The sequence below is a fragment of the Aulonocara stuartgranti genome (assembly GCF_965226115.1).
Source record: "Aulonocara stuartgranti genome assembly, chromosome: 15".
Classification (NCBI taxonomy): domain Eukaryota; kingdom Metazoa; phylum Chordata; class Actinopteri; order Cichliformes; family Cichlidae; genus Aulonocara; species Aulonocara stuartgranti.
Window position 1 is genome coordinate 42792213 of NC_138951.1, and position 142345 is coordinate 42934557.

At 44.5% G+C, this 142345-nt stretch overlaps 8 protein-coding genes, 2 long non-coding RNA genes and 1 pseudogene across 19 annotated transcripts in view; 4 read left to right on the forward strand and 7 right to left on the reverse strand.

Moving 5' to 3' along the window:
* Window positions 1–10230, reverse strand: part of LOC309689524 (sorting nexin-9-like) — a 12710-nt gene extending 2480 nt beyond the window's left edge. The window contains exons 1-13 of one of the 2 annotated variants that reach the window (XM_082506041.1): window positions 10113–10230; window positions 6658–6744; window positions 6507–6581; window positions 3894–4005; window positions 3654–3810; window positions 3136–3220; window positions 2931–3056; window positions 2606–2723; window positions 2400–2530; window positions 1528–1631; window positions 1120–1223; window positions 948–1025; window positions 3–79 (exon numbers count right to left, since the gene is read on the reverse strand). In XM_082506041.1, coding sequence (XP_082362167.1) covers window positions 3–79; window positions 948–1025; window positions 1120–1223; window positions 1528–1631; window positions 2400–2530; window positions 2606–2723; window positions 2931–3056; window positions 3136–3220; window positions 3654–3810; window positions 3894–4005; window positions 6507–6581; window positions 6658–6744; window positions 10113–10124 — 1266 coding nt within the window. In that variant the 5' untranslated portion in view covers window positions 10125–10230. The remainder of the gene's footprint in view (window positions 1–2; window positions 80–947; window positions 1026–1119; window positions 1224–1527; window positions 1632–2399; window positions 2531–2605; window positions 2724–2930; window positions 3057–3135; window positions 3221–3653; window positions 3811–3893; window positions 4006–6506; window positions 6582–6657; window positions 6745–10112) is intronic. The other variant, XM_082506042.1, reaches the window with a different exon arrangement.
* An 11808-nt stretch (window positions 10231–22038) lies between these two features.
* Window positions 22039–32214, reverse strand: cd59a (CD59 molecule (CD59 blood group) a). Its single transcript, XM_082506055.1, has 4 exons — window positions 32059–32214; window positions 30842–30943; window positions 30610–30683; window positions 22039–23119 (listed from the first exon to the last, which is right to left on the reverse strand). The coding sequence occupies exons 1-4, from the start codon at window positions 32117–32119 to the stop codon at window positions 22997–22999; spliced, it is 360 nt and encodes a 119-aa protein (XP_082362181.1). The 5' UTR covers window positions 32120–32214; the 3' UTR covers window positions 22039–22996.
* Window positions 32215–34967: 2753 nt separating this feature from the next.
* Window positions 34968–35748, reverse strand: LOC309689647. Of its 2 annotated transcripts, XR_014271484.1 has the most exons (3): window positions 35413–35680; window positions 35186–35335; window positions 34968–35104 (listed from the first exon to the last, which is right to left on the reverse strand). It is a non-coding gene; the product is annotated as an uncharacterized lncRNA (long non-coding RNA). The 2 variants fall into 2 exon arrangements; XR_014271483.1 differs by having other exon boundaries at window positions 34968–35335; window positions 35413–35748.
* Window positions 35749–39898: 4150 nt separating this feature from the next.
* Window positions 39899–40730, reverse strand: LOC309689659. 2 transcript variants are annotated; one of them, XR_014271492.1, is made up of 3 exons: window positions 40344–40712; window positions 40117–40266; window positions 39899–40035 (listed from the first exon to the last, which is right to left on the reverse strand). It is a non-coding gene; the product is annotated as an uncharacterized lncRNA (long non-coding RNA). The 2 variants fall into 2 exon arrangements; XR_014271491.1 differs by having other exon boundaries at window positions 39899–40266; window positions 40344–40730.
* A 10290-nt stretch (window positions 40731–51020) lies between these two features.
* On the forward strand, window positions 51021–58056 carry dytn (dystrotelin; the record flags this gene model as incomplete). 5 transcript variants are annotated; one of them, XM_082506039.1, is made up of 15 exons in its annotated part: window positions 51021–51371; window positions 52401–52426; window positions 53192–53323; window positions 54872–55070; window positions 55198–55283; window positions 55408–55487; window positions 55554–55625; window positions 55696–55859; window positions 55934–56045; window positions 56382–56515; window positions 56592–56751; window positions 56840–56886; window positions 57016–57157; window positions 57240–57669; window positions 57932–58056. In XM_082506039.1, exons 1-15 carry the CDS (start codon window positions 51337–51339, stop codon window positions 58054–58056), a joined length of 1944 nt encoding a protein of 647 aa, XP_082362165.1. In that variant the 5' UTR covers window positions 51021–51336. The 5 variants fall into 5 exon arrangements, with proteins under 5 accessions (XP_082362165.1, XP_082362166.1, XP_082362162.1 ...); XM_082506040.1 differs by having other exon boundaries at window positions 53249–53323; XM_082506036.1 differs by having other exon boundaries at window positions 55408–55625.
* On the reverse strand, window positions 58029–74408 carry zdbf2 (zinc finger, DBF-type containing 2). Its single transcript, XM_082506027.1, has 11 exons — window positions 74274–74408; window positions 69577–69765; window positions 69377–69411; window positions 69243–69273; window positions 69061–69157; window positions 68831–68982; window positions 61720–62260; window positions 61528–61644; window positions 61107–61453; window positions 59535–59697; window positions 58029–59463 (listed from the first exon to the last, which is right to left on the reverse strand). The coding sequence occupies exons 3-11, from the start codon at window positions 69396–69398 to the stop codon at window positions 58675–58677; spliced, it is 2259 nt and encodes a 752-aa protein (XP_082362153.1). The 5' UTR covers window positions 69399–69411; window positions 69577–69765; window positions 74274–74408; the 3' UTR covers window positions 58029–58674.
* A 1136-nt stretch (window positions 74409–75544) lies between these two features.
* eef1b2 (eukaryotic translation elongation factor 1 beta 2) lies at window positions 75545–78659 on the reverse strand. Its single transcript, XM_082506207.1, has 7 exons — window positions 78525–78659; window positions 78041–78163; window positions 77834–77966; window positions 77697–77763; window positions 77398–77523; window positions 75779–75846; window positions 75545–75651 (listed from the first exon to the last, which is right to left on the reverse strand). Exons 1-7 carry the CDS (start codon window positions 78602–78604, stop codon window positions 75565–75567), a joined length of 684 nt encoding a protein of 227 aa, XP_082362333.1. The 5' UTR covers window positions 78605–78659; the 3' UTR covers window positions 75545–75564.
* Window positions 78660–81967: 3308 nt separating this feature from the next.
* Window positions 81968–84019, reverse strand: LOC309688674 (collagenase 3-like; annotated as a pseudogene). Its single transcript, XR_014280755.1, has 8 exons — window positions 83679–84019; window positions 83457–83585; window positions 83220–83367; window positions 82716–82831; window positions 82549–82682; window positions 82310–82467; window positions 82152–82255; window positions 81968–82077 (listed from the first exon to the last, which is right to left on the reverse strand). The product of XR_014280755.1 is annotated as a collagenase 3-like (transcript).
* A 448-nt stretch (window positions 84020–84467) lies between these two features.
* On the forward strand, window positions 84468–88402 carry LOC309688675 (kinesin-like protein KIF27; the record flags this gene model as incomplete). The annotated part of the gene is made up of 9 exons (XM_082504548.1): window positions 84468–84495; window positions 85015–85209; window positions 85352–85424; window positions 85619–86064; window positions 86402–86502; window positions 87214–87357; window positions 87509–87685; window positions 87818–87930; window positions 88150–88402. 9 exons carry the CDS (start codon window positions 84468–84470, stop codon window positions 88196–88198), a joined length of 1326 nt encoding a protein of 441 aa, XP_082360674.1. The 3' UTR covers window positions 88199–88402.
* Window positions 88403–112048: 23646 nt separating this feature from the next.
* On the forward strand, window positions 112049–113397 carry ebpl (EBP like). Of its 2 annotated transcripts, XM_082506780.1 has the most exons (5): window positions 112049–112065; window positions 112222–112398; window positions 112599–112668; window positions 112838–112976; window positions 113054–113397. In XM_082506780.1, the coding sequence occupies exons 2-5, from the start codon at window positions 112222–112224 to the stop codon at window positions 113298–113300; spliced, it is 633 nt and encodes a 210-aa protein (XP_082362906.1). In that variant the 5' UTR covers window positions 112049–112065; the 3' UTR covers window positions 113301–113397. The 2 variants fall into 2 exon arrangements, with proteins under 2 accessions (XP_082362906.1, XP_082362905.1); XM_082506779.1 differs by lacking the exon at window positions 112049–112065 and having other exon boundaries at window positions 112072–112398.
* Window positions 113398–129149: 15752 nt separating this feature from the next.
* Window positions 129150–139971, forward strand: LOC309689529 (uncharacterized protein). Its single transcript, XM_082506047.1, has 3 exons — window positions 129150–129220; window positions 137175–137225; window positions 137316–139971. Exons 1-3 carry the CDS (start codon window positions 129218–129220, stop codon window positions 138663–138665), a joined length of 1404 nt encoding a protein of 467 aa, XP_082362173.1. The 5' UTR covers window positions 129150–129217; the 3' UTR covers window positions 138666–139971.
* Window positions 139972–142345: the final 2374 nt, after the last annotated feature.

Sequence of the window (142345 nt, forward strand, 5' to 3'; positions counted from 1 at the left end):
ACCTGCTGGGCGACGACCTCAGCAATCTCCTCGTAGGTTTTTCCAGCAGCCGTCAGAGCGTCGGTCAACGTCGCCTCGCCTGCATCGCAGACACTTAAAAGTCTGTACTTATACCACATAATAGATGTTTACTGGATATTTACGTATTTCACAATGGAAACCAGCTTTAAGGAAAATGGTTCAGAAAGAACACACTGAGCTCAGAGTCCCTGAATGCACCGCGGGAGAGCTTCAAGTCCTCCGAGAATGTAAACAAAACCGTTGGTTAGTCAATAAAGTTGTTCCTGTTTAAGTGTTGCTGGAGTCCCTGCATTGTGATTATCTTTCCATCCTTCCTCCCTCCTTCCATCCACCCTCCCTCCTTCCATCCACCCTCCCTCCTTCCATCCTCCCTCTCTTCCTCCCTCCTTTCTTCTATACTTCCATCCTCCCTCTTTCTATCTTTCCATCCTTCCTCAGTCCTTCCACCCTCCCTCCTTCTTTCCTACCTACTTCTATCCTTCCATCCTCCTTCCTTTCATCCTTCCTCTCTTCCTCCCTCCTTTCTTCTATACTTCCATCCTCCCTCTTTCTATCTTTCTATCCTTCCTCAGTCCTTCCACCGTCAATCCTTCATTCCTACCTACTTCTATCCTTCCATCCTCCTTCCTTTCATCCTTCCTCACTCGTTCCTTCCTCCTTCCTTCCATGCTTCCTCCATCCTTCCACTCTTCTTCCTATCCCTCTATCCTCCCTCCTTCCATCATTCCCTCCTTCCTTCCTCCCTCCCTCCTTTCATCCTCCTTCCATCCTCCCCTCCTGCCTCCTTCCATCCTCCCTCCTTCTATCCTACCCTCCTCCCTCCTTCCATCCTCCCTCCTTCTATCCTACCCTCCTCCCTCCTTCTATCCTTCTATCTTCCATCCTCCCTCCTCCACCCTCCACCCCCACACTCCTCCCTCGCTCACCTGGATATTTGCTGGTGATGAATACAGTTGACAGGTTTCTGAAGGCTTGGCCGATGCGCTCATACTCTTTAGGAAGCGCTGGTTAAAAACAGATGAACACATTACCACCCAATCACAGCTGTAAGTATTCTGTGTACATGTACACGGAATAACTTTAAATGTATGCACTGACGTCCGGTGCAGCGTTTCCAGTGCGCGTGCCCGACGTTCAGCAGCTCTCTGATGCCGTCATCCATGGACTTTGTAAAGCGGCTGTAGTGTTCACACCTCTGTTCACTGCACACACACTCAGAGGTCACACAAAGGTAAAAAGCCACAGGTAAAAACATGTGAAACTGAGCTGCTGTTTGATGGAAGAACAGTGAAAGTACATTTATAATAAGGAACAGTAATGGGCCCAGTACACCGCCCTGTGGCACTCCCAGTGAGCTACAGCTAAAAAAGGGATTGACGCCTGATGACTGGTCATGTGACATTTGACAGACACAAGTTAGACGACCCTAATGAGCGAACCAATCAGAGGTAGCCTGACAGACCAAACCCAGGGTATAGGCCTTTACGAGCAGACTGAGTGACTTACACCTGGATGACATCGAGCTCTGCAGCTTCAGGTTCAACCAAACTGAACATCATTGGACCCACCGTCTCGTCTTTCTCTGCCTTCCTCTTCCCCGCCTTCCACTCCTGAAACAACAACAAACAGCCTTAGCCAATCAGCAAGCAGCATCAGATATCATCACACCTGACTGGCTCAAACATAATCTCCATAAAAGACCATACAAACATTTATAACCTATGGGTGGGGTCTGTTCTGTACCTGAAGCCTTCTGGTTTGTGTTTGTAGTCTTTCATTTGTTTGTGAGTAAACAAAAAGTACATCCCAGAGGCTTAGACAGCAGGTTCTCAGGTTTTCATTCATTCATTCATTTATTTATTCATTTTCAGGCACAACAAATACCTATATTGAACATAAAATACACAAAACAAAAAACAAAAATTGCCTGAAAAAGGAGTGGGACGAAGAAAACTTATTAAATCCCACCCCTATACTCACTCATCAACAAAAAAAACAATAAACTTCCCGCAGCTACGCCCATCATTGCATACAGACCCATCAACAGCCCCGGGCAGATACAAGCATCTAAGCGGCAGCTCGCAACCAACAATTAGAGCCTTCATAACTGAATACAGAATATATAAATTATAAATTGCATTACCACAGGTAACAGGTAGTAATAACTACAAGTAACAAACACACATACATATACATACATATATATCTACACACACAAGTACATATATGTACATACATACGCACACTTTATTTATTTTTTTTATTTTTTATTTTGGAATCCATACCAGCAATGGTAAGAGGACAGACATTACAGAGCACACTAAAACCCATCATTGAGTACCTGAAAGATGTAAAGCAGGAGGTGGAGCTTCACCTACCTTCTCATCTCTGTGGGTGAGGAAGAGCTGAAAGACTTCACTCTGAGAGACGATGGGGTGCCGACACATCCGAGTCATCCAGGCCTGCAGACCCTCCATCCTCATCCTAATGAAGTCATCATCAAACCTGCCTACAAGCACGGGTGAGACTGGTAAGGTCAAAGGTGTTTGCTGGGTCATACAGGGTAGCTATGGCGATGGCTCACCTGTCACCTGTTTGTCAGGCAGTGAGGGGATGGGCAGTATGGACCCAAACTTCTCCAGCAGACGCTCATACAGCCAATCAAAGTGCTTGTAGCGATGATTGACAGGGCTGTTGGTTGTCTGGAGGAAGAGGGAGAAGTCAGAGATTGATACCCAGTGATACTGCAAGTACTACTAAGTACTACAGAGTAAGTAAAGTAAGTAAGTAAAATTTTATTTATATAGCACCTTTCAAGATAAAAATCACAAAGTGCTTCACAGAAGCTAAAACCTAAAAATAAAAATCAACCAAAAGCAAGTTTTAAAAAAAAGTGCTACTAAGCTCACATTGGGTGTTATCTGGTACTCGATGAAGCTCTTCAGTCCGTACATTTTGGACTCTTTCTTTGGATCAGCAATCACACAGTCCAGAGGAGACGTCGGGTACAGCCAGACGGGACCTACTTCTCCCATCTGATCGGACGAGGACCAAGAGCCAATCAGAGCAATCAACACCACACATCATTAACCAAGAGAAAAATGTTGGACTCACGTAGACAGGAAGCCTCTCTCTGCTGTCAGCCGGAGGTCGGGCTAACATAAAGACTTCTGGACTCGGACCTTTGGAGAACGAGAACCTAAAGACAAGAAGGCATCACTGTCTTCTACTCGTTTCTACTGATTTCTACTGACATCTACCGAATTATACTGACATCTACTCATTTCTACTGATTTCTACTGACATCTACCAAATTCTGCCAACTTCCACTGACATCTGCTTCCATTAATTTTTAATAATATCTAACAACTACCAACATTCACTCCCTTCCACTGAAATCTACTAGGGTTTACCATCACTACTGACATCTACTGACATCTACTGAACTCAACTGATGTTTAGTAAGCTCTACTGTCTTCTACAGGAATCTACCAACTGCTAACCACTGTGACTGACATCTAATGACTCCTACCAGTGTTTACTTTGCTCTATGGACCGACATCTACTGGACTCTACTTTTAGCTCTACTGTGAGTCGTCTGTTATATTTGCATATTTCAGAAACATATGTACTTATTGAGGGAGATCTTAACACTGGGTCCATGGGCGCTTCGTCCTGAGGCTCCGGCCTCCCCTTCCGGTTGGTTGTTGTCATGGTAACTGCTCACCGACTGGTCATCCCATTCGTCGTCCCACTCGCCGTCATCATCCTGAACAGCTGATAGGGACACTGCTCGACATTCCTGATGTAAAACCTTTTTCCTCACAGTAACACACTATACTTGAAAATGAGCTGAAACAAGCGTATGTTACCGTGCTGTGTGGGATTGTATCCTCGACTGTCCCATCCCTGTGTGTGACTGACAAAAGCCCCGCCCCCCGAGCTCAGGTCGCCGCCTCCTCCAACACCACCAGTGTTTCTGATCTGAAACATGACAACATCTTTAACAAACAGATGTTCCTGCAGACGATACAGACTTTACTGTAGCCATCAGAGCAGGGTGCTACCAATATGGTCGCAAATGCAACCACATTTTTCAATTGTGCGACTAAAAAAAATCTTGGGTCACACCAGTTTGACCAACTGTTCGAGTACGAACAAAAAAAAGCCTCGGCAACTCTGAAGATCTCCGTGTGGTCAACAACAGACACGCATTATGCCCCTATCGTGGTCTGAACCAATCAGAGATAGTCAGGGGTTTGAAAGTGCAGACGGACAGAGAGGTGAGTAGCTTGAATAAAGCGGTATCGATTAATTAAATCCTGATTGAAATATAAATGTATTCTGGAGCTGAAAGCCGACAGCTCACTGACTCTGATGTGTCGGCGGGTCCGTGCTTTGTGTTTACATCTTTTTTGAGCTAGATTCTGAGGTGCAGGTTTTGTCTCTCTCTAACCAAAATTCGCTGAACCAGCAGCAAAAGAAGATCCAAACTATGCTTCACATTTGATAAATGTCATCATTAATTCCCTCTTACGTTTGCTGTTTTGCTTCCACCACGATAAAGTCACACTTCATGCACAGCTCTCTCTCTCTGTCTGTACTTTAAGTACAGTTTCCCATCTAAAAGTCTCTCCTTTCTGCATTATTCATTCACTTATTGCCCACCAGTCTACCGTTGTTTACAGCGCTGTCGGCCACTCTTTTTTTTTTTTTTGAACTTAAATGACCTTGGACAAGAAAGCTTAATTTCTGCTGTTCAATACTGATCTTAGAAATATGGTATCTAACCAGATTCTTACTATCTTAATGACCTTGTAGTACCATATCACCCTATTAGAGCACTTCGCTCTCGCTCTGCAGGCCTACTTGTTGTTCCTAGAGTATTTAAAAGTAGAATGGGAGGGAGAGCCTTCAGTTTTCAGGCCCCTCTTCTGTGGAACCAGCTTCCAGTTTGGATTCAGGAGACAGACACTGTCTCTACTTTTAAGATTAGGCTTCAAACTTTCCTCTTTGCTAAAGCATATAGTTAGGGCTGGACCAGGTGACCCTGGATCCTCCCTTAGTTATGCTGCAATAGATGTAGGCTGCCGGGGATTCCCATGATGCACTGAGTTTTTCCTTTCAAGTCACCTTTCTCACTCACTATGTATTAACAGACCTCTCTGCACTGAATCATATCTGTTATTAACCTCTGTCTCTCTTCCACAGCATGTCTTTATCCTGTCTTCCTTCTCTCACCCCAACTCGTCGCAGCAGATGGCCCCACCCCTCCCTGAGCCTTGTTCTGCCGGAGGTTTCTTCCTGTTAAAAGGGAGTTTTTCCTTCCCACTGTCGCCAAAGTGCTTGCTCATATGATTGTTGGGTTTTTCTCTGTATCTATAATTGTACGATCTACTGTACAATATAAAGCGCCTTGAGGCGACTGTTGTTGTGATTTGGTGCTATATAAATAAAACTGAATTGAATTGAATAAGAAAAGATGAAAAGAACTATTGATACATGTTTTGTTAAGGCCTGATCCGTCTGAAATTCATAGCCAGTGCTCTGAAATGGAGCCATCAATCTTTGAACGCTGAAAAAGCACACAGTGTATCCAGAAAACACATTATATGCTGCAATAAATGCACTGCCCAAGTGTCCCCTCTCCCCACTGCCTTTCAGCAGCAGGCAGCAGCAAACAGGTCGTCAGAGGAGCCGATGTGATGATTAGGTTTAACATTGCCTACAATATTACCAAAGAGTGCCGAAGCACTTCAAGCACAAGCACTTTTTCTAACAAGCACTAACTTATCTTTCTGGTAGAACTGTGCTCCAAATAAAGAACTTTGTGTTGACAAGATTGTTAGTTAATCGTTTACAAATCAATATTGTCTGTATGGACAGCAATTTCCGCCCCCAAAAAAGTGCACATGTAAAACTGCGGTGTTAAGTGATGCGGTTGAAAAATTTGGGTGCGCCTAACTTTTGTGCTGGTGCGCCTAAGAAAAAAAGTCAGGCACACCAGTGCAACCGTGGCAAAAAGTTATTCTAGAGCGCTGCAGAGGTTACACTGTGTGGTCCAGTGGTCTCCATGGTGGGTTTATCACTCTGTGCTGTGATTTTCAGTATCTCTGTGAAGTGTTTGTGCCTTTGTGAACTTGAAATCAAATAAAGATGAAATATCCTCGGTTTTAGTCTCTGTCGGTTTGGTAAAATAAATGATTGCAGTTTGCCCAATGAAGCCCTGATGGACGTATTTATTGATGTTTGGACGTCTATCAGCCTGTGAGTCAGCTGCTTGTTTTCACTGAAATACTGATTTTCTGGCCTCTGTTCTGGAATCTCACTGAAACTGAGCTGAATTCAAACAAACAGTCAAATAATAATAAAAACTAAACTCAAAGGTAAGTGTTGGACAGAGTGTGTGACACTGATGAAGGTGAAATTCGCTGATCTGTGCCTCTTTGTGTTGACACGACATGAAATAATGTCACAGCGCTCACCTGTAAATATCCCTCAGGTACAAGGCCGGTTTGTCCGCTGGAGTTCTGGGCCTGGATCCAGCCTCCACCCACAGTCTGAAGAACAGGGACACGTGAGGGGGTGGAGCCGTGTTTCCTTTGCAGTGTGTGCAGTGTAAACACCTGTGTTTACCTGGTCTGTCACAGTGATGGTCTCCCCCTCTCTCACCGACAGCTCGTTGTTTCCTGGCTCCGCTGTGAAGTCGTACAGAACCAGAGCCTGGAGAGCGCACACACACATGCACACACACGCACACACACACAAACACACACGCACAAACACACATGCACACAAGCATGCACACAAGCATGCACACACACACACACACACAAACACACGCACGCGTGCGCGCACACACACACGCACACACACGCACAGAGCTCAGACTGGTACAAACTAAAGTTTAGGGGCAGTCAGAGGAACCAGCTCTGGTTTGGGCTCAGAGGAAACGTCTGGATGTCAGTGAAACTACAAACTCTCGAACCTGACTTCCTGTTGGACCACAGTACTTCCTGACATCCACATATCAGGAACTTCCAGGCTTTCTGGGTTTTTCTTTCCAGAGAAGCTCACACAGAGACATTTCCATGTGCAGCGATGAAACGTCGTCTCCTGCCTCCACACGTTTATTCATGAACACAAATATGATTTCTGCTTGTCGCATTGACAAACACGTCTGCAGAGCCGAACAGTCACAAAATAATTTGAAGTTATATTTGAGTTCAGGACTAACGCTGATGCAGGAGCGCTACGTCGTTGCAAGTCAGTCATATAAAAGTTTACTCTGTGGAGACTGTCACAAACTCTATCACTGATTAGAGTAATTGTGATTGTTATATTACAACTTCTTTCTACTTACAGTAGAAATGATCATGTGAGTTTTCCATTGCCACGCCCCCACCTGAGGACAACGACGGTCCCCATCACCCTCAGGTCTGTTTCACTCCAACACACCATCACTTCCTGCAGCACCACCCACGCCCACAGCTCAGTCTCTGCCCCAAGCGTGATGGTGGAGGCTGCAGACCTGTCACCACGTCTCCCTCATTGTTAAACTGTTACCATGGTTTCATCCCTCGCATCACTGATCCCCGATCAGGACGCCGTCCTTCAGTGAAACCATCAGAGTAAACATGAGATGTCTGATTGATTTATTCATCCAGGCTCTCATTCCCACCACACCAGCAAAGGTGCAACAGACACAACAGGTAACGAGACATCAAGTACAAACAAGTACAGATGTGTCAATTTGATTATTCCTGGAAACACCAGCAGCACATTTGAAATCCTGATTTTGTCCGATTCCCAGGGCGATCATTTGGATGATGCTGTGAATGCGAAGGCCGTGTTGGTTGTTACACATATAAACACGAAGGTAAGAGGAAAGCAGGCCAAGCAGGGCTTCATAGACAAGTACCAGCCAATGGGAACATCCGCAGCAACACGCAGAGAACAGTGAGCCACGTGATTTCCACAGCCAGTAATAAACCTGAAGCGTGGACAACATCCAGGTGTTTGGGTGATGGGCAGGTACATTCATATCATGAAGCGCTTAGAGTCAAGTTTAAAAACAATCTGAGGTCTTTATGAGCTTCAGCTCTCCGTCTGCAGCACAGCTGATATCTCACACCCAGGCATGCCAGCGTTATTTTAAATAAATCAATAAGCGATGAGTTCTCTGACTGTCAGACAGTAGCGGTTTTAGATACGGGCGACACGGGCGGTTGCCCGGGACGGCATCACGGGCATCAGCAAAAAATAAAAAATAAAAAAATTGCTCGTACTCGTGCTGCCCCGACATCAGCCAGCGCATATTGGGAATGGTACAGGGACCGATCGGTTTTCTATCGCCCATTTGCTGGGAGTAAGGGCGCCCTCCGTTAGCGAGGTGCGCCTGCTGCTTGCGGCGCAGAGAGGAGAGGGCGGCGCGACGCAGCGGGGGATTCACTGGCTGGCTGGAGCAGCATCTAATAACCAACTCGCAATAAAACAAAATAAAAACAAAACAACAAACACGAAAACACCAGACATCATGATACAGACTTATAATTTGCACCGATGTTTTTTCAAAATTCTATACGCGAAAAGTGAGCGCGAGCCCTCGGTGCACCTGCTCGCTGCTGAAGTCAAAGTAAACTTTATTGTCATCTCCGCTACATACAGTCCAGTATATAGAGAGACGAGACGACGAGGCTCCAGTTACAGCAGTGCAAGTAAACAAACAATAAATATAAGAAGAGTAAGACAATAAATATACACTTTAGGACTCGGGGTAAAGGGATCAATAACAATTTAAAATTTATAATTTACAGTTTGATGATTTAAAGTCTCACACACAACCCGTCGAAAGGGGAGGAAGACCTGCTACTTCCAAATAGAGCACATTTCATTCATAATGTTGTAAATTATGTATTCATGATTTGAATCCTGGATTGTGCGAAATCTCAGAAATAAACCTTAGACAAAGTGAATCTGTGAACTAAGGTGTAGGTCTGTTAGATCATGTTGTGGTGATCCTCGATATGGGGGATTTGTGTTCATACCGGAGTGCAAAATTAAAACCAATGTAAGGTGGACAAGAAAAGTTCAAAGCCATCAGGAGCTCAGTTTAGAAAAAATAAAAAAGAAGAGGAGGCGAAACGAGCAACAGATGCAGGTAAGCAGATGTGTGATTGGATAATGGCAGGTCATCCTGAAACAATCAGAATCAGAATACTTTATTAATCCCTAAGGAAATTATGTGGATTACAGTTGCTCCAAGAAGAAATGGTAAAAATACTAAACTCCAAACAGTACATTATGTTACAGGTTTTAATATTAATTGTCAATTGTTGATTTGTCCTGTTCTCATTGTATGACGAATTATGATGACTGTTTGGTAGCCGTTTGCATACAATGCATACTCTCTCTCTCTCTTCATATGTGTGTTTCTCTGGCAAAATTCAGTATGTTTCGACAACAGTTTTATCGTAATGTATAATCCTTAATATGTTTTTTGTGTATGTGGGGGGGCGCCAGAGGGAGTGTTCGCCCGGGGCGCCAAACAGGCTAGGACCGCCACTGGTGTCAGAGGACTGTGCTGTGGGAAACAGGAGACCTCCTCACACTGACAATCTCTGAGTTCGTCCTCACAATCTAAAGTTTCTGATATATCGCCTGCAGACCTCACTGATCATCGCAGGGATCAATAACTCTCATCGATCTCTCCTCAGCAGCAGGTCTGTGACTTTTGACCCTCCTCTGAGCTTCTCCGACAACTTTTAAACGTGGGCTGGTGTTCCCGCACATGCGCAGCAACAGCCTGTGCGTTCCTATTTTCCCAACTGGATGTTGGCAGTTCTCCCCACGGCTGTACAAGCCGTGCCTGCCGCTCTTCCCTCCCCCCTTGTCTCCCCCGTGTCTCCCCTGTGTCCCCCTCCTCTCCTCGTGCCGCTCGCTGCACCTGTCTGCTGACACCTGCCGTGTCTCAGGTGTGTCCCCGCCGTTCTGTTGCTCCCCGAATCTGGTTCGGTTCAGCGCGCTGATTGGAGCCAGCCGCGGGGTCAGAGGTCACCGCAGATAGGTACGCGTGCAGGCGATGGTCTTACCTGAGCAGCCATGGTGACGTCACAGGAGTAGGTTCGATCCCGGTTCTTGCCGTCAGCTCGCGGACCGACCTGAGCCCCGCTGCGTCAAGGTAGGGAGCGCGAGGACGGCACTTCCGCTGTGGCGCTTCACAATTAAAGCACCGCAGTAGCTCTAGGGCAAACAAACCTATAAAACGACACCTTTAGTGACGACACTTTAGTGACGTCTAAAGAAGCTGTGAACACAGGCAAGTTGAATTCATATAATAAAATACAGGAATGCGTTAAATAAATCACACAGATTCACTTAGTTTTATTATTTTTTATTTTGAAAGTCCGCTTCCGTTAGTTTATTTTTGTGCTCTGAAACCTTGACCACATATGACGTCATACGCGGAAGGGCTATTCCACTGGGCGTCTCCTGAAAACTCTCCAGTTACACGCTGTAAAAATACTGCAGTTGAAAATACTATTGAAGCACATTAAAATACTACAAAATACACAGACGAACACTACAAAATACAAAATGCTAAAATATTACGAAATACTTGTTAAAATACTGCTATTAAATGCATTAAAACACTACAAAATACACTAAGATCATTAGGATCAGTGTGCAGAGTGTAAAATATGAACTTTAACTGTAAATTTAATAACACAGTAAACAGTAGTTTTTTATAAAAAGTAAAAGTACAGATAGGGGGCGTGGTTATGGCGCTGAACTAGGCACACGTATTTTTGTGAGCTCCTGGCGATATTTTAGTAAGTTCCTGAAAACTGTCCTTTAACTGCGTGAACAGTGATAACTATTGCTTGTAACGAGTTATTATCGTATATCCGCGACATTATGCCGGCTAAGAAAGCACAAAATAAATCTAAGGCACACTCTTCTCTGAGTGAGGAAGACGACGTCTCTGATGCTAGCAGTCAAGCTAACTCTGCAGGTGATGCTAGCCCTGGGAGTCTCCTGGACGTGAGTACTGGAATGGCCCATAACATGGATGTTATTCAAATACTCGACGGAATCAGAAATGACTTTTCCACAAAACTTGATGTGGTCCTGTCAGCGATCCAAGATGTTAAAAGAGACGTGCAGGACTTTTCGGTGCGCATGGATGGGGCAGAGATGCGCGTTAGCAGCGTGGAGGACGCCATTAACTCAGAGAAAGGCAAGATAGATGCGCTAGTTAAACAAGTGGCTCTCCTCACGAACAAACTCGAGGACCTCGAAAATCGCTCTCGTCGTTCCAACCTACGACTAGTTAATGTGCCGGAGAAAATAGAAGGACATGACGCGGTGGCTTTCCTAGAGAAGTGGCTCCCCGAAGCGCTGGGACCAGCAACATTCCCGAGACAACCTCTCATCGAAAGAGCTCACCGGTTGCCCGGCCGGACGCAACCCAACCGACCACCCTCACCGAGAGTCCTCATCGTGAAGTTTTTAAGCTTCCAAGACAAGGTTCGGGTGATGCGGGCGGCTATGGCCAAAGGGAAAGTTATCTGCGGGGGTCAAGAGGTCATGTTCTTCCCGGATCTTTCTACAGATCTCCACCGACGGAGGAGGGGCTTCGACCGGGTGAAACAGCAGCTCAGGGCAATGAACGTACGTTACGGATTAATTTACCCGGCGAAGCTACGAGTGTCATCTGGTGGACATACGCATGTCTTTGAGACCCCAGCAGATGCGGAAAAGTTCATCCGAGGTTTGCAGAATACAGAGGACTAGCAGAATATCTGATGGGGACTGCCGAATCCTTCACTATCTGCCCATAACAACTGTAGTTTGAAATTGTTGGATTTAATGGTCAATATCGCTCATCCTTACTGTTGAATTTTTTGGGGAGAGTATTTTTCTTTTTTGTATTTACTTTGGTTGACCGTTCCTTCGTTCTCCTCAGTTGTATTGGGCATTTTATTTATCCCTTATAGATAACTAGCCACGCCCACTTGTTGATTGGGCTTTCATTTGTGTCTTGGAGTACTGGTTGTTCGACATACAGTCGGCTCTCCGGGATGAGAGTTATGCTACAAGAAAGTTTGTAATGATCATTGTATACATACTTGTTCATGTAGGATATACATTTTCGTCAGGAGACGCAATTGTCCAGGTGGTTTGGTTTTGTTTGACCATATCAGCTCGGTTTGGTCTAGCTGCTCCCTTGTTTACATTGGATCAGCGTGTGCACTTAACTGCAGGGGGAGGGCGGGGTAGGGCGAGGGGCTGTCCGGTTCAGGTTGACAGCTAAGGGGGTTCATTTATGGCAGATTTTGTGTTATTTCTTTGTGTTTTTGTATTTTTCACAACGTGTTGCTTTTTACTGGTTTACTCCCACCACAACAGTTAGAGATACTGAAAGGTTTACCAACAACCAAATGAAGATACTATGTTGCACAATCTGTTGTATTAATAAGAATAGATGACTTCATATAAGACTTTTAAATTTACTTCTTGGAATGTGAGAGGAATGGTAAAAGTGGTTAAACTAAAACAGGTTATTACCAGGCTTAAACAACTTGAGTCATCAATAGCGTTTATCCAAGAGACCCATTTACTCAGAGAGGATCTGGTGAAAGTACGTAGGAGATGGCCAGGCAAAGTGCTAGCATCCTGTTGCCCTTCGCACGCGAGAGGGGTTATGGTGTTAATTCATAATTCAGTGCCTTTCCAAGTAAATAACACTATTTATGATAAAGCTGGCAGATTTTTGGTGGTTCAAGGAACTCTCTTGAAAGAGAATTTCAATTTAGTTAATGTTTATGGCCCTAATGATGATAACCCTTCATTTTTTGAGAATTTATTTCTATTGATAGCTACCCTTCCTGGTAGGATAATATTGGCAGGTGACTTAAATTGTACTCTGGACCCGAAGCTTGACCGCTCATCAGGGATAGACACTTCACACTCTCAAACAAGAAAAAAAATACAACAATATTTGAAAGATCTGAACCTCTGTGATCCATGGAGAATTCAAAACCCCAATAAAAGGGAATTCTCATGCTATTCAGCAGTATTTAAATCCCACTCCCGAATAGATTATTTTTTAATCTCCTCATCTTTGCTACCCAATATAACTAAGTGTATATATGACAGCATTGTGTTGTCAGATCATGCCCCAACCTCACTATTTTATGAGGTAGAACAAGTGAATAGCCACTCAAACAAGTGGCGCTTGCACCCTAAATGGATACATGATTCTGACTTTATGAAATTTGTAGGAGAACACATTGATCTCTACTTCTCAATTAATACAATTCAAACAACTGCAGCCGTAAGGTGGGAAGCTTTTAAGGCATATATTAGAGGACAAATGATAAGTTTCACCAGTTCTAAATTTAACAAATTCAAACAGACAATGAACGAATTAGACAATAAAATTAGTGAATTAGAGAGAGAAGTTAACATAGATGATTCAACACAGAAAAAACAGGAGTTATTGACCCTTAAAGCTAAATACGAGGAGCTGTCTATGCTTAAAGCTGAAGATGGTTTAATAAGATTGAAACAGACGTTTTATGATCAGGGTGAAAAGCCGGGTAGACTACTAGCTTGGCAGATAAAGAAACTTGAATCTGACAGAGCCATTAATATAATTAGGAACGATCAAGGGGAATTATCTACAGATCCCACAGAAATTAATAACACCTTTGTCTCGTATTATAAAACCCTATATAAATCTGACAGCCCACTGGACCTGGTAAGCCAAAGTGCTTTCTTGGATAGATTGATCTTTCCCTGTATTTCTGAGGATGTGAAAAATGAATTGGAGAGAGAAATAAATTTCAATGACGTTTCTGATGCAATTACGAACATGAGAGGTGGTAAGGCTTCGGGTCCTGATGGGCTTCCGATAGATATTTACAAGCTATTTAAAGCAAAATTAATTCCCCCATTATTAGATGTTTATTTGGAATCCTATGAAACAGGTCGCCTCCCTGCTACATTTCGTAGTGCCCTGATCACTCTCATTCTAAAACCGAGCAAAGCGCCAGCCGAAAGTGGTTCTTACAGACCCATATCGCTGTTAAATTCTGACTCCAAAATCATAGCTAAGGCTTTGGCTATGAGGCTGGAGAGGGCTCTTCCAGCCATTATACACGGAGATCAAAATGGTTTCGTTCAAAATCGCCAGGGGTTCCACAATGTGAGGAGAGTTCTCAATATAATCCACGAATGTGAAGAGTTACCTGATACTGCAATACTATCACTCGACGCGGAGAAGGCGTTCGATCGAGTTGAATGGCCCTATCTAATTGAGGTGCTTAAGCGTTTTGGATTTGGTGATCACTTCCGCCGATGGATTGAAATTTTACTTGCTGATTCGGTTGCAATGGTATCTACCAATAGTCTCATCTCTAGTCCTTTTGAGCTATCTCGAGGCACCAGGCAAGGGTCTCCGATTTCACCTCTGCTTTTTGTACTAGCCATGGAACCTTTAGCGATAGCAATTAGATCACATCCCTCGATCCATGGTATTAAAATCGGGGAGATGCTACACAAAATTGCAATGTACGCTGACGATACTGTTGTGTTTCTATCACACCTTGCAGAATCAATACCATCTCTCCTGAAGCTATTCGATCAATTTAGCAGTTTCTCTGGGTTCAAAGTGAACGAAGAAAAATCATCCATTATGTTTTTAAATATGAACGAGAGGTTGAAACCAGTTGTATCCCACCCATTTGTGAATGCCGCAGAGGGATTTAAATATTTAGGCATCAGAGTAACCCCAACAATAAGCAATCTTAGTTCAGCCAATTATGAGCCCCTGGTGGTAGGGTTGTCGGATGAGATCACTAGATTAATATCATTGCCTCTTTCTTTACTGGGAAGAATAAACATAGTAAAGATGACTATATTACCTAAATTCCTATATATCTTTCAGTCAATTCCGCTGGCCCCTCCTCCTTCTTTTTTTTCCAAGACCAGAAAGCTTCTTTCTAATTTCATCTGGAACAATAGGAAGCCAAGACTCAGACTCTCCCTCTTGTATTTACCATATGATAGGGGAGGACTACAGTTTCCAAATTTAAAATGGTACTATTGGGCTGCTCAGCTGAGGACCACTATGTTTTGGTTTTCAAACGATATTTCCCTTCCCTGGTTAGCAACTGAAAGAATGTCCTCAAAGGGTCTGTCGTTAAATAGCTATTTATACTCAGCACCCTTTAAAACTTTAAAGAAAATTACTACTAATCCCTTTGTAAAAAACACTGTTGTTGTTTGGCATGAAGTACAAAAAATGTTGAATGAATCTTCTGGGTTGTCCTGTTTCTCCCCAATTTGGGGTAATGAACTCTTTGCCCCGGCTAAGAATGACATGGGCTTTAAAGCTTGGCTGAACAAGGGCATTGCGAAACTACAGGACGTATATGAGGAATATTCTCTAATGTCATTCAGTGAATTAAGGGCAAAGTTTGATTTACCGCAGAAACACTTTTTTAAGTATCTGTAACTTAGAAGTTTTATTCTGGCACACTTAAACAATTCAGTGCACCAACCCTCACTCTCCATCCTAGAAACTCATGTTACAAAAAACTGTTTTGGTAAAAGACTGGTGTCCCAGTTTTATAGCCTGTTAGTTGAACACCATAAGGATAACTCTGATAGTAAAAGACGGGAGTGGATTAATGACTTACAAGAAGATATTTCATATACTGAATGGGGTAAAATATGTTCAAAAACACACACTCAGACCATTAACACTCGTTTGAGAATGATACAATTTAATTGGATAATGCGAACATACATATCCCCTGTACAATTAAATAAATTTGATCCTAATATAATTGATCTATGCTATAAGTGTAATAGGCATCAGGGTACACTATATCACTGCCTGTGGAAATGTGAAGAGATCCAAAAATTTTGGAGCTCTGTGTTAAAATATATCTCTCAGATCACAACTTCTCCTGTACCGCTTTGCCCTAAGTTATGCATTTTAGGCTTGTATCCAGATGACTACTCTGTCTTGTGAGGAAAGGAAAATGGTCGATCTTTGTTTGCTACAGGCCAAACGCTGTATCGCCTTATGCTGGAAGAATGTTGGTTGCCCCTCTTTTAACCACTGGTTAAATAACTTAACATCGAGTTTAGCTCTTGAGAAACTGACCTATATTGTTAGAAAGAAGGCTTCTGAATTTTACAACATCTGGAAGATATTTTTGGATCTACTGAGGAGTGGGGATGTGGGGGGGGGGGGGGGGGGGGGCGGGCGGTGAGTGAATAAGACAACTAGATAATGAATAATGTCTGACTTGCTGTTGGGAATATACTATGTAACCTATATTATGATTTATTTTTTTATTTTTGTTTATTTATTTATTTTTATTTATTTTTTATTTATTTTTATTTTTTTAATTGTATTTATTCGTATGGTTTAATTTAATTTATTTAACTATGCATTTATTTGGAACCCTTTAGGATTAACACTTCAATTATCGTTATTACTATTACTATTATTATTATTATTATTAGTGTTGTTACTATTATTATTATTATTTTAATGACTGCCATACGTTCATTTTATGTTGGTGTTGATACTGTTGAAAAAACAAATAAACATACGTTTAAAAAAAAAAAAAAAAAAAAGTACAGTTAAAAACTGTAGAAACACAAAAATAAACAGTGCGTCATAAAACTGTATGATTGTTGTTACAGTGAAACACACATGTGGGGACTCGGGCTTCACTCTGTCTGCTGTGTGTGGTCTCTGGGGGGCTGGGTGGGCTTGCCCTTCCCCAGCCAAACTACAGCTACACCCACAGGTTGGAGTAAACGCTCCTGAAATCTTAAAGTTTGTGTGTTTTCTGGAAAACAAAGACGTGTTGTTGATTCGGAAACAATTTCTTTGCTCTGGTCGATAAACGTTCGTCCTCTCTCGCCAAATGTTAAAGCATGTTGTTGCACACAGGTGGGGATGCTCACATAGGAGGAAGTAGAACTACAATCAGGAACTCCAGAAAACCAACCTTCACACTAAAACAGGAAGTAACCAAAAGACTAAACACACAGAGACACCAACACTGACCCAGGGAGGAGAGTGAACAGAGACAGGAGAAGTAACCTGTAAGCAGGAAGCAGCGCTCTAAGAGTGTCCCTGAAACAAATGAGTCACATTAGAAACAGGTAAACAAAGAGCAGCGCAGCAGGAAGATGAAAGTGAGTCAGCGTCATGTTGATGAATCCAGGGTCCTGCACATTTTTAAACCTCACAGCTGGAACTCAGAATGACTGCAATGATGTCAGTCATGTATAGGGTCACACTTCATGTTTCTAGACTCTATCAAACCTTTAAAATGCTGTTGGACATCTTTAATGACAGAATCTCAGTAATGTTTCAGCGTAAAATGTAACCAGATTACAATCAAACTGTCTCTAAGTCCATGTAGTTTAAGTCTTACGGTGTGTTCACACCGAATGCGATAGAGGTGGCCAGAGCGTCAGGTTTACATGTAAAGTCAATGGAAAAAGCGCGATGATGAAATTGGGAAGCAGATTTGTATCGCGAAAACGCGTGAAACGGGCGTCAGTGTACCGCGTCTGCCGCGTTTGGCTCGCAAATAAAACCACACGCGTCAGTTTTTGTGTTGCATTTGTGCATACGCGCGTTTCGCGTCTACCGCTCGAGTTGGAAAGATCTGAACTCAAGCGTCAAATCACGCCACGACAACCAATCAGGAGCCTGCTGACGTGGCTCTGACCAAAGGGGAAATGGTCCAAGGGGCAGATCCAGCCAAAGCCCTTCATTCTTCATTCAGTATGGAGGAAAAGCTCATCACTGCCGTGGACCCTAGCAATCAGTCGTTTTCTGATGAGGCAGCAGCTCTCCAGGGCAGAAACAATGCTGTTATTTTTCTCCTCCTTCTCCCTGAGGCTCTTCCACTCCAAGCTGGGTCCTTTTTATTCCTGTCTCTCTGTAAAAAGTTAAATGTTATATATTTATGTTTAATGTTTTTGTTAGTGAATTTATATATTTTTTCCAATAAACATTTGTAATGACTAATGTCTCTGTTCTACTACACAGCAAATATTGGCACCCGACTTGACACAAGTAGAATTTATTTCATATTACACTAATAACAAAATATACCAATACAGTGGGATGCAAAAGTTTGGGCAACCTTGTGAAAAGTAATTATTTTCCTGTACAAATCGTTGGTTGTCACAATAAAAATTGTCAGTTAAATATATCATACAGGAGACACACACAGTGATATTTGAGAAGTGAAATGCAGTTCACTGGATTTACAGAAAGTGTTCAATAACTCTTTAAACTAAATCAAGAAGGTGCATAAATTGGCAACACAAAAAAAGAGAAATGAAATGAATATTTAGTGTATATCAATGTGTGTGTCTCCTATATGATATATGCAAGTGACATTTTTTACTGTAACAGCGATTCATACAGGAAAATAATGACTATTAATAAGGTTGCCCAAACGGTTGCATCACACTGTATATAGGAACATAGTGAAGACAAGTTATTATAGAGAGTAAAGAGAGGTCAGTTTATTTTGGAGTAGAGCTGCATTTATTAACAAAAATTAAAAAAGACAGGAACACTCTTTAGAGGTTTGTGGGTGGCTCTTAAAAGAGCCGTTGTGGGGAAGTCACTCAGACTTCAAACAGGCTACTCCTTTGGTTGCCAAGACACAGCTCCCTCCGCCAAGAAGTGGGCCATGAACTTCTCCCTCACCAGGACAGCCTCTCTGGAGGAGTTGTTTGCTGCTACATGACCCAGGCCTTGCAACGGCTCCACCACAGCAGGTGCCACACCCCTCACAGCAGGTGCCACACCCCTCACAGCAGGTGCCACACCCCTCACAGCAGGTGCCCCTCTCTCATCCAAACAGCGCAGAAAATTGTGGAGAACACAAGTTGCCTTCACGCATTTCTCCGCAATTTCAGGACGGAGCTCCATGGAGCGCAGATACAACCTCTACTGTGATGGAGAGAGGGAAGTTCCAGCGCTCCTGGAATCCCTCTGCAATGGACCGCCAGTCTGCAGTTGAAGGCACAGCCATGAAATCATCCACTAGACAGTCCCAGATGGCCGTCGCTACCTGGGAGATGATCTGGCTCACCGTGGACACACCAACTCGAAAACTGAATGCGATGGTCCTGAAGGTAGGGCTGTTTGATATAACGATATATATCGGATGACGATATAAAAACGTCTATCGTTTCATTTTACGCTGTCGTTTGTTTCGTGTTGTTGCAAAATAAACTGTTTACGACAATATTTTCTCATGGTTCTGATGGTCCCTGTAGTGGTTATATTCATTTCTTAAAGTTCTCTCTTTCTCTTATATTTAATATAACCGCACTACAGACGGACAAGGGCCTGTTTTTGTGCGTTGTGGTTAGCAACAACAACGGTAACACCATCGCGTGTCCGCTTGTTTATGTTCCACATAAACCTTTCACAATAAAGCTCAAGATCCTGTTGAGACTTTTCAAAATAAACTGAATCACATGAAAGAGCAGATTATTTACGGATGAGAAGTAAAAAGAGCCGCCAGGTGCTAAAAAATAAACCTTAGACTCAAACGTTAGAACAGGCTTTTCCCCGCAGCACGCCGTGTAATAAATACAAAGAAAACGGCGGCCGTTACAACTTATGTCTAAAATGTATTGTTTCATGCATCGGTTAAAACACTCGACTCCAGGTACACGACGCGCAGCTGGAAACACTTCACGCAAGTCGAGCTGCCCGAGATTCACAGAATTGACAGAAAATGTTACATTTTTGTGATTTATATCGTTATCGGACGATAGATGTCTTATATCGGGATATGAGATTTTGGTCATATCGCACAGCCCTACCTGAAGGAGTCCCCGGTAGCAAGGAACCTGGACAAAATTGTTTAAAATTAGTATTATGTGTACTGCAGTTACAAATGCATTATTCCAATTCCAAAACACTTTTGTGATTCAGATTTAAATTACAAAGCATAAATCTTACATAAAACCTTTTGTAATTATAAGGATAATTACATAATGTATATTAGATATAATCTAAAACAGTCTGCAGGGATTATATACAAATATTCAACTATCCCAGAATTAAACCAGGTCTAAATAAAAGAAAGGAGTGAGTGTCACAACAAAGATTAACCCTGTGGTCCTCGTACGACAGTTTGATATCAGCAAACACCGAGAGCATACACTGATAGACACCACAGCCATGCTATCATTGCAAACACTGATAACAGCATAAATCGAATTAAATCGGGACTTGATGAGACCTTTCGAGTATCACTAGAAATATTATACACAGTCGTCTCCGTACCACAGTTTGCTTTCAGTAAACACCAACAGCATGCACTGTTATCATAGCACATCCATGTTACCAGTGTATAAACGGATGGTTTAGCATATATTAGCACAGGTATCAATAAAGGACTACCGTATTAAACACTTTTACTAACCTCAGGCAGACGGACAGGCGCTCTGCAGGTGGGATTGAGCGCCTGTAATTGGTGTCTAGGCGGGCGATGCTGGGACTGACGCGGGACAGCAGGTCCTCAAACTGGGCGAGGGGAAGATATCGCTGAAATAAACGTCATCCAGGCGCAGCTCCTGGAGCAAGTGGTGAAACTCACCAAACTGCTCACGCGTCTGGAGGACCTGATGGACCCAGGTACGGCGAGGACGTCCTTAACGCCGCTGCTCTGCTCTCCACAGTAAATAGAGAAGGGAGACTCTCTCTTCAAACGCTAGCTCGACAGCTGCCATGTAGCAAAGATACCGTCCGGCACAACTTCCTCCCACATCCCTCCCACATTTCCGGTTCACGCGCGTATTTTCACACACGATGAATTCGCGTTGGACACGCGTCGAGGTGCGAATGTGCACACGTCAAATTAGGGGCGTCTGGGCCGTTTTCGCTCGCGTCTATCGTGTTCGGTGTAAACACACCGTTACAGACACAAGATAAACCAGATAACTCTGCACTGAGCTCCATCTGAAGGTTTAAGACAAGTTCAAATACGATAAAGCACAGAGGTAGCAAAAACAAGTCAGATGTCATGAAAATCAAAAACATGTCTCAATAATGAAACGAGCTGTTACACCGGAGACTCATACTGAGTCATGTCAGTGATTACTTCAGCTGTTTCCTGGAATACAGCTCCTTCCTGGAGGACTGAACGGGTGGAGGCTAGGATGGAGGAGCTCTCTGACATCCGGTGCTGACGGTCCCATCAGGGTAAAGGACGCCAGCTGACCTCAGTCAGGTGGGCTGTGTTAACAATGCTGGTTTCAGACAGTGTTCCCGGGCACATTTGGTAAGCAGCACAATCATGCTGATGAGGAATGCAGTGTGGTCCACAGGTGTCCAATAAAGGAGTGCAGCCTCGTCCCACACACACACTCTGGTGTGACGCACTGCAGACCATGGCGAAGTCTTTGTGTTGTTTATGAAGTACTCCACAGTCTTTTAAAACCTCTGCCATCTTTACCTCTAAACATCTTTACATCTTTACCCCTAACCCTACCCTAACTTATTACCAGCTGAACCGTCTTGCTTTTTCAGACATTTTTACCTTGTGCCAACTTTATTGGGACCTGCAGCAAGCATCAAATTTAGTTTAAACATTTGTTATTTCTGTTCTGTAGTGAATTGTAGTGAATCTTGCCTCATGTGACTGAAAGTCTTTAAATATTTCACATTGAAAGAACTTTTGTGGTTGTAACAGTCTTGTTTCCTCTGGGTTAAAAAATGATTCTGACTATGAAAGCTCAGCCACCGGGATCAGTCAGTTGTGTTGCCGATCGTGGACTAATAGTGATATCACACGATTCCTGCAGTAGAAGGAATTGATCGATAGATAGATAGATAGATATAGACGTCAAACCTGAGTCAGCCAGCAGGGGGCAATGCTGTCCAACTCTTCAGCATCATCATCAGCTTTTACAGAAACACAAACATCAGAGACTGCAGACTGCTCTGAAAGCAGCAGAAGGCCTTTAATCATTCAAATGTAGTCACACCATCAGAGATAACATTATTTTGACTTTATTTTGAAAGACAGGAGCAGAAACCTTTATTCATGTACACAGAGATGAATGAGAGCAGCTTTCAGGGCTCGGCGTTAGCTTTGACTTTACTGAAGGTTTCCTCTTATGCTTTGTGCTTCTGCAAACAGCAGCAGAACAAACGCCACACAAATCATCATTTAAGGGTTTTAGTTTTATTTAAGCAGCTGCTTCGAGGAAGGCCTTCAGGCTTCTACAGAGAGCTAAACCTCAGTCACATATCAGCTCAGACGCAACGTTCAGAATCAGAGAGGCTTCCACTTCTTATCCATAACTGAACCTCCAGAAACCTGACAGAGAGAAACCCAGTCAGAACCTGCCTGAGAATCTGTCTGATTTAAGTTCCTGTCTGTGATGCAGAGACAGCCACAGGGAGCTGCTCACAACTTATTTTATTTTGAAAATCTGACTGAGAACCGCAGAAAGAGCTATGTTGAAGCTGTAGTGTGTAAGTGTGAAGTACACAAGTGGGTTAAAATGAATAAAATCTTCATGTTTTCTCACAAACACTGGCCTGAAACATCAATCACTCCCTCAGTGCAGGTCTCGGTCAGTCTTCAGGTGTTTGTGATGCGTCTTTGCTGAGATGTGACTGATCAGCGATCGATCAGGCTGAATATTCATGTTTGATCAGCAGCTGGGATGCTGCAGGATTCACTTTTAAACATTTATGGGAGCTTCGTGATCGATCAAAGGTCGGGATGTTGGATCTTTAAGGCTGAAACTGATCGATTAATTATCAATAATGTAACAAAGTGAGGAGGACTGGCTGATTGATCAGTGAGCATCAGTACTGCGATTGATGAGAAGCTGCCGTGGTTAAAGAGGACTCAGGGGGGCACCGCAGAGCTGCTCAGGTCGCCCTTCAGTGGATGCACCACCACATGACCGCCAGCGAGGCCAGTACACCAATCACAGAGCTTGTTGCAGAGGAGGGGGCGGAGTTACACAGGTCAGAGTTGCAGCACTTGAAGGTAAAACTGGAAACCTGGAAGTAATTGATGATGTCACAAATCAGTGATCAGACAAAACACGCACAGCAGTAGGAGCATATTCATAATCAATACACTAATTCCTCCTTGTTAGGGTATCGATCACACTGGAGTCTGGACTCCAGAAACTTCAAGAACTGCAGGAACCTTCAGGAACCTTTAAGGCGGTTCTAAAGGAGGGTTTTGAACGTGCCAGAGGAGAAGAGTTTACAACAGCACTGCAGTTATGTGCAATGTTCCCTCTAAGCTGCGCGCGTGCGCAATTGTGCACTGCTGGCTCGGTCTCTGCGCACAGAAAAGCTGCGCACAAAAATAAATCTAACCTGAATTGAGATTAAAATTAATACTTTAACAATTCAGTTTTGCAGTGTGAGTCAGTGACTGGCTGCTCCCGTATGGGATCAGAACGATGCCACCTTATCCCAAAGTCCAGCCAATGATGCGATGCACATTCGTATATATGCAGCTAATCAACGTGGTTGACAGGCTATGACAGCGTCCTTATGTGCCGGTGTTTTAGCAAAGCGGCTGATGTGGAGTGAAGCCACGTTAATGACAACGTGTACGACCATTGGAGATGTGAGCAGGACAGACGGAACAACTGACGGACAAAGTGTGGACTTTATACCAGTTTTTAAATTGTGTTGATCGGCCGCGTAAAACCAGAGTTATGATAAAATATCTGCAATGTTTGTTTTTCTTCCTGAATACTGTCGTTGTTTATATTTACTGCAGGAAGAAACGGTAAAAACGGCGTTTTATAAGGAAAACGCTCGAAAGCCTGTGAGCAAAAACACCCCCCCCACACACACACACACACACACACACACACACACACAAAAGGCATTTAGTTGTTAAGGGAGGGGGAAGTTTTAGGAGTGACGGCGTGTTTGAGATGTGAGAGATTTGAGACGTTTAGCACAACACAAATCTTGTGTAGTCAGTGTGTAGTCAGTGTGTAGTCAGTGTGTAGTCAGTGTGTAGTTAGTGTGTAGTCAGTGTGTAGTGTAGTCAGTAGTTTTGTTGTGTGTCAGAACAATGAGGCGCCTGCTGAGTGTTACAGGTGTTACAGCAGTGATACATCTGCTGTTGTCAGGCCTGCAGGTATCAGGCTGTTGTTCTCCTTCATCTCATAGTGGACAGAAATTATTTTTGGAGCGGCACAAATAATTTGTGTGGCATCAGATTTGATGCAGAACAGCTGATTGTTCTGTAAATAGTTTGAAATGTTTGTTTAAAAAACGCCTTGGCTGCATTTTTAGGTAAACAGCTGCAAAAAACTTTGTTGTTTGCAAAACTCAGTTACTTTTTTGAAGAAGTAACTATATAATTAATTGCCCAACATTGGTCATTATTTACTGTATTTTACAGACAGAGTTACAGACTCTCTAACTGTTACGTTCCCCTGAGGGGTCTGGGCGTTGAGGGGGAAGTAACAAAAAGTGTCCAGGTCAGAAAAAGGAGACAAGGCATGAGGGTTAAATTAAGGAGTTTTATTAAAGTAGTGTGGAGATTAATTTGTTATCATATGTTACCTTATATATGAGATCAAAGTAGTTGCATTATAATATGGTATGTAGTTTTAGTTTGCATTAGACCTCTGACTTAGAAGAGTGTGAAAATCATTAGATCTGTTGGATTGACCTGTATTATGTTGAATGTCTTACATTGTTTCAAAGGAGTTGTTAGGATAATGGATGTTATTTTAATCTCACTGATATCATTTACATGCACTGTTGTAAGTTCATTATTACTTCATTAGTCTGCATCAGTTTATCAGTTTCTTAGTTTCTTAGTAAATCGGCTACAAGGTAATTCTCCACCAGCTTACTTTCTCTCTGCTTAAACTGTTGCAACATCACCACTCCACTCGAGCTGGACTGTTACATTCAGTTATGCACGTAGTCAGGCCTCACTAACGTGCACATATATACAGACTTATGTAACACACGCACGTTCCCTCACATACACACTTATTAACAAAGGGAGGTCGTCTCAGGACATCCTCTCTAGTGGACTCACAGTTTCACAAAATGCACAACAGATCACACACTTGTTTTTCTCTAAAAGTACCATCTGATGTCTATATAAGGAAGACTTTTGGGATTGTGGGGACTTGATATCATTTCCAGTAAGGTCTGTGTGACGTCATCATGAATAATATAAAAGATATGGAGAGCCGCCGCCCGGCGGAGATCTGTGGCTGTACGCTTGTCTTCCCATGCTTCTGTCTTAGAAGTGTGTAATAAAGATCACTATTCTGGCATCTACTGAGACCATGCAGTCGTTTGTCTTCTCCTCAAAACTCGAATCATGACAGTAGCTCAACTAAAAGAGACGGACAAGCCGCTATCACCATTTAAGGAAAACAAACAAAACTCAGGCATTGGTCAATAAAGTACAACCTAAGTCAAAAAGAGTGCAGCTCACTAGCTGTAACCACACTAATGGCACTCTGGCCCAGAGCTCACCTTTCCCTGGGCTTAAATACTTTAAATTACTGATGTGAGTCAGCTGTGTAACAGGGAAAGGTGGCACCTCAGGCAGAAGAGGTGGTGGGACACGCCCACACAGGCACCTTCAGGAGGAGGCCCTGCTAACCTCCACCATCCAACAAAGAACCTGTGTTTTGATTCATTGCTGTGTAGAGTTTCTTTGACAAAGTTATTTGCAAGTATAACCTCGTGTGTGTGTGTGTCTGGCGTTAGTACTTCAATTTTGTAAATAGCTGTAAATAGATTTGTCAAGTAGCTATCGTGTATTTTGTTCACCTTGTATATATCCTTCACTGCAGCAGCCTAGTAGGCGTGAGAAGCCATTTTTGTTGATTAAGTTTTCTCCTGTTTTTCATTTAGAAAGTTAGGTAAGTGAATTGTCTTTTGTTTGGTTTTCATTTTGTGTAGGAAAGCGTAGGGACCATTAGGGAGTTTTGTTTGTTATTTTTGGCATTGCTCACTGCTGAAGAAAATAAATGGCTGCTTAGCACTTTAAAAAGATATTGTTGTTGGTGTTCTTGCTTGGGTGGTGTGTGAGTGGGCCAGCTTCTTGTTGCGTTCAATACTCGCCTAGACTAAGAACGTAACATTAATTAATTGCATAACTCAGTTACTTTTTTGAACAAGTAACTATATAATTAATTGCCCAACATTGGTCATTATTAACTGTATTTTACAGACAGAGTTACAGACTCTCTAACAGACCACAGACTCATAATACAAGTCAGAGCTTTATAAATATATAAAAAAAGAAAGTTGTGTTTTCAAAATTGGAGTTGAAGTTATTTTTCCTTCCAATAGTGTTAACATGCTGCACAGGTCATCAACAAGATCTTCTTTAAATTTTCATTGTAAGTGGGCTGAAGCAGTTAATTAAAAGTAGTCTAACATAAACGCTGTAATTTGATTATTTTAATAAACATGTAACTTGGATGCTGGCGTGACCACAGTGCTCACGTCTGCTGTTGCTCACAGTGGTCCAAGTGTCGGCTCAGGGAGTTTGTGTGTTCGCTCAGACACGTGAAACATTAGAGGGAACATTGTTTATGTGATGTTATTTCTTCAGAGAAATCTCGAAGAACTGAGTTCAGATTTGTTTTTACATTTTGGATTTTGGATTGTTTGTTCAGCCACAGCTCTCTGATTTTTACAGGTTTGTGAGGAGGACTCATGAAGCATAGACTGATTATTGAAAATGTCTGTGCGGGTTCTCTGTGGCGGTCTTAATCAATGGAAGTGAAAAAAAAATGAAGATGCCTCTTTGATAAGAGGTGAAATAGCTTCATGAAACATCTGTTGAGCTGTGACTTTTTGATTATTCGAGGGTTTTTTTGCAGTGAAGTAAATCATCTGCATTTGAAGCAAAGCTTTCTTTAAACTATCAGCAGCCTCACTTTAGTGTAAAATACAGATGGTGTGTCTCAGTGACGTCCATGGATGCACAGAGTTAGCTAAACCCTCTCATGTGTTGGTCCAGACATGGGATGTCAACCTCATTTTACACTGTGGGCCGGAAGTCGACCTTAGGTGGGCCAGATCCTCTTTATTTACACATTTAATGCCTGACATATATAAATAGTTAAATTCCAACAGCATGTTTGCATGATGAAGAAAAAAAATGCTGCTCGGATTACATTTACAAAACATTTTTATAGTTAATAAGGAAAACATGGAATTTTTCTATTATTTCATGACTTTCATGAACCGTCATGGGGGAGGTTTCTATGAGTAACAATAAACCTAAAAAACTTGTGAAAATACAGTTCAAAATTTAAAAAAATCATGCCCTTCTGTACATTTTGCAAAGGCTTCATGTGGGCATCTTTGCTGTGCCTGATTTTGGCCCCCAGGCCTTATGTTTGTTACCCCTGGTCTAGACTCTGAACTGAACACTTCCTTAGCAGAAAAAGTCCTTGCAGCTAAAATGTCCCAGAAATAAAGAAATGTTAAAACTTGGACATGTCCTTAAAGGAAATATTTGCATCGGTATCCCGGCGCACCCACTGACCGATCCCACTGACTGGGATCGGTCAGTGGGTGCGCTAATGGAAACATTTTTTTGGGAAAGGTTCACTTCAGGCTTTTAATGAGCCACATGAGGTGATAACATTTGTTCTGGCGGGTTTTGAAAAATCTGCCATTTTACTGTGAAAGATGTGACTGTGCCACTGTAACACATCTGACCACCACACCATCCTGCTGGCCTCTTGATGGCTAGTCATTGATGGCTAACACTCTGTACAAACTGGAACAACTAACTCCGGACTCTCCCAAATTCATCCTGGGTAATTTCAACCACTGTTCCCCTGACAAGTCGCTTAAAGGATACCAACAGTATGTTACATGCAGCGCACGTCAGGGGAAGACTCTGGATAAAAGCTACGGCTCTGTACCAGATGCATTCAAAGCCTCCCCCCTCCCGCCTCTCGGCTCAGCAGACCACCACACCATCCTGCTGGCCCCTGCTTACAGCCCAGTCATCAAGAGGATTAAAAAGGTCACCAAAAACATCAAGCAGTGGACAGAGGAAAGTATCCTCACCCTACAAGGATGTTTCGAAGCCACTGACTGGGACAGCCTTCTTTCTCCCTCTGATGACATCGACAAATAGGTTGACACGATGACATCATACATCTCCTTCCGTGTTGACAAGATTATCCCCTCAAAAACAGTCTCCATCTACCCCAACAACAAACCCTGGATCACCAAGGAACTCAAGGAAATCCTTAATTAAAAAAACAGGACTTTCTTCACCAGCTCTGCACTGGATAAAAAGGAGGTCAACAGGGAGGTCAAGAGGGCCATAAGAACTGCTAAACTGGAGTACAAAAATACTGCTGAAAAAAAATTCACCACCCTGGCAGGGCCTCAAAACCATGGCCTCTGTGAATACTGTGGTCACCACCCCCAGAACCATCCAGGTGGAGGGCAGAAACCCCTCCTGCCTCCCTGACGACCTCAACGCTTTCTACACCAAGTTTGAGACGGACAACATGGCCCAGCTTGAGGAGTCCAGATCCTCACTCAAACCTGGCAGCTCTGCACTCACCTTCAGACTGAGGACGTGGTGAGAGCCCTCAGGAGGATCAGGGAGAGGAGCTCACCTGGCCCTGACAACATCAGCAGTCAAGTTCTGAGGCACTGTGCAGGGCAACTAGGAAGTGTGTCCTGGACTCTATTTGAACACTCAGTTGACAGTCACACCGTCCCCCAGCTGTGGAAACACTCCACAGTCATCCTCATCCCCAAAAGAAACAACACAAAGTCTCTGAATGATCTTCGTCCTGTGGCCCTCACCTTCCTGGTGATGAAGGCCATGGAGAAGATCATAAAACAGCACATCGTAAGAGCAACTGACCCCCTGATGGATCCACTCCAGTTTGCTTACTGTGCACGCAGAGGTGTCGATGATGCAAAACTCTTCATCTCGGACTCCATCCACAAACATCTGGAGCTCCCTGACTCTGCCAGACTTCTGTTTGCTGATTTCTCATCAGCGTTCAACACTCTGCAGCCTCACATCCTGGCCACTAAACTTTCCTCCCGATTTCACCTGGATGTTCAGTGGATATTGGACTTTTTGACCAACAGGACGGGTCAACAACTCTCTCTCCGGTCTCCATTCCACCTCCACTGGCTCCCCCCAGGGCTGTGTGCTCTCCCCCCTGCTCTTCATCCTCTACACTGATGACTGCAGATCCACACAGCCCAACTGTCACCTGGTTAAATATGCTGACAACACAGTTCTCCTGTCACTGCTGTCAGGCCCTCACAACACCACGGGCCCGCTCTGCAGGAGTTTGTAGAGTGGTGTGACAGCTCCAAACTTGAACTGAACGTGAGCAAAACCAAAGAGATGGTGGTGACCTTCTCGAGCAGGCAGAGGGATCTGGCTGCTTCAGTCACCACCACCATCCACGGGAAGCCAGTGGAGGTAGCTGAGGTGTACAAACACCTGAGAACCATCTTTGACAACCTCCTGAGATTCTCTGCCAACACAGAGGAGATTCTCAGAAGGTGCCACCAACGGCTATACCTCTTTAGGAAACTCAACTCCTTTTGAGTCAGCACAGCCGTCATGATGACTTTTTACTATGCCTTCCTGGAAAGCATCATGACCTTCTCCATCACCTGCTGGTTCCACTCCCTCAGCCTTCATACAGGAACAGACTGCAGCACACTGCATCAATGTGCTCTACAATCATTGGCCTGTCAGAACCCTGGCAGGTTTTCAGCCAACAGGCCCTCAGACAGGCAGCCAAAATCATCAACGACCCCTCTCACATTCTTCACCCTGCATTTCAATGGCTCCCCTCTGGGCGACGCCTCCACTGCATTTCCTGCAGGACTGAGAGGAGGAGGAGCGCCACCTTTGTCCCCAAAGCAGCTCTGCTTTTTAACTCCAGCCGATGAGGCCATTTCCCACACCCAGAAACATAAACTACTCTACACTCTTGTTATACTGCCGACACTTTACTCACTTTTAGTCACTTACAGTTATTTATTCACCTATTCAGTCACTTTAATTTTAAAACTGTGTATGTATTGTATATTCTGTGTATTTATTATCTCATTCTTATTACCTGTTTGTGCCCTGTCCTTATCTTCAACGTCATGCTGCTCTGTTGTATCTTAATTGCCCCTTGGGGATAAATAAAGGCTATCTGATTCTGATTCTGTACTGGTGTCAGTGGATGCTCTGATGGCACAAAGAGGAGCTTCATCACATCAACATCAGCAGCAGAACAGAGCGGCTCAGTCTGCGGGGGCCTCAGCACTGATGCTAGCTGTTACCATCAGAATAATGACTGGAGTTGAAAACCAACGGGTTATTCTATTCAATTCAAATACTTTATTGTCCCACAAGTGGAAATCTGTTTAGCAGCAAGGCAACAATAAGAGTGAACAAAACAATAACCACAACAACAACCACTTCCACTCTAACCCTAACATAGTTCCACTGAGGCTCAGGGGTTAAAGGTCAGAGGTACCTGGGGGAACATCTGTGCCAGCCGGCCGTACTCACAGTCCGAGTACTTCATACACTGACGGTACGTCATCCCACCTGCAGGACAGAAACATTAGAAACATGAGTAGAACCTTGGAGGTAAGAGCTGCTGGGCTGATTTGCATCCAGCTGGAGGATCAGACGTGGAGCCTCCAGACTTACAGAGGTCAGGAACAGTTCTATAGGTGAACAGGTAAAAGCAGGTGTGACTGTACCTCTCTCCCTGAGCGTGAGGCAGGCGTCGTCATAGCTACACTCTCGCTCTTTGGTGCAGCTGGCTGTGTAGTCCTTACAGCTGTAACAGCGGATGGCTGATCCTGAAACACACCACACATCTGGATTACAACATGTCCACTCAGGGCTCTGAAGGCCATCTGAGTGGGAACAATGATCAGAAACATAAAAAAGTGTTCCCTGCCTTCTAAAATGAATCAGAACCAAGACTTTCAGTCCACACTAGTTCTTCATCTGATCAACGTGAAACCAGCTCCAGCCAGGATGAGGGTCCAGGTCATTAGGGTCGTCAAATAATTACAGGTTAAATGAGCAAGAATCTTAAACACAGTCGGACTTTCAGCTCTGCAGACACTCCAAACATATTGAGTCAGGTAACAACAGGTCATCACTGACAGAGGCTGATTATTCCCATAGAGCCAGTTCCTGTCACAGTACAGCCTTTCTGTTAATGAAACGTTAACTGTAGACTCTACATGGACCTACAGCCTCCTCACACCTGACCGCAACATCTGTGGTCACATCTGCAGTTTTATCCCATCAATCACCTGAACCCGTTAACCAGACTCAGACCGATTCACCATCTGCCAAATGACTCTGACTGTATCGGAACTCGGGCTCCACGTCAGACCCCAGTTTACTCAGAACAATCAGACCCTGGATATGCATACATCACGACTTCCATTCCTTAACTTTCTGTTATCTGCAGTCAGAGAGCAGTGCCCTAGTTTAAAACCAACAAGAGTGTACGAATAACTGTTTCCACGTGGGACTCGAACTACAGTTTGGAAAAAGAGAAAAACGTCATCTTTTCTAAAGCTTCATGAACAAAAAGCCACATTTAATCTGAAGCTCTTCTTTTCAGCCCACAGTATCCTCATAAATGTGCAAAACCTTATTTCTTTATAACCATTTTCATTAGTTATGATTTAAACCAACAGCTAGCAGCCGCACCCATCACCCGTCCCACTCACTGTGAATGCTTCCTATTCAGCACTTTCAGTATCGTTCAGATACACAGGGACTGTTGAGCTTTTGTATTCAGTTTCATTTACACAGCAGTAAATCACAACAGCAGTCTCTTCAAGGCTCTCTCTGTTTTACAGTAAAGACCCTATGTTTATAAGTATATATGTATATGTTTAAGTATATGTATATAAAGTCTACAGAGTCAGACATGTGAATGAATCAAACATACCCAGTCCGATCAGAGTGCAGCAGATCACCAGACAGATCCCCAGGGTGCTCTTCATTTTCATCTCTGCACAGCTCACAAACTCATCTGTCAGAATAACAGAGCAGGTCCACGGCTCATCCAGCAGCAGCTCTGATGATGATGATCAGGAGGAGGAGCGATGACTGACTCTCATCAAGGCTGAGTGTAGCTCAGAGGCCACACCCACTGGATGGAGCCTGTGCCATCATCTTATAAACAATCACATGCATTATTTCCATGGGTCTGCGGTCTGCAGTCACCATGAACACAGGCGTGTCCTCAGTACCAGCAGTCACAGAACCTCTAGTGTCAAACGTTCGGTCCGTTTCTTTGGTGAGTTTGTTCCACTGCAATGTTCAAACTGACACGTTCAGCAGGAAGTTTACAGTTTGCAGTTTCTGTGGTGTTCGTACAAACCAAAGAATGAAAACAGAGAGGTGAAAGCACCAAAGGATTACTGTCTCTCTGTGGGAGCCGTGGTCAGAGGTGGGCGAGGAGACATGACTTACACCAACTTTCTGCTTGACCTTTCACATTTAACCTTGAATCAACTCAAACTGCTCGACCGTCTCCACGAAGCTTTCGTGGTTCAAACCTTTAACATATATCAGGGGGTGCATAATATCATATCAGGCCTCACGGAATAAAAATAATAAACTAGAACAGTTAAAATTAGAAAAAATGATCCACGATTTGGACGCCAACAATGCAAGGGCTCCCTCTTTAGATAAGTACAACACTATTTGTGCATTAAAATATAAACTAAATCAAATACTAACCAGCAACATTAATAGAGCGTTCACCTTTGTAAGACAGAAGTACTTTGAATTTGGGGACAAGCCACATAAGTTGTTAGCTAGACAGCTAAAGAAGTTAAAAAATGACAGAATGATTCACAAAATTAGATCACGCAATGGAAACCTGGTTACATCACATAAAGACATTAATGATAACTTTAGGCAGTTTTATCAATCTCTCTATACTTCTCATTCCACTGCAGGGCCTAAAGATATGCAGGACTTTTTAGATAAGTGTGATCTCCCTGTGTTAGATCAGGTGGATCGCAAGATTTTGAATGCCAGGATTACAACTGAAGAAATTATTAAATCTATTGGTTTATTAAAAAATGGTATGCATCCAGGCTGGGACAAGATTTTATTTCCTGGATAAAATTACTCTACAAGAATCCCACAGCCAGAATCCTTACAAACCAAACATTATCCACTCAGTTTAAGCTCAGCAGAGGGACACGTCAGGCATGTGTTCTTAGTCCTGTTCGCTCTGGAACCCCTGGCACAGACGATTCGTACTCACCCTGATATACGTGGCTATGACACAGCATATACTTCTAATACTATATCGCTCTATGCTGATGACATTTTACTATACATAACAAAACCCCAAACCTCCGTCCCGGCAGCCCTCTCCGTTATTGACAAATTTGGCACCTTCGCCGGTTACAAGATCAACTGGAAAAAAAGTGAAGTATTGCCCATCAAATTGGAAAGCAATGAGTGGTTTGCATCTCTCCCATTTAAAATAACTTGTGAAAAAATTACATATCTGGGCATCACAATAACAAGAAAATATATTTTCTTAGTGAAAGAAAACTTTCTCCCTCTACTGGAGAAGCTAAAAAACAACATCCAGTTTTGGAGGACACTCCCTATCTCCTTGATAGGAAGAGTGAACTCAGAATGGTATTTCTCCCGCAATATCTGTATTTGGTCCAAAATATCCCAATTTTCCTGCCCAAATCTTTCTTCAACAAGCTGGATGCCATTATTATGCCGTTTAAATGGAACTACAAAACACATAGAATAAAAAAAGAACATCTATGTAAACACGGATCCCTTGGTGGACTTGCACTACCTAACTTTATGCATTATTATTGGGCATCAAATTTAAGAATAATTTACCTCTTACTGGATGATACAGCGTTACTCCCCCATGTTCTGCAGATGGAGCGGGAGGACTGCCTTCCTTACTGTGTTGGTGGAATATTACTTTCTCCTACTCCCTTGACAAGTGCACACTATAACTATAACCCAGTGATCCATACCACAGTGCGAATTTGGAAACAAATAATTAAGCACTTTAAACTGAAATCATTATCAATGAGTATGCCTGTTACAGCTAACCCCTCTTTCCTTCCATCATGTGCAGACGGAGCCTTCAACGTGTGGCAGGAACTGGGAATTCGTAAATTAAAAGACATACTCAAATGACACCTTCATGTCATTTCAACAATTAATAGATAGATTTGGACTACCGTGCAGCCATTTTTTTTAGATATCTTCAACTACGAAATTATATCCGCACACATCTGCCGCAGTTTGAAAGCATGTCGTCTGACACCTTGGATAGATGCCTTAGTGATAGCCGGGGGTTCGAACAGAGTCTCATTATTCTATAACTCAGTACAGGAGATGAGTACACCTTCAACTCACTCAATTAAAGAGGAGTGGGAAAAGGAATTTGGGATTTCCGTATCGGAAGATTTTTGGCAGGAGGTCTTACGCAACATAAATACGCTTTTTATTAATTCCCGTCACTCTTTAATTCAGTATAAAATTGTACACAGGTTACATTGCTCAAGGGAAAGACTTCACAAAATGTACCCAGACTGCTCTCCTCTCTGCGAAAAACGTATGACACATTATGGAAATCTGTTAGATAGTTTTGCACTTTGTCCAAGGCTTCAGGGTTTTTGGTGTGACATTTTTACTTACCTCTCTAATATTTTTAAAAACAAGATTGAGCCAAATCCAACAGTAATTATCTTCGGGATCTCCAAAGAAACACAAAGTTTACAACATTCTCAAAAAAGGTGTCAAGAACCGAAGTTCAACACACAAGCTGGACCCAGGAGCAGAACACACACACAGCGGTACGAGAGAAAAAATAAACTTTATTATAACTGAGAGTGTCCCGGGAGAGTAGAAGGGAGAAAACGCACGGAACCAGAGAAACCGAGGGACCGGGAGAAGAATCGCGCAGGAAACGCCGAGAGCGGGACCGTGGGAGGCTGAAACAGAAAAAGAAAAAAGGATTATTGGGGTGCGGGTAAACCGGCAGCATACGAGGGGAGGTAGTGTACGCGTCTTACGATGATAGCGGGGCCAAGGGAACCGGAGGGAGGGGTGAGGGTCCGTGGGGAGAAGCTCCAGAAAGGGCGAGGCGGCTGGGGTTGATCGTGATCCAAATTCTGGACAGGCAGGTGGACAGGCTGGTGACTCAAAACACGCCGAGCAGTGATCTGGGTATACAAGGCAGAGTTAGTACTAGTTCACACGGATAGGATTGCCTAAGGACTTTCCCGTAGGTGTGCGTTACCGCTGAAGGACGATTACGGACTGGCGTGGAGCAGCAGGCTGGGCAGGATTAAATGGTCCACCTGGTGATCGCCTGGGATGGGATGCAGGTGTGGAGTCAGCGGCCACGCCCACGGGAGTGGGCATCCCATCAGCACCTCAGACGCCGGGCCGCGGACCATGACAGTACCCCCCCCTCAAGAGTCGCCCCCAGGCGACAGGCCGGGACCCCGCCTGCGGAGAGAAGCATGGAAAGCAGAGATGAGGCGAGGGTCCAGAACGAAGGAGCGCGGGACCCAGAGGCGGTCCTCGGGGCCGTACCCCTCCCAATCCACGAGATACTGCCAGCCGCGCCCGCGCCGGCGCGCATCCAGGATACGCCGGACCGCATAGGCCGGATGGCCGCCGACGAGCCGGGCGGGAGGAGGGGGCGCGGAAAGAGGGCACAGGGGGCTGAGGCGGACTGGTTTAAGCTGAGACACATGGAACGTGGGGTGCACACGCCGGGAGGCTGGAAGCCGAAGCCTGACCGCCACCGGGTTGATGACTCGGCCCACCTCGTATGGCCCGATGAAACGGGGAGCCAGTTTGCGGGACGTGCCCCGGAGTGGGATGTTCCCAGCAGCCAACCAAACCTTCTGTCCCGGCTGGTAGTCAGGGGCTGGGGCGCGGCGACGATCGGCGTAGTGCGCATGTCGTTCCTTCGCACGCAGGAGGGCGCTGCGAACGCTGCGCCATACACGTTGGCAGCGCCGAAGGTGGTGTGGAGCCGACGGGACGGAGAGAGTCAAGTCCTCTTCAGGGAAGAGCGGAGGCTGATATCCGAGAGACGCCTCGAAAGGTGATAGACCGGTGGAGGACGAGGTTAGAGTGTTGTGGGCGTACTCCACCCAGGGCAGGTAGGTAACCCAAGAGGAGGGGTTTTGACTGGCCACGCACCGTAGCATAGTCTCCAGTTCTTGATTGAGACGTTCAGTCTGTCCGTTGGATTGCGGGTGGAAGCCGGAGCTTAGGTTAACCTTGGCGCCGAGAGCGGAACAGAAGGTCTTCCACACCTGTGAGGTGAACTGGGGACCTCGATCGGAGACAATTTCCAAGGGGATTCCGTGGAGCCTGAACACATTAGCAACCAACGACTGGGCAGTCTCAGCGGCTGAGGGCAGCTTGGCTAGCGGGATGAAGTGAGCGGCCTTGGAAAACCGATCTACAACGGTGAGAATGACACGCTTTCCGGACGAGGCAGGGAGACCGGTAACAAAGTCGAGGGAGATGTGAGACCAGGGCCGGTGGGGTGTAGTGAGCGGGTGGAGCTGGCCTGCGGGGCGCTGGGTGGATGACTTATTACGGGTGCAGATGGCACAGGCAGACACATAGTCCCTCACGTCCCTTATTAGCGTTTTCCACCAAAAATGTTTCTTGAGGAGGTGCGTCGTTCTGTTCACGCCTGGGTGGCACGTGAATCGTGCTGTGTGGATCCAGTGGATGACAGCTCCACGGGCGGCAGCAGGAACGAAGCGCCGTCCGGGTGGTCCGGTCCCTGGATCGGGGTCTCCCGGGAAAGCTCGGCGAATGGTCTCCTCTATTTCCCAGGTGAGGGCGCCCACCACGCAGGTGGCGGGTAGGATGGTGGCGGGGGGAGTCGCTTCGCTGTCGGAGGAGTACTGACGGGAGAGCGCATCGGGCTTGGTGTTCCGCGATCCTGGACGATAGGAGAGCGTGAAGTTGAAGCGGGCGAAGAATAGGGACCAGCGAGCTTGGCGTGGATTCAACCTCTTGGCGGTTCTCAGGTACAGGAGGTTCTTATGGTCTGTCCAGATGAGGAAGGGCTGAGCGGCCCCCTCCAGCCAGTGGCGCCATTCCTCTAAAGCGAGTTTAACGGCTAGCAGTTCCCTGTCGCCGATGTCATAATTCTTCTCTGCGGGGGTGAGTCGGCGTGAGAAGAAGGCGCATGGCCGGAGCTTATTCAGAGGCCCAGACCGCTGGGAGAGAACCGCTCCCACTCCCGCATCAGACGCGTCAACTTCTACAACAAACTGCTTAGCAGCGTCTGGGTGGGTTAGGATGGGTGTGGAAGTGAATAACCGTTTTAACTTAGCGAAGGCTGCGTGGGCTTCAGGGGACCAGGTGAAGGGCACTTTGGGTGAGGTGAGCTGGGTGAGCGGCGCTGCCACCTGGCTGTAGTTCCGGATGAAGCGGCGGTAAAAGTTCGCAAACCCCAGGAAGCTCTGAAGCTTCTTCCGTGACTCCGGAACCGGCCATTCCAACACTGCCTTGACTTTCACCGGGTCGGTCTTCACCTGCCCACCTGCTAGAATGTAGCCCAAGAAGGAGATGGATGAAACGTGGAACTCACATTTTTCCGCCTTGACGTACAACCTGTTTTCGAGCAGCCGTTGTAGTACGCTTCTCACATGGATGTGATGTTCTTCGGGTGTTTTGGAAAAGATCAGAATGTCATCTAGGTATACGAAAACAAACACATTTAGGAAGTCCCGTAACACGTCGTTGACTAGAGCTTGAAAAACCGCCGGGGCGTTGGTTAGTCCAAACGGCATCACCAGATATTCGAAATGCCCCAGTGGGGTGTTGAAGGCGGTCTTCCACTCATCACCCTCACGTATTCGAACCAGGTGATAGGCGTTCCGCAGATCCAGCTTGGTGAAGACTGTGGCTTCCTGGAGTGAGTCAAAAATAGAATTAATTAGTGGGAGGGGATATTTATTCTTGATGGTGATGTCGTTAAGACCCCGGTAATCGATGCAGGGGCGAAGCGTCCCGTCCTTCTTTCCCACAAAGAAAAAACCCGCAGCGACAGGGGAGGACGACGGCCTGATTCGTCCTGCCGCTAGCGACTCCTGGATGTAATTCTCCATGGTTTCTCTTTCGGGGCGAGACAGGTTATACAGTCTGCTAGAGGGCAGCGAAGCTCCCGGGAGTAAATCAATGGCACAGTCATAAGGACGGTGAGGAGGTAGTGAGAGCGCCTCGTCCTTACTGAACACCTGCCGAAGATCGTGATATTCGGGGGGCACGGAAGAGAGGTCCGGTGCGGGTGGCGGGGTTGAATTTCGTTTCGTTGAGGCGGAGGGAACGGCCGACCCCAAACAGTTCGCCAGACAGAACACACTCCAGCTCGCGATCCTCTTTCCGGCCCAATCGATGCGAGGGTTATGTTTCTGTAGCCAGGGGTAACCTAAGATAAGCGGGGTGTCAGGAGCGGGAAAAGTGAAAAAGGAAAGCTGCTCCTGGTGATTCCCTGATGTGACTAACTGTACGGGTGCAGTTTGGTGGGTGATATAAGCAAACACTTGATTATTCAACGTGGACGCAGGGATGGGCGGCTCGAGTGGCGTGAGGGACACAGCTAATTTCTTAGCCAGTCTCTCATCCATAAGATTCTGTTCCGCCCCGGAGTCTACCAGCGCGGAGCATGTAAAGGTCTGGTTATTAGTTACGAGGGTAACGGACAGTAATAATCGGGGTCTAGTAGTGCTTAACGTGCTGCCCACCCGTATCCCCGGACTTACCGGTGGGCCGGGTCGTTTGGGCGGACCGGGCAGACAGCGATGCGGTGACCGGGCCTCCCACAGTACAGGCATTCTCCAGCCCGAAATCGGCGTTCCCTCTCCTCCGGAGAAAGCCGAGAGCGTCCGATCTGCATGGGTTCGGGCGGGGGAGGCGACGGAGAGCGCGCACACGCAGCCGTGGGCGTGGGCGGAGAAACACTGATCCCGGGGCGCAATACGGAGCCCATAGGTTTAAGCCGCCGCTCGGCATCCCTCTCCCGCAGGCGATCCTACGGGCGAGGGAAGCCAATTCTTCGAAGGATTTAGTCTCTTCGTGAAAAGCTAGTTGGTCCTTCATCTGGTCGGTTAGTGACCGTAAAAAAAACCCCACGGAGAGCTGAATCGGGCCAACCCACGGCGACCGCTCTGGTACGAAACTCGACTAGGTACTCCGCGATACTGCGCCGCCCCTGACGGAGCCCCAGCAACTTCTGTGTGGCGTCATCTTCCGAGACCGGAGGGGAGAACGTAGCCCGGAACTCCTCCAGGAAATCATCGTAATCGCAATCACGAATGGAGTGAGATGTTAAATAGGCCTCAGCCCACGTTAAAGCACGTCCCCGTAATAAACCTACAAAATAGGAGATTTTAGCTGCATCCGTGGGGAAGGCGTGTGGCGTGCGGCTGAAGAACAGGGAGCATTGAAAAAGGAACCCCCCACACAGGTCTAACTCCCCGTGGAAGGGCTCCAAAGGCGGAGGCGAAACGCCGTGGGGCACGGGATCGGGCGGCTTGGTTCGCAGCTGTTCCCGAGTGTCACTGAGCTCTTGGTAGCGGTCCTGGAGCGATTGAAGCTGCTGGTCGTGGCGACCGAGAATAGTGCCCTGCTTATTAATGGCGGAGCGGAGTGGATCTGCTGGGTCCATACTGGCCAGTCCGTACTGTCAAGAACCGAAGTTCAACACACAAGCTGGACCCAGGAGCAGAACACACACACAGCGGTACGAGAGAAAAAATAAACTTTATTATAACTGAGAGTGTCCCGGGAGAGTAGAAGGGAGAAAACGCACGGAACCAGAGAAACCGAGGGACCGGGAGAAGAATCGCGCAGGAAACGCCGAGAGCGGGACCGTGGGAGGCTGAAACAGAAAAAGAAAAAAGGATTATTGGGGTGCGGGTAAACCGGCAGCATACGAGGGGAGGTAGTGTACGCGTCTTACGATGATAGCGGGGCCAAGGGAACCGGAGGGAGGGGTGAGGGTCCGTGGGGAGAAGCTCCAGAAAGGGCGAGGCGGCTGGGGTTGATCGTGATCCAAATTCTGGACAGGCAGGTGGACAGGCTGGTGACTCAAAACACGCCGAGCAGTGATCTGGGTATACAAGGCAGAGTTAGTACTAGTTCACACGGATAGGATTGCCTAAGGACTTTCCCGTAGGTGTGCGTTACCGCTGAAGGACGATTACGGACTGGCGTGGAGCAGCAGGCTGGGCAGGATTAAATGGTCCACCTGGTGATCGCCTGGGATGGGATGCAGGTGTGGAGTCAGCGGCCACGCCCATGGGAGTGGGCATCCCATCAGCACCTCAGACGCCGGGCCGCGGACCATGACAAAAGGTTTATGTCATATGCATTGATCATCGCAAAGAAACTGATCCTGCAGCTTTGGAAAGGCAAAGAGGTTCCTGTGTTAAAGATGTGGCTTGCAGAACTTACAAATACTCTTCACCTTGAAAAAATAAGATATACCATGAATGGCAATGTGAAAGATTTTGAACTAATCTGGCACCCTTTACTTGCATATCTTGGGAAAATTTAAATTTTTGGCAGTTGGGGGATCGGGGCCCATAGAGGGTGTTGGGTTTTTTTTCTTTTGTTTGTTTTGTCTTGTTTTGTTTAGAGAAAAAGGGGGCATAAGTTCTATTAATTTGTAACAACTGTGATACTTGCTTCTAATAAAAGACATTTGAAACAAACCTTTAACATATATAATGATTGCTGTGAAACTTTAAAATCAAAAACTTTTCAAGATGTTTCTGAAAAACGATCCGTTGAAATCTGAGGGAAAGTTTGAAACTGAATATCTGAAAAACTATCAAAGATAAAAGCCTGAAACTTCACTGCTCTTTCTCGTCATCAGAATAATTCAGGATCTGTGATTTGGGACGTCTCTGAGCAAAGGGCTTTGATCAGTGGTTGTTGACAATTGTTGACAATTCAGATTTTGACTGATTCTGATGAAAACTCCAGGCTGTTATTTCTAGGGTGTTTTAGATATTCTTGTGCAGACATTTTCAAACTAATGACCTGAAAGTAGGTCGATGGACTGTTTTTCAAGGACACACATCTAGAAGTTTTTGATGTATGAAGCTAAAATTTCACAACACAAATTAGTTCTGTGAAAATCTTATGGAACAACGTCAAGCCTGAAATGTTTTAAAATGTACTGATTTCAGGAAGAATGACCACCTGGACAAACCTCAGGTCATAAATCAGGGGACTAGATCTCATGAATATTTTACAGCCTGTCTGAGAGCTCAGAGCTGGATGTGGAGTCTCTACAGAGTAACAGCATCTCAAAATGGCCTTAAAGCTCATGTTGTCATGTTTCTTTGACCAATCAAAACCACGGTCTGAGACACATACCAGATAAGAGTAACTTTCATGCCCCCCCTCCCCCCCCACAGGGAGAGCACAGAGAGGCCAACCTGTCATCAGTGTTTGAATGCCGCAGAAACGTTGTTTTTTTAAATAGTGCCTTTTCCTTCATCAGCTCATCAACTCTAGTAAATTGAAAACATTATGAAAGAAAGCAGCTTCACAGATGTTCAGGATCAACTCTGATGATGCCTTTGTCTCCTCCTCAGCCTCAACTACACACTCTAGACCAGGGGTCCCCAATCCCAGTCCACGAGGGCCGGTGTCCCTGCAGGTTTTAGATGTGTCCTTGATCCATCACAGCTGATTTAAATGGATAAATTACCTTCTCAACATGTCTTGAAATTCTCCAGAGGCCTGGTAATGAACTAATCATGTGATTCAGGTGTGTTGACCCAGGGTGAGATCTAAAACCTGCAGGGACACCGGCTTTCGTGGACTGGGATTGGGGACCCCTGGTCTAGACTCTCGGTAGGAGTTAAATAAGAGTGTCGCTGCACGGCCCTCGGGGCTGATGTGATGGTGGCGTTCGATGACAGTCGTTTAACTCAGAGTGGCAGAAGAAGAAAAGCTCAGTGTTGGTACTCGAACACTCCAGAAACAAACAACAAGCTTCATTGAAAGAGAAACAAAGAGGAGAGGAGGTCAGCGGGCAGCAGAGACAGAGAACAACAGCCAGTTCATGGCCTGGCCACAGCAGCTGCTTTGTTCTCCAGCATCAGGCCATCAGCCCCTCATTGAGCATTCATGTCAATCAGCTGCTCCACCCGCAGAGCAAACACGCTGCTGGACAGGTCCAACAAGGTTCAAGAACACAATGGAGAAATGCACCAAGCCCCCAGTATGTCAGTCCTTCATATACGTTCCACAGACACATGTGCTCAACACTGATACCAGATATGTCCCATGATGCTTTGGGTTTTAGACCAGGTGCAGAGCTTTAGTAACACACGATCAAAAACAAGGAAAACACCATAAAAATGCAGAGTAATTGATTTCCACATTTTTAGGGTTGTTGTTTTTGTTCTGTATAGCCAACACTGAAAACATTGTCATCTTTTCACATTTCCTCTTTAGTTAACCCGTCAGTCTAAGTTTGCTCTTAATCATCATCTTCCTCTACCTCTGATGTAACCGTCCGCACTGTATCTCTGATTCTACTCTTTTATATATCGATTTCATCACCTCTTTATTTATTCTCGTTTACTGCTCACTTCATCTCTCACCCTGCTCCAAATCATTGATCCTGATAAATTGTGTTGGCACCCTCTGGTGGTCACAGTCTGCAGCAGCAGCCTTCTGTGGTCAGCTGACTCTGAAGTCTGAACCAATTAAATCAGAGGAAGACTGAAGCAAACTGTTTCTCTGATGATGAGAACAGTGGAGGTAAGTGCTGTGTGACGGACTTTCCACCATGTTATATGGACCAACCTTTGACCTCCCCAAAGGAGGACTTTTGAGGATTTGCATTTTTCCCCTCTCAATATTAAACACCTTCATTTTGTGTTTACTTGTGTTATCTTTTCTAACACTTAAATTTGTCTGACGATCTAAAACCTTTAAGTGTGGCAAACACAAAAAGAGGACGTCAGGAAGGGGGCGAACACTTTTTCACACCACTGTAACTCAAAGGATGAACCAACAGCCAGTCTGTGAGACACAGAGGGATATGTAGAGTTGGATATCTTGAGACCGGTCTTGCTGTCTCAGATTGACATAGTGGTCGGGAGATTTGGAGTCAACAGTATCCATGAACGTAACGTTCGATAATGTGCCATGCGCAGAAGCATCAGCTCTAAGAGCCGTGCTTACAGAGCGCTTTGTAGTGAATCAGAAGAGTCGACTCCCATTGAGCAAGAGCCGCTCCTCACTTAATTTCCTTTGGCTGCTCAGCTCTCACACAGTGGCTCAGCTATGCTCCAATCCCTCCATATTGTGGCCAATCACATGTGAGGATATAGGATAATATCATTATGTGAAAAACAGAGAGGGTGAGAGACGCGACAGTCAAGTGGAGCATACGTCTGTCCTCTCAGTGAGTGATTGAGACAGTAGACAGCGGTGAGGAGGGCTGTGCCAGTGCAAAAACACATAAATATGCCCGACACCCGTAAACGAAGCAGCATCTGGCTGCAGTTTAAAGACTTTTTTGTCTCCGCCTCAGTCTTGGTCTTGTCTCAACTTTGTTTTAGTCTTGACTCGGTCTGTCTTGGTCTCGATACCCTCTGGTCTTGGTATTGTCTTGGTCTTGGTTTAGGCGATCTTGACTACAAGTCTAGGAATATGTTTGGTGTCTCTGGAGACTTCATACGTTCTCCAGGTTAATCTGATTTGATTATTGAGAGATAAGCAAGATGGCGCCAGTGTGTACGGCAAGCCGTCTCCGCTCCTCCGAGTTCCTGTTGTTGTTAGCTGTTTTATTTTCCTTGTTTTCTGGATGGAACCACATTAATTGTTTATGACCGTCAAACGCTGCTGGATCTCCGACCTCTGAAACATTTCCGACCTTTGAAACATCAACCAGCATATCCACTTTTGAAATTGGGAAGCAACATTCCGTCTCCAATAGACACGACTACTGGCATTTATTGCCTGCCTTTTTTCCCCCCTGCCAAGAAACGGCCCAGACGACGGGGAAAACGGAGCGGCATCCGGATTCGCATCAAAACTTATTTGAAACTACATGGTGTAACCAACTACTACGCCATTTCGGATATCCTCCAACCCCTATCCTCTCTCCATGACCAGCACACCATCAGATTACTCCGCCATCGATGGATCCGACAACTCGCTAATTCGGAACTACCAATCGTCCACCAACCCACTAGAAGCTGGATACGGGCGCGTGGTGGTGGCGTGAACCACAGCAACCTACGTCCGCTGAGGCGTGCTCCAAATAGCGATGAGATGACTACGATCAAGATGGCTGTGCTGAACATTAGATCGCTGGCGAACAAGTCTTTCGTTCTGAATGATTTTTTTCTCTCCTCCGAGCGAGACTTTCTATTCCTGACAGAAACCTGGATCCGACCTGGTGAGTCTGTCTCCCTATCGGAATTTCTTCCACCAGAATGTACTTTTGTCAGTACTCCTAGGACTTCGGGCAGAGGGGGAGGGCTAGTCACGGCTTTTAAAAACAAATTCCGTGTGCGACAGCTTCCCCCAGCCATATTTTCTAGCTTTGAGGTGCAGTTACTTGAGTTGAACTGCTCCTCCCCGATCCTCTGTGCGGTGGTATATCGCCCACCAAAAGTCAATAAGGATTTTATTCATGAGTTCGCTGACTTTTTAGGAAACCTCTTGGTTAATTATGACTGTACTCTCATTACTGGTGATTTCAATATTCATGTCTGTTGTGAGTTGGACCCACTGGTCAAGGACTTTCTTGCTCTTATAGACTCTTTTAACCTTACTCAGTGGGTCAGTAAACCAACCCATATTAAAGGCCACACGCTTGATTTGGTACTATCCTACGGTTTGGACATTTGCATTACGGACATTTATAATCCTGGGATATCGGACCATTTCCCGGTTTTGTTTAATGTCAATGTGTGCAACATGGAGCTGAAACGTGAGGGTCCTGTGCAAAATATACGCATGATTAACTCAGAGACTATTGCTCAGTTTTCTATGGCTCTGACCAACACTGCCTTCTGCGAAATTAACTGGGATACAGCTACACCGGTTAATGATCTCGCTAACTCCTTCGTCGCCACCTGTACTTCTATTTTAGACACTGTAGCTCCCTTAAAGACCAAACGCCTTAAACCATTCCGTCAACCGTGGATGAATGACTATACTCGTACCCTCCGACGTGAATGCCGCCAAGCGGAGAGGAGATGGAAGAAAGACAAACTCCAGATCTCCTTTGACATTCTCCACAATTGTCTGAAGAAATATCAGAAGGCTGTTAAAACTGCAAAAGCCTCCTTCCTTTCGGAGATCATTGCGACTAATAGTCATAAGCCGCAGGTCCTTTTTGGCATTTTTAATTCGTTAATAAATCCACTCTCCACTCAGACCGAGACCTCCCAAGCTTTATGTGAAAAATTCCTAAACTATTTTTCAGATAAAACTATAGCACTAAGATCCACATATCTACCCATTGAGGACACATCTTTAACATCCGAACCCTCGTCGGTACTAGAACAGTTTGAATTTGTTTCCTTTCCGACCCTTAAGGAAATAATAGCTCAAACGAAAAATTCCAATTCCCGTCATGATGTGCTCCCTTCTCGCATTATCAAAAACGCCCTGAATATTGTAGGACCCTGGATTTTACTTATAATGAATTCATCACTACTATCAGGCTGCGTCCCTGCCGTGTTCAAACATGCAGTTATCCAACCTGTAATCAAGAAAAGTAATCTTGATCCTAATGTCCTCTCAAACTATAGGCCGGTATCGAAACTCCCTTTTATGGCTAAAGTCTTAGAGAAAATTGTTCTCAAGCAATTGCAATCTTTCTTAGAGGCAAATGGAATCAATGAAAAATTCCAATCTGGTTTTAAACCTCACCACAGTACCGAGACAGCTTTACTGAGAGTTTTTAACGATCTCCTCGTAACTGTTGATACAGGGCGCCCTGTGGTTTTAGTTCTTTTAGACTTGTCCTCTGCTTTTGATACGGTCGACCATGATATTCTCCTTTCAAGACTTGAACATGTAGTTGGCCTTAAAGGCAAAGTACTCTCATGGTTTAAATCATACCTATCCGAGCGGTTTTTCTCTGTCTCTATGGGAAATCACTCCTCTTCCCCCGCACCCCTTCGTTGCGGTGTTCCCCAGGGGTCTGTGTTAAGTCCCACGCTGTTCTCTCTCTATCTGTTACCCCTGGGAAAAATCTTTAGAAATCACAATATCTCTTTTCACTGCTATGCGGATGATATCCAAATCTATTTCCCTTTGAATTTGGATCTTCAATCCCCGCTATTGCCGTTGCTTAATTGCCTGTGTGACGTCAGAGACTGGCTACTGCATAATTCGCTCACCCTCAATGAAAACAAAACAGAAATTATCGTCTTTGGTAGCCACATGCCGTTGAAACAGCTTTCGGAGACTTTAGGTTCCTATGCCAGCCATTTATCGCCCACTGTCAGAAATCTCGGAGTAATGCTGGACAGCTCCCTCAAATTAGATAAGCAAGTGGCTGCAGTGGTAAAAACCAGCTTCTACCAACTACGCCAAATTTCGAAGGCAATGCCTTACCTACGACATAAAGACCTTGAAAGGCTCATTCATGCTTTTATAACCTCTAGACTGGACTACTGTAATTCTCTTTACTTAGGCCTCCAACTCTCTCTTATTCAACGCCTACAATTAGTCCAGAATGCCGCAGCACGCCTTTTAAGCGGCGCTAGAAGACAGGATCATATTACTCCCATTCTAGCTGACCTCCACTGGCTTCCTGTCAAATACCGTATTGTTTTTAAAATTCTTTTATATACTTTTAAAATCTTAAATAACTTGGCACCCAGTTATTTGATTGACCTTCTTAATCTATATATCCCTACAAGGGCACTCAGATCCTCTAATCAGGGGCTTCTAATGCAACCAATGTCTCGATTAAAGACGAAGGGGGATCGGGCCTTTGCTTTCGCTGCACCAAAACTCTGGAACAGCCTACCGGTTGATGTCCGTGTGTCGGAAACTATCCAATCTTTTAAATCTCGGTTAAAAACCCATCTATTTAAGCTCGCTTTTCAAACTACTTAGCTTAATTTTCCCTGATTCATGCCTGTTCTTATATTATTATTTTATAATTTTATTCTTTGTTAACTGTTTTCTCCTGTTGTAAATTGCAAGTATGGTTCGTTTGTGAAGCACTTTGTTGTACTTGTGACTTTTAAATGTGCTATAGAAATAAAATTGAAATTGAAATTGAATAAGTTGGCAGCTTTTATTACTCCATAAAAAAGAGAAATAAAATGAAAAGAAAATCAATGTAATGAACATTATATTATTTTATATGACAGAACAGAACACACCAATATTTAGATCACACACTAAAAATTGATTGAAATGGTTAGGAATGGAGTTACTAATGAGATAATACATGTTTATTGGAACTTTTTGGTTTCTGGATAACTAAACACACCCCGGGTCAAACAGACCCAGGAACATCATTGGTGTACCTGAGCAGGGTTAAAAGGTGATTCTGAGCTCATCTTCTCAGTGACTGCTGTAAAATAAAATAAATAAATAAATAAAATTATAAATGAACACGCAAAGCAAATTATTGTGCAACAGTTGCAGAACAAAGAGGGAATAATGCAAATGTACACTTACAATTTAAAACAAGATAAAAACGTGTATTTATTAAAACCGAAGAGAAATTTGGTTTAAAAAAACCAAAAAGAAATGTTTCTCCTAAATTCAGCCAGCAGACAGGTTTATATATTTAAGGTTTATAAACTTTGTTATGTATGTCGAGTATAAAATGTGTCCATGTGCATGTGTTTGACTGTATTAGACCTAAATCTGAAGAAGATATGTGTTTCTACTTGTCCTACATTAGATATATTAGTATATTTACATTAGCTAACGTTGCATAAACAGTCTGACTGCAAAGCAACAAATGAAGCTAAAAACAGACAAACTGATGATGACTTTGTACACATGATGAAGACAACAGGTGTTATCTTACCTGTTCAGTCTGTACCGTACTTTTCTGCCATCTCTCTGAGACAACTGCACAGATTTTGCACAGATATGAGATCTCATGTGATTTCATGATATCACAGGAGCTTCTGCCTATGAGTCACATGACCACAGCCTGGCTAGATTGTATCAAGTTATATCAACATGACTGAATTTAACAAATGTTAAGTAAACTGTACATGATTTAACTACTTTCATTGTGAAAATTTATAATTGTTTTGTTTAAATTACACTACTTGTTAACAAAACCACCAAATTTCACTTTATCTCACTCAGATGTCCAACAGAACAAATGTTAATGAATAATCTTAAAACATTAAATTCAGCTAAATTTTGACTGAGCTAAATCAGTGGCTCATGCCCCACATGCCTCTGTTAGTAAGTTTTGTTAGCCGGGTCTGTTTATAATAATGGATTGGATTTATATAGCGCTTTTCTAGGCACCCAAAGCGCTTTACAATACCACTATTCATTCACTCTCACATTCATACACTGGTGGAGGCAAGCTACAGTTGTAGCCACAGCTGCCCTGGGGCAGACTGACAGAAGCGAGGCTGCCATATCGCGCCATCGGCCCCTCTGGCCAACACCAGTAGGCAAGTAGGGTAAAGTGTCTTGCCCAAGGACACAACGACCAGGACAGAGAGCCCAGGGATCGAACCGGCGACCTTCCGGTTACAGATGCGATTCCCAACCCCCTGAGCCACAGTCGCCCTTTTCGGTGTGAAGCCAAACGAACTTAAACATTTTAGGATAAACCGAGCAGACAGTTCACTCTTTAAGCTAAGTGTATTTATGGGAGCCAAACAGCTGCCCGTGGACTGTGGTGAAGACACAGACTCAACCATGCTGTGCTGAAGTTTGTCCTTAAAGCGCTCTTATCCAGTATAAACCACTAATAATGAGACAGACAGTAGATGGAAAAGTCCTCCTCCTGTTTCTTTTGTTGTTAACTGCCATGGTTTGTTTTCTTTCTGCAAGTGTCCAGAGTCAGAAGAGACTGAGAAGGTGAGAGGAGATGGGACACTGGCTCTCCATTCTTTGCCATTATTCGCCTCTTCCTCAAAGCCATGCTCACCTCAGCTATCAATGTACCCGCTCCATTCCAGTCACACCTGTCAATTATCAGTTTACCCTCACTGACCCACGGCCACATCCAGCTCTAAAAACACTTTACTACGAATAAATCTGTTTTCTTAATGAAACACTGTAAAATGTATGTGCTGTCTCTGCGTTTGAGTCCAGTTTTTCCTGTCGGCCTGTGACACTGCATCCCTGATGATACACCAGGACAGATCCAGCAGTGTGTGAGGAAGAGGAGGAGAAAAAGGAGCCAGCAGCAGCTGAGAGATGGAGAGGAGAACAGGGGGAGTACAGACAGCCGTTCTCTGTACTTGTTAAAAACAATTAAAATACATTCTAGATATTTCCAACACAAAATATAACAGCTACCTATACAGTGGCAAATACGTGGTGACAAAGAGAATCCAGATCAACTGGAAAATAAGACTGTTTTTGTAAAATGAAAAGTTTTATCAATGTAGCAGAGCAGTGAGTCCCTGCTGCTGCTGCTACTGGACAAACACCTCCTTGTCCATGTTTCTGTGTCTGCAGACTGCCAGGACAGGATGGATCTGTTAAGGAGGAAAAGATGGACAGACAGCTTTGATAATACTTTGATTTACCCAGAATTCATTTAATGAAAATATTGTTTTCAAAGTGGGATTGTGCTGCTTTCAGTGGGAAAGGTTTACAGCTCTTCTAAATAAAAAAATGTAGCTACAATATGTTCATGAACCTGAAGTTTGCAAGTATCAGCATCAAATCATGAATGTGAAACTCATGGTGTTTCATGTGTCCTGATGCTCAGTCATCCAAGTAAACAAATGCCAAAAATGCTCATCTGGACATAGTGTTTTCTGGGACATGGTGTTTTCTGGGACATGGTGTTTTCTGGGGCATGGTGTTTCACACAAATATAAATAAAATAAACACGCTGTCCAACACATCTGTAGCTGCTGCTGTCACACATGCTCGGTGACAGCAGCAGTGTGTTATACCTTCTTGGTCTTCTTGACCTTTGAAGCCTGTCACCAAATTCCAGCAGATTCTTCACCAGGACCCTTTGTGATAGTTCAACCCAGGAGCGTCAGGTAAATGACGCTCCTGGGTTGTGTGAAATCCCAGAAATAAACCTTAGACAAAGTGAATCTGTGAACTAAGGTGTAGGTCTGTTAGGTTATGTTGCGGTGATCCTCGATTTGGGGGATTTGTGTTCATACTGGAGTGCAAAATTAAAACCAATAGAAGATGGACAAGAAACTTTCAAAGCCATCATGTGCTCAGTTTAGAAAAAATAAAAAAGAAGAGAAGGAGAAACGAGCAAAAGATGCAGGTAAGCAGATGTGTGATTGGATAATGGCAGGTCATCCTGAAACAATCAGAATCAGAATACTTTATTAATCCCTAAGGAAATTATGTGGATTACAGTTGCTCCAAGAAGAAATGGTAAAAATAGTAACAGTAACAGACTAAACTCCAAACATTATGTTACAGATTTTTAATATTAATTAGTCACTGTCAGTTGTTGATATGTCCTGTTCTCATTGTATGATGAATTATGATGGCTGTTTGCATTCAAATCACACTCTTTCTCTCTTCATGTGTGTGTTTCTCTGGTGAAATTCAGTCTGGTTCCGACAACAGTTTTATGTTAATGTACAATCCTTAATATGTTTTATGTGTGTGTGTGGAGGGGGGGGCAGAGGGAGTGTTCGCCCGGGGTGCCAAACAGGCTAGGACCGCCACTGGCCCTGACAAGCTCAGCTGAAGCTCTTCTTCTCAGTTTCTCTGGCAGACATTCATAAATGTCTCTGAGCTTCACCAAAGGCTGATGGCTGGGTTTTGGCGCCCTCTCATGTCAGAAGCTCAGAATGCATGACTAAAGCTGTGACTGGCTGGGAATCGTTAGTCGGAGATTAAATAAATCATGAAGCTCTGGCAAGCAGCTGATGTCACACTCTGCTGGCTGCGGATTGGTCCACAGGCAGCAGGTGATTAGCAGGTGTGCTGACACCTGAAACCTTCATCCATCAGCAGCTTCACTTTGTGTCTTCAGCAGCCAATGCTTGGGTTTCAACTGGGACAGAGTGAACGGAGGTGAGTCTGTGTCTACTTAGACTCTACTGTCTCTGTCTGTCTTTGTTTCTATGGTTCTCACTGACAAACTCTCTTCCTCCTCCTCATGGATGAGACAAGAGTCCACCACAGTCCAGAGTATCTGTGCTGATCCAGGAGCAGGGTTAGCCTAGAAAACAAAGAACGCTAAAGTCTGACTCAGTTACCATGGTCACTGACCTGCTTCCTGTCTACTCCTCCTGCTGAGCCCAAAGTCTGATCCTCGGTTTATTCTGGTGCTGAAATCATGAGAGCATTTAAAGATCTGCGCTCGTTCCTTGATGAGTTCCTGACCGAGTGTCACTGTTTTTGTTTCATAATCTATAACTAATGTGAGATTCACTCTGACCTCACATCTCCATAAACACCACGACACAGCAGAGCAGCATGAACTCTGTGCTTTCTATTCACAGCATGTGCAGTACAGTTTTGCAGTAATCCAGTGAGGATGATCAGAGAGGAAACATGGAAGACAGCAGTGTTAGAACTCATCTGTTTAAGTATTGTGATGATATTTGAACGATCAAAACTTTAGTAGTTTGAGTTCTGCAGAGTTTCCTTGCCTGCTCGGTGGCACTGATGATTCTCACATCTCCACCCATCTGAAACACAAGTTTGTTTGCTCTGTTTTTATTTATTTATTTCTATCCCCCCAGTGCACAAATATAACTGAACCTCTGTAACACAGTAACCACATACCTGTAATCTGATTACTGATGGATGTAATGTGAATACTTTGGAACAGCCTTTTAGTTAGAGGTTAGTAAGTCTGAGTCTCTGTGAACTTCATAAAACATAAATTCATACATGAATGACTTAAAGTATTATTCATGAAACTAAACAAACAGTCAGCACTTTAAAACACACTGAAGTTACTAAAGTTTCTTTTCTCTGTTGAATTAAACTGTAACTTTAATCGTGATCAATCATTAATCACTGGCAATAATCATGTTCTGAATGAAACACAAAGAGCTGCTCACTGATCAACAATGAGCTTATTCTGTGTTTCAGACTCATCATGGATCCAGACTCCATCGGTAAGATCGCCTCACTGTTCAGTGAAACCTGAAACCCGCTGAGCTCAGGTTCAACTACATGTTTAAAAAACAAAAGCCTGTGTGTGAGGAGATGACAGCAAACAGAAAGCAAATAGAGACAGAATAGAAATATGTCTGTTCTTTGTTCTGTTCGTTAAGATCAACATCCTGAAAGTAAAGTGTCACACTGTCTTCAATTATGTATTCAGAGCAGGGTGTTTGTGTAAGATGATCCCTGAGTGCTGCCTGACAGGTGAGCCTGAGTTCAGGGAGGATGGAGGAGCTCTGATAGCAGTCTGAATGAGATCCTTTGACAGTGCTGATGGTCATCATAAGACTCAAACATTTTCACTACAAACGGCTTACTTTCATGTATTTGTACACACAAATACATGTTGTTGTTATTTTTGTTTTTTTCCTTGTTTGTTTGTTTGTTTTGTTTTTGCTTTGTTTTATTATTTGCTTTGAGCCCTGTGTACAGGAGCTGCATGCAAAAAGATCTTTTGTTAAAAGGGTTGGCGTAATAAGCAAATGCTTCAGCCAGTACCTTTTGATTAGCCTTGTCTCGTGCTTTCTTGCTTTGTGGTAGATCTTTGTTCTGGCTTCACTGAGATATTTGAATGCTAATCAATCAAATCAAATCAATCAATCAAACAAACAATACATATATGTACAAAGAGTAAGAAGAAAATGAAGCCTGATGTACATGAACCTGAGCATTGACACAGAGACGATGAAGTTCACACAAATGTTTATGTTCACCAGCGTTTCCAGATGTTTATGTTCCCCAGTGTTTCCAGATGTTTGCTTCCTGTTTATCAGAGAGTTTCAATCAAATCTGTCCATCGGGCTACAGAACTGCCATGAAGCTCCAGGCTCTGCAGAGACTCTGTTGCTGTGGGTAACAGTGCACTGAGTGTATTCTCTGTACCACATGTACTGCAGTATATGTACTGTACTCTGTGTAGTAAATGTACTGCAGTATATGTATAGTACTCTGTGTAGCACATGTACTGCAGTACATGTGCTACACAGAGTACTATACATATACTGCAGTACACTTAATGTACTCTGTGTAGCACTGCGTGTACTCTTGTACAGTCAGATGTTCAGCTCTAACACTGACCCTGAGACATACTTGCCAACCTTGAGACCTGAGAATTAGGGAGACATTCCATAAAGGGGGGAGGTTAGGTATACATATACAGAAAACTTGAATTTCACAGTGTTTACTTATTTAAAATTGTATTTAAAGTAAGTTATTACTGTCCCCCAGCCGGGGCTGTCCAAATTCAGAGGCTGCATCCACCTGAGAACCCAGCCTTCATGGTCTAAGTGGGCCGGGTACCCTGAAAGCCAGGTAGGCCAGAAGTGAGCGACTGTGCCGGTCTAGCCCTCAAAAATATGTCACGAGCTTTCTCAGTGGAGTGAAACTCTGCCTTCTGCTCCTTGCTACCTAAATATAACCGGACGCTGACATAACTTCTCGACCATCTCACGCTTCTTTTTCATCAGTTTTCTGTTTGACGTTTATTCAGCTGTGTGAAAACCCTGAGAGGAACCCTCCCGAGGGATTAATACAGTTTTATTTAATCTAATCTAATAACTTTAATCTCAGCCAAACCGATTTACTCAGGAACAAATAAAACACTGAAAAAAGTCAAACAATAACATTTTTAGGTTATCTGTGTGCCTTATATATCACGTTTAACCTGAGTAGCCAAAGACCGCTGGGGTTTGAAAACGATCTGCCGGGAGTTTACTGTTCTCGCCGGCTTAGATATTTGAAATTTACACAGCTACATTCTCGCCTGAAAATATGCTAAAAGTTTATTTTGCAACCCAGAAAGAGTAATAAGAGTAATGTTAAAACTAAGTAGCTGCCGCCATTGGTGGGATGGCTGTAGCTCAGGTGGTAGAGCAGGTCATCCACTGATTGGAAGGTTGGTGGTTCGATTCCTGGCTTCCCCTAGTCTATGTGCCAAATATCCTTGGGCAAGATATTAACCCCAAATTGCTCTCCGATGCATCCATCGGAGTATGAATGTGTGTGAATGTTAGCTATGAAGCACTTAGAAAGATGTGCTTGTGTGAATGGGTGAATGCACTAGTTGTGTAAAGCGCTTTGAGTGCTCAGATGAGTAGAAAAGCGCTATGTAAGCCGGTCCATTTACCATTTTTGGAAACTGGAATTGGCTGGGCCGCGCTATGAATTCAGGGATATGGTTTTTCATTTTTGTTTTCATTTTGTTTTGGTGGAAAATCAGGAGAAATTCAGGAGAATGGTGGCTCCGGGAGATTTTCGGGAGGGGCACTGAAATTCGGGATTCTCCCAGTAAAATCGGGAGGGTTGGCACGTATGCCCTGAGAGTCAGCTGATTTCATGAGCTCACCTCTGACCTGTACATGTTCAGATGTTACGGTGACATCGCTGTCTGTTTCTAGTGGACACCGTGTTGGTGCGACACGTCACAGCGGCTCTCCACTCGGGGGGTGGAGCTCAGAGTGACGTCGCAATGAGCAGACAGGAAGTGACCTGCGCTCTGAACAGGATGTTCCACAGCGCATCACAGGACGTGCCATTTCATGTGACTGCAGCAGCTACCGAGGAGACATGCAGTCTGATGTTCAGGTTGTTTGACCGGTCAGTGTACTCACAGTATCACATTACTTGTAGTGCTCATAGTACTAACAGGACTGCACCCAGTCAGAGTAACAATCTGTGTGCGTGTGTGCGCGTGTGTGTGCGTGTGCGTGTGTGTGTGCTGCAGCAGTCAGTCCGATGAAGTTTCAGCTCGCTCTCTTCAAACTGCTCTTATCGCTCTGTCCTCAGATAACCTGCTGCTAAAGTACAGAGGTGAGGACAATACACTGCTCTATAACAGGCCTTCACAATAAAATGCACAGCACTTCACAATAAAATGTACAGCCCTTCACAATAAAATGCACAGCCCTGTAGAATAAAGCTCGGGTGTTTTCAGGTCTGCTGCAGGTCTCGACAACCCCTTCAGGATCCATCAGCAAGCCTGGACTCAGGTGTTTGCTGATGGACCTCATCCAGGTAAAAAGCTCACACTACATTTCCCAACATGCCTCTGCTGCTGCTCTCTGTAACGTGTGTTTTCAGGTTCCTGCGGCAGTTCAGGAGGAAGTCGTGTTTGACGATTTGGAGGCGGCGGTTCAGTCGTGTTTTAAAGGGGTGAGAACACAAACGCACACCTGGCTGTGATTGGCCATCGTCATGGTTAACATGTTATGTGTGTTTATAGGTGTTGACCCCAACGGTGAGCAAGCATCATCTGTTGTCATGGCTGCAGAGTGAGCCATGCCTGTTGCTATGGTTATCCACTCTGTACCGGCTGTCAGCCAGTCAGAGCGTCCAGCACAATGTTCGCTGTCACATCTGTAAGACCCGCCCCTTCACTGGGCTCAGGTGATGTACATTTTAAACTGGAAACTGGGTAAACCCGGTCCAGATGTGTGACGAAGATTTACCTGTGTATTCAGGTATCGATGTATGAAGTGTGTGAACGTCCATGTGTGTCAGAGCTGCTTCCTGACTGACCGCCAGACCAGGAAACACAAAACCCACCATCCAGTGCTCGAGTTCTGCAAGCAGGTAAGAACACACGTAACCGGAAGCACAGGGAACAGAACAGGTATCAAGAAGCACAGGGAACAGAACAGGTATCAGGAAGCTCAGGGAACAGAACAGGTATCAGGAAGCACAGGGAACAGAACAGGTATCAGGGGGCACAGGTAAGAACTCATTTAACAGTACAGGTAAGAGGAACAGGTGACAGGAGACAAAGGTAACAGGAGTAATAGGTGAAAGCCTGACAGGTAAGAGGACGCAGAGAGGAAGCGAGGGGTAAATCCCCACAGGTGCACATGGAGGGGTAACGCTTGTAGAAGACGTAATAACCTGTTCAGTTCAGTTGTCATTCTATACCAGCCCACCTGGAGAGAGTCTCTAACCTCGTTGGTGCGCAGTGCTCATCACGCCTTGCTGCCACGGCGACACACTCAGAGAGAAGCTAATTGGAAGAGGGTCCTAATGTGGGAGGAGCCAAGCGAGACGGAGAACAGGTGTGAAAATAACACTTTCATAATACGACCCCCCTCGTTAGGTATCTTATTATAATTACATTTCTTTTCCCCTCAGAGCACCACCTGCTTCTGATGCCTCAACACGATTGGCTGGCTCGTCTCACAGCCCCTCCTCTGAGAGGGGTGTTTCACATGCCGCCTCAGAGGCTCCTCCTCCTCACTGCTCTTCTTCGTGTAAATCTCTGCAGACGAATGAGGACACGTCCAGTCAGCAGGTGACGTGATGAACTCACTGTGTACTGTGATGTCATAAAAATTATGTAATAGCAACAGTCATGTGACTGTGTGTGTTTGGCGTTGAAGACAGTGGCGTTGCTGACAGACGTGAAGAACCTACAGAGGGACCGATGGTGAGAACAAAGAAAAACAGAGCCAGATGGTTTTATCAGCCTCGTGTTTATGTTTGTTTGTTTCTTTTTATCTTGTTTTGTTTTAGTTTGCTACCTTATGTTGTTTGTTTGTTTGTTTTTCCCCATCAGGCTGTTGGAGCAGGAGCTCCAAACGTTTCGGCTCACTGTCCAATCCGAGCAGGGCATCCTGGAGGAAAGGTGCTCTGAGATGGAAGTTACTGTGGAAACATTGACGCGGTACAATGCTCAACTGCAGGGCATGCTCACACAGGTGAGTGGATGTGGGCGGAGTGATTGGCTGATGACTGCTGAGGTGCCTTCTATTAGTTGTAGCTGAAAATGTTGTTCTTCAGGCTCTGAACAAGATGGAGGCTCAACAACACGCCAGCAACATGCCAAACAGTGCCAACACGGAGAACACAGAAAGAGGAACCATCACGCCAACTTCTGACACTCTGAAAAGCACAGAAGAAGAAACAGAGGAGGAAGAGGAGATAGAGGATGAGTGGAGCCAGGAAGAACTTCAAACTCAAACATCTCCCACAATCCACCAGGGCTCACCTCCCTCACCTGATGGAGACTGTGAGGAGTCTGCAGGTCGCATGTCTCCACATCATCCAGTAGAGCTACAGCATGGCCCTGAGGAGGCGGAGCTACAAGGAGAACGAAACAGTCTGTCTGAAGAAGAGGAGGAACATGGGCCACGTAGTTCAGAGACGCTGCTGCAGGGGACTGTAGAACGACTGAAGGCTGCGCTGGAGACACACAGGTGGACTCAGACAGGTGAGGCACAGACAGGTGACTGAGACTGCAGAAGGAAACGGAAATGACTGCCTAAGGTCAGACTCACCTATCAGGTGAGCACACACCTGACAGTCAGTACCTGTAACAGTCAGTGCATCATTTACACCTGCTGCATATCCTTTCCAGCTCAGTCTCTTTGCCAAGCCAGTTAGCACAAGTCCTTTCTTCTTCATCTCTTTGATAACTTTGTCCTTCAAACACTAAAATTAATGTTACATCATGTTTCTAACTCTGTGTCCAGGTGAGAGGACGAGGGCGGAGCTTCTGCAGGCTGCTGAGCAGGTGGGAGACTCGATGCTCCACCTGGTCGACGCTATGGAAACAAACTCACCAGCTGATTCGTCCAGCTTAGAAAACTTTATTTAAACATTAAATAAATGCACAGATACAAAAAGTATCAAAGTTCACCTGTAGAAAAGTTACCAAAACATAACGTGTTTCTATGGAGACGTGAAGCTGCCAGGATCATCATCAAGTCGTCATGTTTCATGTGATGTTTTACAAACATGAATTTAAATAAAACATGAAATTTCTTTTGTCATATTTTTTTAACATTTCATCCGAATTTTGTTTACACACAATAAATAAAATCCATTCATAATTTTTATTCCAATGCTTCCCAAATAAAACTTTAAAATAATTAAATTAAAACAATAAAAGCTCTTCAAAATGGACAGATTAAACTTTATATTTAGATTTTTAACTTTAAAAATTAACATTTTAAAACAATCAGATTTGAAAACATCATTATGGCCAAAACAAACCTGGCATTTAAAACACACCTGGACAGGCAAGTCGTACTACAAACACAGTAAAAATGATAAATGGATTCAGTTTTCATTTTAAAATTGGCACCAGCAGGCTTCCATACACTTCTAACAGCCTAATTAAAGGCTACATTATCCAAGAATAACTGATCAATAACCCATCAATAACCAGCACCATCAGGTTTCATGAAAAATAAGACTTCATTTTGAAAATCAGCTATCGCCGCGACCTGCGGCCCCTCCTCCGGCGTGATGACAGTAAGGGGGCGGGGCCTGCAGAGATTGGGGGTTTCCTGCCAGGTCCAGCCCGGCGCAGCCCCTCCCTCCTTGGGTGAAGGGGTGTGGCCTGACCCCTGGTTTGTATCTGGGAGGGTGGAGGGAGTGCCCTCTCCCTTCTAGCCCCTCTTCTGCTCTCTGACAGCCTGTTGAGGGGCGGAGCCTGAGTTATGTCGGACTGAGCAGAGTCCCTGCTTAGCGTGCTTAGCAAAAGGCTGCTGCTGTGACCTTTGACCTCTGTGGGCGTTCTATCGGTGTTCAGGTCCGGGCTCAGACTCCTGAACAGCTGACGAACACAGGGCGGCGGTGGCCCAGAGGGGGTGGAGCCTCTGCGCCATAGGAGGCCTCTGGGTGGGTTCTTGAGGATACGGTTGGAGGCGGGGTCGTAGAACCGGACAGGAAGTCGTTTGTATTTGACCTTTAACCCCTGCTGCTCCAGCGGGCGCCGTTTCTTTCTGCAGCGTTTGTGGGTGGAGCCTAACGCTGACATGCGGTTGGGGGCGGAGCCTGATGGGGAGGAGAGTAGGTAGACCAGCGAAGTGCGTGGCTGTACAGGTGTGATGATGCTGGAGTACGACGAAGGGAGAGAACGCCACGTTGGCACAGGTGTCCTCTCAGCTGCCTCTGGATTGGCTTGTGGGTAGTCGATGGGTGGGGCCTCAGGGGATAGCTGATGCACGGCGGGAACGACCAATCGGACTGTCTGAGTGCTGTGACTGACCTTCACCACCTGCAGGAACAGTGCAGATGAGACCTTGTTCTTTTGCAGGAACTGACAGCGCTCTAAGTCACACGACTCACCTGACACCTTGATGCCAGTCTGAAGCTCCGCCTCCTTCCCCTCCTTCTTCTCATATACACATAGTCCCCCTCGTCTGGGTCCAGCAGGGGTAGCATACCTGCATCTGGCTCCACCTCCTCGGGTTCAGCATCCCCCTTCATTTTCTGGCTCCGCCTACCATACCTGAGTTTGATGACATCAGCAGAGAGAGTCATGGGTGTGATTTACGACCTGAACATGGATTACCCGCAGAATAAAAACCTCGTTTTAGTGGAAACGTTGCGTGACAGCGACCACTTCAGCTCTTATACCTGAAGTATCTTAATCCAGGACATCTTTAACCAGGATGTTATTGGCTACTTTTACTACCTAACTCAAACTGCAAACTTAAGGAGACTCAGGCAGGTCTCTAGACTAACGTTTTGCCATGGCTGCACTGGTGCACCTAACAACAAAAGTAACAAAAGTTACGTGCACACAAATTTTTCAACCACATCGCTTAACGCCGCAGCTTTACATGTTCACTTTGTTTTTAACTGCTGTCCATACAGACAATATTGATTTGTAAGTGATTAACTAACAATCTTGTCAACACAAAGTTCTTTATTTGGAGCATATTTCTACAAGAAAGATAAGTTACCGTATTTTTCAGACCATAAGGTGCACGGGTTTATAAGGCGCATTAAGCGAAACCAAACAGTCAGATAAGTCTTTAATAAACTTTACTCAACTCATTCTTCTTGCTTCCTCTACTTCTGTATCATTGATTCATTAATGTTGAATTCTCTCTCAGCTGCTCTATTCCTGCGTGACTGATAAGAGTTTGAAATCCATGTCGTAAGCATGTCTCTTAACAGGAGCCATTTTGGGGTCCTTATACACACACAATACGGTAATATTATGCTGAAGCACAGTGCGTATCACTACACGAGGCTCCTGACTGTGGTAGCAGCTGTGCTCCAACAATCTATCAAGCGGTGCGGCTTCATAGCTTACCAAAGAGATGCTGAACCATTTTCACAGATCTTTGAGCGCCGTGTACATAAAATCGTTTTGTGGTCAGTAAGCACAACCAGAATTCATACATAAGGCACACTTTTGAGGAAATTAAAGGATTTTAAGTGTGCTTTATAGTCCTAAAAATACGGTGCAGAAAAAGTTCTTGTGCTTAAAGTGCTTCACTGAGCTGAAATTTAAACTTAAAATATCTTAAGATATATAAAATTAAAAGAAAGTCAAAATTAAGTGCCTCAAAGGTTTTGAACTGAACATCTCAATATCTGAACACCTTACCTTGTGCATGGGCACCTGAGAGGTCCCGACCTTGACTATCTCTGATTGGTTTGGACCACGATATGGGCATAATGTTGTCTGTTGTTGGCCACACAGAGACTTTCAGAGTTGCGGAGACTTTTTTTTTTTTTTACTTGAACCTAGGATTTTTTTTTGTCGCACCTTTGAGAAATTAGGTCGCATTTGCAACCAAACTGGTCGCACTCTAGAGCCCTGTCAGGTAAGCTCAACTAGCTTTATGTAAGCTCAGCTGACTTCTTGTTTCCTGTGGATTGTAATATTGGCAGGTTCTGGCTCACCTGGCGAGGGACTCTGTGTCGAAGTAGCAGATGAAGCGCCCACGCCTGAACTGTCTCACCAGCCTCTCCACCTTCTCCTCGTCCTCCTGCTGGATTTGGGTCCAGGTCTTCCCCCTGAAGGATTCTGGGATACGCTCCGGGGCGGGCCTCACCTCCTCGATGGGTAGGGTCCAGAACCCCTCCTCCGTCCTGTCACCCGGCCCGTGGAGGGCAAAGTGCAGCTGCTGTGAGTACACTCTATCTTCCACGTCCACCTGCGTGTCCATCAGATGGCAGAGGTCCCGCCCCTCCGCCTGACTCACCTGCGCAGGTGTGTCACTGAGAGTTCGCGCTCGTTGCAAAACCACCTGCAAGGTGACATCAGTGATCAGTGTCTGCGCTTGTCAGGACACGCCCAATTCTTCCCTGGACCCACAGGTACCTGCACAGGCGAGTCCCAGTCTTCACTCGGTGTTTCCATGGAAACAGGGAGGCTTAGCTGGAAGCTGTCTGTATCATCTTGGCAGGAAATGGCGGCATAACAGCACCTTTGAATCACCTGCGGGTGGAACAGAGAGACTGGTTGACAGGAAGTCCACCTGGGAACCATCAGTGTACTGGAACAGGAACTAACCTCCTCGATGGTCTGGTCCAGAGGGTCCGTGTGGCCTGAGGAGAATGCATCCTCTCTGTGGGCCTCCCTCCTCTCCCTCTGCCAGGTGAGCCAGGGCCTCTCACCTGGACCAGGCCTGTGGTCTGTGGGGGTCAGGTGGGGTTGGGGGCCATGGCCTGGACCTCCAGGGCGCTGCGAGGAGGACGAGGACTCACTGGTTTTCCTCCTGTTCGTCTTCCTATGGGCTTTCCTATGGACAGGGGGCGGAGTCTCCAACTGAGAGGCCGGCGCTCTGCGGTAAGGAGAGTGGGTGTGATCAATGATGCCTTCGTCCTGCTCTCTTATAGGTACAGACAGCCTCTCCTGGCCCACTCTGTCGCCTGACTGGCTGCAGGCATCATCTTCTTCCATCGGACGGGCTGGGTGACAGGAAGCGTCATCAGAGCTGGGCAGGCATTCCCGGGTACCTTGAGACTGGCTGTTGTCGGACAAACGGACTTCATCGAGCTCCGCTTTTGGCAATGGGGGGGTGGAAACTGATGGGAGGTCAGTGTGAGACGGCCTGAGGCGGACAAACAATTGGACAGGTAAATAAACAGGTTTGTTTGAGTTGTCAGAGGTCTGCGCTATGAAACCCTGAAGCTACCTGTCCTATCCAGGTAACTTCAGGGGTGACTGTGGATTTACAATGAAGGTAGTTCACTTATTACTGGGGTGTCTACCTCCTAAGTCTTGTGTGATTAGCTGTCTCAGGGTGCAGACTGTTGTAAACTCTAACTTCCAGGGATCCATAAGAAACAGGATTTATTAAGTTTCATGTAGCTAGAGGTTAGCAGGGAGTTAAAAGAAGTCCCATAAATGAAGACAGAAAACTAAACAGCAGTGACGTTTGTAGGTCAGGGGCCCCCAACTCCCCCCAGTTTTTAGATGTGTCCGTGATCCAACACAGCTGATTCAAATGGCTGAATTACCTCCTCAACATGTCTTGCAGTTCTCCAGAGGCCTGGTAATGAACTAATCATTTGATTCAGCTGTGTAGACCCAGGGTGGGATCTAAAACCTGCAGGACACCGGCCCTCAAGGTATATTGGTGTTCTACCTACAGCTATGGTAATATAAACACATTAGCACAGTGAAGCTGGACGACACAGCTAACTTTCCCCCCTCAATAAAAGTTTATGTGAGAGTTCCTGATGGGCAAATGCAAATGAAAAGATACTGAGAACAGCCCAAACTTCATCTGAGATCATCCATCAGCAACATGAGGTTAGTCACTGTGTGGTCTGTCCTGATGCTCAGCTTCATGTACACGTTCAAATCTTTGTTAGCCTCAGAGTGACTCTTTTCTCATCCACTAGAACAGGGGTCGGCAACCCTAGGCACGCGTGCCACAGTTGGCACGCGAAGGGTTAACTGATGGCACGGCCATAGCTGGACTGGCCATCGGTGACCCGATGATTATTTTTTAATTTTTTTTTGTAACGGTATAAACAATGAAAGGTGGTGGATTGGCCAGATGCTGGCCGGTGTGTAAAAATAACTCAGTTGTTTGGTGGTGGCATCGCGGAGCTTCCACAGATTCAGTAAAATTAACAAGTGGTGGAGGCCAGCACGTGGATGAGGGCGATCGGAGGCAGGACGAGGAGAGACCCGAGGCGGCCGCCGGTGTTCCAGATCAACTGGCGTTTAGATCAACTGGCGTTTAGATCAACTGGCGTTGGTCGAACAGATGTGTGGCAGACTTGCGTTTCAGGAGCTGCTACCTACAGACCAGCAAAAAAACGCCAAATGTGTCATCTGTGACACTTGTGAGGTTATCTCAAACACACTCAGTCAGTCTTGATGCTGTTGAACAACAAAATGTTTAAAAATGTGGCGAGTTTACCTGGTGATATCCTCATGCGCGACGCGATCGCGAAAACAGCAAACAAGTAATACCACGCCGATGTCGTTCACAGGACAGCAAGAGTAAACGATCAGGAGACTCTAGTCGTCGTTATCGTTCCGCTCGCACGTTGTATTTCTCCGGTTTCAGCGTTTTTGCTTCACAACTAAAGCGTGCAGTTTACTTTGTGTGCACCAACATGGACTCGAATCAACCAGCGCCACCTCTGGCCAAGTGCCACAGCCTACAGCCAGATCAACATGTGACACACATCTGCACCACGTTTGAATTCGTGTCATGCACAACACATTTGTACCGTTCAATTGTCTCTGTTTGTGCGTCATGCAAATAAACCTTTGAAATGAATGAAATGATATCATGTTTGTATTATCAGCATACATTTGTACAAAATGCCAAATTATATACACAAAGTCATAAGAATCACCACCCTTGTTCATCATGATATCAATACTTTTGCCCATCAGAAAAATGTCGTGAACAAATACATGACACACTAATATTTCACCAGCGTCAGGTGAACTGACCTTCAGGTAAGAAGTTATGACCTGCAGTCTATCTGGTCAGATATAAACCAAGTTCAGGTGGAGTTTATTTTCCTTATACTGACTTTTTAAAGTCAGTTACAATAACTCGTACTGCTACCAGCTAGCATGACGGAGTTTCTATACAGCTGGGTGGGTGCTATGATGTTACTGATGTTGAACTTTATTTAATTCATAAGGTTAGTTAGTATAGTTGCCAACCGTCCCGTAAAAAGACGGAATCCTCCCGCAAAATATTACGCGTTTCATGTTGAGCTGAGAGGGGACGCAGTTTGTCCCGGACTTCAGCTAGAATGAAAAAAGACACAAAGGTGGAGTTATTCTGTCTTTGCTGCACAGCTGCCTCTTCAGCTGTATCCCAATTCAGGGTCTGCAGCCTTAAAGGCCGCACTTTAAGGCTGATTACGTCACAGCGACACGACGAAGGCTGTCCCAATTCAAAGGCTGCTCGAAATGCAGCCCTCAAATGCGTCCTTCATTTCCCTGAATTTTAAGGATGTGGCGGTGTAGACTTCGTGGCCCAACATATCCCAGAATGCATAGCGCGGCGGTGGGTGTGGATAATTTTGCCGAAAATAAACGGCGGATGAGGGGCGCCCGAAGAGTAAACTTTAAGTAAGTGCTGAATATGACGTCACTTCTTTATGTGCAAATGTTTAATAACGAAGAACATTAAACATTACTGTTGGCCACGTGTTGGCAAAATTATGTGATATGACGTTTGTACTAACTTGGTTTTAAAGCCTTTACTTTAAAATATACGCCGTTCAATAGCTGAGCTTAATCTTACAGAGAATGATCAAAGCTCATGTAGAAACAAACAAATGAACAAAAGATTTTCTCCTTCATTTCTGTCAAACAAAGCTGTATGACACGTTTCCAGCTGTTAGTATCATGGTTGCTAGGCAACCTGGGCAGTGCGACGGAGGCTAGACCGTCCCATTTCACAAGCCTCGCACTTCCGGCCTTAGCGGTCTTTGAGTACGCGGCCCTTGAGGATCGTTAAGGCTGCAGACCCTGAACTGGGATACAGCCTTCTCCTCTCATTCTCTCTCCTGTTGCTACTTTAATCATGAAACTGATCAATGATCAGCTGATCGGCTTTTCTCTCTTGTTTGTTTATCGCCCACTTTGCGCCAGAAAGAGGAAACCAGCAGATGTCGCGGTAAACAACAACAGCACTTTTAAGCTTGATCAGCTGTTGTTAGAATTTATTTAATATTAATTTCTAGTATCAGCTGATGTTTGCTGGAGCCACAGCTGTAAAGCTGCTGGTCATGATGTCGGTTTGGATATGTGGTGAGAGGGAAACATGAAGATGAAACCAGGAGACGTCCTTACTGGATCATCAGAGCTGAACAGGTGATGGAGAAACAGGTTTACCTTTTAGGTGACATGAATGAGTTGAAGTTATGAACTGTTTCTGAGAGACAAATAACACCAGGATCCTTTTTTAGGTAGCTGACAGCTGGTAACTGTGCAGGGGCGGGTCTAGCAAAGTGTTGCCAGGGGGGCAGGTAGGGCATTAACAGGGAGAGGGGGGCACAAAGAAATACTTCCTTATTGTCATTTAAAATGTCTGGTTGTTATTAAATAATTATCTGAAGCTTACAACCAAAGTTTTTATCTGATGTAAAATGTATAGAAATCATACATATACCAACAAGACTGTACATCACTGTCACCACAGCGTTTGTTTTCATTCAAAGGCTTTATGGCTTTAATACCTGGTGGGCCAGTCTTTAGTCAAAATGCCCGGGCTGCTAAAAATAACTTACTGGTGAGAGGGACGTTGTTAGCTTTCCACATTCTGACATTTCAAAAGCTTCAGGAGCTTTCTGCTCAGCACAGCATCAGCACCACGGAGATACATGGATACATCCGTAGACTCGAGACACAATGCATTTTTGGGACTTTCAGGTGTTTGGACCAATGTTTTATTTTCTGATCAAACCAGAAATCTTTAATGAGCAGCTGGATTTGTCTCACATTAACTGGCTGAGGTAATGCCAGTTAATGCAACATCGAAGCAGCTGGAATCCACAGCTGTGCGTGTTCATGGAGCTGCATGTTCACCTGCTGGACATCACTACCTGACAAGTTTAACTGTCTTCAGAACATTGCAGAGGCCTTATTGACAGTATTTGGCTCTACATATCTGTGTGAGCAGATTTTCTCTCACATGAGTGTCCTCAGGTAGCCTCTGAATGCTGGACACTCAGAGACCTGTGCCTGGGAGACCAGAGATCACACTAACATGTGTGTCTCTGTATTAACAGACATGCCATATTGGCTTAGTTTTCTTATCATTCTTGTGAGGAGACCATATATAGCATTTGTATTTTCTGTTGTACAGTCCATTTGCTGTTATGGAGTTCTTGTTATGGATAAAAAGTGTCTTTTTTTGTTTCAAAATAGCTGATAACTATTCGCTGATAGCTGCCAACATCTGCGAACAAAAATAATTCTATAAAGTGGTTCTACAGGGTGGGCCATTTATATGGATACACCGTAATAACATGGGAATGGTTGGTGATATTAAAGTCCTGTTTCTGGCACATTAGTATATGTGAGGGGGCAAACTCCTCAAGATGGGTGGTGACCATGGTGGCCATTTAGAAGTCGGCCATCAATGGCGTGTTATGTTACGTTACGTTGAAACCAAGCACACCATTGTTTTTCTTGTGACATTACCAATAAGTCTGATGTGTCACATGGCCCTCTTCCTATCCGGTTGTTCAGTGATGACGCGACGAATCCTACTTCCGGGTCTAAAGTAGTCTGCGTTTAATATGGCTTTTGTGTTGTTAACATGTTTAATGTTATGTATTTTCTTCTATTTGATCTCAAAAAGCTCCTAAAACAGTCAGTGATCCCTGTTGACCTCCCTCGGCTTTTATTACCGCTAATCATTTATTTAAGCTCAGTTTTTAAAACCTTAGGATGTAACTACAGCCCAGCCCATGCAGCAGTATATGAATGACTAACCTCGTATTGTGGATGGATTATCTCAGTTGTTCTCCTGGCTGAAGTTTGGTCCTTTTACAGCATCCTGCCATGCGATTACATTTGTTTCTGACCACCGAGAAAACTCACGTTAACTTTTATCGAGTGGAAAAAAAAAGTTAGCTTGTTTATATTATGCTAACATAGCTATGTCGCTAGTGGTCACGTAGCACATCATTATATACCAGCTAGCCCAACTTCAGTAACCCTACAAACGTCACTGCTGTTTAGTTTTCTGTCTTCATTTATGTTGGAAGTGATAACAGAGCTGTACGTTTTAATTTGTTTCCAAAACCCTGCAGTCAGGACATGCTATATTGTATTTAGATAGAAGCTAGCGAGCTAACTCCCTGCTAACTTCTAACTCCGTTAAATGTCATAAATTCCATTTTCATGGATGCCTGGATGTTAAACTCAATTGTTACACCTGGTAGAGCATAACGCTGATCATTTTATTAAAGATGAAAGACTTTAGACAGTTTTTCAACTCTCAGTAATGCCACAGTGATCGTTTGATATATGGACCTGCAGCGGAGTTTAGACCCAGACACGGCTAGTGACGTCAGACTGAACAACCGGATTGAAAAAACAAAAGTTGTATCCACGATGGCCGACTTCTAAATGGCCACCATGGTCACCACCCATCTTGAGGAGTTTGCCCCCCTCACATATACTAATGTGCCACAAACAGGACTTTAATATCACCAACCATTCCCATGTTGTTACGGTGTATCCGTATAAATGGCCCACCCTGTATATAGTGTGTAACTGTTAATATAGAGCGTTATTAAGTTGATTGCTAATGCAATCATATGGCACACTGACCTCTGAGGAAATTTTAAATGGCACTCGCCATCAGAAAGGTTGCCTACCCCTGCGCTAGAATATTTGGTGTCTGGCAAACCAGTCACAAAGCTCTGGCCACTGTTACCAGGGTCCCATGTTACCAGGGTAACAGCGGACAGATGATAAAAGGAGAGGAGAGGGAAGGTGAGACTGAAAATACAGAAAAACAAACATATTTCAGTCATCCAAGAGAGATCCCATATACCACATAATAACCACAGTGAGTTTCTACTACTGGAGCCACTGTGGAGTTTTTCCCTCCGTTTACCTCAGCTGTCTATGTGAGAAGCCCCCACCTTTATTTACTCTGGAACAGGCTGAAAACGATGTGAGTCAGAGAAGCTCACTGCTGACAGCGATACTGAGGCTATCCTGAAATTTTCCGTGGGTAAGTGTTTTGCTCACTTAATCCCGTTAGCTGTTTTTAGTTTGCATTAATGAATTTGTCTTTGAAGTAGATCTAAGTTTGTTGGACAAAGTTGTAGGATGTGAGGAAGTAATCAAACTGAGGGAAAGCGTAATTTTTAGGACACTCGAGCCTAACAGGAGGTGGCCTAATGTTAGCTTATAACAGCTCTTTTTGTTTAGCCGGCTCGCTGTCACGGAGACAGGACGGTCACATGTCTAATCAGCTGACAGTGACAGTACTGGTGTGCAATCATAGACATTAATTCTCAGAATATTTCACTGGTAGGGTTTTAATCCTCTGATAGTGTCATGTTTGTAGCAGGTGACACTCACGGGGATCGTGTTCTGTCACATGGTGCCAGCTCCGCCCCTTTCATGTGAACACACAGGTTAAGACTGTCACAGGTGCATCTATGTGGGTTACCTGGGGTCGTCGTAGCGATGTGGGTGGTGCTGCAGAACGTCCTCGAGGAAGCGCTCCAGCAGAGTCAGTCTGTTTCTGCCGCTTGCTGAGGTGGACCCTGAGCCTCTGGAGGACGCCCGGACTGAATCCAGGTGTCTGAGACTGGACAGGTGCTGGAAAAGACACACAACGTGATCAGAGTCACATGACCTAAGGGCACGTTCAGGTTCTCCTGTGACGTGTGTGCATACCTGGTCCAGGTTCCTGTACAGGACTCTGCAGTAACCACAGTAACCCTGTCTGCTGGGCTGACACCTGGATGGGCCAGGCTGAGGCTCCGCCCACATCCTGTCACACAAACAACACATGTGACCACACCTATCTCACCTATCTCTGATACAGAAGCTGAACGCTCCTGCACAGGTACACTCACCTGCTGGTAGGCTCAGCCTTCCTCTGGTCATCTGAAAGAAACACACAGTGTGAGACAGATATCACCTGTGTGTGTGTGTGTGTGTGTGTGTGTGTGTGTGTGTGTGTGTGTGTGTGTGTGTGTGTGTGTTCTACCTTCATCAGAGGAGTCGGACATCCTGACTGGAGATCTGAAAACAAACAGGTGAGAGTCACACCTGTAGCTGTCAGCACACACGCAGGTAGATAGATAGATGGCGGCGTGTACGGGCGCAGCGGCGTCAGAGTGGAAGTTGTGTGTGTTTGTGAGGGACTATGTGAAACATCTGGTGTGTGTGTCTGGTTTCAGTACTCACCTGGAGGACGTGCAGTCAGTGACCTCTCTCTCCAGTCACAGTGCTCCATGCTGTAACCAGTGGTAAGGTGAGTGTGTCCATGAGCCTGGAGCTACAAACGGGAAGTGATTGATTATGGGTCAGAAGTCAGCGGAACACACTGGCCTGTCTGATCATGAGACAGGAAGCCTCTGATTGGTCCAGGTAAACCTGCAGCACAGACAGTCCATTATGCAGCCAGGTTGGAAACACCTGAGGGTGCTTATTTATCGCATCATACACACTCACAGCTCAGTAATGTGACTGGCTGTGTGAGGACGGGGCTTGTACAGCCCTAGTGAGGGTTTGTGATGTCACAGCTCACAGGTAATATGGCTGTTGAGTTGGAATTATTAAGGTTAAAGGCAGAGGTGGGACCAAGTCATTGTTTTGCAAGTCTCAAGTAAGTCTCAAGTCTTTATCCTCAAGTCTCAAGTCAAGTCTCAAGTAATGTCAGGCAAGTCAGAGTCGAGTCTCAAGTCACTGGTGTAAAAGTCCGAGTCAAGTCACAAGTCTGAAACTTTGAATTTCAAGTCCTTTCGAGTCTTTAAAAAAAACAAACGAAAAAATAATGTTGCAGTTATGCTAAATGTAAATATTAGACCATGTAATTTTAAAATCTGTGTTTTTCTCAACACATACAAAATAGTGAACTTAGAAAATATACACAAATTGTGAAATTGCACCTCTTTAAAATGCAGCTCAATTAAACTTAGCTCCAAGAATAATTTTCACCGACAGTTCTGAGATACGCTGCATGTTATTCTTGGATGCGGTTGTAGGACCAGCTTTAAAATCGCATGACAAAAATATCATACACATTAAAAAAACTGTATCACCAACGTAGCCTGGAAAACATTTGCTAGTTAGATGAAGTCAGCTATCTCATCTTAGCATATTTATATGCATATTTATAATCATACGGTTCTTGGAGTGAGTGCATACACTCATGAAGTTTAGTAACTTCCGGTCACTGCAACAAGCCCAGGTACAGTTTACCGACGGATGGGTACAGGGACCATGAAATGCACCGTGTAGAAAGTAAAGACCATCGTACGTATCATAAGTTTACCAGTCTCACAAATCGTCTTCATAAATACACATTCGTTAACCGTTTATTAATATAGCCTTTGAGCTCAACGGTAATTAATTAGTAGTGGAAATAATTTCTGGTAGCATCACAGAAATGTAGCAGTGACAATAATATTGTATGCTGTAATCGTACTGGGCAATTAGTGATACAAAAAACCTGTTTTATCCTGTGAATAAAAGTATATGTTTTTGTCAATGTACCATAATAACAGAAGCGAAACGCAATATTGTGTCAGGATAATTTACTATTTATGCACAATAAACAAAGGAGCATAGCGCGACAATTTCTGTTCAGCGCCAGACTTGCTTGTAACCTATATCACCAGTTATGTTATGAAAATGACGCATTAACTACAACAGCAGACTGACCTTCGTGTAAATGCTTGGAGCAGACTAACCTGTGAGCTGGAGTGTTCTAGGACGTTATATTTGATCTTTGAATGGCTGCAATCCAGTCGCCTCTTTGTTACTTCGGAAACATGGCTCGAACAATTTCTCTTCCACGACGTAATCCGATAACAACCGATCTCTTTACCCGTCGGCTTCCCGTGGCTGTCATGCGACCGGCTATTGCAGTTAATAATACAACAGCTTCTTGACATTTTTGTGTTTCTTTTTATCGCTGTGTGACTGATTTTAATTGAAAGCCTGCGTGCGCTAGTACCGCTTGCCACGAGTTCCCAGAATCCTTTGCGGTTCTACCCGTGAATGACGTCACATTTTCAATCTCTATATAATATGCATGTTAAATTTTATATTTGGGGTAAAATATCAAGTCTTTTCAAGTAAACTGGTTCAAGTCCAATTCAAGTCCCAAGTCATTGGTGTAAAAGTCCAAGTCAAGTCACAAGTCTTAGAACATTTTTTCAAGTCAAGTCTAAAGTCATAAAATTAATGACTCGAGTCTGACTCGAGTCCAAGTCATGTGACTCGAGTCCACACCTCTGGTTAAAGGTCACAGAGCCTGAAACAGCTGTTTCTTAACTGTGAACACTTCTAACAGCTGCCAACAGGACAGCCCACCTGAGCTTCACGGGCCAATAGGAACACTGGTAAACCCGCCCCCTTGCAGAATGAGGTACTCCCATTGGCTGTTATTCTCTGTCACTCACTTTGGTCAGCCTGGTGTGGGCGGGGCCAGCAGCTGTTTGATTTAAAGTTAAGGAAGCATACCGTTGGCACGGGAACCATCTGACTGCACATATACAGTCAGACACACACACCAACACAGCATCAGCACCAGGGACTTACCTGGCTGCGTCACCATGGTACATGATCGGAACACCTGGTTGGGATCAGGTGATGTTCAGATTACGATCGCCTGCTGAGTCACAGCTGATCCCTGATAACTGATCATTAACGTTATCAGACGTCTTTCAGTAGAATGTCAGAGGCTCTTCACGAAGCTCTATTCATCTGCTCGGAGACGTACCTGAGGAGGCCTTTGACTCCTGCCTCGTGGTCACATGACCTGTTACACATAGGGATGGGTACCGGTGTCCGTTCTGACATAAACGGTAGTGACCAGACCGAAAAGCAGTGCACATTTCGGTGCTTTATTTCGGTGATTTTTTTCCCTGAGCTGTGATACGCTTTAGATTCTAGCCAATCATTTTACGTTTCCGAGGATAGTGGGTGGGGCCAGGTACGTACGTTCTTTTAGAGCAGAGCTACAGATTAAAAATGCCCAAGGCGAAGCGGTCAAAAGTCTGGCTGTACTTCACAGCAAAAGATGCAAACTCAGCAGCCTGCAACAAGTGCTTTAAGCTGATACTGTGATACTGTCAAAGGAGGTAACACCTCGAATCTGATGAAACACCTGGCGACGCAAAGCGTTTTTTTTTAAAGCCGAGAAATGCGCCGTATTTGATAGCTTGCTGCGAGACCTCACACCGAGCACATCTACTGCGGGTGTGGTGCCTGTTATCGGACCCGGAGTTAGCAACATCCCCCAAAAACCCGAAGAGGAGAGTCCTGGCCCCTAGCCCTGCCAGTGTAGCAGAAATGATGAGGATGATGATGCAGCAGCAGCCGTTCTTCTCTGCGTGAGTAGCTTAAAGTTGTTCGTGTGTAATTTAGGTTGAGTAGGCTAACCACGTTATTACATTAATGCATGTAAGGTGAACTAGCAAACACCCTCGTAGTTACATGCGGCTGTCTTCTTGTTTGATGGCAGATACTCCCTTCACCCTGGCCAAAAAGGCTAAAATGACCAAAGAAAAAGTGGAAAACAGCTAAACATGAGAGGTCTTTGGACAAAGTTTGTTTTTTCCATTGTTTAAGCACTGCTTCCAGCCAAGAGTGATACCATATATGCCCTATAGCTGCAGAAAAGGCTAACATTGTTATCTTTTTACAAAAAAACAGCTGAACATGAGAGGTTTTTGGACCAATTTTGTGTTCTCCATTCTTTAAGCACCGGTTTGAGCACCGTTTAAGCACCGGCACTATTTCAAAAGTACCGGTTTGGCACCGGTATCGGATAAAACCTAAACGATACCCATCCCTAGTTACACACCATGTCAGCGGGGAGGAGTCCCATACATGAGCATATGTGAGTGCAGTACAGGCGATGCTGTGCTGTGATTGGTGTTTGAGTGCAGGTGTGTCTGCTAATAAAATGATTCATATGTAAATTAAACAGCCTCCTGTGTGACCTCCACTTACGCAGAGCTGCTTTACTGACTGAAGGACCGCTGCTTCAGGTTAACCCAGTGTTTAACCTGCATGCTTACATTCAATTCAATTTTATTTATATACGGTCAAATCACAACAAAAGTCGCCTCAAGGCGCTTCATAGAGAAAGGGGCGGGGCTACATCTTCTTACCAATCTAATTGTGATGTTCAGAGTTTCAGGTCAGCTGACCTTGTCACTGATTCTTTGATTTCCAGATGTTTTCAGTGAGACTTACTGATTTCATATGAACCACTGACTGAAGCTTAAACTGAGCGTCTCACTGTCACACCGCTGTGTTACTGAAACTGTTTATTATGTTGTGTGTAGATCTTTATCACCATCTGATGAAATCTCTGGTGTCTCTCATAGGGATCATTTTCTGTGGAAGATTCACATGACCCATGAAACACCTGTGATTGGTTCAACACTGCCAGCTTCACTGCTTTTATGTGACCAGCGGTTAACGCAGTGTGTTTATAACCAGCTCCCGTTTCCATGGTAACTCTGAATAAACAAGCAATTATGTCAGTTATTTGTTTGTAAACAAAAGGCGCCTTCGACTGACCACTCAGAGCCCTGCTCTCCCTGCGCTCTGATTGGCTACTGTCGCCTGAACCGAGCTCTAATTGGTTGATTCTGACTGAAACTAACTAGCCGCGTGCTAACCTCCCCTCTTAAGCCTGGCTGGTTAAACTCACGCTAACCCCGACTTAAACCGGACTCGCGGTAACCATGACGACGCCGCTCGTCATGCTGCCGGTGACGTGGCTTTACCCTCACGGCAGCTGTTAGCATTAGCACCTGGCTATGCGGTAGCATGGTTAGCCCGCTAGGTCAGGCCGAAAGAGCAGCTGAGTGGCTGTCTGCGGGCTCGGTGCATTCACGTCAGGGCGGACAGAAACCGTTTACCTTCCGCTGTTTGTTGTTCTTCTTGCTTTTGTTCAGTTTCCACAGATTTAAAAGCGCTCCGCCGTCGCGCGTTGCTACCCCCCTCTGTTTAAGTTCCGGTCCGACTCTTCTTCCACGGATCCATTCGCTGCAACACAACGGGGGCGTGCCGCCGCCAGCAGGCCGCACGGAGAAGTGCAGCCTCTACAGCCCGGGTTCCAGGGTTTAAAAAATAAAAGTTACTTGTTTCTGTCCTCCAATCACAGCTCAAGTTGCACATTACATCATGAGCTTGGGATGAACATCATCACTCTGCACAGACTAATACAATGATTGATGAACTAGCTCAGGTGATGAAACAGACTTTAATTGAATCCACTGAAGAGGATGCATCGACTGAGTGTGCCCTAAATAAAGTTTGAGCTGACTAAGACTATGTTCACACTGCAGGTCTGAATGCTCAATTCCGATTTTTTTTGTCTGCTTGTTCACACTACAAATAAAATGCGACAGCAAACGCGCACTAGTGTGAACGCTCAAAGCGGCCGCATGCGCAAAAGAAGACGTCACACACACAACGTGCTCTGTTTAGACCCAGAGCAAACAGTATTGTTTGACTGATGGCCTTAATATAAAGACTTTGGACTTTACGTTTCCCAATTTTTGCTTGAAGTTATTTTGTTATTTACATAATAATGTAGATAACCTAATAATGATCCTTATTGCTGTTTTAGAGGAGCGCTGCTTCAAAGGATAGCTGCAGATTTCTGTCAGATTCTGCAGATTATACAGAACAAAGAAAATGTTCACGTTTCTCCAACGTTGTCTTCCCAACAGTTTCACTGACATCTACACTGGATGGCCAGGAAGCGTTGGCGATGTGTTCTCGGGCACTGATAATTTGTGTCTGTCTTGTGTCAGTGACGTAAAAGACTGATATAATGCAACATGACCGTTCAAACAGTAGTCACTTTCTAAAACATCGGATATGTATCGGATTCAGTACCACATACGAAAGGGACCCAGATCGGATTTGTGCTGTTCACACTGTCATACCATGGTCGGATATGGGTCGCATAGGGTCAAAAATAAAATTAAAATAAAATCGGATTTGATGCGCTTTCGCCTGCAGTGTGAACGTAGCCTTAGTGGTTTAATCTTAGGCTTACTTGCACCTGAGTTTAGGATCACCTTTGAGTTTACCTGAAAGCACCCCTGAGCTCCACCTGCTCAGTGCTACAGGTCCCTTAACCACAGGTGTGAGTGTGTGTACAGGTGAGTCAGACACAGTGTATGGTGCAGAGCTTTTATTTCAGATTTTATTGAATGCAGCGACGTCCATCGACTGTACGAAGTCCTCGAACTCCGTGATCTTCTCCTCCAGGATGTCAGTGCCCACCTGAGACAGGTGACATCACACAGGTGAGCTCACACACAGGTAACAGCATTTACTGCTGCAGGTGTGTCACAGGTGATCTAATCAACCTGACAGACACCTGATCAACAAGCAGTAACAGGCCACTCACCTTGTCATCCTCCACCACACAGTTGATCTGCAACTTCTTGATGCCGTAACCCACGGGAACCAGTTTGGCTGCAGGACAGATTAAGCAAAGTTATCGATCAGTGACTACAAGCTGCAGCCATCGGGTTATTGGTCAGTGATCAGAAGCTCTCAGATCAATAAGAGTCCATCAGTGATCAGCCGAAAGATGGTGAGTTAGATCATCAGTGAGCCTGATCAATATTACACACACACACACACACACACACACACACACACACACACACACACACACACACACACACACACACACACACACACACACTCTGATCAATAACCTATTATCAATAAACAGTTCAGAACATCAAAATGAGCCTGTACTAGAGCAGGGCGATATGACCAAAAATATTTATCACGATATACATTCAAAAATTTGCAATAACGCTATAACTGACGATATAATTGACACGAGACAAAATACTTTACAACTCCACAACTTTATTAGGGCAAAACAAATAAAAATAAAAACAATGTATTTTCACTTCAACAAGCAGCCGGTTTTTATGTGCATCAAAGTTATATAAATATTTAACAGTGCAAATGCAAATTCTTCGCTGACAGTTTAACCAAAAGTCATTTCCAGTGGAAACTGGCCGACATATCCTCAGCATAACCATGTATAATGTCCACAACACTTAAGAGGTTATACACACACACACACACACACACACACACACTATGTCAAAGCACAGTACGTATCGCTCCGCTTACGATAGCCGTAATGCTCCGACAATCCATCAAGCGGTGCGACTTTGTAGCTTAGCAAAGTCGTACTGAAACATTTGACAGATTTTCGAGCGCCGTGTACATAAAATAGTTTCGAGGTCAGTAAACACAACCAGAGTTCATACATAAGGCACACGGGATTATAAGGGGCTCTGTCGATTTTCAGAAGAATCAAAGGACTGATTTTAAGTGTGCCGTATTTTCCAAACAACATGGTAATAACGACAGCCCGCTAGCATGCTCTACCAAAAATAGTGCTTTGTTGTGTATCTGACAGACGAAAGCTAAACCAGTTCCACACCACTGAGGTTGCAGCATTTTTACAAACCAACTTTCGCCCTTCTCATTCTCAGTCATGCTTTTGGCGCCATGTGCGTATGAAAACAAAGGCACTGTGCATGCGCGTTTTTCCCATATTCTATCGCGATATTTCATTTTCTTTTTGTTGCCCAACATTATACCGGCATTACCGTGAACGGTATGATATGGCCCAGCCCTAGCCTGTAATGATATATAATCATTACTTCAGGTGTCACAGGTATACTGATCCACCCAATAACTGATCAGCTCCATTGATCCATCAGTACTCATCTATAATCAATGATCACAGCGTTATCAATGACTGAACTGACAGAGTACTGATCAGTACCTCACTACTGCTCCGAGAGTTAGACACTAGTACTACCACCACATCATCTGGTACAATGATTACTGTAATGCTACTGCAGTGCTACCAGTAGTATTACTCTGTGCAGTACCCACACCAGCCCATCTATCCAAATACTGACTCCAACCCTGTGTGTAATACTTTGACCCCACAGTGGTGTGTGTAGTAGTGTATGCAGTAGTACTCACACTGGCCCCACACCAGCCCGTCCATCTGGATACTGCGTACGCACTCTTCGAGCTTCGCCATGTCAGTCTCATCGTCCCACGGCTTCACGTCCAATAGAATCGAAGACTTGGCGATGACTGCGGGCTCTGCAGGACAGGGGAGTGGTTAGTTACTGTGGAAACTGAGCGAGCCACGAGCCGTGCGAGGGTGGGACTCGTCAGGCAGAAAAGGCGTCCATCAGGCGTCAGCCGAAAGATGGTGATTGGTTAATCATCACAGAGTCTGTATTATGCATTGGCTGCGAGGGGGGCGGACCTACTTTTAGACTTCTTGGCAGCGTAGGCGGCGAGACGTTCCTCCTTCAGCCGGGTCGCCTCAGCATCTTCCTGTCAAACAAAACTCAGGTTAGAGTGACCATGACACTGTAGCGTCATGGTGACATCACCACCTCCTCACCTCCTCATCTGAACCAAACAGGTCGATGTCATCATCGTCCTCGTCTTTGGCTGTGGTGGGGGCGGAGCCTGAGGTGGTGTCGGCCACTCCAAGGGGCCCGTACTGACCCAGGGGCTTCTTCACACCTGGAAGACTAAAACAGGAGGCGGGGCTTAGTTGCAGCCGCCAGCACACCGGTATTCACCCCATGATGTCAGCAGCGCTCACCTGCTCTTCTCGCTCTGGTAGGACCGGATGTGGTTGTACCAGCGAACTGCGTGGTACAGGTCAGCAGGGGGCGGAGCCGAAATAGCTTCGAAGACCGCCACGTCAGCCTGGGAGGGTACGTACCTGAGGAGAGAACACATGACCTTGGTTAGGGGTACTCCAAGAGAAGGTGCAGGACTTCACTCAGTCCACGTGAGTCAGCGCGCAGCCTCGCGGCGCGCAGCCGTTAGCAGCATGCGGCTAACGGACTAACAAGCTAACAGCTTGTCACGTCAAACGGAAGTGAATAAAAACGGCATCGGCCCGGACCCTACCCCTCCTTCCAAGACTGGTGCACCTCTCGCGCCAGATTACCGTCCCCTTTCCGGTTTCCTTTCTTTAGCGCTTTAATCAAGGCAGCTAACTGTTAGCTCAGCATGGACCCAACATGACGGCTATTTTGGGTCGCAGTTTCTCCCGCTTTACGGCGGTTCCCGGCACTCACCCTTCGATGTAGCTGCGGTCGGACAGGAAGTCATTGAGCACTTTGAGGCCGGAGGCTGACTTCAGGTCACCGAAACCCATGATGAAGAAGAACCGCGAGGATCCGCCGGAGGAGAAAGAAGAGGGAGGAGGAGGAGCGGGGATCCTCTTTATAGGAGGAGACAGACTCCTCCTCAGAGGAGTGCTGGCGCTCCGCCCCGAGGAGGAGGGAGGAGGAGGAAGGCGTTCCCAGTCCAACTTTATTTAAAAACATCTGCTGACAAGAGCCGGAGAGCGCGGGTTCGAGTCCAGCTCAGGACACGTGACAAACGTTAAAGAGCGACCAATGAAGAGGCAGCACGCTCTGTAGCCTTATTTAGTGAATCATTAGAGCAGACCGAGGAGACTGTGGCTTTGGAGCTGTGTAAATAAAGTAATTATTACCTGTATGTATCTACGGTTACTTCATCATCAGCAGCAACGATCCAGCTCAGCTGCTCCTCTGACTGATGTCAGATCAGTCAGACATGAATAATCGATGGTCCGTTTCATGATGGCGATGTCTCAGTCCTCCTCAGTAACCTGATAAAGTAACTCCTCCTGCAGGTGTTGGGGTGCTTCAGTGTTTCTGCATCTCATCGTGTACCTGAGCTCAGCTAGTCCTGGATCAGCATCAGTATCACATCACCCACAGCTCACCCACAACAGTCAGACCTTCATCTTACATAAACTTCATCCTGCTGTCTGATGTCACAGATAATGTCACTGATGTTGTATATCATCATCTCCATCATCTCCAGCCTGATCTCCAGAGAGAGTAAGATGGACGCTGCTGTCAATGACCATAACATCATCTTCATCAGCAGCAGCGGCATTCACTCAGAGTATTGTTATAAAATCATGCAGATCAGTCTTCACTGTCGCACTTTGATGACATCACACAGCCTGAGACAGGCTATGACAGGCAGGTGAGAGGGAGCAGGTGGTCAGAGTCAGTGACAGATATGAAGCTGAGGTATCGAAATCAGCAGGTCATCAGACTGATGTGACCTCAGTAACGGCTGTGGGGGTTCGAGCGATCCCTGGCAATCCCAAAATGTGACCTCAGTAGAGTGCACACCATCAACTGGCCAGTCAGGGCTAGAAGAACTGCAGGTCTGTTTTACTCAGACCTGCAGTTCTTCTAGTTCTTTTTCTGGAGAACAGCAAACACTAGCCTTCCTGCAGGCACGCAATAAGAGCACACTCAGTGAAGATCATCAGTTTTATCCTGTTCAGACATCACACTCCTCTGTAACCGCAGCCATTTTTATTTCAGTTCTACTTGAACTGATCCTAGTACAGTATTTAACTACTGTAAAGTACTACACAGTACAATTCTGGTAACAGTAACAGTTCTCAGCTCACTTCCTGTTTCTGAGCCTCTAGTCAGACTCACCTGAAGCTTGGCTCAGGACACAACAGGAGATGGTCGCTGCTACACTTTGTACCTGAACAGATGTGCGCACAGCTGGTTTAAACCTCTGATCAGATCACACCTTCTGTTGCTCTAAATGATGAGCTCTTTATAATGACATCACTGACATTAACAAACAACTACGGCGTTTATGTAAAAGCACTGCATTACTTTCCTGTCTCTAAGATAGCTGTGAGTCCTCAAACTGACATATGAAAGCAGATGTTTCTGTCACCTGTCCCAGGGTTACCCACAGGTGTGACTCACACCTGTCCAGCTTCACTTTCATTGGCTGTCTGTGTGGTTCAAACTCAGTGTTTCCATTCAAAGTAAGATCAGCAGCTGCTTGCAGTTTGTTCACAGGTCCAGGAGAGGGCACTCTCATTCCACTCTACATATTGACCAACCTGCTAAAACAAACTTTTATTTATTTCATTAATTTAATTCTGACTGACTCTCTTTCCCATGATGCACCACTACTACCAGTTCTGTGGTTCTTCCATCTGCCAAACCCCACTGTACACTCTCGTTTACCTGTCCAAGTGTGGAGGCAGCAGTAAATACAGATGTTCAGTCAGACCCTCAGTTTAAATAAAGTTTGTGTTACCATATTCTGATATGAGTATCACCTGAAACGTACAGGTACTGGTTTTGTACTCTAAGTATTTTTGCCCCTTTATTCAAGTAAAGTTGTACTTGTCCCTTAAATACCGTAGTGTGTACCTGTGCCACCTCAGGCTGTAACACACCTAGACATGATGTATTTACCGTAATTGTCGGGCTATAAGCCGCTACTTTTTGCACAAGCTTTGAACCCTGCGGCTTTTAGTCAGGTGCGGCTTTTCTATGGATTGTCCATGATTTTTGTGATATCGTAAGGTGATTTGTTTTGTTTGTTCCGCTGTTGTACGGCACTACGTTGCCTGGCAGAAGGGCATGTGATCAGACACACAGTATCGGGGTTCAAGAGTGGTATGTTGGTCACATGTCCGTCCGCCAGGCAACATAGTGCCGTACAAATAGCGCGAAAAACAAACTTCAAAGTAGCGCTACGCGTTCAACGGGAGGCGTGGATGACGAGCAGCGATAAACTTGCGAAAAGCAAGTTATGCTCAACTCCACTGGTGGATTCTGACAGCGTGGAAAAGTGTGAAAACATCCATGATCACCTACGGATTTCGAAGGGCTGGACTGCTGCATGATGGAGAGGACACCGCCACGGCCCTTCTGAGGGTGTTCGACTCTGACACTGGTTTTGAAAGTGACAACGAAGGAAAGGAGCCGAGAGTGGATGACGAAGCCATCCTGAGCCTGTTCGTTTCCGACACTGGAGAAGAGGACTTTGGTGGTTTTAGTGCGCGGGAAGAAGAGAAAGATGGTGAATGACTGACTTTTCTTCTTGTTAAAGCCGTGTCGCTGCACCTGAGCCTAAAAGGTAGTCCGAATCTATTTTTCTGGTGTGCTGTAGGTTATTGTTATGTACTACATTTGTTACTCATTTATGAAGCACAGTACATGTTTCGTACTTGTAATTACCGCTACTTGTACATATACCTAAAAAGTTATGCAAATATGTACCCGTAACTTGTTTTTCAAAATATTAATAAAAGGGGTGTGTCTCCAAACAGCCATCTCTTTCCTGACAATTCCCTTTGTGCATATTCTCTTACATATGATAAGTCAACATTGAAACACCTGCGACTTTTAGTCAGGTGCGGCTAATGTATGTACAAAACAGGATTTCCCCCTGATTTTAGCTTGTGCGGCTAATATTCAGGTGCGCTTTGTAGTCCGGGAAATACGGTAACTGGTTTGTGTTTGATGTGTGTGATGTTCACAGGTTGACTTGCAGCAAATAAACAAGGACGACTGTGCCACAGGGAAATTTATATTGAAAACTTTATAAAGCAGTGACGTTACAGAAACACCTGAGCTCAGTGAAATCATTAAAAAATGACTGGCTCTTCTTCTCCTTTAATTTGGGATTTTGTGTGAACTTGTCAATGGGTCTAGAGTTTGAAGCAGGACAGGAAGTAGCTGTTCCTCAGCACACGGAGCAGCTTCCCCGTCCTCTGGCTGAACTCGTACATGTATGGTCCACTGTACAGGTAGAAGAAACCTGCGGGACACACGTCACCTGTTTGTTCTGCATTACAGCCCAAAGACCCTGAAAACAGCTGGACAGATGCTCACCTCTGTACAACAGAGCCGCTGTCACTCCGGAGCTCATTTCCAGGAAGGTGTCATCCACTTGTTTGGGGTTTCCGTCGTCCATGTCCACCCTGGCCTCGTCACAGCTGGAAGAGAAATGGGATTAGGCAAGATATTCCCCAGGTGTGACCTGAACATACCTGTAGTAACTGCTGCCTACAAAGAAAAGAGTCTTCCTGGTCTGTGGGTCATTTGGGGGCGGCATCCTTTTCCACTGCTGTGGGTAGACCAAAGCTGGGTATGGATTTAGGATACCCGGTCATGAGGTCATAGCCGCTGAACGCCCAGACGCAGCAGCCTGCAAACAGATGTAAAGAGGATTTCATCGCGGACCTGTGTGAGGGAGGGATGAAGCGTGCTTCAGCAGATGGACACAGACCTTTAAAAAGAAGGACTCGGTCTGACTGTGGGCTCTCGTATGCAGCGTCGATGATAACTGATGCGTCGGGCCAGAAGTTTGTGATGACAGCCTGCTGAGGGGTCACAAGCTGAGGGTGGCTACACCAGAAGAACCTGATCACACACAAATGATCATCTCAGCAACACCATGGAGAAAAACGCTCCACATGGATTTGTTTTACTTTCCTGCCCTTGAAGAAGAGCATCTCTCCTCGCAGTCCAAAACCAGGGTCAAGTCGCAGGCGTCGGGCTTGACGGGCGCCCTAGGGGTCATCATTTGGACCTGGAGGTCATTTCATCAATGTGACATCACAGACAAGCTAGTGCACAAACTAGTGCACAAGTTCGCTTAATCAAATAATGACTCAACATTTGTAGGCCCATCTAGCTTCACAATGACAGAGCAAGTCTAAACTTTGTAATAAAATACCTTCAAGTTAGCCAAGGTTAAGTCACTCCATAATATGACCCCGAAAAAGTACAGTGTTTTTTAATTATTTATAGATAAATATAATTGATGGCATCCATTCAATAAAATTACAGGGAAATTATGCCCTTAGTTGTAGACTGTGTTGTAGAGTGTTACCACAAGTTTTGGTCAAATTGAAAGTTTTTCATAAAGGAAGAAGTGAAGACTCACTGTAAAGGGACTTGATACCTTTAAGATCCCAGGGCAGAACAAAGGTGTCCAGGTTACTGTATGAGTACATTGAATACATGAGAGCGCCAGGGTCATCAGAGTGAGACAAGCCCAGAGAGTGACCAAACTCGTGAGCAGCGACCATGAACAGGACGTAGCCTAGAGCAGAAACTCAGAACCACAGGTCACAGTTTAAGGTAGTCAGGCCACATCCTGAGCAGTAATCAGGAACAAAGTCACAGAGTCACCTGTGTTTGAGTGGAATGTGAAGGTTTCATCATCATCAATATGGGCATCTCCTCCAATCCCAAGTGCCTGGCCAAAGGCGTGGGGGAGATTGCCATCGGGGCCATCCAAGGGGCTGCCGTCACCATGACCTGTTGGAGGGTAATCAGGGTAGACTAAACACACACACCTAAGATTGCATTGGTCTTTATGGGATAATATTACTGTGTGCTTTGTGGACTCACCACTGCGGCTGAAGGAGATCATGATGTCAGCAATGCTGCTATAGATTCTTCTGAACCTCAGGGGCGTGACTTTGGCCCACACCTGCAGAGCTTTCTCTATGGAGTCATCCACCTTCGCCACAGACATGTCAGGTATATAGTACCTTTGCCAAACTTGCATCTTTCTGGGCTGAGATATCGGCACACAGTAAACTGAGTGCCAGGCTCAGCAGAGCACTCAGGCTCAAAATCTTCATGCTTCCTCATGTCTCAGGCTGGTGGTCGAGAAGCTCTTATATATGCTACAGGCTGGAGGAGCTGAGTGACTACCTGCTGTCACCGAGGAAGCGGTCCTTTTATGGATCACAGAGGAAGTCTGGTTTTGATCACATCACGCATACATATTGCCACATCGCTACCGCGGTTTATGGGGAAAATCTTCATGAGAAAAATCACATTAGGAAGTTCTCTACTTGGACAATCATCAGCCTTCAGTGCACTCTCCTGATTTTGTGTTCTCCACAGGAAATCAAAGTGTTGTTGATGGATTAGTGACTAGATTAGACCTCAGGGTGAAGTCAGAGTTACTCTTTTCCAAAGATACAATAAAAACTACTCAAATCTTCAAGGAAGAACACTTTCCTCTGACAATTTTTTTGACAGATTAGATTTACAGTTCGTATTTTTACGTTAGTTTTAGTTGGTTTCCAGGACAGGCTTCTGTTTACCAATCACGCCATGTTACGATGTGTGAAATAATAACACAGCCATGTCTGAATCTTTGAAGAGCTACCCAGAAGTACCCGGAGGATGATTTGTCTGAGACCCCTGCAGGAAGGTGATTCCACTGATGGGGTGGTATAGGACACACTGAGGCTACGTCCACACTAATGTGTTTTTGTTTGAAAACGCATTGTTTTCTCTCCGTTTTGGCCTCTTGTCCACACTGAGACGGTGCTTTCCCCAAGGGAAAACACTCTCGAAAATGCATACATTTCAAAACGGAGCTGTCCCGTCGCAGTGTGGACACTCGAAAACACAGACTTTCTAAAACGATGACGCATTTTAGTCATGCTATAAACAAAGATAGCGGAGGGCATTATACAGCAGTTGTTTTGATTGCTCTCAATTTTGACAGCCCTAAAAGAGATTAAGATCAGTTTGTACATGCTCCAGATAGCTTTTCTTCAAATGTGAAGTTTAACCAAAAAATGTGGTTAAGCTCCAACACAGAGCTTAACCACTCTGTGACTGATAAGTTCAAGGAGTGTTTGTGCTCTCTAAGGCCCATTAATCATCTGAACTTTCTAACTTCATAACCGTAATTCTCTTTTTCCAAACCCTTCCATACATGAAGAGGGGGGAATTATTGACCGTGCAGCCCAGGATCTGTTCATATACCTGGCGGAGAAGACGAAGGAAAGTGATGTTGTGGATGTCACAGTGAAGGTTTCCTACATTGAGGTGTACAAGGAGGAACTACGAGACCTGTTGCAGCGGCAGACCACCCACAAAGAGCTTCATATCAGGGAAGATGAGAGGGGAAACACGGGTAATCAACTTTTTCTACCTTTACTTTACTTATATTTTAGTATTCAGAGTGAAAATAAAAAAGTAGAAACCATACACCTTCAGAGATGACAAACTGCGTCCTATATTTTCGACCATCCATCTGAGTATCATCCTATTGATAGACCGTTGTGATATTATTAACACTTATGTATTTCAGGATAAAAAGTTTGAGAGAGCGCACTGGAGAAATCACAAGTACCGCAAAAGATATTATATACTGTGTAATCATTTACAGTCAGCGGCTCTGTGGTGCACCTACTTGTAATAATATGTAAAATTGTTTTTAGCTCATTTAATGAGTGAATGATAAATGATCCAGTGAGATTAGGCATTTTGTGTGAATGTCTGCCTACAGGGGAAGCAACAGTCTTGTTTCATTGACTAAAAAGTCTCTGTGTGATTCCAGTGGTGGTGGGAGCTGAAGAGGTTGTTATCACCTCAGCAGAGGAGCTGCTCAGCATTGTAAAGATGGGAAATGCTTTGCGGCACACCAGCACCACAGGAATGAACGAGCGCTCCAGTCGCTCTCATACCATCCTCACCCTTCAGGTCGTGTTATCCTGCCACAACAGCAAGAACTCTTCCTTTAAGTCTGTCCGCTCCTCTAAGCTCTGTCTGGTTGACCTGGCAGGCTCGGAACGTGCTAGAAAAACTGGGAACACCAGGACACAACTGAAAGAGTCTGCTCATATCAACACAGGCCTGTTTGCACTGTGCAACGTTATCCGTGCACTTTCAAACCGAAGTCAAAATGGGCACAGTAACAACTCCGGCAGTGCACACGTACCATACCGTAATCCCAAGATCACTCGACTCCTTCGTGACTCATTAGGAGGCACATAAAAGGAGCATTTTCCTAGAAATGTTGAACATGGTAGGCAATCATGATCCTGTGGTTAAAAGGAGACTGGAACAACAAGCCAAAAATGCTTTGTATACCAGTAAAACCATCCAGAATGAAATTGTTTCATGTTTGGCTGAAATGGTTGCTGAGGAGATCATGCGAGAAGTTAAAGACAGTGCACAATTTTCAGTCATTGTAGATGAGACTAAAGATGTCAGTAAATCAGAGCAAATTTCCACCCCAAAAAATCTTCTCTAGATCCGCCCCTGAGGAGGCAGCGCCCACACGCTAATGGTGGCGAGTGTAAGCCCCTCCCACCACTTTGTAGCTGAGACCCTGGCCGTCCTGCAGTTTGCATCCATTGCCCGATACGTTCAGAACCGTCCAAGTCCTTCTTTCAGGCAGCGGCTGCAGGAGAGACTCAGAGCTGTCAGTCACTCACCTCCAACTCGTATGGAGTGTTCAAAGGAGGAGGGAGACCATTTTGCTCCATTAAACCTCAGAGAAGAGCTAAAAAAAATGCCAGGTAACTATAAAAGATTTTAAAAGGGATGTTGCCATTAAGAGATTGCAAACACTTTGATTACAATCAATTGATAAAAAGTAAAGCAAAAAAACTCTGAGATTTTTATTTGGTTGCCTTGAAGTGTAAAAGATGGTTAGTGTCTCCAACATGTGGACATGCCTGACACATTAAACAACAACAAATGAGCTTGGTGTTTTATTTATATATTACTGTACCCTCTTAGATACCTGCTATTCAGAATAGGAGAAGTGTATTCAGACTGAAATCACTTCAAACTGCTGATGGAATTGCCGTTAAAGAACTGAAGTGTAATATGGATTTTTTTTTAAAAACCACAGATATAGCTAATGTAAACTAAGAATGACTGCATCCCGTTTAGATTTGAGGCTGTAGAAAGAAATAAAGCCATGGGTATATCATTGGTTATTCTTTTGTTTCCGTTACAAGTTGTCAACATTTTGTCTGGAACATCTTATCCTCTGAGAGCTTATGAGAAGATGATGTGAATAAACGCAGCATGGCTCAAATGGATCAAACTGTTTACATAGACAAAAGCCAAGTTGTACAATTTTATAGGCTTGCTATCCTATCCAGTTTCTCTTTTGTATGCTTAGGAAGCTCTCCACATAGACAAGCAACTGTTGGAGCAGAAAGATGCAGAACTGAGACGGGTAAAAGAGGAACTCGAGAAACTCCTTCAAGAGAAGAAAACTCACCTTATGTTGTTAGAGGAAGAAAAGCAGCGATCACGCATACAGGTGAGGAGGAGAACAGTGCAATAAAGAGCTGCTCTGTGATGCAGAAATCAGTATATTTTATTTACGGGGAAAAAATTAAAAGATGAATTTAATGCATGTCTGCTGTGTTATCATTTGTTCTTTAAATGTGCGCCTCTGTGCAAATGTTTAGACAGAACAACTGGTGAACCAGCAGATAATGATTGATCGCCTTCGTGGCGAACTCATGACCTTTCGGGGGACAGCCTCAGGGGCAACAGTGGAAGTGGGGGGGTCTGAGTACTCAGGCAAGAGACCCCCCAGTGTCCCTCTGATCACACACAGCTGCATGTGGAGGCCTCCCAGGAAGGTAGGAAGCAGTGGGTAGTGTGTGGGTTAGGTTGATGTCCATAAGTGAGGGTTTTTTTTGTTGTTGTTGTTTTTGTTTGGTCTGTTATAATGGGGTTTTTTTGTGACTTTTATTATCCGTGATCCTAAAAAGTGTGCCTATAGACTGGAGAGGGTAATGGCAGCTTTTAAAATCCATGGCCAACTCGTGCTGGCTGAAATCGAGGAAAAAGATGACGTGTACTGCCCGCTCTTAAGTGGGTCTGGGTGAGTGAAGCTTTTTGTTAGTGTAAAGCTTTTTAATGACATATTTAATCCATGATATATCTTATATAGCATGTCTCAGTTTTTCTACATGAAGAAAAATATAGAAAAGGTTCTGGTAGACAGGTGATGTATTTATGGAGATGTCAGGAACAGTTTCTGTAGTAGACCTCCTGATATCCATAAATAATTGTGTCCTTTCTGCAATTTTCTGTTTCACAGGGAAACAAGAAAGGCAAGTAAGGATCAGAGGCAGATGGAAAATGCCTGAAAACAAAATGAAATAAACAAATGAAGAAACCCCTGAAGAATATTCCCACTATTGATCGAAATCAGGGTTCTTTTTTTATTTTATTTTTAAATTCTTAGACTCCTGATCAGCCTGTAATGCATGCCCTCCCTAAACACACACACACACACACACACACACACACACACACACACACACACACACACACACACACACACACACACACTAACAGAAAAAGCTAGATTTGGTACGATATGTTACACAATTAAATAAGATTTACAAGAGGCTTTCTGAAATATCGACAAACGTTCTAAGCTTGTGTTAAAGTAGCTGCTTGGCAAATCAAATAAATATGGGAACATTTCTGGCTATTTGTTTTTTCTGTCATGGAAACAACAAATTCAATCTTTCTATCAGAACTACATCTTTTTGGTGTAGTCACAACATTTTGGTGTCAGTGAGACAGTGGCAACATGATAGAGGTGTTTTTGATGCAGATTTGTTGTTGTTTTTCATGAATTCTTTTTATGTATAGTAATGATTTAGCACGTAGACAGTGGCTGTGCTCTGCTATGGAACGATCTGTGGAAAATCATCAGAGGACTCCGTGCAGTCCTGTGATTTAGTAGCTTAAAGAAGCACTTTTTGCAGCAGTAACTTGAAGTAATACTTTTCCGTGTGACTTTGTCAGTCTCTCACATTGTTGTGGAGAAATTGTGTTCCACTCCTCTTTACAGCTTCACTTTATTGAGTTCTGTGTGCACTTGTTTGTGCACAGTTTTCTTAAGTTCATTATACAGTATTTAGTCAGCTTGAACCACCTTGATTCTTTTCTTTTCCAACTATTCAGCTGTAGATTTTCTGAGGGACTCATATTTCACTCTAGAATACTTTGGTTTACAGAGAAGTTCATGGTCGATGTGATGAATGCAAAGTACCCATGAAGGTGATGTCCAGGTGAAAATAAGTCCAATTCATCACCCCTCTGCCACTGTTGATATGAGGTGTTTGTCCTGATATGCTTGTGTGTGCATTATTAAATTATAACATCTCCACTTTGGTGTGGTGTGTCAAAAGGATATTGTTCAAAAAGTTTTGTGGTTTATTTAAATGCCTAAGCTGTGCTGCCATGACCTTTTTATAGAGAAGAGGTTTTCTCCTGGCAGCCCTTGCAAATAAGAAAACCAACAGGCTCAACTGTGTGTCTCAGACAGTGTTAATGGAGCGTGTTGTTTTGTACACGTTTCAGTGATTTAGGTCTGTGGTTGGAGTGCACAGCCAGTGTTGCATGCTGACAAACTATTAATTGTTACCACCTGTGCCTATTAGGGATTAGGTCCAGGTAGTGTTTTGTGGATGGCTGCGCCGACATGTGCATTAGAACTGCTGAGGAAAGCCTTGTGCTAAATTGCATTTGTTTTTTTCTTATTATCTAGTAATATTAAAGATTTTATACATGAAATTGTGAGTGCTGAAGTTCTTATTCATAAGTTAATACTTCCAAACAAGTTATATTTGTTCAGTCTTCTTCTAACTGTACTGTCATGAACTTAAACATTGAATTTGTTAACCGAAGTCTGCAGAATCTGAAGGTTTTGAGCTTTTGGCAGTTTCTCTGAGCACTGCACAGTCTGAACTGGAAATCCACTCTTGGAAAGACTGTTGCATTGTTTTAACACAAACTGTGAAAACTTCTGCTTTTACACTTCCAGATAATCAGTAAATCAAGTCCATTTGATTAGTATCTGGCTGCTACTTAGTCACATAATTCCTGTGGAAGTAGAAAGGGTGTATTTAATGTGACGTCAACGTCAAATTGGTTTTTTATTTGTTTATTAATTCATTAATTTATGTTCGTGTTGCTGTGTGTGTTTCTGTGTTGTTCACAACATTAGAGTTCAGCTTTGATTGCAATTTGTTTGTAGGATTATTCAATTATTTTGTGTTTCCTAACATGTTAGCATTATAGTTACTGTAGGAAAAGAATTAATATACATGTTGTTCCATGGTTTACTGGTGTTGAGCTTCCGCTATACCCCCTGTTTCTGGTTTATTTGTTAGTTTATTTTAACTAGTGGTTTCTTCTTTAATTGGATGTAATTGTTATTCGTTTTTGGTTTTCGTTTCAATTAATAAGTGCTGTATTGGAATGACATTTTTATTACCGTTTGTTTTCACTTTCCTATTACTTAGTGTTCCTAATGTGTTAAAGCAGATCTCCTCCCACCTGTTTCCATTTGGCCATTATCCTTTTTTTGTATTATTTTTGAATTACAACATTTTTGAAATTTGACGCTTGAAAATGGCATATTATCAGTGTTATTGTTCTTGTACAAGTTATTCAGCAGTTCTTGGAGACTGTTTGGGATATGATGTGCCACATTTAACCCTTCTTGATGATGCCCAACAAGTTTGAAGCAGAAATATTGTTTCAGTGACAAGTTATAGGCCACAACCACTTTTTGGCAGCTTGAAAATGGCATATTATCAGTGTTATTGTTCTTGTACAAGTTATTTAGCGGTTCTTGGAGACTGTTTGGGATATAATGTGCCACATTTAACCCTTCTGGGTGATATCCAACAATTTTGAAGCAGAAATATTGCTTTTAGTGTTGTCAATCCACATTGCTGGCATTGCATCTTTCAACATGTTTGTAGGTGGATTTGAATGCACCAGGTGTAAGTGCAGCCACTCAGCCTCTACTCAATGTGATCATAGAAGCAGGTGCAGATGTGTGTCACAAGTTAATCTAGTAGTAGGCTGTGGTTCTTGGCCACAGGTGGCAGCAGTGGACTCACCTCCATTAGAGACTGCTCCAGCTGCTATGTGGTAGTCAGTAGATGGATTCCAAATTGAAGATCATATGCAAGTTTTGGGGACTGTTTATTACTAATCACTGTGTAACTGCTGTAAATTCACAGTAACTGCCATCTCCTTACAAATGTTTATTGGATTAACCACACTTATACAGACTGTATAGAACTACCAACTCTAAAATGTTTGTTTGCAGAGAAAAGATACAGACAGACTATGCTTACAGGATGTGATGTGACAACACTAATGAAATATTGATGTGTCATTTTTGTTCAAGACGTTTTTCTTATGGGCAAAAATATTAAGATCATGATGAACAGGGGTGGTGATTCCTATGACTTTGTGTATATAATTTGGAATTTTTTACAGATGTGGTCCAAAATAGATACATGATATCATATCATTCATTTCAAAGGTTTATTTGCATGGCTGTCTTTGTGGTGTCCCAGAAACGATGTGGGCTTCATAGATAATTGGCAAACCTTCTGGAGGAAACCTGGTCTTGTTAGGAGAGACGGCATCCATCCCACTTTGGATGGAGCAGCTCTCATTTCTAGAAATATGGACAAATTTATTAAACCCCCCAAAAAATGACTATCCAGAGTTGGGACCAGGAAGCAGAGTTGCAGTCTTACACGCCTCTCTGCAGCTTCTCTCCTCCTGCTACCCCCCCCCAAAAACCCATCTCCATAAAGACTGTGTCAGCTCCCAAACAGACAAAAAACAAACTAAAAACCAGCAACAAACAACTTAAACATAAACAATTACAAAGAAAGAACAATAAAGTATCCACATCTGAACCAAAGAGTAAAACAGTGAAATGTGGATTATTAAATATTAGATCTCTCTCCTCCAAGTCTCTGTTAGTACATGACTTAATAATTGATCAACAAATTGATTTACTCTGCCTTACAGAAACCTGGTTGCAGCAGGATGATTATGTTAGTTTAAATGAATCAACACCCCCGAGTCATTCTAACTACCAGAAATCTCGAAGCACAGGCCGAGGGGGCGGTGTGGCAGCAATTTTTCACACCAGCCTATTAATTAATGAAAGACCAAGACAGACTTTTAATTCATTTGAAAGCCTGATGCTTAGCCTCGTCCACCCCAGCTGTAAAACTCAGAAACCAGTCATCTATCGTCCACCTGGGCCTTACACAGAGTTTCTGTCTGATTTCTCAGACTTTATATCTAATTTAGTTCTGAGCTCAGATAAAATAATTATTGTGGGTGATTTTAACATCCATGTAGATGCTAAGAATGACAGCCTCAACATGGCATTTAATCTGTTATTAGACTCAATTGGTTTCTCTCAAAATGTAAAAGAACCCACCCACCACTTTAATCACACTCTAGATCATGTTTTAACATATGGCATCGAACCTGAACATTTAACAGTGTTTCCTGAAAACCCTCTCCTGTCTGATCATTTCCTGATAACATTTACATTTACAATAATTGATTACACAGCGGTGGAGAGTAGACTTTATCAAAGTAGATGTCTTTCTGAAAGTGCTGTAACTAAGTTTAAGAATATAATCCACCCACTGTTATCATCTTCAATGCCCTGTACCAACACAGAGCAGAGCAGCTATCTGAACGCTACCCCAACAGAGGTCGATTATCTTGTTAATAATTTCACCTCCTCACTGCGTACGACTCTGGATACTGTAGCTCCGGTGAAAACTAAGGTCTCTAATCAGAAGTACCTGACTCCGTGGTATGATTCTCAAACACGTACCCTAAAGCAGATGACTCGTAATCTGGAGAGGAAATGGCGTGTCACAAATTTAGAGGATCATCATTTAGCCTGGAGAAATAGTTTGCTGCTTTATAAGAAAGCCCTCCGCAAAGCCAGAGCATCTTACTATTCATCACTGATTGAAGAAAATAAGAACAACCCCAGGTTTCTCTTCAGCTCTGTAGCCAGACTGACAAAAAGTCAGAGCTCTGTTGAGCCAACAATCCCTTTAACGTTAACTAGTAATGACTTCATGAACTTCTTCACAAATAAAATTTTAATCATTAGAGAAAAAATTACCAATAATCATCCCACAGATGTAATATTATCTACAGCTACTCTTAGTACCATTGATGTTAAGTTAGACTCTTTTTCTCTAATTGATCTTTCTGAGTTAACTTCAATAATTACTTCCTCCAAACCATCAACGTGTCTTTTAGACCCCATTCCTACAAAACTGCTCAAAGAAGTCCTGCCATTAATTAATTCTTCGATCTTAAATATGATCAACCTATCTCTAATAATCGGCTATGTACCACAGGCCTTCAAGCTGGCTGTAGTTAAACCTTTACTCAAAAAGCATCTCTAGACCCAGCAGTCTTAGCTAATTATAGGCCAATCTCCAACCTTCCTTTCATATCAAACATCCTTGAAAGAGTAGTTGTCAAACAGCTAACAGATCATCTGCAGAGGAATGGTTTATTTGAAGAGTTTCAGTCAGGTTTCAGAGCTCATCACAGCACATAAACAGCTTTAGTGAAGGTTACAAATGATCTTCTTATGGCCTCTGACAGTGGACTCATCTCTGTGCTTGTCCTGCTAGACCTCAGTGCAGCATTCGATACTGTCGACCATAATATCTATTAGAGCGATTAGAACATGCTGTAGGTATTACAGGTACTGTGCTGCAGTGGTTTGTATCATATCTATCTAACAGACTCCAGTTTGTGCATGTAAATGGAGAGTCCTCTTCACACACTGAGGTTAATTATAAAGTTCCACAGGGTTCAGTGCTAGGACCAATTCTGTTTACATTATACATGCTTCCCTTAGGCAGCATCATTAGAAGACATAGCATACATTTACACTGCTATGCAGATGACACCCAGCTCTATCTGTCCATGAAGCCAGATAACACACACCAATGAGTTAAACTGCAGGAATGTCTTAAAGACATAAAGACCTGGATGGCCGCTAACTTTCTGCTTCTTAATTCAGATAAAACTGAGGTTATTGTACTCGGCCCTGAAAAGCCTAGAAATATGGTATCTAACCAGATTCTTACTCTGGATGGCATTACCTTGGCCTCCAGTAACGCTGTGAGGAACCTTGGAGTCATTTTTGACCAGGACATGTCCTTCAACGCACATATTAAACAAATATGTAAGACTGCTTTCTTCCATTTGCGCAACATCTCTAAAGTTAGAAATATCCTGTCTCAGAGTGACGCTGAAAAACTAGTTCATGCATTTACTGTATTACTTCCAGGCTGGACGACTGTAATTCATTATTATCAGGATGTCCAAAAAACTCACTGAAAAGCCTTCAGCTAATCCAAAATGCTGCAGCAAGAGTCCTGACAGGGACTAGAAAGAGAGAGCATATTTCTCCCTTTTTGGCTTCCCTTCATTGGCTTCCTGTTAAATCCAGAATTGAATTCAAAAAACCACAGTTTGCTCGAGGACGAACAAGCAGGGTTGGGTAAGTTACTTAAAACGAGTAACTTAGTTAAATTACTAGTTACTTCCATCAAAAGTAACTCAGTTACTTCAAGTTACTCGTTACTTTCAAAGTAACTAGTTACCAGGGAAAGTAACTTTGGTTTTACTCAGACTTCTCTTGTTAATGTGTTGCTCCCATAACTTTGCCAGTCTTCTGGCTTGCTTACTTGCCACAAGTGCACTGTGCCACCTACCAATAGAAAGGAAAAGATAATGTGCATATTTCCACGAGAGAAATCCCACGCCTGGACCGTCGTTGACCGCCGCCATGATTCTAGCCTACGTCACAGCGTCATGTGCGCTTTTTACATCCAACACAAAAACTGCAGTCGTGGTGCTTTCGATTATACTCAGAACTCAGAAATTCTGCCTTCTGAATAGGAAGATGTACTGTACTTAAGAGAGTAAAAAGAGGTTAGTTTATTTTGGAGTAGAGCTGCATTTATTATGAAAATTTTTAAAAGACAGGAACACTCTTTAGAGGTTTGTGGGTGGCTCTTAAAAGAGCCGTTGTGGGGAAGTCACTCAGACTTCAAACAGGCTACTCCTTTGGTTGCCAAGACACAGCTCCCTCCGCCGAGAAGTGAGCCATGAATTTCTCCCTCACCAGGACAGCCTCTCTGGAGGAGTTGTTTGCTGCCATACGACCCAGACCTTGCAATGGCTCCACCACAGCAGGTGCCACACCCCTCACAGCAGGTGCCACACCCCTCACAGCAGGTGCCCCTCTTGTCCGGAAGTGATGCTCTGCATCCACAACCGCAAGGAGAACAATGGAAAAAGTTTCCTTGTAGTTGTGGAACATGGATCCTGAGTTGGGGGGTGCCTTCGTCTGGATGTGCTTCCCATCCAGAGCTCCACAGCAGAGAGGGAAGTTCCAGCGCTCCTGGAATCCCTCTGCGATGGACCGCCAGTCTTCAGTTGAAGGCACAGCCATGAAATCCACTAGACAGTCCCAGATGGCTGTCGCTACCTGGGGGATGATCTGGCTTACCGTGGACACACCGACTCGAAAACTGAATGCGATGGTCCTGAAGGAGTCCCCGGTGGCAAGGAACCTGGACAAAATTCTTTAAAATGAGTATTATGTGTACTGCAGTTACAAAATACATTATTGAAATTCAAAAATTACAAATTACAAAACATAAATCTTCCATAAAACATTTTGTAATTATAAGGATAATTACATGATATATATATTAGATATAATCTAAAACAGTCTGCGGTGATTATATACAAATATTCAACTATCCCAGAATTAAACCAGGTCTAAATAAAAAAAGGAGTGAGTATCACTACAAAGATTAACCCACAGTGGTCCTAATACCAGTTTGATATCAGCAAACACCGAGAGCATACACTGATAGACACCACAGCCATGCTGTCATTGCAAACACAGATAACAGCATAAATCGAATTAAATCGGGACTTGATGAGAGCTTCTGAGTATCACTAGAAATATTATAAACAGTCATCTCCGTACCACAGTTTGCTTTCAGTAAACGCCGACAGCATTCACTGTTAGCATAGCACATCCATGTTAGCAGTGTATAAATGGATAGTTTAGCATATATTAGCACAGGTATCAACAAAGGACTAGAGATGGCACGATACCACTTTTTTATGTCCGATACCGATACCGATATCATAAATTTGGATATCTGCCGATACCGATATGAATCCGATATAGTGTTTTTTAATCAACAAAACTGTTTTTTAAAATATCTTGCTGCATTTTGCAAGTCTGCAAGTTCATACTCAAGTTTAAAACAACAACTACACTAAAGCTATTCTGTTATACCTGTATACAAAAAAAATATTTCATAGTTCAGCAATACTGATCAATCTAATAAACTTAGACCTACACCATCCTCCCTATTCTGGTATTTTAAAGAGTACTTAGCATAAATATTAAGCAACCTAACTAATAGGGTTCCAACTCCAAGCAACAACAAACATAAATAAATAAAAAATAAGGAACCACCCCTCACGCGGCACCTCATGATGCTTAATCGACGTAATCAACCTTAATTTGATGCAGTGTGAAAAAAAATGCACAGAAATCAATTATTTTTCAAGAAATATTAAATAGATTCAACATCTTTCTTCAACAAAATTGCAGACTGCACAGATGGTACCTTCCCAAAGTAAAAAGTACTATAGCTTACTAGGGTATATATTAGACTTAATAGTCACTATATACAGTAATTGACTTCTATTCATTTTACATCAAATTAAAACTTTGGGTGTCAGATAATTATTTATTAAAAGCTCGACATTTTAAATGAGAATAAGAAAGAAAAGTATGTCTTTGTGCCCCCTTTTCCCTGTTAATGCCCTATCGGCCCCCCTGGCTAAACTTTGCTAGATCCGCCCCTGCACAGTTACCAGCGTCAGCTACGTAGAAAAAGATCCTGGTGTAGAAAGTAATATTAAATAAATTCTAACAACAGCTTATCAAGCTTAAACGTGCTGCTGTTGTTCAGCCGCTGGTTTCCTCTTTCTGGTGCAAAGTGGGCCAAAAACAAACAAGAGAGACGGACTCGCGACAGAAAAGCCGATCAGCTCAGTTTCACGATTGAAGTAGCAGCCGGAGAGCGAGAGGCAGTCGCTTGTTAAGCTTAACGTGGGAATGCTTTACAAACATTCAGAGATGGACTTACACACTTGCTTTACTTCTCTCGGGGATAACTTTGTCGGAGATGAAATGCCAGGTTGCTAGCGAAGCTCCACATGCTATCCAGACCACCGACAGGTCCGGCATGCCACAGCCGCTCTATCACGTGATGCATACTGCTCCGACTGCTAACGTTCTGAGGTGAGTTACGGCGTGTTGCAAGTTTTGCGAGGTGCTTTCGTGATATTTAATGGATCGGATTAAATTTTTTATTTTTCTCCGATATCCGATCCAGTAATTTAGGTCAGTATCGGACCGATACCGATACGTAATATCGGATCGGTCCATCTCTACAAAGGACTACCGTATTAAACACTTTTACTAACCTCAGGCAGATGGACAGGCGCTCTGCAGGTGCGATTGAGCGCCTGTAGTTGGTGTCTAGGCAGGCGATGCTGGGACTGACGCGGGAAAGCAGGTCCTCAAACTGGCCGAGTGACAGCTCCTGGAGCAAATGGTGAAACTCACCAAACTGCTCACGCGTCTGAAGGACCTGATGGACCCAGGTACGGCGAGGACGTCTTTTACGCCGCTGCTCTGCTCTCCACAGTAAATAGAGAAGGGAGACTCTCTCTTCAAGCGCTAGCTCGACAGCTGCCATCTTGCAAAGATTCCGTCTGGCACAACTTCCTCACACATTCCTCCCACATTTCCGGTCGCGTTTGTAACATGTTGACCTATGTTTGTATCAGCCACGAGATGGCACTGTGTTGCTGCAAGGTGTGTAATTCACTGGCGAGCAAGAAGCCCCAGAAAAAAAAATGAGAATAGGAAATAAAGTGGGAATCGGAGCAGAGATTGGTGTGTGCGTGCATTTAATAAGAAGCTCGGTATACAGACAAGGATAACGCATGGTGTCAGAGTAGCGGTTTTCTACGCAATCCCTCGCCATCGGACAGCGCAGACATGGAGGCTTACGGCGTTCCCACACCGCGCATGGATTGGGACTCCAGCAACCTGCCTGAGGCATGGCGGCGTTTCAAGCAGCACGCCGAGCTAATGTTCGCTGGTCCTCTTCGGGGGAAGGAGGAGGCAGACAAGTGCAGCTACCTTCTTCTATGGGTCGGTGAGAAAGGACGGGACGTCTACAACACGTGGACGCTCACGGCAGACGACTCCCGAAAGCTTCAGACGTACTACGATAAGTACACTGATTACATCATACCTAAAGCTAACCCAATCTACGCCAGATATAAGTTCCATGAAAAGATGCAGGGTGAAAATGAGGCGTTTGAACAGTTTATTACGGAACTGAAACTGCTTGCTAAAGACTGTGGGTACCCAAATACAGATGAAATGGTCAGGGATCGCATGGTATTTGCCACTAACTCGCCACACGTCCGAGAAAAGCTACTCAGCCAAGGCGCAGAGCTCACGCTAGAGAAAGCACGATCACACGAGCTAGCAAAGCAACAGCTAAAATCTATGGGTCACTCCAGGGGCCAAGAAACTGTGCACGCCATCGGCAGGAAACCGCACAGACAAGAAAATCAAACAAGAAGCGTGAAACCAAAAGAACACGCTAATGCAACACTAAAAACGTGCAGCTATTGTGCCGGACAACAGAGTAATAAAGACACCTGCCCAGCAAAAGGGAAGCAATGTGCAAAATGCAAGAAAATGAACCATTTTGCAAGAGCATGCAGGTCAAGACTCTCTTCGCAGACAAAAGCCCACCTCAAATCAGTACACACTGTGAGAGAGAACATAGAAATGATAACTAAGGACACAGATGAGGAGCAAGACTGTTTCTACATTGATAGCATCACCATAGAAAATGAAAGAAGAAATGATGAGCAAGCATATGCAGACATGCAACTCGGTTCCCCCCCACAGACAGTGAGGTTTAAAGTTGACACTGGGGCGCAAGCAAACACAATTCCAGCCAACATGTTCCAGACACTCTTCCCACATGTGGAAGGGAAATGCCAGCGAAAATGCAAACATGAAGACAAAACCTGCACGTTGGAATTCCATGTTGTTAACACAAGCGCCCCACCTGTATTAGCAATGAAAGCTTGCCGTGACCTTAACCTGGTAAGCATCGTGATGGCAGTGACGGAGGAAAGAGACAAGACAACCAACAGTTCACAGGCAATACTAGACGAGTATGCTGACGTATTTAAAGGGATAGGAGAATTTCCTGGTGAATGCAGTTTCCATGTAAACCCAGACGTTGCACCCACAGTCAGCCCACCTCGTCGGATTCCTATCGCTCTGCGAGCCCGACTCAAAGACGAGCTCGACAACATGGAAAGGAATCAAATCATATGCAAGGTCACAGATCCTACGGACTGGGTGAATGCACTTGTTGTCGTGGAAAAACCCAAGACAGGCAGACTCAGAGTATGTCTGGACCCCAGACCCCTCAACAAGGCTATACAAAGACCCCATTACCCTCTACCCACCTTGGAGGATGTCACCACAAAACTTGCTGGGGCCAAGTATTTCAGTGTTTTGGACGCCAGATCAGGCTACTGGGCCATTAAGCTAAGCCACGAATCATCTCTGTTAACCACATTTAATACTGTGTTTGGCAGGTACCGCTTCCTCAGGCTGCCATTCGGCATAATCTCAGCCCAGGATGAGTTCCAGCGACGCGTGGATGAGACCTACGAGGGCCTGAGGGGCGTGGCAGCCATTGTGGACGACGTATTGGTCTTCGGAGAAACCAAACAGGAGCATGATGACTACCTGAGGGCCATGCTGCAGCGCAGCAGGGAGAGCGGTGTAAAACTGAACCCTGACAAGTGCACCATCTGCGTCAAAGAGGTCAGTTACTTCGGTCACACATTGTCACACGAAGGACTAAAACCAGATCCACAAAAAGTTAAAGCAGTCCAAGACATGGCGCCCCCACAGAACAGGGCAGAACTGGAAACAGTGCTGGGGATGGTTAATTATTTAGCAAGATTTGCCCCACACCTGTCAGAGATAAACGCACCGCTCTGCCAGCTGTTAAAGCAGGACAGTGAGTTTGTATGGGACAAGAACCATGACAGAGCCTTTCAATGAATGAAGGACCTGATCACTAGAGGACCAGGCCCAGTTCTCTCCTTCTTCAACCCCAAGAAAGCGCTACGACTCCAGGTCGATGCATCCAAAAGTGGCCCCAGTGCTGTGATGCTGCAGGACGGCAAGCCAGTCGCCTACGCATCCAAGTCACTTATCAGCACTGAGCAGAACTATGCCCAAATAGAAAAAGAGCTGTATGCTGTTCTCTTTGGCTGCAAGCGGTTCCACGAGTACATGTACGGTCGACATGTAACCATTGAATCGGACCACAAGCCACCTGAGTCCATACTCAAAAACCCACTAGCATCAGCACCACCACGGCTACAGAGGATGATAATACAGCTGCAAAAGTACGACATCAGCATCATCCACAAACCAGGGAAAGACATCCCGGTAGCCGACACGCTCTCCCGGAAATCCATAGAGTTCCACGATAAATCACTATGTGACGGGATGGATGCGCAGATCCACTCAGTCCTCAGCAACATGCCTGTCAGTGATCAGAGACTCTCAGAGATAAGAAACGAAACAGCCCAGGATCCTCAGCTCAACACTCGGAGAAGGACCACATTGAGTGGATGGCTGGATAAAAGGTCTCAATGTCCGCCTGACATCCAGGAGTTTTGGAACCACAGGGATGAGATCTCACTGATAGACGGGATCATGTTTAAAGGAGAGAAAATGATCATCCCAAAAAGGCTCAGAAAGGACATGATAGATCGGATTCATTCCAGCCATATGGGCATAGAAAAGAGTAAAAACAGAGCCAGAGACCTTCTGTTTTGGCCAGGCATGGGAAAGCAGATTGAGGAAGCAGTCGGAGCCTGCAGCACATGCCAGGAGAGACAAGCTGCTAACCCCAAGGAACCGCTGTTGTCACATGCAATACCAGAATGACCGTGGCAGGTCATAGCCACCGATCTGTTCACTTGGAACTCGGAAGACTACATCATCATCGTAGATTACTACAGTAGATTCTTCGAGTTGGAAAGACTGCACAGCTGCACTGCAGAAGCAGTGATCCACAAACTAAAGTCAGCCATGGCTAGGTATGGTATTCCAGAGTCAGTGATTAGTGATAACGGCCCGTGCTATGCTTCAAGTAAGTTCCAACAGTTCGCAAAGTCATGGAGTTTCACCCACACCACTACTAGCCCCCATTACCCACAGAGCAACGGCCTAGCCGAGAAAACGGTCCAGACAGCAAAAAAACTTCTGTACAAGGCCAAAGCTGAACATAAGGATCCCTACTTGAGCCTATTAGAATACCGGAACACCCCTGTGGACAACTTAAAGTCACCTGCACAACTACTCATGAGCCGGAGACTCCACTCCATCCTCCCTGCAACACCAAAACAGCTGGAACCCCAAGTAGTTTGCCAGCAAACAGTGCGTGAAAGGAGAGAAGCCTGCCAGCAGCGCCAGCAGACTCATTTCAACAGAGCCGCCCGACCTCTGCCTCAACTATATCCTGGCACACCGGTCCGGTTCCGGCAACAAGCTGGTTCCTGGAAACCAGCTGCAGTCACAAGTTGTGCCGACACGTCCAGAAGCTACAACATAACCACAGATACAGGACAAGTTTATCGCCGACACCTCCGTGAAGGCAGAAACAGCGTAGGAGGTGAGGAGTTCATTCAAACAACAGTCAACAGCGATGACAGCTCTGTGGTTTCTCAGCCCCCGCCTGTGGAGCCCCCTGATAAAGACATTACAACACCCGGATACACGACTCGATATGGGCATGTTACTAAACCAAGACAGGTCTTGGACCTGTAATATTGTAAAGGTAAAGGGTGCAGGCGGATCGCTGCCCTAAAAAAAAAAGAAAAAAAAAAGGGGGGGCTGTTTACATGTTTGTTGTTCCAATGATGTCACTAAATGCATCTGTATATTATGGTTATGATGTAGCGAGTATTGAGTCGAATGCTATGATAGTAATTGATGTTGCTCAGGATGTTATTCCTGTAATTTCAGTTGCCTTAGAAATTTTACAAGCCTGAGTTGTTTTGTTGTTGTTGTTTTTTTTAAGAAGGGAGATGTAACATGTTGACCTATGTTTGTATCAGCCACGAGATGGCACTGTGTTGCTGCAAGGTGTGTAATTCACTGGCGAGCAAGAAGCCCCAGAAAAAAAAAAGAGAATAGGAAATAAAGTGGGAATTGGAGCAGAGATCGGTGTGTGCGTGCATTTAATAAGACAAGGATAACGCAGCGTTGAGACGCGAATGTGCACGCGTCAAATTAGGGGCATTTGGGGTGTTTTGTTCACGTCCATCGCGTTTGGTGTGAACACACCGTTACACGCCTCTCTGCAGCTTCTCTCCTCCTGCTAAAAAACCCATCTCCATAGAGACTGTGTCAGCTCCCAAACAGACAAAAAACTAACTAAAAACCAGCAACAAACAACTTAAACATAAACAATTACAAAGAAAGAACAATACAGTATCCACATCTGAACCAAAGAGTAAAACAGTGAAATGTGGATTATTAAATATTAGATCTCTCTCCTCCAAGTCTCTGTTAGTACATGACTTAATAATTGATCAACAAATTGATCTACTCTGCCTTACAGAAACCTGGTTGCAGCAGGATGATTATGTTAGTTTAAATGAATCAACTTGTCTTTCTGAAAGTGCTGTAACTAAGTTTAAGAATATAATCCACCCACTGTTATCATCTTCAATGCCCTGTACCAACATAGAGCAGAGCAGCTATCTGAACGCTACTCCAACAGAGGTCGATTATCTTGTTAATAATTTCACCTCCTCACTACGTACGACTCTGGATACTGTAGCTCCTGTGAAAACTAAGGCCTCAAATCAGAAGTACCTGACTCCGTGGTATGATTCTCAAACACGTACCCTAAAGCAGATGACTCGTAATCTGGAGAGGAAATGGCGTGTCACAAATTTAGAGGATCATCATTTAGCCTGGAGAAATAGTTTGCTGCTTTATAAGAAAGCCCTCCGCAAAGCCAGAACATCTTACTATTCATCACTGATTGAAGAAAATAAGAACAACCCCAGGTTTCTCTTCAGCACTGTAGCCAGGCTGACAAACAGTCAGAGCTCTGTTGAGCCAACAATCCCTTTAACGTTAACTAGTAATGACTTCATGAACTTCTTCACAAATAACATTTTTATCATTAGAGAAAAAATTACTAATAATCATCCCACAGATGTAATATTATCTACAGCTACTCTTAGTACCATTGATGTTAAGTTAGACTCTTTTTCTCTAATTGATCTTTCTGAGTTAACTTCAATAATTACTTCCTCCAAACCTTCAACGTGTCTTTTAGACCCCATTCCTACAAAACTGCTCAAAGAAGTCCTGCCATTAATTAATGCTTCGATCTTAAATATGATCAACCTATCTCTAATGATCGGCTATGTACCACAGGCCTTCAAGCTGGCTGTAGTTAAACCTTTACTCAAAAAGCATCTCTAGACCCAGCAGTCTTAGCTAATTATAGGCCAATCTCCAACCTTCCTTTCATATCAAACATCCTTGAAAGAGTAGTTGTCAAACAGCTAACAGATCATCTGCAGAGGTTTATTTGAAGAGTTTCAGTCAGGTTTCAGAGCTCATCACAGCACAGAAACAGCTTTAGTGAAGGTTACAAATGATCTTCTTATGGCCTCTGACAGTGGACTCATCTCTGTGCTTGTCCTGCTAGACCTCAGTGCAGCGTTCGATACTGTCGACCATAATATCAATCAATCAATCAATCAATCAATCAATCAATCAATCAATCAATCAATCAATCAATCAATCAATCAATCAATCAATCAATCAATCTTTATTTATAAAGCACTTTTCATACAGAAAAAATGTAGCACAAAGTGCTTTATATAGTTAAAAGCAGCCCACCCCACCCTCCAACTCACTCCCCACACTCTCAATACACATATATCCCCCCACCCCCACACACACATACACACACGCGCACACTTAAAGAGTAAAAATTGGGCTGGGCTCGCATGAGCCAAGTGAGGAAACATTATAACAGAGAGCCGTCTGCACCGGGAGCCGGTCACAGACTGCAGCCTCCGGGCTGGGCACACAGCCGGAGGGAGGCAAAGGAGCCCCCCAACCAGGCTGAGAGGACCCCAGAGACCCAGCAGCCACGGTCAATAACAGCCCCGGTGCAGAGAGCGCCCTCCGAGGAAACACTGGAGATATGACGCAATACGATGTATACAGGGTAAAATGATAAAATAAATAAGAACAGGATACAATATAAATATAAATAGAGTAAGAAGATTAAAAAATGAATAAGAATAAAATCAAAAAATATTAGGTAAATCCTAAATTAATAATAGAATAACAGGATAGAATAAATAAGCATAAAAAATAAATAAACGCTAAGTAAAAGCTAAATTAAAAAGGTGGTCTTGAGCCTGTTCTTAAAAACATGTACGTTCTCTGCGGCCCTGAGCTCCTCCGGCAGGCTGTTCCACAGACGAGGACCATACCACTGAAAAGCTGCCTCTCCGTGAGTATGTGTCCTGACTTTAGGGACAATCAAAAGGCCAGTACCAGAGGACCTCAGGGTCCGCGAGGGTTCGTATGGTAAAAGCAGATCTGAGAGATAAGAAGGCCCAAGACCATTAAGACATTTAAAAACCAATAAAAGAACTTTAAAATCGATCCTGAAACACACGGGGAGCCAGTGCAGCGATTCTAAAACCGGTGTAATGTGGGCCCGCCCTCTGGTCTTCGTCAGCACACGAGCTGCCGAGTTTTGCAAGAGTTGTAAAGTTGAAATATTCTTCTTAGGAAGACCAGAGAGCAGGGCATTACAGTAATCAATGCGACTGGTAATAAAAGCATGCATCAGCATCTCCGTGTTGGCCCGAGAGAGAATAGGGCGGACTCTGGCTATATTTTTTAGATGATAAAATCCAATTTTGGTTACATGTTTAACATGTGGGATAAAACCAAGCTCAGAGTCAAAAATAACACCCAGGTTTTTCACTTGTAGCGAAGGACATAGTGAAAATGCCTCTAATTTAGACAAGAGTTTCTCTCTCTGAGCCTTGGGACCGACGATTAAAACTTCAGTTTTGTCCTGGTTAAGCTGTAAAAAGTTTTCTGCCATCCAAGATCGTATATCTAAGATACAGTTAAAAAGGGCATCCATTGGTCTGGTGTCATCAGGAGACACGGAGATGTACAGCTGCGTGTCATCAGCGTAACTGTGGAAGTTCACTCCATGCCTCCTGATGACACCGCCGAGAGGGAGCATATACAAATTAAAAAGTACAGGGCCTAGAACCGACCCTTGAGGCACACCACATGTCATTTTATGGATCTTAGAGGAGCATGTATCCATACTCACCATAAAAGATCTGTCAGAGAGACAGGAAGTGAACCAGTTGTGTACAGCACCAGAGAGGCCCACCATGTGTTTTAGTCTGTTTAAAAGAATAGCGTGGTCTACTGTATCAAAGGCTGCGCTTAGATCCAGTAGCACCAGGACTGAGAGCTTTTGGGCGTCCCAGTTACATCTAAGATCATTTAAAACCTTTAGGAGAGCCGTCTCTGTGCTGTGGTTCACCCTAAATCCAGACTGGAATATCTCCAGGATCTGTCTATCATTGAGAAAATCAGTAATCTGAGTAAAAACAAGTTTTTCTAAGACTTTACTTAAAAATGGTAAGTTGGATACAGGTCTGTAGTTATTAAAATCATTACAATCCAAATTGCTCTTCTTCAGAAGGGGCCTCACCACCGCCGTTTTAAAGGCAGCAGGGAAGACACCCAACTGAAGAGAGCAATTCATCATGTATAAAAGCTCAGCCTCAAAAAATCCATAAAGTGTTTTAAAGAGTGAAGAAGGAATTGGATCTAAAAGACATGTGGTGGGTCTCACTGTGGAGAAAACCTTCTGAAAGTTCTCAGCATTAACCAGGACAAAGCTGTCCAGTGTCTCCTCAGGTACAATCGAGCCCTCAGATGTCTTTACAAACATATCACGATTAGATAAAATATCAGATCTGATGGCGCTGATCTTTCCCCTGAAGTGGTCTGCAAACTGCTCACAGAGCGAGTCTGTGGGGGTTCTTTTGGAGCTTTTAAAATCAGGGTTAAATAAATGATCTATGGTGGAAAAGAGGACCTTGGGATTATTTTTGTTAATACTGATTATTTTGGCGAAGTATGAATTTCTTGACTTCCTTAATGTATTATTGTACATTTTAAGTTGCTCGGAAAATATTTGATGGTTGATATTATTTTTATTTTTCCTCCATCTCCTTTCTGCTGCCCTGCAATTTCTTTTGAGTTTTTTGACTTCTTCGTTTCTCCAGGGTGATGCATGTTTTACGTTAATCTTTTTGGTGGTGAGTGGAGCAACGGAGTCAAGGCTTTTCTTCAGTTTGCTGTTAAAATAACTAAAAATCAAATCGCAGGGTGCAGGTAAAATCACAGGGGGGCATTTGACTAAAACCCTGGTAAAATTTGCAGCCACTTCAGAGGTTAGATAGCGCCTCCTCACAGTTCGCACCGAGGTCTCCCGCTGAATAAAACCGGTGATGTTAAAAAACACACAGTAGTGGTCAGAGACAGCCAAGTCAACAACAGAGGACACGCTGGTGGACAGCCCATGGGTGATGACCAGGTCCAGGGTGTGTCCTCTGTTGTGAGTCGGCTGCGTGACGTGCTGGATAAAATCCAAACAGTGAAGAATGTTTAAGAATTCTTTTGTTGCAGAGTCAGAAGGATTATCTATGTGCAGGTTAAAATCACCGGTTAAAATTATCATATTATACACTCAACAAAAATATAAACGCAACACCTTTGTTACTGCTCCCATTCCCCATGGGATGGACGTAGAGACCTAAAATTCATTCCAGATACACAATATAACCATCCCTCCCAAACAGTGGTCACAAATCAGTCCAAATGTGTGGTAGTGGGCACATCTGCCATATTGAGATAATCCATCCCACCTCACAGGTGTGCCACATCAGGATGCTGATCTGACATCATGAGTAGTGCACAGGTGTACCTCAGACTGCCCACAACAAAAGGCCACCCTGGAATGTGCAGTTTTTTGCGCTATTGGGGGTCTGGGGACCCAGAACCGGTCAGTATCTGGTGTGACCACCATTTGCCTCATGCAGTGCAACACATCGTTGCATGGAGTCTATCAGATTGTCAATTGTGGCCTGTGGAATGTTGGTCCACTCCACTTCAATGGCTGTGCGAGGTTGTTGGATATTCGTGGGAACTGGTACACGCTGTCGTATACGCCGGTCAAGCACATCCCGAACATGCTCAATGGGTGACATGTCCGGTGAGTATGCTGGCCATGCAAGAACTGGGACATTCTCAGCTGCCATCTGCCCTGAACAATGTGAACCATGATTCATCCGTGAAGCGCACACCTCTCCAACGTGCCAGACGCCATCGAATGTGAGCATTTGCCCACACAAGTCTGTTACGGCGACGAGCTGGAGTCAGGTCAAGACCCCGATGAGGACGACGGGCATGCAGTTGAGCGTCCCTGAGACGGTTTCTGACAGTTTGTGCAGAAATTGTTTGGTTGTGCAAACCAATTGTTCCAGCAGCTGTCTGGGTGGCTGGTCTCAGACGATCTTGGAGGTGAACCTGCTGGATGTGGAGGTCCTGGGCTGGTGTGGTTACACGAGGTCTGCGGTTGTGAGGCCGGTTGGATGTGCTGCCATATTCTCTGAAACGCCTGTGGAGACGGCTTATGGTTGAGAAATGAACATTCAATGCACGGGCGACAGATCTGGTTGACATTCCTGCTGTCAGCATGCCAATTGCACGCTCCCTCATTGCTTGTGGCATCTGTGGCATTTTGCTGTGAGACAAAACTGCACATTCCAGGGTGGCCTTTTGTTGTGGGCAGTCTGAGGTACACCTGTGCACTACTCATGATGTCAGATCAGCATCCTGATGTGGCACACCTGTGAGGTGGGATGGATTATCTCAATATGGCAGATGTGCCCACTACCACACATTTGGACTGATTTGTGACCACTGTTTGGGAGGGATGGTTATATTGTGTATCTGGAATGAATTTTAGGTCTCTACGTCCATCCCATGGGGAATGGGAGCAGTAACAAAAGTGTTGCGTTTATAATTTTGTTGAGTGTATTTTGAATGTATGTTTGTTAAAAATTCTGAGAATTCCTTGATAAAAGCAGCGCTGTCTTTAGGTGGTCTATAAATTGTGACAGATAAAACTGGAGGGCTGCTGAAAACAATAGCATGGAATTCAAAAGTGGTAAAATGATCAAATAAAATTTGTTTGGTGGTGAGTGTGTTGTTGGCTAAAGATGCAGTCCCACCACCTCTCTCACCACTTCTAATAGAAAAAGAGAAATTAAAATTTGGTGGGGAGGCCTCAGTGAGAACAACTGGTGCATCCGAGCCCAGCCATGTTTCAGTTAAAAATAAACAGTCAAGTTTATTATCTAAAATTAAATCATTAATAATAAAAGACTTGTTCGACAGAGAGCGTACATTTAAAAGTGCCATAGTGATTGAGACTGGTGGATTATTGACAATAGAGTTGAATGGATGTTGATATTTTTGAAGAGGCCGGAGGTTATAAATGTTTTTGGAGTTACTGGATTTATGATAATTCTGTTGCTCTCTGTTTGTGATTATGACGGGTATTGTGTTGACTGTGGGAGAGAAAGGTCCTAGTCCAGAGTTTTGTGTATTACTGTTAAAAGTGGAACAAATATAGGAGCTGGGACCAGGGGAACATCAGTCAGTGGCAGACAGTGGCGATGTGCGGGAGTGCTGTACGCCAAATGCCAAATTGGCGGACAGCAAACGGCGTCCCCAGGCGTTGAGGTGGAGCCCGTCTGCCCCAAAAAGATGCCTCCTCTCCCAGAAGGCATCAAAGTTGTTAATAAAACCCACGCCGTGGGAGATACAGGCAGAGGAAAGCCAGGTGTTAAGGCTGAGCAGCCGGCTGAAACGGCCTATCCCTCTGCCACAGGTGGGGGTGGGCCCAGAGATAAAAGCACTCACCTGCAACTGACCAAGGAGGCTGAAGAGTTCGAGGAAGTCCAACTTTAGCAGCTCAGATTGCTGTTTGGGGATGTCATTGGTGCCGATGTGGATGATGAGCCGGTTAACCTGTGGGTGGGATGCCAGAATGTTGGGAATTCTGTCCACTATGTCAACAACAGTGGCTCCCGGGAACGACAGCGTGAGCGCCCCCCTCATCCGCACGTTCCTGACGATGGAATCCCCGAGGACCAGCGTGGAGAGAGGAGGTGCCACCGAGGGCTGTTGGCCATCTGAGACGCCCGCGCCGTGACACCGGGGGTGTTCAGATGGAGATGCGCCAGCCGGACTGCGTGAGTGACTCCCAGGTAGCCGCGCCGTGGGTCCTCTTCTCCGAGGAGCCGGGGTAAAGCACAGCTCTCCGCGGTGAGTTTGCACCACAGCGTCGGGTTGCCCGCCGCGGCTCCGGGGGCGTAGTGGTGGAGATGGCGCAGACCTCAGCGACACAGCGGGATGGCGAGGGCTAGCGGTCAGAGGAGGAAAGTCCACAGGATCCAGGACATTGAATTTATTCTCCAATACTACCGCACCGGAGGGGTGAGGGTGCGAGAGACAGATCCTCCTGCCCCCTCTGCAGCCACCACGCGTCTCAACCATGGTCCATGGCGCTGGTTGGAGTGGAGTAGAGCTGACCAGAGCCTTGGGTCTGGCCCCTAGCTGAAACCAGGAGTTCTCGTCCTTGGCAGAAGCACCAGCGACGCAAGTTGAGAGCCTGTGTTGACTGTTGGCGGGATCTTGGGACACAGCAGCTGGATGGTGCACTGTGTCGGCTAGCTCAGCGCTAGTAGCGGTGGTTTGAGCTTTGCCAAGGAGGATCGTGTCAAGTTCGCATTCAGCCCCCTGGATTTGGTATAGCGTGGATATCCATTGTTCCAGCTCGATCACTTTTTGGCTCAGGTTGATGCAGCTTTCACAGCTGGATGTTGAGGTAAGTGGTGCCATTCCGGAATCTCGTACCGGCGACAGCGTCAAAAACAAAAACAGACACTGCCACTTTAGCTTACGTTAGCTAAAAAGTCAGTCGTGACGCAGCAAGAAAAGAGTTTTCAGATCAATATCCAGCAAATGCAAAACCAAGCTTTCGTCAGCCTTGATAACTTTTAGCCGAGCAAAATATCACAGATCCGCACGGAGGTTACGGTGGAAGTCTACCTCCTCTTCATGGCGGCAGACAACAATTGACTGCCGCCATCTTGGATTTTTTTTAATATCCTATTAGAGCGATTAGAACATGCTGTAGGTATTACAGGTACTGTGCTGCAGTGGTTTGTATCACATCTATCTAATAGACTCCAGTTTGTGCATGTAAATGAAGAGTCCTCTTCACACACTAAGGCCAATTATGGAGTTCCACAGGGTTCAGTTCTAGGACCAATTCTGTTTACATTATTACTTTACATTTTTCAAAAAATGCCTCTCTGTGCAAAATGGGTTTAAAAACATAATCAACGATGGGATACTGTTTGTCAGTGATTTGAACCAGGCAAATTGTGGCAGGATCAGCCTGATGTTATTTGTATCCCACTGTAACTTTACTGTATAAAGAGCTAACATCTCCAAAATGTCAGGAGTAGTTAGTCATTACAACAAGTGTTTGTGAACTAAAAATCAAGAATGTGGGATACTGTTTGTCCGTAATTTGGAGAGCCCAGCGCTGCTCCCAACGCAGGGGAAACTAATTCTGTCACAGAGACCTACCTCGGCACTTGTGCAGGTGAAACAAAGGGAAGATTTGCTTCACCATATTTTCTAGTCTTTGGCTTAGAATGAAGTTGGTTTGGAAACATAGTCAGCGGTGCTTCATCTCCTGCTTTGCGTTTGTGTGGGCGCACCGTGCTAGCAGTGTCCAAGCGTTCTTTGTGTTTTTTTCCCTTTTCATACCGCGCTCCCCCTGCAATGGCTCTGTGCCCCCCCTAGGGGGCGGGCCCCACACTTTGGGAAGGTCTGTTAATAGATCTCTCTGCATTGAATCATATTTGTTATTAATCTCTGTCTCTCTTCCACAGCATGTCTTTATTCTGTTTTCCTTCTCTCAACCCAACCAATCGCAGCAGATGGCCCCGCCCCTCCCTGAGCCTGGTTCTGCCGGAGGTTTCTTCCTGCTAAAAGGGAGTTTTTCCTTCCCACTGTTGCCAAAGTGCTTGCTCATTCAGATTCAGATTCAGAAGACTTTATTTATCCCCGAGGGGCAATTGAGATACTGACCTTGCCGACCGTACATACAATATACAAACATCATATTGGGGAGACAGGTCAGGCTACGTAGCTGGCAGGTCAGCCGCACGAACAGCGACCCAGAACCGAACAATTGAAAATACAAAACATCAGGAAAGACAATGAGGAAAAAAAGAACTCCCCCCAGACTGCGCTCCAACAGGGAGATCAGTTTGAGAACAGAAAAAACCCACCGCTGCGCATAGGGGTTCATATGATTGTTGGGCTTTTATCTACTGTACAATATAAAGCGCCTTGAGGCGACTGTTGTTGTGATTTGGCGCTATATCAATAAAATTGAATTGGATGTACCAAAGAACTGCTGAAGTACTGTTTGTATTTTTTTAATGAGATTTGGGTTTTATTCCCCTGTTTGTTTGTTTGCTTGTTTTAAACACTGAGCTCCTCATTTTCTTCTTCTGTGGTCAGAATGAATGTTAACGTTTAGCTTCAGATAAACATGATGTTCATCTGCTGCTGACCTTTGACCTCAGCCGTTTGTGAGGGAGGAGGCGGGAACAGGGAGTGGAGTGTTCTCCTCACCAGTGAATGGGAGAGTGTGGGGCGGGATTTAGAAACAGCAGTTCAATAGGGAATGCCAGGGGGCGGAGCCTGAGACGTCCATTTTCACACAGAGCAGTGGTGAGCCTACACAGAACGACTGCATACAGCATTTCTGCAATATTACTACACTAATCCTAAAATAATTTTACTGTGGCATATTTGAAGTACAGTCTGTAGTACTGGTACCTCTTCTATATGCTGTTCCTTCTCTTCCTTTTTCTTCTGTGGTTGCAGATGGACTCATCGGCGCCTCCTGGCCTCTCTCTGGTCTCCGTCTTGTCTCTGTTAGCATGCAGTGGCCAGCTGTTGGCAGCTGTCCTGCTAACACGCAGGTATTGTGGGCGGAGCTCTACACAGAACTGGTGGATCTTGTTGTGGCTCTTTTATGATGTCATTGTCCATCTGACGCTGGTAGGCGGTGCTTTATTCTTAGTTATTCCCATCTTCATCATGATGACAAAAAACGTTATTCAAGTTTCAGCTCATCTTCAAAATTAGACTCATTTCATAAACACTTAGTTTTTGTTTATTCTTGTTTATTTTTTATTCTAAACCTAAAGGTTTTTAGGAAGATCCATTTGTTTCCATGTCTCTGATTTTTGTTTTTTTAGGAGGGTCCGTTTGTTTACATGTCTCTGGTTGGGACAGTGGAGGCTTCTGAAGGGCCACTGGCTGAGCTCTGTGAGTATTTTGTAAATACACTGCAGTATTTCCAGGCAGTGTTAGTTTGATCTGAAGTCCAGTATGAGAACAAAGTAATGAAGTACTTTTACTCACAGATACTGTAAAAACACACTATTTGGTACGTCATTTGGGATGTTTGACTTCTTCTCACCTGTCTTACCTGTAGGGAAGGAGTACGGGAAAGCTGACAGTCGCTGGCTGGTTTCTGATCCGACGATCGTCTCCATCGAGATCCTGACCGTCGTCCTCGACTCGCTGCTAGCTCTCCTGCTTATACACGCAGTACTGAAGGACAAGTACTACAGGTAACACTTCCTGTACTGCAGTTACTGTGTTGCTGGTACTGCTTGGTACTGATGTTAATGGTGAACCAATCTGTCAGACACTTCCTGCAGATCGCTCTGAGTGTGTGCGAGCTATACGGCGGCTGGATGACCTTCTGTCCCGATTGGCTGATGGGCAGCCCTCACCTGAACACATCCTCCTTGCTCTACCTATGGGTCTACCTGGTCTTATTTAATGGAGTCTGGGTCCTGGTCCCAGTCCTGCTGCTGCTCCAGTCCTGGTTCAGCCTAAGGAGTCTGCACGTGCTCAGAGCGGACCAAAGCAAAGCAGCTAAAAGACAGTGATGTCAGTGATATGGTTTAAACTGATTGATGGGGCCGAGTCCGAGGATCATTTAAATATTCATCTGATGTCAGAATCAATCACCACGATCAATCGTTTGAAAAATAAACATTTTATTATAGATACAGTTTCAGTGGCTTAAATTATTGCTTTGGAACATCTAACCACATTCAATTCAATTCAATTCAATTCAATTCAATTCATTTTATTTATATAGCGCCAAATCACAACATAAGTCGCCTCAAGGCGCTTCATAGATACAGAGAAAAACCCAACAATCATATGACCCCCTATGAGCAAGCACTTTGACAACAGTGGGAAGGAAAAACTCCCTTTTAACAGGAAGAAACCTCCGGCAGAACCAGGCTCAGGGAGGGGCGGGGCCATCTGCTGCGACCGGTTGGGGTGAGAGAAGGAAGACAGGATAAAAGACATGCTGTGGAAGAGAGACAGAGGTTAATAACAGATATGATTCAATGCAGAGAGGTCTGTTAATACATAGTGAGTGAGAAAGGTGACTGGAAAGGAAAAACTCAATGCATCATGGGAATCCCCGGCAGCCTACGTCTATTGCAGCATAACTAAGGGAGGATTCAGGGTCACCTGGTCCAGCCCTAACTATATGCTTTAGCAAAAAGGAAAGTTTGAAGCCTAATCTTGAAAGTAGAGATAGTGTCTGTCTCCTGAATCCAAACTGGAAGCTGGTTCCACAGAAGAGGGGCCTGAAAACTGAAGGCTCTGCCTCCCATTCTACTTTTAAATACTCTAGGAACAACAAGTAGGCCTGCAGAGCGAGAGCGAAGTGCTCTAATAGGGTGATATGGTACTACAGGGTCATTAAGATAAGATGGGGCTTGATTATTTAACTCATTCACTGCCATTGACGTCTATAGCCGTCAATTGCAGTGCATGAGTCAATGGGTTTAACTCATTCACTGCCAATGGCTGGCAGTGAATGAGTTAAGACCTTGTATGTGAGGAGCAGGATTTTGAATTCAATTCTGGATTTAACAGGAAGCCAATGAAGGGAAGCCAAAACAGGAGAAATCTGCTCTCTCTTTCTAGTCCCTATCAGGACTCCTTGTCACGGCTGCCGAGGCGAGCCGTGTGGATTTAGAAGGAGGACCCAAGATGCAGGCAGTGGATGAGATACTGGTGGCTTTATTTACAGAGGTGTAGTGGCAAACAAACAGTGGGGCATAACAAATAACTAAAGACACCTAAACTGGGAGAACTAAAAATAACAGACCTGGGAGCATATGACAACGGATGATGAATAGCAGAGAGACGCAGACGAGGAACAGGACACCGTGGAACGCAGGGTAACAGACTGACACGGAGTTACACAGACTGACACATCATTAATTGTGGGTGATTGTGGCTCAAGAGTTGGGAGTTTGCCTTGTAATCGGAAGGTTGCCGGTTCGAGCCCCGGCTTGGACAGTCTCGGTCGTTGTGTCCTTGGGCAAGACACTTCACCCATTGCCTACTGGTGGTGGTCAGAGGGCCCGGTGGCGCCAGTGTCCGGCAGCCTCGCCTCTGTCAGTGCGCCCCAGGGTGGCTGTGGCTACAATGTAGCTTGCCATCACCAGTGTGTGAATGTGTGTGTGAATGGGTGGATGACTGGATATGTAAAGCGCTTTGGGGTCCTTAGGGACTAGTAAAGCGCTATATAAATACAGGCCATTTACCATTAATTAAAAATGTTTTCCCAGCTAAAGATATAACATTTAATAAAGCCACCTTAAGTGTTTTAGAGGTATTACTTGTCCCCTCGTGTTTGGGAGCAGTCTGTGGCACACAAGATATGTTTAATATATTTAAAGATCTTTTAGAGTGCATTTCTCTGTGTTTTGACCAGGCCACATGTCTCCTGTCACCTAAAAGTACAGAGATTTTAAAACCTTCTAGTAAACAGGGTCCCAGCTTCTCCTGGGAAAAGTCACCACTGCCATAATCCTCACAGCCCGGACCCTCCACACATCACACATCAGACTTCGGAGACAGAGCATGAAGGTGGTAAGGAGAAACTAAGGGGGGCGAGGCTGAGCAATGTGACTTCGATTGCTCTGTTGAGGGTGGGGCTCGATGGCGAACCTTTTGCCGCTCTGGTGGGGGGTTTATGGGGGACAAAAAGGGATTGGGCCGGGGGGTAGATCTGAGCCCAGCATTGATCCGCTCCATCATCTCCTCAGTGAATTTCAGGTGTGGGGAGGAGGGAGAAAGGGAGGGGGAGGAGGGTGATGGGGGTGATGGCCTGTCAGGGGTTTGGGGGACTGGGGAAGATCGTGGTCCCTGGTCCTGGTCGTTGGTGTTGTTGAGAGAGTTGGAGGCAAATAGGGACCCCTCTTCTTGCCTCAGATGTCTCTCCTTTCTGAGGCTCTTCCCGGGTGGGGGCAAATGGAGCTCCTCCTCAAGGTTTCTGCTGGGCTTTGTCTGTTCTTGGAGTACTGTTTGTTCCTCTTTATGAGATAACTCCTCGTTTATCTCAGCCTTGGCACCAAGCACAGATGGATGACGTATGGAATAAAACAAGTTGGAGGTGAACAGTTTCACCCCTGACTTGTTAAAATTAAATCCATTTGCTTTAAACAGATGCCTGCGTTCCCAAAAAATATTAAAGTTGTTGATAAAATGCACTGAGTGGTCAGCACATGCTGATATAAGCCATTTATTCAGTGTAAACAACCTGCTGAATCTCTCGTCTCCTCCTCTGATCGGCAGTACAGGTCCACTGATGAATACAGCTGCATTCAGAGAGTTTGCAGTATTTAATAATCCAGTAAAGTCCTGTTTCAGAACCTCCGACTGTTGTTTGGACACATCGTTTGACCCTGTATGCAGAACAATGTTTGTCACAGTTGGATATTCCTCTGCAATTTGAAGAATTCTCTCCTTCAGATTGTTGACCATATCGTTAGGAAAGCAGAGGACTTTAGATTAGAGACCTTAGTTTTCACAGGAGCTACAGTATCCAGAGTCGTACGTAGTGAGGAGGTGAAATTATTAACAAGATAATCGACCTCTGTTGGGGTAGCGTTCAGATAGCTGCTCTGCTCTGTGTTGGTACAGGGCATTGAAGATGATAACAGTGGGTGGACTATATTCTTAAACTTAGTTACAGCGCTTTCAGAAAGACATCTACTTTGATAAAGTCTACTCTCCACCGCTGTGTAATCAATTATTGTAAATGTAAATGTTATCAGGAAATGATCAGACAGGAGAGGGTTTTCAGGAAACACTGTTAAATGTTCAGTTTCTATGCCATATGTTAAAACAAGATCTAGAGTGTGATTAAAGTGGTGGGTGGGTTCTTTTACATTTTGAGAGAAACCAATTGAGTCTAATAACAGATTAAATGCCATGTTGAGGCTGTCATTTTTAGCATCTACATGGATGTTAAAATCACCCACAATAATTATTTTATCTGAGCTCAGAACTAAATTAGATATAAAGTCTGAGAAATCAGACAGAAACTCTGTGTAAGGCCCAGGTGGACGATAGATGACTGGTTTCTGAGTTTCACAGCTGGGGTGGACGAGGCTAAGCATCAGGCTTTCAAATGAATTAAAAGTCTGTCTTGGTCTTTCATTAATTAATAGGCTGGTGTGAAAAATTGCTGCCACACCGCCCCCTCGGCCTGTGCTTCGAGGTTTCTGGTAGTTAGAATGACTCGGGGGTGTTGATTCATTTAAACTAACATAATCATCCTGCTGCAACCAGGTTTCTGTAAGGCAGAGTAAATCAATTTGTTGATCAATTATTAAGTCATGTACTAACAGAGACTTGGAGGAGAGAGACCTAATATTTAATAATCCACATTTCACTGTTTTACTCTTTGGTTCAGATGTGGATACTGTATTGTTCTTTCTTTGTAATTGTTTATGTTTAAGTTGTTTGTTGCTGGTTTTTAGTTTGTTTTTTGTCTGTTTGGGAGCTGACACAGTCTTTATGGAGATGGGTTTTTGGGGGGGTAGCAGGAGGAGAGAAGCTGCAGAGAGGCGTGTAAGACTGCAACTCTGCTTCCTGGTCCCAACTCTGGATAGTCATTTTTTGGGGGGTTTAATAAATTTGTCCATATTTCTAGAAATGAGAGCTGCTCCATTCAAAGTGGGATGGATGCCGTCTCTCCTAAAAAGACCAGGTTTCCTCCAGAAGGTTTGCCAATTATCTATGAAGCCCACATCGTTTCTGGGACACCACTCAGACAGCCAGCAATTTAAGGAGAACATGCAGCTAAACATGTCACTCCTGGTCTGATTGGGGAGGGGACCAGAGAAAACTACAGAGTCCCACATTGTTTTGGCAAAGTTGCGCACCGATTCAATATTGATTTTAGTGACCTCTGACTGGCGTAACCGGGTGTCATTACTGCCGACGTGAATTATGATTTTACTGAATTTACGTTTACCCTTAGCCAGCAGTTTTAAATTTCCCTCAATGTCGCCTGCTCTGGCCCCTGGAAGACAATTGACTATGGTTGCCGGTGTCTCTAGCTTCACATGTCTGAGAACAGAATCCCCAATTACCAGAGTTTGACCCCCGGCAGGTGTGTCGGCGAGTGGGGAAAAACGGTTAGACACATGAACGGGTTGGTGGTGTACCTGGGGCTTCTGTTTAGTATTTAGTATTTAGTATTTATTTATTTATTGTCATTGTCAAGAACAATGAAATTGCGTTTGGGGCTTCCATACAACCCAAAAAAAAGAAGAAAACCAAAAAAAAGAAGAAAAGGACTATGCTTCCTCCTCACCGTCACCCAGCCGCCCTCTTTCCCCAGCTGCTTGGGGTCTGCCGGGGAACAGCTAGCGGGGCCTACGCTATCTTCAGCTGCACCAGCTATAGGGGCCTGGCTAGCTACGGGTGAATGAAGGGTGCGAAGCCGAGTCTCCAATTCAGTAATCCTGGCCTCCAGAGCTGCAAATATGCTACATTTGTTACAGATATCATTACTGCTAAAGGAGGCCGAGGAGTAACTAAACATCTGACACAATGAGCAAGAAAGTGCAGGAGGGACAGGTGAAGTAGCCATGGGCTGTATCCCAATTCAGGGTCTGCAGCCTTAAAGTACGCATTTCAAGGCCGATTACGTCACAGCGGCGCGCCGAAGGCTGTCCCAATTCAAAGGCTGCTCGAAATGCGAAACTGTGAAAAGTAAGTACTGAATATTATGTCACTTATTTATGTGCAAATGTTTAATAACGAAGAACATTAAAACATTACTGTTGGCCACATGTCGGCAAAGTTATGTGACATTGGTGACGTTTGTACTAACTTTGTTTTAAAGCCTTTACTTTAAAATATTCGCCGTTCAATAGCTGAGCTTAATCCTACAGAGAATGATCAAAGCTCATGTAGAAAGAAACAAACAAATGAACAAAATATGTTCTCCTTCATTTCTGTCAAACAAAGCTGTATGACACGTTTCCAGCTGTTAGTATCATGGTTGCTAGGCAACCTGGGCAGCGCAACGGAGGCTAGACCGTCCCATTTCACAAGCTTCGCATTTCCGGCCTTAGCGGTCTTTAAGTACGCGGCCCATGAGGATCGTTGAGGCTGCGTACTTTAAGGCTGCAGACCCTGAATTGGGATACAGCCACGGTGCTAACGAGTCGGCTACGAGCTAAGCTAAGCTAGCGAAACAGTACAGAGACAGTGAGTGAATACTTTGGCTATTAATTAGGTAGTGAGTACACAAAAAGTGTGCTTCGGATGAAGCAGGTGAAGATTATACTATGAAAAACGAATGTATTTAAAAGTTGTTAATTAAATTGCTAAGCAAATAAGCTACTCAGAAACACCACTGTGTTTGAGCAAGAACAGGAAATGATACTCTACCGCAGAGCGAGCCCATCTTGATCATCTTGTTGACGGAGTTGAAGGCCCGCTGGAGGCCGAGTCCCTTCAAGGCGCTGCAGGCCTGAATCTCCCATAGTCTGTCTGTGTAGCTGGGGAGGTCTAGCGCAGTGGACACCTGAGGGGGAGGAGTCAGAGAAAAGGAGTCATCAGTTATTGAGGAAATATGTAATCAGATTACAGTAACTTTAGTATTTATCATCAGAGCTCGTGTGAGCTCCAGAGACAGGAGTTAGAATCAGGCCATTTTATCGGGGTGGCTGTAGCTCAAGAGGTAGCACCGGTCATCTATTACTCGACAGGTTGGTGGTTCAATCCCTGGCTGTTTAAGCACTCTGATATAAGATGTAAGAACCAGTGTATTTAATATTTACTTTATTAATCCCAGAGTAAACAATGTGCTGACAGATGCTCAGAGACAGTAAAAACAGTAAGGGGTTAAGGTTAGACCCAGTGCAGGATGCTCTGAGGCCGTCCTAGTAAGGAAATCAAACATCTGAACTTCACCTGTGTAAATGTTACAGCAGAGATTCTTAAAGTCAGGGCTGTGGCCCTCTGGTGGGTGGTAAAAGTACGGCCCGAGACATCATTTATAATAAATCTACAGATCCTATTTAAATTATTCTAGGAGTGGCTCCAAAATCAAACAGATTTCTCTGTTCAAACTTTCTTTGACTACATTTTTGTCATTCATTTAAATAATTAATGATAACATGTGCATTTCAAAAAGAGTATGAACTGAAAACACAACAAGGCCGAGTGTCATGGGCCTGGGTCTGAAGGACCCAGGGTTTTTGAATAAGTATTGACTGTGTATTTTTGGTGCTGCTGTCCTTTGTTTCCACGTGTTTGTGTATAGGTGGGTGTGTGTGGGTGTGACAGAGCACCGGTTCTTCTGGCCTGGTGGGTGTGTTAGCCAGGAGCCTGGCCACACTTGCAGAGGAGAATCACACACACCTGGAGCTGATCAAGCCTCGTCGGGGAGCTATTTAACAGTGTGGCTGAGTGCTCCTTGATGGGGGATTGTTGTGTAAGACTCCACGGCAGTGTCTTAGCGTAAGTTAAAATCAGCTAGCGTATAACGGCGAGAGTGTGTGTCTTGATGGCTGCCTCTGGTATTTTTCCAGTCAAGAGAAACAAGGGAGTCAAGGAAACACACAGGGATTTGTCATTTTCTGCACTGTAAATAAACGCTCTGTTCACTGCACAGAGTCCAGCGTTTGGGTCCTCCTTCCCCACGGTCTGCCACTCAGACTGTGACACGGACGGCTTTAAAAGCTACTGACTCTGTCAGATGATCTCATCGCTGTTTAAAAATGAATTAAAAAAAAAAAACCAAGTGCTGAATCATTCATTAATACAGACTATTAGAGTAACAGGTGTGTAGCATCGCTAACTAGCTAGCAACAAACCTCCAACATAGTGCGTATGCAAGCGGTTAATCTAGCGAACAAATTCACAACAGAGTGATTTTAGAACTATAAGCTATTAGCTATTAACTATAAGCACTTTGCACTTTGCAATAATCTAGAGATCTCAGACCTACCATTTATCAGCTCAAACATCCAACGACATGAATGCTTTAAAAGCATCAACATCAGCGCTTCTCTGACAGCATGGTGGGAGTTTCTAAAATTGACAGCGTCTTCATTAATCCCATGCAAACGTACACCTATCTGGAACAACCCTGACATATTACAAAACAATAATATGATAAACTTTTCAGATTGGAGTGGTAAAGGAATCAAATATTTAGAACATATACTAGAAGGAACAGAATTTATTTCATTTGACAGACTAGTTACACAATATGGGATCAACAAGAAAAGATTTTTAGAATATCAACAAATTAAATCTATAGTAAAAAAGAAATTTAAACCGGGTCAAGTTGAACTACAAACACCACCAAGTGTGGTTCAATTTCTTACTCTTAAAACCCCCAAATTACTATCCAAAATATACAGAATGCTTTCTAAAACAGATGAATCAATATCACTTCCTATTGCAAAATGGGAAGCGGATTTATCAGTTAACTTAGACCTAAACTTCTGGTCTCAGATTTGCTTAAAAACCTTTCATCTAATTAGAAATCCCAGTCTTCAATTAATTCAATACAAAATATTACATAGAGTGCACTATACAGGTCATCGGATGTTCAAGATGGGCTTTACGTCTACCAACAACTGCTCACACTGCCAAACCAATTCACCGGACAATTATATCCACGCTCTTTGGTTCTGTCCACCAGTTCAGAAGTTTTGGCGCGAGATATGTGAAGACTTATCAAAGTGTCTGAAATGTAACATTCCAACTTCCCCCTTAGTGTGTTTGTTGGGCAGCTTAGATAATGTCACTTCAGAAAAGAATATCGCCCATATGGTTTTCACTGCCCTATGCATAGCCAAGAAAACAGTCCTCATGAACTGGAAAAATAAAAATAATCTTAATTCTAACCAATATAGAAATTATCTATTAGATTACATTAGTCTTGATACAGCCTCTGCCACCACATCAGATCAATTGCTCTGGGCTCCTTTGATCAGCTCCATCACCTAGTGGGGGTGGGGGGTCATAGTTTGGTCCCGCCTTCACTGTTGTGATTGGTGTGGGGGTAGGGACAGGCTTAGGGCGTCGGGGGGTTCCCCGGAGGCATTTTCCTTGGGGGGCTCAACCCGGGGTAGCGGTCATGTCCGGTTAGGGGCTCTGTTGGCTCTCAGGTGACTTGTTTCCTCGCGGCTGCGTGCAGCGGGGCTAGGGGAGGGTCTGCGGTGACGGACGTGGATTACTGACCTCGTAGCATGGCTGCCCCTGGGTGGGTCCGGGATGGGCGTGAGGTTCTGGGGGCGCTCCGTCTCTGGGCTGGGGCCCGGGCCGGGCCTCGGGGGCTTGGGTCCTGGTTGGTGTGTTGCTGGGGTTGTGGGTGGGTGGGTGCATGGGGGCCCAGCCCTGGAGCAGGGTGCCGCCGGTGCATCGAGCCACCTGGGGGGCTCTTCAACTGGTGGGGAAGATTGTCACATCTTGCAGGAGCTTTCCTCTCCTCAGGGGCTCTCTCTACAGGAGGGGGAGATACAGGAGAGGTGGAGGAAGATCTCAGCCTGGGTGTTTATTGTCTTATGTAGTCTGGAAGAAGAGTGGATGGTGGGGTGGGTGCAGTTTTCTGTGGTGGGGTTGGGTGGACTGTCCTGGGCTCTGTGGGGCCGGGAGGCGCTGCTGCGCTGGGCCCCGGTCTGGATGGGCCTGGGCCCCCTTTCCCTGGTGGGTCGCGGAGTATGGGGGTGCCTACTGGGGTCAGCGGGGGAGCTGGCCCCAGGGAGGGGTCACTTGCCCCTCCCTTCCTTCCCTCCCCATCTCCAGCTGCCTCCCTCTTCCCGCTCCACCACAACCACCCACACATGCAGGACCTTGGAGTAGGGTATGTCACCTCTGCCTCAATTTTATCCCACAACTTAGACATTCACATTACTCACACTCTCATTACACATACATATAGGATCTTGGGGGTGGGCACGATACACGGAATCCAAAGTACCATCAGGGTGTACACCTCACCCCTGGCATCGTTGCCCACCTCTCAATGTTAAATACACGTAGACATTGAGGGCCAGCAGGAGGGACCATGCGCTTACCTGCTGCTCTCTGGCAGGTAGCTCCATGCCCTCCTGGGTTTTAAATGCACCTTAGAACACACATGCATCAACACTACAATGAGCAGGTGGAGGGAGGTTTGGAGTCTTCTCTCACCCCCATTCTCTGCGACCTGCTGGAGCGGGGGGGCTAGGAGGAGGAGTTGGCCGTCCGACTGCGGTCTGGAGTGTGGGGCCTCCCTGCTGCTGCGGAGTCGGGGCGGTCTGCCTCCCCCCACCGCAGGGAAAAGGGTAACACCACCTGGGTCTGGGTGCAGTTCCCCCCCATCCAGGGGCAAGGGTACCTAGACCCGGGGCTTAGAGTACGCTTGGGGAGTGTGATCGTGTGTACAGCGTCTCTTTATGTCTGTCTCCACGTTGGTTGAGTGTGGAGTAAGTGTATATGAGAGCATGAGGGTGGGAATGGATGTTTGTATATGTGTGTGCCTGTATTTCTGTGTCTATATGTCAGGTTGGGTGTCAGGCGCCACCTCTCTGGGGACATCTTAGGCCCTCCAAGGTATGGAGGCCTATCTCCCCCTACCACCACTTCCCCTGCCAGTGGCGGACTCCCTCAGACGTCGGTGCGTTGGTGGTTCTTTGTGTCCGGGGATGGGCGTCCAGGTACACACCGGCTCACTCCTTGGCGGCCGCTTATCGGGGCCTGGAGCCTGGGGCTCGCTCGGGCCACTTCGGAGGTGGGGTGCCCCCGGCCTCTCGGCCTGGGGCTCGGTCACTCAGGCACGGCTGGCTGCCGGCGGAGCTCACGGGCGCGTCACTGCAACTCCCCCTGGCTTCTGCTCCGCGGCTGCTGAGTGAGCCCTCATCTGGGACTCTCCTCAGCTCTTTCTGGGACAGTGGCGCGGCTGCCCCTCTGTTGGTCTTCCTTGGTCTCTTGTGTTCTGGGGGCCTCTGGATGTCTGGAGTTTTGATCTCCTCCATACCTGCTTCATGCCCTGGAGGACGGGGCTGTGGCCCCCCCACACCCTCTAGCAGATCATTACATGAAGGAACCTTTTAAAAAACAAAAAACAAGCGCGTCCATGCTCACAGGTGTTCACACCCACAAACTACACCCTTTTTGGCTCCTACCTCAAAGCACACTGTGTTCTGTTGATCTTATGTGCTGCACAATAATGTTTAATATTTAGTATTTACTGTCATATTCCCATATATCATTGTGATGTTGTTTATTCTATTACTCTTGTTCTCTTCTGCTTGTTTTCTCAGCAGGTGACCCAGGTGATTGATATATGCATTTTTTTTCTTTTTTTCTTCTTTTTTTTTCTTTTTCTGCTCATTCTGTTGGTTTTTGGTTTTTGCCCTTCTCCCCCGTCCCTCTTCTCAGCTGTTTCTCTTTCCCTCTTTCTTTCTCCCCTTCTTTCCCCCAGTCAAGTCTGTCCCATGTTCAGTAAGTGAAAATAAAATAAACAATAAAAGGTGAATCAAATGGACCATTATGGCAAGGCTGGGATGGTCAATTTGGTAAAGTAAATCCGTTGGGCATCTTTCTTTGCCTTTAGACAACAATTCTGATGGCAAAAGAGCCAAACGGGACAGGCAAAAAAAACAAACAAACTATAAGCTGATAAGCTGTGTTTTTTTTTTTTATAACAGTGACATGGTTGTATTTACCTTAATTAAACGAGTCGTCAGTTGCAGTAAACCAGCAAAAAACTCGGGCTACGTAAAAAGTGTAGAGGGGCGTGTTTGCGGTCACGTCCAGCAGGTGTGTGGGCGGGAGCGTTACACAGTCGCTCCACCTCAACTCACTACGCAGACTCTGGCTCCTAATTTGCAAGATGGCAGCCTCCACAAGCGGGATATTTTGGCTTCATTTTTGCACAATGGGAGGAGGCGGTGTCGCGTCGTCCATCTTTTATACAGTCATTGGTCGAAAGCATCGGAGCGGCTACAACCATTATCATCTGCAAATTATGCCGGGCGACAGTCGTAGCAAGGAGATGAAGCACTGTTGAAATATGGGGAAAGCCAAAAACTGCGCTTCCTCCACTTCTGTAACATTGATTCCTTAATGTTGAATTCTCTTGCAGCTGTTCTGTTCCCATGTTGTTGCAGTATATTAATAACTAACCTCGTATTGTGAATGAATAATCTCAGTTGTTCTCCTGACTGAAGTTTGCCCCGTGTATAGCATCCTGCTATGCAATTGCATTTGTCCCTGACCACCAGAATCCCTCACGTTAACTTTTATAAAGTGGAAAAAAAGTTGGTGTTCATCCTCCAGCTTCACTGTGCTAATGTTATGCTAACATAGCTGTGTTGCTAGCAATAACGTAGCACAACATTATATACTTCAGTAACCCTGCAAACGTCACTGCTGTTTAGTTTTCTGTCTTCATTTACGTTGGAAGTGATAACAGAGCTGTACGTTTTAAATTGTTTCCAAAACCCCGCAGTCAGGACATGCTATATTGTATTTAGATAGAAGATAGTGGGCTAACTTCCTGCTAACTTCTAACTCCGTTAAATGTCATAAATTCCGTTTTCATGGATACCTGGATGTTAAACTCAATTGTTACACCTGGTAGAGCAGAACACTGATCATTTATTAAAGATGAAAGACTTTAGACAGTTTTTCAACTCTCAGTAATGCCATAGTGATCATTTGATATATGGATCTGCAGCGGAGTTAAGTCCCAGACATGGCTAGTGACGTCAGACTTAAGAACCGGATACCTTTCTAATGTGACGTTGTTGTCCCTGGCTCTCTTTCTCTGTCTCTCCCTCCCGCTCTGTTCCTGTGCTACTGAGAGTGTAACTACCAGGGTTGCCAACTCCTCAGTAAGGAAAATCGCTATTGGCTGTCCGAAAAGTCGCTAGAAGTCGCTAAATGACGTCATCGCCTAATTTGCATACTTGGTCATGCTAATATAATTGTAACCTACGTTGTTGGAGAGAGAAATAACATCGTGGAAGAAACATAAGGTGAGTAAAAAACGTCCTAAATGCATTTAGAATTTATTTAGAACTACGAATTAAATTTATTTTAGCAATTATTGTTTTTTGTAATGTCACAATTGCAACCCTGCTCCTTTATCTGGGCTTGGACCGGCAAAAGTGACCTGAAATAGGCACTCTGGTGGAGTTACTTTGTGTGTGTGTGTGTTTATAAGTAGTTTTAAACCTGGGGCCCGTTCTTCGTACGTCGCTTACTACATCCAAGATCAAATGACACATCCAAGATCAAATCATCGCGCTAACTCTGAGCTCGCTATTCCGGTTCCCCGAAAACACCTGTTGTTGACGATTAGTATAGCTGGATGAAGTAATGTGAGATCACTGGGTGGCCCAACAGGGGCTACGCATCGATAGTAGAAACATTGATCGGCAACCCTTTGATTGGTCGGCGAAAATGTCGAAGGAGCGCGCTCGGTATTTTTCGGCAGCAGAGCAAGAACTCTTGAGTGAGGGATTTTAGGAGTTTCAGAGTCTAATTAAAACGCAAGGGAACACTGCAAAGGCTGCAAAAGCAAGGAGAGAGGGCTGGCAGAAAGTTGCTGACAAATTAAACTCGTAAGTAATTTAATAATAACAATAATAATGGAGTGGATCTATATAGCGCTCTTCAAGGCACCCAAAGCGTTTTACAATGCCACTATTCAGTCACTCTCACATTCACACACTGGTAGCTGTCACAGCTGCCCTGGGGCAGACTGACAGAAGCCAGGCTGCCATATTGCGCCATCGGCCCCTCTGGCCAACACCAGTAGGTGGTAGGGTAGATTTATCATATCACACTATATTATCCAATATTATATTACATTATATTATATTACATTATGTTATATTATATTCCCTTTCACATTAGAGCCACAACAGGACCCACTAGAACATGGGAACAAGTAAAAGTGAAATATAAGAATATTCTACAGAATGGGAATATTGATCACTTATATTGCTTTTAGTCTCTTGGAAAGAGACCCTGGAATAATCTGTTTGTTTGTTCATAACAGCAACCAAGAAAAGGGGCAGCGCAAAAAAAGACAGGTGGTGGTCCTGCACCCCCTCGTCAACAAGTTGGTTAAGTAAATAATACCCTCACGGGAAAATCGATATCTCTCTATGAGCACACTGTCGCGCTGAGCTAAAGGATCCTGTCTGTCCCGCAATATACGCTGAATTCTGAGGACTCTCCTTATCAATCTTGCACCTTCTGCAATGGGTGGCTCGCGTAAACGGACAGGACATGGCTGCAACAGGCTTCCCAAATCCACCTTCGCTTTTATAGCCGTGGTCTCTCATCTTGATTACACGAAGTAAATTGCAATTACTACTCTGAAATCTGAATTACATCTGTAATAATCACATACATGTAATAGAATGTTAATAGTACATTTCCCTTTTTTAGGAAATGACCTGTATGTATCTGTGTGACATCAATAAAAGGATCAAGTGCTGCATTATCTTTAGTTACATTGATGTTATTTATTTATGGTACAACAGTGGTAAAATATCGCTGTTGCTTTCGTATACATGAAGCGGAAATACCTGAGTGGCCGCGATCTAATCCTGTTTACATAAAGTAAACCTGCTCCCGAGCAGGTTTACGCTTACGGCTCTGTTGCTATGACAGCAAGTCCCGGATGGGCTTCGAAGAACCGAACGATCCAGGATCACGCGAAATCGTCAACAGTCAAATCCGGCTAACTTACTTAGCGAGGTACGAAGAACGGGCCCCAGATCCACAAAACAGCATAACAGTAAAAGAAGAACTGACTGCGTTACAGTCAGTGCGGGAGCAGCAGCTTCGCTCATGTGCGATTCGTTTGCAGTTCGGATGCACAGGTGTGAACATCTCCTGCCCTGATAGCAGCTGGGGGAGGACTATCCTCCGCCTGTGAGCGCTTTGGCACGGGCGAGGTGCCCACGGCAGCACCCGCTGCTTGTTGAGAGTAAGAGCGATACGTGCTTTCACGTCAAAAAGATGTCATAAATAAGTCTCCAATAACACCAGAAAAAGTCGCCAGATTTGTCACTAGTCGCTTATTAGAAAAAAAGTCGCTAAGGGGGTCTGAAAAGTCGCTAAATATAGCGACAAAGTCGCTAAGCTGGCAACACTGGTAACTACTGTCCCTCCCCCCTCTTCCCAGCGCAAAGCACAAGGCTAGCATGTGGAGTGAAGCGGAAAAAAAGTGGAGAGAGGGTGAGAGAAAGGAAAAAAACAAAACATGGCTTGCGATAAGGAGCCGGCTTGTGTCGTTCACGAGCCATTTCGTTTGCGATCGACACATCACTACTAGTGATGGTAAATTTGATTCTTGTTACTGAATCGGATTTAATGAGTCACTCACCAAAGTGAATCGGGTTTTTGAGTCCATTGTTTCACAGAGTCAGTTGACCAGAGAGTGCAAAAAATTTACATTTTCACTCAAACTTAATTTCTTTCTCTTTTCATGTAAATCCTACTGCTAAGATGAATGATTCTAAAAAAAAAAAAACAACTATTTTATAGAGCAAAAAAGAGCAAAAACATTTCTAAAATTAAGCAATTTCCTATTAAAATTGCTTAATAAACATTTCTTTTGTTTATGGTAAATGGTAAATGGCCTGTATTTATATAGCGCTTTACTAGTCCCTAAGGACCCCAAAGCACTTTACATATCCAGTCATCCACCCATTCACACACACATTCACACACTGGTGATGGCAGCTACATTGTAGCCACAGCCACTCTGGGGCGCACTGACAGAGGCGACAGAGGTTTATTTTTATTTTATTAGCATTTTCCTTAAATGTGTTAAATATATATTTTCTCATCTAAATGTCCACTGAGCTGTGAGCCAGAGGGCGGTAATGCGCCTTAACATTGGTTGCCAACCAAGAAGAAGAAGAAGCTGTGAGCCAGGAGGGAGGGGGTTAGTGAGTCCTGAGTGATTCGCTTACGCTTATGATTCAGCACAGGAAGGGAGGGGGTAAGTAGCTCAAATGTGCTGTTAGCATGTTAGCAGAGCGATGCTACTGTGAACCGAGAAGCTATTTTCTTGATGTGAGCTTCTACTCAGGGTTTTTTCTTCCAGTTCAGAGCAGATTTTTTTTTGTTAAGATACTGGATGTTGTGTTATACTCCACAATTTTAATTATAAGCTAGATACATTGCTGCTAACAGCAACAGGGATGAGTCAGTGAGTCAGTTGGGCCTGTGAATCATGATTCATGAGTCAGTAAAGTGATTCTCGAGTATTGAACGATTTGTTCATGATTCGCGCATCACTAATCACTACTGTCCAGTCTCTGAGGTGACAGCACTGCTGTGGCTCCTACAGCTTCATGCACAGCCTGCAGAGCTGATGGAGTCTGCTCTCAGCTGCACAGCAGTGAACACCAGCAGCACCACCCGTTAGCACACAGTGCTCCCTCTGCTAACAAAGGACTGTGGGCTTCCTGTACCAACTGACAGGATCCAGCTCTGCAGACAGATGGTAACACATCACCGCAGCACAAATAGCACAGGTCTAATATATGCACGCACGACTCGGTGTGAATGTGACCTTTAACCCTGATGACCGCAGTGTGCGGGTTGGTGTATTTCACAGTCAGTGGCTAACGTTTGGTCCTGCATGCTAACTGATAACCTTCCTGGAAGCTGAACAGCGTTTGTTTAATTCACCCTCAGCGTGACTGAAGGCTCCCACTGAACATGCTCTTTGTTCCCAGTGACCACATGTTCACCCACGTGGCGCACACACTCTTCTTTTACATGACCTCAGTCACATGTTTGTGTTTGCCTCTTACTTTGTAAAACACACAGGTTGCAGCTGTCTCACTGTCGACTTACTTTGTACTGATTCATTAAAGATTCATCCAAGCTCTGTGGTTTCTAATAATTCTGGAAAGGTTATTGTTTGATCTGTGTTTCTGTCCTGATTATTACGAGGTTCAGTAAGTTCTCAACCAGTGTCGGTGTTGATGTTGGTGCTGTTCTCCTGAGGCGCTGTAACACTGAGTCATTGGTCCAAGCTGTTAGAGCTGAGGGTGTGTAATGTTGGTGAAACATGGAGTTTTATTGTGGTGATCTTGCTGTTTGCATGCTTGTTGTTCAATGTCTGTCCAGGGCTGAGTTTGCTCTGTGGGGCCGATAGGTTGGTCAGGAAGTAGCTCTAAGGTCCTTTAAGACTTTGTGGGATTTTGTAGTGTTTTCAATTTCATTTGTGGCAGGAAAACATAATTTTTATTAATCAACCCAGAGAATTAAACCATGTTGATGTTGGACGAGCTGGGATATTTGAAATAGGCAATTATAACTCATAATTATATTTTAATAATAGGCATTTGTTACGTAATGTGATTTATCTGATTATGTTTGTGTGTCTGAGGATGTTGGGATGACTTATAGTTTCCATTTTGTTTTTAGATTTGCTACAGAGCTGATTTTTTTTCTATTTATGTCAGTGCGCCTCAGGGTGGCTGTGGCTACACTGTAGCTGCCATCATCAGTGTGTGAATGGGTGGATGACTGGATATGTAAAGCGCTTTGGGGTCCTTAGGGACTAGTAAAGCGCTATATAAATACAGGCCATTTACCATTTTACCATAAATAGAACCTGTTTACAAGGTTCACGATTCCTGGCATTCCCTCTTCAAGTGTGGAAACCATATAATTGCACATAAGATAAAGTGTCAGGAGTGAGCAGCAGTACAGATTTGAGCAGTACAAGATTAAAAGTGGCAGTTAGTACAGTACAGTACGGAGAATGAGGTTTTGTTTTTTTTTGTGATTACTGATAAAGTGAGTGACCAGTGCAGAATGTAGAATGTACTTGAGCAACTTTAGGACAGCTTCTGTGTGCATCCTGTGGTGTGTAGTGTGTGAGATGTGGTTCAGGTGTCGTATGGCTTGGTGGTAAAAACAGTTTTTAAGTCTTGTAGTCTAAGCAGACAGACTCCTGTAACGTCTGCCAGATGGTAACAAGGAGAACTGCTGATGTGCTGGGTGGCTGTGGTCCTTGATGATGCTGTGTGCTTTATGGTGGCACCGCTGGAGATAAATGTCCTGAATGCAGGTCTCGCAAAATTTCAAAATCCCTGGTAGCCCTTCGGGCAGGGACTCTTCAGTTTTTGGTAGCCCAAAATAAATTTAAGTAGCCCGAATAAAAAAGGTAGCAATTTTTTGATTGATGTTTTGTTTCCCGTTTTGTTTCCTTTACAATATTATACATTAAAGTATAAGATTGTAAAGGAAACAAAACATTAATCAAAACAATTGTTGAAACACAAATTACAACATTGTATAAAAATTACAATCATCAACTTAAATACTTGGTTCTAATTGAACAGACATTTCTATGAACTTGTAAAAACTGTGTAGGACATAAATCAGTCTCTGTCAGATCCTGAATTTGAAATTTCCACTGAAGTCACGGGTAAGAGGCAAGTGGAACCAAGATCGAGGACGTTTGCTTTTTGAAGTTTGCAAAGACTGATAAATTTTCCCAGTGGTAGTTCACTCTTTGCAACATAGTACGCTGTTCCTTTTGCAATTGGTGTTTGTTCTGGGAAAGATATTGCAGACTGAGCAATAATGCATTTCTTGCATTTCTCATGGGTTCTAATGGGGGCCTTTCTTAAAATGACTGGTCCCAGTAACAAAGGCGCTTGTCGACTCAGAAATCGAGGGAAAACCAACAACACATCCGGCAGAACATTATGTTATTTACACGGGTGCACATAAGTGGTCCGCATGTGCGCATTCGCTGTCAAAATAAAAGACGCGCACCAGATAAGAAGTTGCAACGTGCGTTTGCGGCCATATAAAAGGCAGTGTTTTTGTCCGCTAGAGTGGGATTTTCACGGCACATCCTGCACCACGTCTCTGTGCGTTCATCATTTGTTTGAAGCCAGCTCACCTCCTGCAACTACTTGTCCGAGAATACGTGCTTCTTTTGTGGTTCGGACTCCTTCTGACATTTCTTTGGAGGTGGAGGAACATCACAGTAATTGCTTAAAGGAGCTTCTTCGACATCTTTAAGAGTTCTAAACAAATGTCTGTCCTCCAGAAAATCTTACAGTGGGGCAAAAAAGTATTTAGTCAGCCACCGATTGTGCAAGTTCCCCCACTTAAAATGATGACAGAGGTCAGTAATTTGCACCAGAGGTACACTTCAACTGTGAGAGACAGAATGTGAAAAAAAAATCCATGAATTCACATGGTCGGATTTGTAAAGAATTTATTTGTAAATTAGGGTGGAAAATAAGTATTTGGTCACCTCAAACAAGGAAAATCTCTGGCTCTCACAGACCTGTAACGTCTTCTGTAAGAAGCTTTTCTGTCCCCCACTCGTTACCTGTATGAATGGCACCTGTTTGAACTCATCATCTGTATAAAAGACACCTGTCCACAGCCTCAAACAGTCAGACTCCAAACTCCGCCATGGCCAAGACCAAAGAGCTTTCGAAGGACACCAGGAAAAGTATTGTAGACCTGCACCAGACTGGGAAGAGTGAATCTACAATAGGCAAGCAGCTTGGTGTGAAAAAATCAACTGTGGGAGCAATCATCAGAAAATGGAAGACATACAAGACCACTGATAATCTCCCTCGATCTGGGGCTCCACGCAAGATCTCATCCCGTGGGGTCAAAATGATCATGAGAACGGTGAGCAAAGATCCCAGAACCACACGGGGGGACCTGGTGAATGACCTGCAGAGAGCTGGGACCAAAGTAACAAAGGTCACCATCAGTAACACACTACAACGGCAGGGAATCAAATCCCGCAGAAAAAAAACAAAAAAACAAACAAAAAAAACCAATCGTAAGTACTCAAACAATAGTATGTACAATATATACAGGATAGCAGCATTAATATAATGCTGCTATGATCACTCACCAATCAGTGCTGTCGCTCTCTATACACAGTTCGCGCGATTGCAAAGTGAAAGCAAAAAACAATCGCAAATTCAAACGCGATTTCAATATGTCACATATTGACAGTGGCTCACCGATGCCAATGACATAATTACCCAGCTACATTTCCGAAAGAATGCAAAAGCATTGACATATATTTTTCCTTCCTACGATAGGCCGACGGGCAGGGCAGAGATAGATTTTGGTAGCCCGACTGGAAAAATCGCTAGCCCCGGGATGTTGGGCTAGCGATTTTGCGAGCCCTGCCTGAATGGCAGGAAGTCTCATGCCAGTGATGTGCTCTGCTGCCTTCACCACCCTCTGTAGTGATTTTCAGAAAGTAGAGTCGCTTGTGAGCTTTCCTGATAGCAATGTCTGTGTGAAGGGTCCAGGAGAGATCCTCAGTGATGTAGACTCCAAGGAATTTAAAGTTGGTGACACTTTCGACCTCGACACTGTTGATGTTGATGGACTGGTGTTCCCTGACTGGTCGTTTCTGGTAGTCCACTATCATTTCCCTTGTTTTGCTGATGTTGAGAGTCAGGTTATTTTCCAGACACCATTTGTACAGCGCTATCACCTCCTCTCGATAGGCCATCTCATCGTTGCCTGTGATGAGGCCTGGTTGTGTCATCCGCAACCTTGATAATGGTGTTGGACTTATGTTTAGCAACGCAATCGTGTGTGTGAACAGGGAATAAAGGAGGGAGCTAAGCACACATCCCTGTGGCATTCCTGTGTTTAGGATGTGATGAGGAGGTGTGCTTACCTGCTCTCACGACCTGGGGCCTGTTCGTGAGGAAGTTCAGAATCCATCTGCAGATGGGTGTTCCCAGCCCAAGGTCGACGAGCTTCGAGGCAAGTTTTGAGGGGATGATGGTGTTAAAAGCCGAGCTGTAGTCGATGAAGAGCATTCTTGAACATGTTTTTTTTTTTCCAGGTGAGTGAGGTTGGTGTGCGTTGTTAGGGCGATGGCATCCTCTGTAGTTAGGCGAACTGAAGAGGGTCCAGCCTGTCAGGGAGGGAGAAGCAGATGTGACCTTTGACTAGCCGCTCGAGGGACTTCATAATGACAATGTCAGTGCAACAGGGCGGTAGTCATTCAGACAGGAGACCGCTGATTTCTTTGGGACAAGAATGACAGTGGATGTTTTGAAGGATGTGAGGACCACTGACTGTCTCAGGGAGAGGTTGAAGATGTTGGTGAACACCCCTGCCAGCTGGTCGGCGCACGCCCTGAGAACCCAGCCTGGGATGCAGTTATAGCCTCACTGTCCTCCTGAGGGTAGAGGATCTGCTCCTTGTTGTCTTTATATGCGTCAGGATTCCCTGAGGTAAAGACAGAGGTTCACGCCTTGACCTTAGTATGATTGTCTTTAATTACCTAGACTTTCTGATTTGTATATTTGCAGACGGTGGTTTTGGTGATGATATCGTCTATAGATTTATCAATATATCCAATGACAGAGTCTGTGAGTTCATTGATGTTGCTATGAGCGGCATTCTCAAATATCTGCCAGTCAGTTGTCTCAAAGCAGTCCTGGGGAGGGAAACAGTCTGTGATATAATGTGAGCCACCTTCATCTCAGCTGACCTCAGAGAGTTGATTCTGTTCATCTGGACATTTTCCGTGGGAGAAACATTTCGGACACACAGGTCACGCTGATGTCTGACTTTAAAAATGTATGATTTCATAAAACAGTTGTACTGAGTAAATTACTGAGAAAGTGTTCCTCTAACTGGTTTAAAGCGGATTGTGCTAAAATGACATGAAGACATGAAATGAAATAACCTTTGCCTTAGTTCAACCGGGATGAAAGGTTGGAGATGGTAAATGGTAAATGGATTGGTTCTTATATAGTGCTTTTCTACTCTATCTGAGCACTCAAAGCGAGATGGAGTGGATGATAAGGTGTAGCTATATCGCTGGATCTCATGTGAACAGAGAGATTGGATTAGGGCTGCAACGATTCATTGAGTACTTCGAATAAGTGGAGTACAAAAATTCTCCACAGAAATTCTTTGATGCTTCATTTAACAAACTGGACTGGACTCATAACTCAGACGCCCTCTACAGGAAAGGGCAGAGCAGGCTGTACCTGCTGTGGAGACTCAGGTCGTTTGGAGTAGAGGGCCCACTCCTGAAGACCTTCTATGACTCTGTGATGGCCTCAGCCATCTTCTATGGTGTGGTCTGCTGGGGAAGCAGCATCTCTGCTGGGGACAGGAAGAGACTGAACAGGCTGATCAGAAGGGCCAGCTCTGTTCTAGGATGCAGGAGACTCTGACAGCACTGAGCAGCTCCTTCAGTGGGAGACTGCGGCACCCACGGTGTGGGACGGAGAGATTTCACAGGTCTTTCCTCCCCACTGCTGTCAGACTCCACAATAAAGACTTTTGCAGCTGATCAAACCCTCACATGTGCAATAAGACTACTATATGTGCAATTCTTCTTCTGACGAAGTTGTATTTTTGTATTTTCCCACTCAGTTGTATATAGTATTTGTATTTATATTTTATTCTATTGTATTTTATTGCATTCCAGTGTTTTCTAATTTCTGCTACATAACTTTGCACTTTTGCTGTAACAAAACAAATTTCCCACCTGTGGGACTAATAAAGGTCATCTTATCTTATCTTAATGGATGGCTCTGTAGCATTAAATGATGTAAACGTGTTTCACCCACATGTGCGACTACAAACAGACCTGCAATAGAAATGCATATAGGAGTAGCGTGTGAATATAAAGTGTAACCACATCAGGCCCACGCAGCCCGCAGTTTTAAACAAAAACAATGATAACACAACAGCACTCGACTGGGCATACATTGGAGCTCCTCGAGGCATTTTGGGTCGGTTCATTTTGATTTTGCTGTACCTGTCATGGTCCTGGGTTGGTGACCAGTGTTTAGTGTTGTTCTCTGGATACGTCCACGTCGGATTAGGCCAGCACATCCTCGTCCATCCGCCAAATCACACCGATTTTGGCCATCCACCAAACTACATTGATGCCCACAATCCTCCAAACCACACCAACGATGGCTGCCATCCAAGTCACCTGAAGCTCTTTGTCTCCGTCATCTTCTTCATTGGGTTCCAGAAAAGGCCCTCCTTTGCCATCGTCGTACTCAGGATCTATTGGCCAAGGATCTTCGCCATCAAAGGTGGCCTCCTGAACTGTGGCGTTGTCGCCTCTTCCCACGCGGTCGACCTCCGGAGCTGCTTCCAGTACGCCGCCGCTGCTGCTTTCCGCAAGGTTGGCCTCCAGACCCACTTCGCCTTCGCCCCTACCACTTTCTACGCGGTCGGCCCCTGAACTGTATCTGCACTGCCGCGGCCTTCTGGACTATTTGTTTTTCTTTCTGGTTCCGTTCCTGTGTTTTCATCTGTCTGTCTGTCGCATCGCACCATCATGTTCCCTCATAGTGCTGTGGGTTTCCTCCGTGCATCTTGTGATTCCCAGTTCGAGTTTCCCAGTTTCTGCTGTAGTTCATTGTTTCTAGTTTTTGGTCAGTTTTCTCGTGTTAATGTTCGGGTTTCGTACAGCCACTAAAGCTGCCTCCCTTAGTTACTCCTTGGGCCATGTGCACACTAATGCCTTTTCGTTTGAAAACGTGTCTTTTCTCTCCATTTTGGCCTTCCGTCTACACTGAGACAGTGTTTTTGGTCAAGGAAAACTGACCTTTTTGAAAACGCTTTCCAAAGTGGATACATTTGAAAACGCTGGTTTTGCATCGCAGTGTGCCCTGCGAAAACGCAGGCCTTTTGAAAACGATGACGAATTTTAGTCATGTGATGCATTCATGTGACCAATTCAACCAAGATGGCGGACGGCATTGTACAGCAGTTATTTTGTTTGCTCTCAATTTTGACAGCCATATCAAAGATTAATATCAGTTCGGACATGCTCCAGATAGCTTTTCTTCAAATTCTTTAATTCTCACTCACTTTTGCAACTTTGTACTTTTGTGTTACTTGCAGCAACTCCACCTCATTGTTAGTCCATTTAAAAAACTTGATGCTTTTCCTAGACATTTCAAAGAGCCGGAAAGTAAATAAACGGCAGACAGAAATAACGCAGGTCGAATCATCTTACGTTTCACGCATGCGCAGTACAGCAAAGTAATTGTTTTTAGTCGTTTTAGTGTGGATGCACAACTGTTCAAAACTGATTGAAAACAATAGTGTGGACGTTTTCAGTTTTCAAATTTGTCCAGATTAGTGTAGACATAGCCTTGGTTTCCCGTGAGTCCTGCATTTGGGTCTTTCATCCTTCCTCCCACACAGTTTATCAACACCTGCCAAATGACTGAACCAGACTTGTTGCTGGCCCTGGAGATCAACACACCACTGCCTAACAACAGGCTTGCTGATATGCAAATTGACAATTGATCAATACCAATGAGTAATGCATCCATATTAAATAAAAATATGCAGCTTCAGAGTTCAATATCTTTATGGTCTAAAGGTAACTGCCAGCAAGTGTTTGGATTGTGTTTGATTATCAATGATGATCTTTTCCATCCCAACAGGAGGAGATGGAGGAGCAAAGGAAGAGTTTAGAAATTGATTCTCCACAAGCGGTGAGGAGACAGGTTCATACACATGCTAACATGAATTCAGTGACATTGTCTCAGGACTGCAGGTTCACAGATTAGTTTCTGTCACTACAGGAACAAAGAGGAAAAAATGGCCAGAGACCTCAGCACTGCAGTGGGCCTGACAAAGCTCACCCACCAGCCGCAAAGGGAAACAGAGTGCATCGTTGTGTCGTCTGTGGAAAGGCTTTCGCCAAGATGGACCACCTCAGAAGACACCAACGCATCCACAGTGGGGACAGACCCTTCATCTGTGAGCAGTGTGGAAAGGGTTTTACTCAGTCGAGTGATTTAAAAAAGCACCAGCTCATCCACAGTGGGGTTAAACCATTCAGCTGTGAGCAGTGTGGGAGGTGTTTTATTCGGAAGAGTGATTTAAAACAGCATCACTTCGTCCACAGTGGGGTTAAGCCATTCAGCTGTGACCACTGTGGAAGGGGTTTTACCTGCGTTAGTAAGTTACAGAGACACCAGCTCATCCACAGTGGGGTTAAACCATTCTGCTGTGGTCAGTGTGGAAGGAGTTTTAATGAGAGGAGTGATTTAAACAGTCATCAGCTCACTCACAGTGGAGTTAAACCATACATCTGTGATCAGTGTGGAAAGGCGTTCACTTGCATTAGTAAATTAAAACGACACCAGGTCACCCACAGTGGAATTAAAGCATTTGTCTGCGGCGAGTGTGGAAAGGCTTTTACAGAGAAGGGTGATTTGAAAAGACACCAGTTTGTCCACAGTGGGGTTAAACCATTCACCTGTGAGCAGTGTGGAAAGTCTTTTACTTGCCCGAGTAAATTAAAAACACATAAGCTCATCCACAGTGGAATTACAGCATTCACCTGTGAGCAGTGTGGAAAGGGTTTTGCTTTCAGTGGGATCTTAAAGAAACACCAGCTGATCCACAGTGGGGTTAAACCATTCAAGTGTGATCAGTGTGGAAAGTGTTTCACTCGCAGGGATGATTTAAAAACACACCAGTTCACCCACAGTGACATTAAGCCTTTCAGCTGTGAGGAGTGTGGAAAAGGTTTTGTTAGCCACAGGAGCTTAAAAAGACATCAGCTCATCCACAGTGGGGTTAAAGCATTCATCTGTGGGGAGTGTGGAAAGGCCTTTACTGAGATGGGTGAATTGAAAAGACACCAGTTTACCCACAGTGGGGTTAAACCATTCAGCTGCGATCAGTGTGGAAAGTGTTTTAGTCAGAAAGGTGATTTAAAAAATCACCAGCTCCTCCACAGTGGAATTAAACCATTCAGCTGTGGTCAGTGTGGAAAGGCCTTTACGCTGATTACTAACCTACGAAGACATCAGCTCACCCACAGTGGGGTTAAACAGTTCAGCTGTGGTCAGTGTGGAAAGGCCTTTACTCATAAAAGATACTTAATAAACCATCTGCAAACCCACTCTGGACATAAGCAGTAAATGTGTGACGTCTGTGGAGAAGCAGCCTAAAACCAAAGCATGGACACTCCACAGTGGCATCCATCATCTGCCTTTTATCCAAATTATTGGAGTTCTGAAGTAACACTGTAACCAGAGAGACCCTCAAATCCCTCTCTATGGTAATAACATCATCGTATCATTTTAAAATCTTTTGATTCATAAAATGTTATTAAAGAATGAACAGTGGGGTGCTGGGATCGCCACTCCTTGCTTTGTACACTATTCTTACTGCTTTCTTTTAAACATACTGAGTTTGTCATTGTTTTATGTTAATCCCCCCCTGTTGACCCAGTAGAGCAAGTATGGAGCTACATACAATACAGTACAGTTTTTAAAGACAATCCATATTTACAAGTCCTCTTTGTGTAATAAAGTTTTTTTCTTAGAAAAAAAACTGTTAAGATGTGTTTCATGGGGTGGGGGTGGGGGGCAACTTCATTTACAATCTAACAATACACCTATGAACTTTAGTTTTGGATCCATCATCAGTTTCAACATTGTTTATGCTGAATTTACTATTATGATTTATTGGTTGATTTCCAAATGGATAGTGGATGTTCTTAAATTTTATAATAACCCATTTATAAGAAACAGTTTTTATACCTTTACAGTACCCAGGAGCTGATCCAGGATTTCCTCACTGACAAACACAGTGGTATTTAAATCAAGACATTCTAATTAGTTTAAATACAGTATAAAAAGTAAAGGACTAAGTACTGAACCTTGTGGTGGGTTATAAGAAGGAAGGAGGCCAAGGACTAGTGAGTGTCAGAGCCACTAACCAGGACGAAACAACAAATATCCAATGTGTACCTCGAGAAGATAGCCACAACTAATCACGTTAAGGAGCAGATTTACAGATTCCCATAGGTTCACACAGAACCAGTGTGGAGCACGCTCACTTCTTCTGAAGTGTTGCTGTAATGCACACTTACACACCTCCTACTGTCATCAGTCATCAGCCCAACTGTTTCTCGTCGATCAGTCGTGTAGTTTTAACAAACTTCACAGGAAAAAAGATGGAAATGTTTAACCCAGAAAACCCTGATGTAACACTAGCCCTACATATTATTATTGTGTAGTAAACAGAGGCTCCCTCCATCAGGAGCAAATGACCCCCCCCTTTCTTCCACAGGACCCCTATGACAGTGGGAAGGAAAAGCTCCCTTTTAACAGGATTGTGGGATTCCTCTGTATTATTGCAGGGCCTCTACCTTACAATGTAAAGGGACTGTTGTTGTGATTTGGTGCTACATAGGTAAAATGTAATAAATTTAATCCTGTTTTTGTGTGTGGGTTTTTTGACCACTCAAAGCTTTTTCCAAAACCCAGAATGCCCAGTAAACCCAAAGCACTCGTGCTGGTTCCAAGGTGGTCCCAGTGCTGTGGGTTTCCTGTACCAGTCCATCAGATGTGCTGACCCTCTGATAGACTGTTTTCAGGTGAGATGGTGCCTTCGATGAGCCTCAGGCTATGTCCACACTAGCCCAGATAGATTTGAAAATGGCGTTTTTGTCGGAAAATGCTCCGCGTCCACACTAGCATTTTCAGTCGTTTTCACAGAGTTGTGCGTCCACATTGAAACGGCCGAAAATGCTTACATTCCAGTCCTGTGCATGCGCAAAAGCGAGTGAGAACTCGCTGGCTCCTTCCACCCAGTGTGTACGTCTTGCCTGATCCAGTCTGCCCGTAACAAAAAACGGTTGCATTTTCGCTGTTGACCAAACGCTCCACCAGGAGATGGACGCAGGACTCGTACGCCTCATCCTGGCAGGGGCGGATCTAGAGAAAAATTTTTGGGGTGGCATGGAGATCAGATAGGGTGGCAAAGTCGAAGCCATTTCTTTACACATTTGCAGGTGCTACGTTTTCTAATACATGCCATATATAGTCAAAATACATCAATTTTTGTTTAATATAGCGTAGTCTAACATTCTTTTTGGCATTAGCCGAAATAACTAAATATTTCAGTTCATAGCCTATACAACAAATAAGCATATATCCCAATAAGTACAAAATCCAGAAACCTACACAATACAAGGTGGATTAAGTTGGACTTGTATTTTTAATTAAGTTTCAAACTCTTTTTATGTTGGAAATACATTCAAAAGTGTATTACATCCTTACATTTACACCAAAAGGTCAGAAATCTGCACTTAACAGAAAACACTGAACAAAATATATGAAAAAAACAGTTTTCACCATCAGGATTCACTAGTCAAGTACTTAAATTTGAAAATGGCGTTTTTGTCGGAAAATGCTCCGCGTCCACAGAGTTGCAGTCTTACATGCCTCTCTGCAGCTTCTCTCCTCCTGCTACCCCCCCCCCCCCCCCCAAAAACACATCTCCATAGAGACTGTGTCAGCTCCCAAACAGACAAAAAACAAACTAAAAACCAGCAATAAACAACTTAAACATAAGATAAGATAAGATAGAACTTTATTATAAACTTTATTATAACATAAACAATTACAAAGAAAGAACAATAAAGTATCCACATCTGAACCAAAGAGTAAAACAGTGAAATGTGGATTATTAAATATTAGGTCTCTCTCCTCCAAGTCTCTGTTAGTACATGACTTAATAATTGATCAACAAATCGATTTACTCTGCCTTACAGAAACCTGGTTGCAGCAGGATGATTATGTTAGTTTTAATGAATCAACACCCCCGAGTCATTCTAACTACCAGAAACCTCGAAGCACAGGCCGAGGGGGAGGTGTGGCAGCAATTTTTCACACCAGCCTATTAATTAATGAAAGACCAAGACAGACTTTTAATTCATTTGAAAGCCTGATGCTTAGCCTCGTCCACCCCAGCTGTAAAACTCAGAAACCAGTCTTACTTGTTATCATCTATCGTCCACCTGGGCCTTACACAGAGTTTCTGTCTGATTTCTCAGACTTTATATCTAATTTAGTTCTGAGCTCAGATAAAATAATTATTTTGGGTGATTTTAACATCCATGTAGATGCTAAAAATGACAGCCTCAACATGGCATTTAATCTGTTATTAGACTCAATTGGTTTCTCTCAAAATGTAAAAGAACCCACCCACCACTTTAATCACACTCTAGATCATGTTTTAACATATGGCATAGAAACTGAACTTTTAACAGTGTTTCCTGAAAACCCTCTCCTGTCTGATCATTTCCTGATAACATTTACATTTACAATAATTGATTACACAGCAGTGGAGAGTAGACTTTATCAAAGTAGATGTCTTTCTGAAAGCGCTGTAACTAAGTTTAAGAATATAATCCACCCACTGTTATCATCTTCAATGCCCTGTACCAACATAGAGCAGAGCAGCTATCTGAACGCTACCCCAACAGAGGTCGATTATCTTGTTAATAATTTCACCTCCTCACTACGTACGACTCTGGATACTGTAGCTCCGGTGAAAACTAAGGTCTCTAATCAGAAGTACCTGACTCCGTGGTATAATTCTCAAACACGTAGCCTAAAGCAGATGACTCGTAATCTGGAGAGGAAATGGCGTGTCACAAATTTAGAGGATCATCATTTAGCCTGGAGAAATTGTTTGCTGCTTTATAAGAAAGCCCTCCGCAAAGCCAGAACATCTTACTATTCATCACTGATTGAAGAATAAGAACAACCCCAGGTTTCTCTTCAGCTCTGTAGCCAGGCTGACAAAC

Excerpts from the sequence above, each read along its gene's own strand:
- cd59a (XM_082506055.1), bottom strand. The coding sequence starts at position 32,119 with ATGAAAATGAAGAGCACCCTGGGGATCTGTCTGGTGATCTGCTGCACT. Across the intron at positions 30,944-32,058 it reads CTGCACTCTGATCGGACTGG|GATCAGCCATCCGCTGTTAC; the intron begins GTATGTTTGATT and ends GGTGTGTTTCAG. Across the intron at positions 30,684-30,841 it reads CCTCACGCTCAGGGAGAGAG|GTGGGATGACGTACCGTCAG; the intron begins GTACAGTCACAC and ends TCTGTCCTGCAG.
- zdbf2 (XM_082506027.1), bottom strand. The coding sequence starts at position 69,398 with ATGTCCGACTCCTCTGATGAAG. Across the intron at positions 69,274-69,376 it reads GTCCGACTCCTCTGATGAAG|ATGACCAGAGGAAGGCTGAG; the intron begins GTAGAACACACA and ends TGTTTCTTTCAG. Across the intron at positions 59,698-61,106 it reads GACACAGAGTCCCTCGCCAG|GTATGGTAGGCGGAGCCAGA; the intron begins GTGAGCCAGAAC and ends CATCAAACTCAG.
- eef1b2 (XM_082506207.1), bottom strand. The coding sequence starts at position 78,604 with ATGGGTTTCGGTGACCTGAAGTCAGCCTCCGGCCTCAAAGTGCTCAAT. Across the intron at positions 77,764-77,833 it reads TGTTTGGTTCAGATGAGGAG|GAAGATGCTGAGGCGACCCG; the intron begins GTGAGGAGGTGG and ends TTTGTTTGACAG. Across the intron at positions 75,847-77,397 it reads CGGGCTGGTGTGGGGCCAGT|CCAAACTGGTTCCCGTGGGT; the intron begins GTGAGTACTACT and ends TCTGTCCTGCAG.
- ebpl (XM_082506779.1), top strand. The coding sequence starts at position 112,183 with ATGCTGTTCCTTCTCTTCCTTTTTCTTCTGTGGTTGCAGATGGACTCA. Across the intron at positions 112,399-112,598 it reads TCATTGTCCATCTGACGCTG|GAGGGTCCGTTTGTTTACAT; the intron begins GTAGGCGGTGCT and ends TTGTTTTTTTAG. Across the intron at positions 112,977-113,053 it reads CTGAAGGACAAGTACTACAG|ACACTTCCTGCAGATCGCTC; the intron begins GTAACACTTCCT and ends CCAATCTGTCAG.
- LOC309689529 (XM_082506047.1), top strand. Across the intron at positions 137,226-137,315 it reads AAATTGATTCTCCACAAGCG|GAACAAAGAGGAAAAAATGG; the intron begins GTGAGGAGACAG and ends CTGTCACTACAG.